The 132,085-nt window shown below is 39.9% G+C and overlaps 3 protein-coding genes and 1 pseudogene across 6 annotated transcripts; 1 reads left to right on the top strand and 3 right to left on the bottom strand.

Annotated features, from left to right (window-relative positions):
• The first annotated feature begins 21,184 nt into the window (after positions 1 to 21,184).
• Positions 21,185 to 23,749, top strand: LOC130072339 (uncharacterized). The gene has a single exon (XM_056237403.1). It carries the CDS (start codon positions 21,185 to 21,187, stop codon positions 23,735 to 23,737), a length of 2,553 nt encoding a protein of 850 aa, XP_056093378.1. The 3' UTR covers positions 23,738 to 23,749.
• An 18,771-nt stretch (positions 23,750 to 42,520) lies between these two features.
• LOC130072348 (E3 ubiquitin/ISG15 ligase TRIM25-like) lies at positions 42,521 to 58,527 on the bottom strand. Of its 4 annotated transcripts, none has more exons than XM_056237414.1 (5): positions 58,382 to 58,527; positions 55,128 to 55,684; positions 54,110 to 54,205; positions 53,431 to 53,664; positions 42,521 to 42,681 (listed from the first exon to the last, which is right to left on the bottom strand). In XM_056237414.1, the coding sequence occupies exons 2-5, from the start codon at positions 55,680 to 55,682 to the stop codon at positions 42,523 to 42,525; spliced, it is 1,044 nt and encodes a 347-aa protein (XP_056093389.1). In that variant the 5' UTR covers positions 55,683 to 55,684; positions 58,382 to 58,527; the 3' UTR covers positions 42,521 to 42,522. The 4 variants fall into 4 exon arrangements, with proteins under 4 accessions (XP_056093389.1, XP_056093390.1, XP_056093391.1 ...); XM_056237415.1 differs by having other exon boundaries at positions 53,431 to 53,652; XM_056237416.1 differs by having other exon boundaries at positions 54,110 to 54,184.
• A 12,469-nt stretch (positions 58,528 to 70,996) lies between these two features.
• On the bottom strand, positions 70,997 to 96,735 carry LOC130072352 (E3 ubiquitin-protein ligase TRIM39-like). The gene is made up of 6 exons (XM_056237423.1): positions 96,175 to 96,735; positions 95,258 to 95,347; positions 94,567 to 94,800; positions 80,153 to 80,303; positions 71,705 to 71,731; positions 70,997 to 71,581 (listed from the first exon to the last, which is right to left on the bottom strand). Exons 1-6 carry the CDS (start codon positions 96,733 to 96,735, stop codon positions 71,028 to 71,030), a joined length of 1,617 nt encoding a protein of 538 aa, XP_056093398.1. The 3' UTR covers positions 70,997 to 71,027.
• A 12,250-nt stretch (positions 96,736 to 108,985) lies between these two features.
• Positions 108,986 to 117,168, bottom strand: LOC130072354 (E3 ubiquitin-protein ligase TRIM39-like; annotated as a pseudogene).
• Between the last annotated feature and the right edge of the window lie 14,917 nt (positions 117,169 to 132,085).

Here is a 132,085-nt window from a genome sequence, read left to right as displayed (position 1 = left end):
AACTCCAAATATAACATTATATTATTTTGTTGGCTTTATGGGTGTTTTGTATAACATAAAAAATGAACAAAGATATGAACATGAATTAATTTGAATCTCAGATTTTTGAAGGGGAAATGTACAAGTTAGACCAAGACTGATACGAATTTATCTGCTGAAGTGCTGTCATACCTGTGGTTGCGTAGCCTAGAGTTGTTAGTTGTTACACTGTAAAAAGTGATAAGTTGACTTTACTTAAAATAAATTGAGGAAACCCATTGCCTTAAAATGAATAAGTACATAAACGTCGTGCTTAAAGAAATTAAGTTGTGGAATTGTCAAATTCACATAACTTATTTTTTTCAATTAAGCATCACGTTTATTTACTTAATAATTTTAAGGCAACAGCTTACTAATTTTTTTAAGTAAGTGAACTGAACACTTTTTACAGTGAAGTGATGGTCGATCATAAACGATTAGTTCATTTTGAACTACAACTACTAACTAACTCTAGCCCAGATAGCATGGTGACATTGATACAATGTTGAGTTTTGATCTAAACCATCATTTTGGTTGAGATTGACATTTCAATGTTTAAAGTGTGCTGGATCAGCATTGACATTTTGATGAAAGCCAACAACACACATGGGTGGAGACAGTGACATTAACTAACAGTGATTTGTAGTTGATGAGCACAAGATCATTCATGCGTATCTCTGCAGAACACTAGTGGGTGTTTCTCGATCAGTGGGGCGTTTTCAATGGGTGACAAACCACAAACCACCACGCTATTTTCAACCGCTTTAACCGATTTGCTGTAATCCACTGTGGGCTTGGTTTAGGGGTGGGCCTTCATGATTTTAGCAAGTCTGTTGAAAAATGGTTGAAAAACATTTACCTGTATTGTAGTTTGAAATTGGCCACTGATTGGTAAACGCCCATTTTGTCTTTGCATGTGCACTTTTCTATAGTCTAATGCTTCCTCATTAGAGAGAAAACAGGTGCATCCTATACAGAAGTCTTGTTTGTTGAATCACCTGACATACATGACTTCTCTAGAACAGTTTCAAACAATGGTGCATCTACCTTATTTCTCTGTTCCTTTGTTTTGCATGCTTATTTGCGTTTGATTTGTGTTGTTACTCACTGTAATTAAATTACAAAAGTTATTAAAGTGTTTGAATAAAGCATCTATTTTTCTACATTCTTAAAAAATGCATCTTGCTTTAGTAAAGTTTATTAGGAATTTCCTGAATAAAGTTATGTCATTTAACAGATTTCTTAAGGTGCAAGAGACATGAACATGAGCAAGAATGTTAACATAGCCCATGTCTTGTCTCGGTCAGTGCTTGCATGTAAACACATTGCTCCTTTAGTAGGAGTGAAGGCAGATGAAGATGGACAATTAAAAAAGCACCCTCCTGATAATGCTGACATTGATCATACATTGAGTTGTTGTCGACAGCATAATTACCTGACCTGGGACTTGATGATATCCTGTATCTTATCACTGCTTAATCAGGTAATCATTCATATTCCTGAATCTGTATTAAATTTGAGAAATAACTGATTTCCATTCAGTTTAGCTTGTTTCCACTGAAACACAATAACAAAAAAACATCTAGTGTTTATTAAGAAACTGACTGACATTTTGTGATATTTAAAGAGATTGGGGTCTACATAAGGTGAATATGCAGCTTTAAAGAGATAGTTCAGCCTGAAATTAAAATTATGTCATCATTTATTTACCCTCAAGTTGTTCCAAACCTGTATGAATGTCTTTCTTCTGCTGCACACAAAAGAAGAGTGAATAATGTCGGTAACATGATGTTAGCCATTGACTTCCATGGTAATTATTTCCTACTATGGAAATCAATGGCCACCGTCAACTTTCTGGTTACCGACATTCTTTAAAATATCTCATTTTGTGTTCAAAAGAAGAAAGAAACTCATACAGGTTTGGAACAACTTGAGGGTGAGTAAATGATTACAGAATTTTCATTTCGGGCTGAACTATCTCTTTAAATAAATTTTCATTGAAAAAATCTAAGATTTTTTTTTTTTTCTACAAGATAAAAGTGTTATTTGAATGCTGTAGTTTCACAGAAAATGAACTGAGATGTAGTTAATGGCTATAGCTCAGAGGTGTTTGTTCCTCTTAATGAAGAGTTTAGCTCCAGCACCTGGGAGTGTTCATTGATCTGATGACCTTGATTAACTGCCTCAGGTGTGTTTAATTAGGGCTGGAGATAAATCCGACACCCCTGCTAGTGTTTTCTTTTGATATTAAAGCATAGAAATAAATAAACAGAATTTTACGATACTATAATCGTAGTTAGAATATTTTGTTTTCAGTGACTTAAAAAAAAAAAAAGTGAATCATATTGTGTTTAGTATATTAACATTATTGAATGTGACTGTATGTATGACAACTGAGGCCATGTCCACACGGACACGGGTATTTTTATAACCGGAGTTTTTCCTACAGCGTTTTAAAAAAAAATCCCGTCCACACATGCTCGGTCTCCGTCTACATGAAAACGTAAAAACACACAATCAAGCGCGGTCAAGAGCATGCCACGCCAGCAGGCGGCGATATAAACCTTAACCCTAAAGCCACGTTGGCCAATCAGAAGCGCAAATCTGATGTCAAACACAGCTGATAACGGCGCACACTCTGACGTCGCAAGGCAAAAACCCCGGTTTCACTGTCTACACGCATAGACAGTATAAGAAATGGACAGAGCGATCTCATTGGAACTCAGTTGAGACATTTGAAGCCCACTTTTAGCGATTTTTGAGAACTTCCGTTCCTGACGCGCAGACTCAAACCGACTCAAACTAAGCTTGATGACGTGAGCAACCTGTCTGACAGACGTAAATCTTCTAGTAGCTGTGCGTGAAAATTGCCAACGTTAATCTTGCAGAGACGGGGAACTTGAGCAAAGAGTCCTTTATCGTGAGTGAGCAGGAGTAAGTATTCCGTTGCTTTTATGGACTCATTATCTATGGGCTTCTCTCTTGACGGGACGTCCCCCCGATCGCCTGCGAGCTTCTCCTCCTGTCTGTACGGTAATTTCTGTACAGCGCGACAGAGAGTCGAGTGGTTATGACGCAATCGTTAGCCTATTTTTACTAAAACTGTTTCTACGGGGCCATAATGTAACATAGAAGGTAATGGAGCCCTTTATACATTGTCGTGTTTCTTTAGAAATAAATAATGGACAAATGGAGTCTTTAAACGCCTCAGATGTAAAGTTATTCGCTGTCAAAGTGACGCCAAAATGAATAGGAGTCAATGGAAATGCTAACGCAAGTGAAGTTCTGCTACAACATGGCGGCACCCGGCCGGCTTCAACTTCCGGTCGATGGATTACCCCCTTGTCTACACGACAACACTGTAACCGGCGTTTCTGAAAATCCTCACCCTGGCAGGGGTTTTCAAAAATGTTAGGTTTCAGTGCGTTTTCGTGTGGACGAACGGCCGAACCGCGTAAAAAAAGTCACGGTTATAAAAATACCCGTGTCCGTGTGGACAGGGCCTGAATTGATTCGTTCTTGAGTAACATCATGCTTTCTTTTTCAGATTCCAGAGAACTCAAAGGAAAAGAGGCAGAATCTGATGATGCAAGACAGATTTTTAAAAACCTGAACCGCTGGACCTGTAGTTATGATGACATCAGACTTCTGAAGCCAATTTTATTTTTAAAGGTTGAAATGCTTTTGTCCTATTTCTCCCCCTTTCTTAAAAAAAAATGATATTTTAATATATTTGTTGTCATTGATTGATTGAATAAAATAAATTGACTCAACTGCTGGAAAGGTGTCATTTATATTTGAAAAGGTTTTCGACAAATTTTGAAATGGTCAGGAAATGATTTGTTGACGCACCATTGAAGTGTGATTGAAATATTAATGTTGTTTCAACATTAATTGGTACATCAGATGGCAACATTGTTTGACATTCCTTTTCAGTCTTTCAACAAAATGTATTTAGAATCAACATCACATTGTAACATTGATCAAACCATATTACAAAGATTATTTTTTGTTAATTTCAGAGTTAATTCAACAGCAGTGATGTAGATTCAACATCATAGTGTAACGTTGATTCAACAATATTACCATTGATTAGTTTTGTTAATTTCAATATTGATTCAGCATCAGTGATATAGAATCAATCATAGTGTAACGTTGATTCAACAATATTACCATTGATTAGTTTTGTTAATTTCAATATTGATTCAGCATCAGTGATATAGAATCAATCATAGTGTAACGTTGATTCAACAATATTACCATTGAGTATTTTTGTTAATTTCAATATTGATTCAACAGCAGTGATGTATAATCAATCATAGTGTAACGTTGATTCAATAGCATTACCATTGATTTTTTGTTCAACATAGTTTCAACATTAACTGAGGGTGCAAAAGTGATGTTGATAAAATATCACTTTGTAATATTGAATCAATACTATTACCGTTGATTTTTGGTTGAATTCCCAACATTATTTCAACATTAACTGAGGGTGCAAGAGTGATACTAAAGCAACATTACTTTGTAACGTTAATTCAATGCAATTAGCGTTGACGCATCAACACTGAGTCAACATTGTTTCAATGATTACATGCTATCTGGGAGGCTACGCAACCACGGGTATGACAGCACTTCAGCAGTTCAATTCTAATCATCTCTTGTAAACTGGTCTAACTTGTACATTTCCACTTCAAAAACCTGAGATTCAAATAAATTCATGGTCATATCCTTGTTCATCTTTTATTTTATACAAACAGTTGAAATAATACAGTGAGCCTGCTAATTATAAATTATTTTAATTTAGTTAAACTAGTAAACACTGTTTATATCAAAATCAAAATACTTGATATTAATTTATGTCCCGTCGAAAAACAAAGTAGCCTACTAAAAATAGACACCTGTCTTTAAAATTGATCCTTCAAGGTTCGTTTTGTATATGAAAGACAACACAGCAAGAAAGGGTGGGAGTTGTTTCTGAAGTCTTTTAGTTGTGACATAACAGCAGAAATCAAACTTTACTTTACAACCAGAATGACATACTAATTAAAAAATATTCAGATAGTATTTCAGAGTTTAAAACTTTTGAACAAGCTCTTACATTTTCATCACTTACCTTTGAGTGAATATCAGCTGTGATCACCACCTTGAGCTTCCGTGAGTCTGAATAAAGTTGTTTGAAGAGGCTTTCAGTTCATCTGTTTTATTTAGTTTCACGTCACTGAATTCTTTCACTCTCCTGCAGTTATGTCATAGCTCCGCCCACATCATAAATATTGTAAAGTTTCTAATTCATCCCTGCTAAGTGTGCAAACACTTTAAAGTGTTTTTAAAGGAAACGTTTAACGACCTTTAACGAACACATTAACAAAAATCTTTCAGTTTTCATACAAATCAACCCCTGCATTTAACATATTTTCAGTTGCCAGGACAACCACTGTACGAGTGGACACGTCAAGACCATGTAGCGCGAATCTGCCTTTTAAATTTCAACCGTTATTTTGATGGTCCATCTGAGGAGAATCTGTTGGTTCATCATGCTAAAATGTGCACTGTAAAAAACAATTAGTTCAGTTTACTTAATTTAATTATGCAAACTCATTGCCTTAATTTCATCAAGTAAGCATAACTTAATTGCATCAAGTTATTCTTACTTAATCCGTTTAAGTTTTGTCAACTTAATTCTATCTGTGATCTGAGGAAGTGTACTCCCAGAGTGCATTGCGGCATGAATAAATTAATTGCTTTGTTTTACTATTTTTGGCTTTGTTTTACCATTACAATTTTATTTGCTATCGTTATTGGGGTTATACTGACAAGAGACAGCAAATAAAATTGTAATGGTCTAATTAATTAAATTATTTAAAAAAAAACAATTGTTACCATTGCTGTGGTTTGCATGCTGAATGTTGAAGTCTGTGTGTGACTCAAGCAAAATTGCAAGATATCATCACAAATATAGAGGGATTATTAAGTGTTAGCAATAAAATGTTAAAATATAATTATTATATATGAAATACAGCTATGTCATAATTAATACATTCATTCATAACATGGAAAAAATTTAAGTATAAATATATATAATATTTATTACTTCACTTCCTTTGAAATCAAATATTTGTGATTTCATGTTGCATCACTGCATCAATTGTTAGATAATTACAATAATATAAATTAAGTTCCAAGTGCCCAACCAAAGGGAACATTATTCACAATAATGGTGAGAAAAGGGAAATCAACATGAATTTGAAGTCAACTAAAGAATTTTGATGTTCTCTTAAAATTTGTAGGTGTATTGACAATGATATTCAAGATGACTGGACAATGAGCGAATGCAAATAAGAATGATGACTGCAGAAGTGGAAGAAATTAGTGAAAGGTCTATTAAGAATTGCCCCGCCTGTTTTTTTGTTTGTTTGTTTTTTTGCTTTGGCAAAATGGTACCCAAACCAGTCAAGTAATGTTTACTAGGTTTTTCTGAGTAACGAAGGCATAGCATGCAAACAGTACAGATTACTAAGAAATTTTAAGTAAGTTCAACAACTTATTAGACTTTAAAGGGGTCATATAATGGTACATGCACTTTTACAAGTTGATTGTACTGAAATGTGTGTTGGCAGTGCCTGTACACAACCATCATATAATGATAAAAATCCATCCAGTGTTTTTGTTTTAATCTCCTTATATGTTTTCCCCTGCCTCAAATCGAGCCGTTCGTTTTTGTGACGTCAATAAAATGGACGCCCCTCCCACGATTGTTGATTGACGGGAGCGTTTCAACACAGACCCGCCCTCGCACATGAGGTAGCTGTCAATCATAGTCTGCGCGGCGCGGACCGGACCGGCGCGGTCATCGTTGATATGCCGGAGCACTGTCTATGAGCAGAATGGCGTCTAAGCGATTGTGGTGTTCTGTTCTTGGGTGTAATAACGAACACAGTCATTTTAATGTTCCTGAATCTGAAGCGCTGAAGACGCAGTGGCTGAGTTTGTTTTCGAAGGGAATATTCCCCACGAGCAACGTCAATGCTCTCATGTTTGCGCGAATCATTTCACACACCAGACTGCTTTATAAAGGACTCGGAGGATCAGTATAAAGCTGGATTTGCTAAGAAGCTTTGCTAAAAAGGATCGGTACCAGATATTCGTGTTCCTGCTGAATTTTCAGAAGAACGGAAGTGAGTGAAACGTTTTATTAAACTTTATATTAATATATTAATCTTTGCAAATCGCTAGCTGCACGCTTCACAATGAATGCGTCTAAGGTTTACACTCAGTCAGGGTACATTACGGCATGTTTTCTATGTATGACGTTCTCAATATAATTCATAAACCCACGTTTATACTGAACAACGCGTTATGGTTATTGTGTTACAAACGGTGTGCACAGAACAGAGAGGCGGGGTAAGCAAAGCTCATGATCATTTAAAGGCATATGCACTGAAACTGCGTGCTGAGAACAGAGCTGTTTTTGACCAGGTAAAATAAGTGTTTTCTTACAATACTAATGAGAATTTTTAATTAAAGTATATTACAAACTTTTAATTTAGACCCTAAAGAATCATATTAGCTTGTACAAAAATGGCATTATATGACCCCTTTAAGTAAAGTTAACTTAAAAATTATTAGTAAGAACAATGTTAGATTTTGCAGTGTGTGAGTATTGCTTATGTTTAGTTTATGTCAGAACAATGTAAATAATTGTGCAAAACCCACACTTTGTGACTTCTATAAGTAAAAAAAAAAAAAAGAGAGAGAGAGAAAAAAACTTCATAACAGTGTCAATTTAATTTGGCAGCCATTTTTGATCTTCATCTTCAGACGAAAATGCTTATTGGTCTTAGTCACATTTTAGTCATTTTGTCTTTCATAGTTTTAGTCTAGTTTTAGTTGACGAAAAGTCATTGCATTTTTTGTCAACTTTGTCATTACTTTTAGTCAAACTGCAGTTACTGACATTAATTTTGGTAGCTATTTTATATGTAGGCCTATTGTAGTCTGTAGACAAAAAATGTCATTACAATTTTTCTCTCTAGACCAGTTCAATTAAGCTTATGAGAAATTTGAGATTTAAGGTACCTTAAGATTTCAAGGTAACAGGCTGAATCAACGTGCTCTTTAGCAGTAGCACTTGTGCAATTCTACATAGGCCTACCTTTTCCTTAGTTCCAGTTTTTTAGAGTACCCCCTGGTACTCTTCCACTTTTTCCAGTTCATTTCTTACCTTTAAAAATACCTTTATAAAATAAATAATGCTTTAAATAAAACAATGTTCAATAGATTTGCAATGATGGTAAAAACGAAGTGATACTTTTAAATATTATATTAAAATCGCCAGTAGGTGGCGGTAAGTCACTGTCTTTATGAGTGAGTCATCGAGTCATTCATTCATTCAGTAACGAAGCAAATGGCTTTAATTTATGAATGGATCATTGAATCTCACGATTCGTTCAAAGCCACAGATTCGTTCACGAATCACCGCTGTGTGCTGCAGTTCTGCTGTGGCTTTCGTTGCAAAATAGACAGAGCAATAAGGCTGTACTACTGTACTACTAGATCAATGTACTACTGAAATTTAGTACATCACTTAACAGGGCTCTCAAGTTTTGAAGACAGGCTAGAGTGACATACTTTGTCAGTGTCCAGACAGTTTAATAAGAAGATATTTTAAACATACAGTCAACTTCGCGTATACAGGCAGGAGCCATCTTTGAAATACAGCCTTTACCAGTCGATCTACGAACGTCGATCCAAGTGCGCTGGTGAGATGCGAACGAGCTATAAGTTGTGATAAGGTGAGCACGCGAACAGCAGGCTTGGATCTGCGTTCGTAGATTGACTGGTAGAGACTGTATTTCAAAGATGGCTTCTGCCTGTATACGCGAAGTTGACTGTATGTTTAAAATATCTTCTTTAATAAACTGTCTGGACACTGACAAAGTTCTCAATGCTTCGGTTTGAAGGTAGGGACCCTCATTATGCTACCGTGTTAGTGTGGGGCTATTTTGAGCCTTGTTAGTGGTATTAACAAGCGATTTTTATTTGTCATTGATCTATGCCCAATATACTAGCGTTATACTAGCTTTATAGGCTAAACTGTTTTTAGAGATAAAACTATTTACATTCGATAATCATGAAAACAAATCTCAGATAACGGTTGACTAGGTAACAATGTGTAATTAGACCAAAGGTTCATTTTGCGCCGGAGTTCTCCTTTAATGGAAAAGGTGTGACTGCAGTCTAAGTGCAAGAGGGGTTACGGCACTCTAAAAAATTGGAGAACCACTGAACTAAAGAACAGGGATATGTAGAATTGCACAAGTGCTACTGCTAAAGAGTGCAATGTCAATGCAGCCTGTTACCTTGATTCAAATTTCTCATAAGCTTAGTTGAATTGGCCAAAAGCAAAAAATTATAATGACATTTTTTATCTAAAGAGTAAAGACTATACTGTTAAAAATTACCTGTACATTTTACAGTAAAATACTGGCAGCAGGGTTGCCAGCCAGTTACTGTATTTTTTACAGTAGCGTCTGTAATTTAATTTACAGAATTTTACTGTATTCTCTGATTACAGTATTTTTTTAAATTGTTGTATTTTTTACAGTAAGTTACATGATTCTCTGTATTTGCTATATCTAGAGGAAATATGTAAAATGCAGTATATACAATATATTTTCCTGATGTCTGAATATTAATGACTGGCAGCTGAATTTGAAATGTTAATTATTCATCAAATGCAAATTGTTTTTAAATACATTAAGTGTTGTATAATGCACAACTTAATTCCCCTATATTACTTCACAAAACAAACAAATTATTCAACATCCTAATCTTGAAAAACAGGTCAACATTTGTTTAATTTATAACTTTAAAATATGCATGAAAAAAAGTAATAAAACAGTGTATTTTGTATATTTTGATTTAATTTTTATTTACAAACTTGTATTTTGTTTTAAAAATGGACATGATGAAATTAAATATTTTTTAATTACTTGAAACAAATTAGCCGTCATGGCCCTTCACACAAAGAAGAAATACGCAAACGACATACATTTAAAACAAGTTGACCAACATGATCATAATAAAATGGTTCTGAAAAACACAGACACGAATTAATTTTCACCACTTCATTACCAGACAAACATATCCAAACAACAAGGCCCCAAGTGAGTCCAACAAACTTCTGATCAAAAATGGAGAATAATTCAGCTCCAGATGCTGTTCCATCACAGGATGCAAAGAGTGGCTAGAAATATTGAAAAGGACAATATATTAGATATATTACAAAACATAATGATATAGTCAGAGACAGATAGAGGGATGACAGATACAGTTAGAGACAGATAAAGAATATTAAAAGGTAACAATTAAAGAAAAAATTACGGTGGCCGAGAGATCTCAACGCGCTGCAACTGAAGAAAACGCATTCAAATAGAAGAAAACACATGCAAATAGAAAACAACACATGCAAATAGAAAACAACACATGCAAATAGAATAAAACGCATGCAAATAGAAAAAAACACCAGCAAATTAAGAAAACATCTTCATCAGTTTCACAACACACGTGTGCTCCAAATACTCACAACACCACCAAATACATAAACGCCCTGCAAATAACACAGAGCACAACGGAAATGTTTCCAGGGGAACCAAATAAGTGACGAACCCGGCTGGGACGTGCTGGCATAGATAGATCTAGATAAATCTATGCGTGCTGGTGCTTACAGCTTAAAATTATACTTTATTTATTTGTTTATTTATTTATTTGTTTGTGCAAAACATACAGAGATTACATTTTTTATGACATACAACTTGTATACAATGTACAAAATGTATTAACAATATTTTCAATGTCATCAGAATACAAATGAGAAAAGAACAATGAGCTGGAAACTAAAATAAATAAATAAAAAAGATAAAGAAGAAAAACATGAAGGAAAGATATTTATCTATAAGTTACATCAGTTACACTGTACAAATTGTTTCATGTTATTACATTTTCATAAAGAAAAGTTTCGTAAGAAATGTTAGGTAATGTAGGGTCCAAAATTTTAAAGTTGAGACACAGATATATAACGCATATTTTAAAAGCTTTTTTTGTAAACTAAAATAAAAATGCATTTGCATCCGTTATGTTAACAGCATCATATTTCTGTCGTAAGACCAGCTGATGGACACCGTGCTGCTTTGTCCCACATTGTCTTTAGTTGCTCCCTTCATCAAGTGCGCTCCACACGGCTGCCTAACAGCACACTAGAGCCTTGCTCACTCCAAAAGGGCTCTGCAATCTGCCCTTCGAAGGGAGTATGGCATAGGGAAGCTCACGAGCAATAAGCACGTCTCAGCCGGGTCCGTCACTTATTTGGTTCCCCTGGAAACATTTCCGTTGTGGTCTGTGTTATTTGCAGCGCGTTTTCTGTATTTGGTTGTGTTGTGAAGTTTTGCAGCGCGTTTCCTTATTTGGAGCACACGTGTGTTGTGAAACTGATGAAGATGTTTTTTTTTAATTTGCTGGTGTTTTTTTCTATTTGCACGCGTGTTTTTCTATTAGCACGCGTTTTTCTCTATTTGCATGTGTTTGCTTCAGTTGCAGCGCGTTGAGCTGTCTCGGCCACCGTAAAAAAATTGATCTTTGTGTGTGTGTGTGTGTGTGTTACTTACATTTCAGAAATTCCACTGATAACCCATCACTTTGCTGGGAAGAGTGGCAACATGTGGGTTCACTGCAACCTGTTTCTTCTGTACCATTTGCCCTGTCGTTTTAGATGGCAATTTTCCTCTGGACTTCTTTGTTCCTCTCTCCGGATTGATACATACAAAGCACCTAAAGGGCCAGGAAACAGAAAATATGTAATTAAGGTCCCGTCCACACTACAGCGTTTTCATTTAAAAACGGAGACCTTTTGCTACGTTTGCACCTCCCGTCCACACTAAAACGGCAAAAACGGAGACCCAAAACGGAGAAGTTTAGAAACGCTGCCGATCCGTTTTTCGTTTTGAATCTCCGGAGGACGTTTTAGTGTAGACGGGTCAAGACGGAGGACTTTAGAAACGATGACGTAGTAGAGGCTCACGCTCGGCTCTATGATTGGGTGTCATCAGTCATGGCGTATATCTTTGCTAGCAGCTGTTGTACAAGTAAATTCTGCATTTTACAACGCTATAACTGCCTACATGTGCCGGAGTCAAGCTATTATTCGAGCGATCTGTGACAATTCCCGTGTGCAGCGGCGGCGTTGACCGTACATGGAGCGTCGGTTTGGGGTTAACCCAGAGCATGGTGGGATCATTTTATCAATGAAGTTGTGTTTACACCGGCACGCGCATGCCCAGTGTTGGTGAATGGTCACGTGATCCGCGTTTTCAGTCGTTTTAATGTGGACAGAGATCAATTCTAATACGCAGCTAAAACGCTGGTGTGGACGGAGATCGTATTCGTTTTAATTATCCGTTTCTAAACTAAAACGCAGTAGTGTGGATGGGGCCTAAGACTCATTAACTCAACAGATAATATATCTAAAGGCAAGTTCTGATATTGAATACATGTGTAAAATGCAGGTACTGAAGTTGTTAAGAATTCAATCATTACCTTTAAATGAACTCCAAGGTGCCTCCTCCTGATTGCATTATGTAATATGCAGTGAACAGTATATGGCAAGGCCAGACAGGAAGCTGGGCTGAATGCTCTCCTCACACACAACTTGGCCTTCCAGTGTCCACTTGTCAAAGTGTCTCCTAAAACAATAGCACATGTGGCAAAAGTTATTTTTACTATACCATTTTTATTTTTCAGCTTTTTACATTTAAACTATATTTTAGTATTCAGAGTGCAGGAACTCTTTCTTTTAAATAAAATGAACAAAGGCATTATACAAACAATAAGCTAATTACACACACAGAGTAGGCTATAGCTAATATGTACTGAAATGTAAGGGATTTTTACACCGGCATATTAAACATGCGACAAAACTGGTATTACACAGCACCATTCAAAATGTAGGCTAACTTTATATGACACGCATCCTCTGTGAGTCTGACTAGGGATGTCAACGATTAATCGATGATCGATTAATTGTCGATAACACGTTTAATCGATAAACCTTATCGATCATCGATTAAGCAGCTTCATGCGCGTGCGTGCTGCTCAACCGCGAAACATGTAAGCGAGCGCGCCGGAGTTATGTTTGGGAGTATTTTACACCTTCATCATGACTATAAGTTTGCGTGTGCATTCGCTGCCTTTTGTTTTGTGCAAATGTAAGTTGTAATAGTTTATTTTGTGTGTGCCTATCTATATCTGATTTATCTCATATTGGATGCATTTGGTTAAGAATTGACGCAGCGTGATCTTTAGCGCGTACAGCTCAAATGGCAATGCACGACTAATAACGACTATTGGGACTGTCATATTATATAACATTATAAAGAGAACAATATTGTAATAAAACATTGTGAATTATTTGGGTTTAGTTGCCGTGTCTCGTTGTTCCAGGAAGAGCGCGTCCACAACAGTCATTCTGAATGGCACGTAACTTAGTTCAAGTTCACTTGTGCATTCACGTCATTTTGTGCAGATATTATTTGTAATATTATGTTTATTTTGTATATATCTGATTAATCTCATAGGATGCGTTTCTTTGAGTTAAATAACGTGCTAGCAAAGTGCTCAACGGTTAAGTTATTCATTCAGCGCGCGCCGCTCAAGCAGAATGCACGACTAATAACGAGGATTAATTTGGGACTGTCATATTACATAACATGAGAACACTATTTTATTAAATCGGTGTGAATTCATTGGGTTTAGTTGCCGTTTTAAGTGCGTTGTTCCAGGAAGAGCACGCGTCCACAAGTCACACATTCTGACAAGCGCATCTGAGGCGGCGTTGGTGACACGTTGTATTAGTCGTTATATTTGATTATTAAATATTTAATTTAATTCAGGGCCTGAATTTCGTTTTGGAAAATGGGGGGGAAATCCCCCCTTAGATGATTCTCATGGGGGGGGGGATTTTTTTTTTTTGAGGGGGAGAAGGGCGGGGGGCATTTTTTCCAAACAAAAATTACATTTATCTTGCCTAAATGTTTGCGCTCATTGCATTTTTACAATGGGGTAATATTGTTGTTAAGAGTTTACACAACACAAGGAAGCTTGATTTAAATTGCTTAATTAAATTGAAAAAAGTAGCACAAATAAATACAATAGAATAAAGATACAAATAAAGAGAAAAGTTTTTCAATGGGTCTAACTTCATATAGGCCAACAGAAACTGAATAAAGTAATCAAATGGAAAATAACACTGGGTAGTATTTTAGTCCTGAATAAATTAAATATATATAGGCTATTAATCCTGATTCCTTTAACTTAAAGCTATATTTTGTTGTTTTGACAACTAAATTAATGAGCTGCACGGATCCTGTGTTCATTATACTGGCATGCGTTTTATGCTTATTAAAAGACAAAACCGACTATGTTTAGAGTATATTCACGAAGACCGAAATTGACACAATTTTGCGTGTTAAAGCAATATAATCCGCGAAAAATAACTTTTGTTACTGGCCAGCTGTTTTTGAGGCGGATTCTCTATGAATGTGCGCATAGAAAATCATCTCAGAGAGCGCGAGCACTGATTAGTTTAAAATCGCTTGAATGTTTAAGACTTAAAAAGAGGTGCAAATGGTAAACTTCAGTCACGATGCACTGCTGGCCCGATTGTGCAAGGGAATATTCCGTCATGTCCCGACTCCTAAACGCGAGTGTGTATTATCGCCGCAGCGCTTGATGCTTGCCTTGCGCAACACATTATGAGAGAAGAGAGATAGAAGACGCGGCACGCTGAACACTCACGCTGTTTGTGAAATTGCGCCTGGCAGATAGTTGTTAAAAGAATGATTTGATTTTATAATCTGTGTGGATTACGATTGCGGGAATTTCCTGCATTTTAAATGGGAGACCTGTGGGAATTATTAGAATTATGCGCAATACCCGCAATCCCGCGCCGAAATTCGAGCCCTGAAATTTAATTATCAATCACATCGAAACATTTTACAATCCTACTAGCCCTTTATTTAGATTAAAACCATTCTCATTAATTTGGTGAGGAACATAGCGGTTTGAGCAGCATTTGCAGACGCTGTCATGCTGTTGGCCATATGCACTGCAGCAGACGCATATTGCAGTATTAAGGCTAACGATTAATCGATTAATTGATCGTTATTTAAACGACGATCGATCATGGGAATTTGTGAAAATTGACATCCCTAAGTCTGACGCAAGGTTTTAACAACGCCGTTTTAATTTCGGCGCCCATTTTAACAGATGACTTGATTTCGATTTGATTTACACCATAAAATAATCACGAGGAAGTGTGCTGATCAACACGAAGCTCATGTGAATACCGACTGTTGTCATTAAAGCATGTAATTCTTAACATAGGAGTCCGTAGATGTGAAATACTACCGCGTCCGCGCTGCTGAAGCCCCGCGCAAGTCTCCCTCTTGCCCCGCGGTCGGAGGATGTGTGATCCGGGGTTAAGTTACCAATATGAACCGCGAATATAACGTTACCTTCATAGTCTACGAGTAACCCAACATGAAAAATAAGAAACTGAAATAATAAGTCACTTACCACAGAGTTGAGAATCACTCCTCTTGCCGCCGCCGACACGACCGTTGAAGATCACAATGCCTCTGAAGATTTGAAATTTACAGCAATATTCTGTATTTTGAATCAAACCGCCGCGCGACCCCAGAATGCATTGCAGTTTACAGCAATATGCTGTATTATTAGAATACAGCCAGCTGCTGTAAAATAATGCTGTAGTTTTTACAGCAATTCATTACAGTTTATTTTCACTTCGAGGATGAACAGATTCAGCTGAGAAGTGTTTTTTGTTCTAATCGCGATATAGAATAACGTAGTGTCTGTAAACGGAAAAATAGCATACTGTTAAATGTGAATCATGTTTGTGTGTGTGTGTGTGTGTGTGTGAATGAATGAATGAATGAACGCACAGATACGCACTGTTACAGACTAAATAACAGACAACATTTCGTTGACTCGTTTTGGATAAAGTTTTTACTCTAAAATAGACATCAAATAAGCTTTTTTTAGGAGTTTCTGCTCATATGTTAAATATATAGTATGTTTTGTCAATAAACTAATCAACTAAGATGTTATAGTGTTTGTTCAAGCTATATCAAAATAATGAATCCTCAACTTTGAAATATGTATGATCAAACTAAGACATTTATGGAGAAAGACAATTTTCTTTTCAAGATGTTTCCAACTCTAACTTTGAACTTTGAACTGAAATAAAACCATGTCTATATGGTGAAGGGTGTGTGATAGAAGTGTCCAGACGTATGCACCCTGTATTTTCCTTATATAAATCCAAACAATCTAAAAGCCATTCTTTTTTAAATCTCCTCATTCTTTGTGCAAGGCTCCTGTAATGATAGGGCCTGATAGCACCTAATAGGGTCATTATGGGGAGGGTCTTTGTCTTTCTCAGGTGTGGAATGCCACACATATTAATGAGAGATCACGCCTCCTGCATAAAGCTTTCTCAAACAAAACACGTCATTAAAAATGTAAAAGACTTTATTGACTTATCTGAATGAGTAGTCAGGATGATTCTCACATAGTTTTGGAGCAAATATTCTAGGCTATGTGATACAATTTTCAAAAGTCTTGTGAAGAAATAATCAATATGTGTTTTGTGGTCTTATTTCAGCAACTTTCATTTTTATTTTTTTCAATAACCACGCATAAACATTATTCTATTAAAAATACAAACATGTACATACATGTTGCTCAGATCTCATGGTAGCCAAGTTTGTGCTATATAGAGTGAATTTACACCTTTGCCATTAACCCTCTAGGCGCCACGGTCGAGTTTACTCGACAAGACGCAGCACTGAAAAAAAAGGCCGATTTTGTCAAATTGGGTGTCAAATTTCGTTCAACCTCCCCTCCACTGGATGGCAGACATGTCATACTTCATCCCCGAATCAAAAAAACGTCATGTTTCTATACAAAATGTTCGAGTTAGAGCGCATTGAATCAGTGCGATCAAAAGCGGAGCTAGTGTGCGAGTAAGCCATTTTATCAGATCCTCTCCGCAATCGCGGCGACAGTATTGTGGAGGAGACTTTGTCTAATACCACTGGGTATGTTAGACGAGGTCGAAGTATTCATAGGACAGTTACGAGGCAACGTGGAGGCAGGGTGAGGAGTCGCAATGACAATGACAGCAGTCCGAGCTGTGCACACTCGGCGCGCGCGCGAGGCAGATCAGACCATCTCACTCATGATCTGTGCGAGTGAGCGTTTGAACTAAACAGGTCTTGTCTACTTGTGTTTGTATGTCATATGAATAAAATATATTTGCCCCATACATGGAATCAGAGTGCCTACTGTATTTAGCAAATGGAAAATCTCTACAGCAAAAGGCCAATCACTACATGCATTCGGTTTGTTTCTACCATTTATTAGTAATGATTTACACAGTTTGTTTACTACTTACTATATACCTGAGCATTCAGTATTGTGCAATATAGCATACAGAAGGTGATGGACATTTTGGGGGGAAAGAAGTGCTGCATTTTATCATTTAAACGTGACTTTTCATGAAAATTCTATAATCCAAGATTGCCACCACCATATGACGTCATAATATGCAAATTAGATGGGAAAATGTAATCCCTACATACACTTTGGGTCATCCTTAATATTTCTCTAATTTACAGAAAGTCTCTATCTTTTTTCACTTTTAAGATATAGCCTTTTGAAATTAAGATGTCAAAATCGAACGTTTTAGGAAAAAACCTCTGGCGCCTAAAGGGTTAACATGTTTATAAATAACCGAAAAAAGCACAAATGTCAGTGCATGTCAAAACATCCCAAGGGCCCCAAAAACACTCTGGTCCTCAGAGGGTTAACAGTCATCTTCGGCACTCTTTTAGAGGTCACGTTCAATTCCTCTGTCTCCATAGTAATCATTGTTCGTGTTCAAAGCGCGCATTGCGTTCATCACAAAAGCAGATGAGATCGCCCTCTTGCGATACTGAGTGGAGACGCAAACATGGCTGTTCCATGACGCAGCAAAGTTCAATAATCCAAAGTCCAATAGTATCCTCAAAACGTCCGAAAAGCTTGTGAAAGTTCACTAAAGTCCCATCTTTCAGTTTCATGCGTTAGTGCCTGTAATCACAAATGCCAACAGAGAATCTCTGACGCTAATCCCGCGATGGTCCATTAGAATCCAAGTGACGTTATGGTTTCTGGTGATGCGCGAATCACTCGATCATCTTCTCGTTAAATCAAAAATATTGCTCCTTTCAGACGAAAAAGAGAAGCTTTCTTACTTAAATGTAGATGCAAAGTCCTAGGTTCACTTCACTGAGGAAAAACTTGTTCTCTTTCATCATCTCGTGTTCGAGATCCACCTATGGGAAGGGTATCCGTACCTGACCTCTGCAGAAGCATCCAATTGCACCAAGTCTGGCTAGACAGACAGAAGCGCGCAGCCAATGCCAGGTGAGGCCACACCCCCTCACCTAAGGGCATATAACATCTGGGCGCGCTGCTATTCCTCAGTTGACATTCGCTTCTCGCGATCTCTGCATCTCACAGCTCGGTTGGATTTTTACACTGCTCACCTCGTGTCTTCAGGAGGACATATCGACCAGATCAGCCTCCGCCGGACGTGACAGTTGTTTATTTTTCAACTACTGCTACTTTGCATTCGGAGCCGCCCACGCTCTCGCTATTTTCACCGTTTCTCCTCACGGCTGCCCGCCACGGATTTCTCAGTTTTCTTAGCTGGTATGTCACTGTCTAAGCCTGCAGCCTCTCCAGGGGATAGCATGTCACGGGCCTGCCCGGCCGCGTGTGGTGCCCTCATCGCAGCTAAGGATCTTCATCAGCTTTGCGTGGTCTGTTTGGGTCTTAAGCACGCTCGGGAAGCCCTTGAAAACCCGGAGAATTGCAGTTTCTGCCTCATGCTGCCTAGGAAGCTGCTAAAACGCCGTCTTAAGGTGGCAGTGACACAGTGCACCGGGCTCAGCCCTTCTGACTCGGACGGGGGACACGGTGATGACGACGCGCTACCGGGGGCCTCCCGGGGCGCAACGTCTCTCGTCTGGGCTGACCAGCCCAATCCCGCCTTCCCCGAGGAGGACATCTTCGGGGACAACCTCACTCTCGTCCACGACCTGCCCGGTTCTGGCGAGGAGGAGGATGCGGCCATTCTTGGGGTTTCAGAGGACGAGGAGGCCATCCCGCCCTCTGGTGTTCCCCAGGCTACGGCCCACGCGGTTCTGCCTCAAGCCATCCTCCTGGAAGTGTGTGAGCGAGCGGCCGCTCGTCTCAACATCGAATGGCCGGCACCGCAGTGCGCCACCGACCAGGAGAGGGATATTTATGATGGGAAAGTGCTGGGACCCCCTCCCGGCCCGAGGAAACAACTCTTCCCCATCCTCCCGGCGTGCGCGAAGCACATGAGAAATTATTGGAGCGACCCGCTCGACTTCAAACACGGTCTCACGGGACTCGAGGTTAAGGACATGGCGGCGCACGGTATGGGCGAACCTCCCACCGTCGAACCTTCCATCGCCAGGCACCTTAACCCCGCTCAGGGCGGGCTGCTCGCTCCCCCCAAGCCGGTCTTGCCCAACAAGATGGACCGTTTTGCTGCCTCCGTTCACCAGGCAGCTTATAAGTCCTCGGCCGTGGCTGTCAGGGCCCTTAACGTTTCTTCGCTCCTCTCCACCTACCAGGCGGAGATCCTTGAAGAGTTAGGGCAACAATTGGAAAAGGGAAATCCTTCTGAAACCCTGTGGAAGGAGATCCTAACGGTGAACGACCTCGTCCTCCGCAACGCTCGGCAGGCCGTCCAAGCTTGCGGGCGCTCCATGGCGCTTTCCGTGGTCGGAGAGCGCGCGCTCTGGCTGAACCTGTCGGGACTCCCTGACAGTGAGAAACGGCGCATCGCGGGCGCGCCGGTGGAGCCCGGCCGGGCTCTCTTCGGCCCCGCCGTCGCACTGATGCAACAACGGTGTGACGATAAGAAAAAGGAGGATGAGGCCTTCAAGCTTTGCCTTCCTAGGAAGTCAGTCCCACGCCAGGCGCCCCCTGTGCGTTTGCCTAACCCACCGGCCACGGGACGGCAGTTTCATCAGGGCAGAGAAAAGCCCCGCAACAAACCACCCCCTCGGCAACATAACCCAGCACCTACACACAAGCACTGGGGTAAGCCCGCTCCCGCCGCGGCCGCGGCCGGGAGACCTGCGAATTCCAACCCCACCGACTCGAAACGCAAGCGGCCTGCCTGATGTTCAGCCGATGGGGGCCTCGAGTCCATGTTCACGGGCCGCAAGCCCTTCGGACTCCCCTCCTCTTCTAGGACCCCCGTCCAAAAAACCCAGGGGGTCCCGCGGATGGGTCAGCTCTCCGTGTGTAAACAAGACTGCCCAGCTCGTGTGTTCAAGAAATGTGTGTTTTCCCCCCACGTTCAGGGGGCCCTTTGTAAGGGAAAGTTTAAGCTCAGTGACACCACACTGCCCACACTCTGTTCCCCTCACTCTCTCAATAAAGGCTTCGGCCCCAGTGTTTGCCCAACACAAAACACACAAAACACAAAAAAAATACGAATCAAATGAATTCGTTTCGGAGGGAAAACCTCTCTCCGCAGAGAGAATTAATCTCACTGCAGAGAGAGGAAATCCCTCCGAACCCCTGCATGTCGCCTCTAGTGTGCCCACTAGATGGCGCCATTGCATCACAAATAAACCTGTCGGTCTCACACAGCTCCGCTCTGGCCCGAGCGGGAGCTCTCGTGAGTCACGAAGCGGCTTGGCGAACCGTTTCAGCTCCCGAGTGGGTGATGCGTACAGTAATGCAGGGTTACAGATTGCAATTCGCAGTAAAACCCCCGCTTTTCAACGGCATTCTCTTTTCTCACACGGAAGAGAACGCCTCTCACATTCTGAAAGAGGAAATTTCATCTCTCTTAAACAAGGGAGCGATTCAGGTGGTACCTCCCAATCTGATGAACCAGGGTTTTTATTCCCGTTATTTTCTGGTCCCGAAAAAAGGCGGCTCTCTCCGCCCTATCTTGGACCTTCGAGTGTTGAACAAACATTTGAGGAAATACAATTTCAGAATGCTGACACAAGGCGCACTCGCCCGTGCCATAAAACAGAACGACTGGTTCACATCAGTCGATCTGAAAGATGCTTTCTTTCACATAAGCATCTATCCTCCGCACAGGAAGTTTCTTCGTTTCGCCTACCAGGGCATATGTTACGAATTCACAGTTCTTCCGTTTGGACTCAGTTTGAGTCCCCGATCTTTCTGTCTGTGCGCGGAGGCGGGCTTAGCACCTCTGAGAATATCAGGTCTGAGAATCCTGACTTATATAGACGATTGGCTCATCATAGCCGAATCAAAGGAGAAGGTGTTGCAGGACACCGACCGTGTGCTCGCGCACATCACATCGCTCGGGTTTCAAGTGAATGTGAGCAAGAGCAATTTCACGCCCAGTCAGAATGTCATTTTCTTGGGCTTGGAGTTGAATTCGGTCTCCATGCGAGCGCGCCTCTCTCAAGAGCGCGTTCGCTCTCTGATGAACTGTCTGACGCAGTTCAGAGAAGGGGCGAAAGTGCAATATCGCACATGTCTCAGGCTACAGGGTCTCATGGCTTCATCTACCCAAGTTGTGCCATTGGGACTTCTGAGGATGAGGGCGTTCATGAAATGGGTCTTGTCACTACATTTCAGCCCGATTCGCGACCTTTGCCGCTCGGTAACAGTGACACGCGCCTGCTCGGCGACCTTGCGCCACTGGGAGAGAGAGAACTTTTACGCACGGGGAACCCCTCTGGGGGCGGTCACGATGCGGAAAGTTGTGACGACAGATGCGTCCTTGACAGGCTGGGGTGCCACCCAGGAGGGCAGAACGGTGAACGGTCTGTGGCCAAACAGACTACGTTCAGCGCACATAAACTATTTAGAGCTTTTAACCATTTGGAAAGCTCTGAATCATTTTCTGCCTCGCCTGCAGGGACATCACGTTCTAGTACGGTGCGACAATACCACGGCTGTGGCTTATATCAACCGTCAGGGCGGCATGCGCTCGTCGAAACTCCACGCTCTAGCTTACACTCTGGAGCAGACGGGTTTTCCTGTCGTTACGCGCAACTCACGTTCCGGGCATTCTGAACAGAGGTGCGGATCTGCTATCAAGGGGAAACCCAATCTACGGAGAATGGCGTCTTCACCCTCAGATAGTGGAAATGCTATGGATGAGATTCGGACGGGCGAGCGTAGATCTATTCGCCTCGCGCGAAAACTACCATTGTCCTATGTTCTTCTCTCTAAGGGACATGGACGCGCCCCTCGGGGTAGACGCACTGGTCCACCCATGGCCCAGAGTGCTCCTGTATGCTTTTCATCCCCTGTGCCTGATAATTCCCTCATTGGCCAGGGTGAGAGAGCAGGGCCTGTCTCTCATTCTGATAGCACCCAGGTGGCCCAAGGCACCATGGCTGGCAGAGATAATTCCTCTGTTATACGCCGAGCCGTGGCGCCTTCCCGTTCGCACGGATCTATTGTCCCAAGCCAACGGGGAGATCTACCACCCCCACCCGGACAGGGTGGCTCTCTGGGCCTGGCCCGTGAGAGGACGAACCTGAACGCACTTGGGCTTTCGCCGCGTGTGGTCGCCACTATTCAGAATGCCAGGGCCGTCTCTACACGGTCCTTATATGGCTGTAAGTGGCACGTGTTCGAAGGGTGGTGCGATGGGCGCGGTCTCACATCTTATCAGTGCTCAGTTCCTGATATTTTGTGTTTCCTTCAGGACCTCATGGAAAAAGGGAGGTCTTTTTCCACCATTAAGGTCTATTTGGCTGCGATTTCAGCCTGTCATGTGGGTTTTGAGGGCTCTACTGTCGGGCAGCACCCTCTAATCCGCAGATTTATGAAGGGTGCACGCCGCTCGTTGCCAGTCATCAGGAGAACTGTTCCGGAATGGGACCTCTCCATGGTGCTGGAAGCACTGTCTCAACATCCTTTTGAGCCCCTAGGGAGTATTTCCCTTAAGCTGCTGTCCTTCAAGACAGCTTTGCTCTTGGCCTTGGCGTCTGCCAAACGTGTCAGTGAGCTACATGCACTCTCGGTTCACCCCTCGTGCACTAAGTTCTCCCTCAGTGGAGATAAGGTTTCCCTTAAGCCTAACCCGGCCTTCATGCCGAAGTGCTTCCCTGCGTTCACTTCGGAGGTGTTGGAGCTGTCCGCTTTTCACCCTCCACCTTTTACCTCTCTGGAGGATCAGAGGCTGAATGCTTTGTGTCCAGTCCGTGCTTTACAGGCTTATATGACCAGGACCAGCGCTTTCCGGAAGAGCGACCAGCTCTTTGTTTCATGGGCCCCTCCGCACAGAGGGAGTCCCATATCGAAGCAACGCCTCTCACATTGGGTTGTGGGCGCTAAAACTATGGCTTATGAAGCAAAGGGAGTGCAGCCCCCAAGGGGCATCAGAGCTCATTCCACAAGGGGCTTAGCCGCCTCTTGGGCTTTGTTTAGGGGAGTGTCACTGCAGGACATCTGCTCCGCTGCCAGTTGGGCTTCTCCTCATACCTTTGTGCGTTACTACCGGCTGGATGTCACCAGAACCTCGGTAGCACATTCGGTTTTAGGGGTTGGGTCTTCTTAGCTCTTCCCTGTACCCTGTTGAAACCAATAAGAGTGAATGGGCCGGCTGGTCATGTTCATTCTTGCCACCAAACATTTACTTCCCGTTATGGGTTTAGTTTATGTGCCTTGGTGGGTTGGGGGTACTTTCATGTATGTGTCTCATGCATGCTTCATGTCCTGCTTGTCCACAGCAGTCGGTGTGGCGTCACCTTTGCAGGTTCATGATTAATGGACGTGTCAGGCACCGCCTCCCCGAGGTGACCGTCTTTCTCTGGCTTTCAGAACCTCACTGTGAGTGTATTGGGCAATCGGGGAGCTGTCCATGTCTCTCCCATAGGTGGATCTCGAACACGAGATGATGAAAGAGAACAATAGGTTACTATCGTAACCCCGGTTCTCTGAAACATCGAGTGGAGAGATCCACCAGCTTTGCCCCGCTTGCTGCACGAGAAGCGAATATACTTACTGAGGAATAGCAGCGCGCCCAGATGTTATATGCCCTTAGGTGAGGGGGTGTGGCCTCACCTGGCATTGGCTGCGCGCTTCTGTCTGTCTAGCCCAGGGGTCGGCAACCTTTACCACGCAATGAGCCATTCGGACCCGTTTCCCACAGTAACGAAAACGCTGGGAGCCACAAAACCCAATGAAATAACACTGCATATAAGTTTATTTATTTATGTATTGTCTTTATTATGTATAAACAAACTATAATGTGTTGCATTTATTAAATCAATGAATGACTGCAGAGAAAACGAAATTACATTTCTGCATGCAACAAAAACATTTTGAACTCCGAAAAAAAGACGTTGGCTTGAAGGTTACTTTCAAGTAAAATAAATTAAAATACTCAATGACTAAATTTATGAAAAAACGCCGAACTTAAATTATCCACCGGCAGCAAACCAAAAATGCCGTCCTCTCTCTGTGTGCCGTCATCATTTTAGCTACTGGCGCGTGCAGTCAGCTGTCAACCTGAATAATAAAAGGACTACTTTAATGAACAATAATAAAAAAAAAAATGAATATACGGTATACAAAATAATAGGCAATTAAAATATTTATCATACTTGGTTAATGTGATTTCTGCTCCTGAACCTCAGCGCACAGCGTCTGCACATCAGGGCTGTATGCCGTCACCTTCATCTTTACGCAGGATCGTAAGCTGTCATCTGTGAGGCGTGCGCGATGTTTGCTTTTAATATAGTTCATGTTGGAGAACACCTGCTCACATACGTATGTGGATCCAAAGATCGACAGGACTCCAAGTGCATACTTTTTCATGTTCACATAAACGTCGGGGATAGCATTCCAAGTTTCGAACACAAGTTTGTCAGGTTTGGGGAGGTTTTCAATATCACGCCATTTGTGATTCTGAGCAAGAACGGCCTTCTGACGGGCAACATCTTCAAGGTCTGCTGTCAAGCGTTTAAACTTGGACACCCATATGTCTTTGTCGGCTATGTCGGCCAGTTCCATCTCAAGATCAGGTTGACTCACACCTGCCAATGCAGTCGTATTCAGCAGGGATGGATCGATGCTTAGAGGAGTGACAGGGAAGGATAATGTGTTTTTTTCCTCTCTGAACTCACAGAATCGTTTCCCAAACGATGTTTGCATTGCGATGATTGCAGATTGTAAATACTCCGAATTTATCATGTGAGCTTCTTTGAACTCTCTCAAATTGGGGAAGTGTGATAGTGTACCTTTCTGTAAATCTCTGGCGAGCACTGTCAACTTGCGCTCGAATGCCAAAACCTCCTCCAACATGTGCAGGGCTGTGCGTCCTTTCCCCTGAAGAGCTGTGTTCAGCGTGTTCAAATGCGCTGTCATGTCTACCATGAAGTGTAGCTTTTCCAGCCACTCTGGCTGTTCCAGCTCAGGAAACGTGAGCCCTTTGCTGCCCAGGAAAGTTTTCACTTCTTCCAGACACGCGGCAAAGCGTTTCAGCACCTCCCCTCTGGACAGCCACCGGACTTTGTTGTGCAGCAGGAGATCAGAATATGTGCTTTCCATCTCGTCCAGTAACGAACGGAACTGACGGTGATTTAAACCTTTTGCCATTATTTTATTGACAATTTGAATGACAACATTCATTACTTCTGTGCATTCCGGAGGAAATGTTTGAGCACACAGTGCCTCTTGGTGCAGGATGCAGTGAAAAGTCAGCAGCTTTCTGTCCAGCGACTTCTGCAGTAAAGCCACAAAGCCCTTATGCGTTCCTACCATACTTGGTGCCCCATCAGTAGCCACTGACATCAGGTGGGTGGTGTTTATTCCTTTGGTTCTTAAACAATTCAAGACAGCCTCACAGATGTCCTCCCCCCGTGTTTGGCCTTTTAGTGGTATCAACTCAATCATTTCTTCCTGTGGCCCAGCAGAGTTTACATAACGGCAGAACAGCGCTATTTGTTCAATATCACCTTTGTCTTTAGATTCATCGCAGGCAATTGAATATGCCACAGCTGAATTAATGTCTTTAATTTGCTGTCTGGTGATGTCTTCTGCCATTTTTATGGTTCTGTCTTTGACAGTCTTTGCAGAGAGGGGCATATCCCTGATTTTCTGCACAATTTCACTCTTGTTTTTAAAGTCTGTAAATAGATGTTCTGAAATCTTAATGAAAGATTCTTTTAAGTATTCTCCATCTGTGAACGGCTTACCGTGCCTGACTATTTCCTGAGCGGCTACAAAACTAGCATATGTACTTGAATTTGCAGACTTCATCCACTTCTTGAAGTGATTTTTGCTCAGATCAACCTTCCGCAGCAGTTCCGAAATTACTTTTTTTCTCTCATCTCCATCCGGATATTTTTGAGCAAAGGCTGCGTGTTTATTCTGGAAATGTCTTGAGACATTTGACTTTTTATTGTTTGCTAGTTTTTCAGTACATATTAAGCATACTGGTAAACCAGTCTCGTCAGCAGTGAAAGCATATAAATGAGCCCATGTAGCATTGAACGTTCTGTTTTCTTCCGACACTTTTCTTTTCTTAGAATTCTCCATAGTTGGCTCATAGACATGAAATATTTTCCATTGGACAAGTTCAAAAAATCGCGCGCTGGTGGGTGTCGCACATTGGCGGTTGTGACGCATATTAAGAGCGACAAAAGATTTTAATACGTTTTTTGTGTTACAAATTAGATGTTACAAGATCACCATAATCTTCAAATTTAGAATTACATTTTAAACCTTTCACACACGTAAAGTTAAAATATTGTGAGTGTTTCTAATCTAGGCGACCGTTATTTAGAACCTGTCACTTTAATGTTTCCATGGTGACGCGTCATTGCTTGTCACGTGCGCAACCACATTGTCATTTTTCCTTTATTCAAAATATTCACTAATGTATTAGCTATAACAAGAAACACCTATATTCCGACTGTCAAATATGTGACAGTTCTCTGAAAGCGGCACTAAAACTTCCACAAAGACCTCAAACAGAAAGCACAAAGCCTTTCTTTAAAGTGAATTTCGTTTTGTATTAATTGTATCTTAATTTTAATAAATGTTTCATCGACCAATTACCTGTAGGTTTTTAATTACCTATTTAACAAATAAGAAGTAAATATAGCAGACAATAGATAATCACGACACGGATTATCACTAACCCGTCCAGATGCAATGCTACCACATCTTTAAAAAAATTGTTTTTCGTGTTCGCATTTATGAGGAAAAAACAATGTATTATAACGTGCGCGTTAGTTGAGCTGTATGTGCGTCTTGTGCGATATGGGCTGCGCGATGCTATTTTACAACACGTCAATTCCTCAACTTCTCACGAAATACGTGAAAGTGGCCGGTGAACTGGGAGAGGAATAGGGTAAAATATAAAGCTACTTACACAATGTGTATCTGATATGAATAAAACGTGTTGTCTTTTTATAATGGAAAGGACCATTATTGCCGCTTCCATAGACATCAGTGTGTATTTTACAAACTCAAAATATATATTTTTTGCTAGTACTTATGTGTATTTAAATGTCTGAAACCTAAAATAAACATTATGTGGTTGAAAACACTGAATAGTTGTGATATATGACAGCACTGAGCGCGTCTGTCTCTGGCTCAGCGCCAGCCAACTCGCAACAGCACGGTTGAATTTAGCAGTTGATCACGTGATGCACTGAACGTTCTAGCGTACGCTCCAGGGACCAGCCAAGACTGATCACACCGGTGTGTGATCATACGTGCGAAAATGTTAAAAACGAACGAATTAAAATTAAATAAATTTTAATCAATTAATTACTCATTCATTATTTTCAAAAGCCACAGGGAGCCGCATCAGAGAGATGAAAGAGCCGCATGCGGCTCCGGAGCCGCGGGTTGCCGACCCCTGGTCTAGCCAGACTTCAATTCAATTCAATTCAAATTTATTTGTATAGCGCTTTTCACAATACATATTGTTTCAAAGCAGCTTTACAGAAAGTACATTTCAGAAATGTACATAGAATAATATAGTTAGTTAATCATCATGTATTAATTTAGGGCATAACATATCGCCGGCGTTGAGTCGTCTCTTCACAGGCGTCGAGTCGTCTCTTCATAGGCGTTTAGTCATCTCATCGCAGGTGTTGGAGCGTCTGAAGTCTCCGTGAGAGGCTGGATACAAACTGGAGCTGACGAACGCTATTTACCTCGGGACTAGCGTCCCGAGATAACAGCAGAAAAGCAGATGGGAAATAATTAGCGTAGCTGCTGTTCATAATATTAATGCAGTCGATCTGATTCAACAGTGGTATAAAAGGTAAGCATTATGTGAATGCTTGGCTGAAGAGATGCGTCTTTAATCTAGTTTTGAACTGGGAGAGCGAGTCTGAGCCACGAACAGTATCAGGAAGGCTATTCCAGAGTTTAGGAGCTAAATGTGAGAACGCCCTCCCTCCTTTAGTGGACTTAGATATCCTAGGAATGACCAGAAGCCTCGAATTTCGGGATCTTAAAGAACGCGATGGATTGTAGGGCGATAGAAGGTCCATTAAATACACAGGAGCTAAACCATTTAGGGCTTTATAGGTCAGTAATAGTACTTTGTAATTGATACGGAACTTGATAGGTAACCAGTGCAGAGATGATAGAATCGGTGTTATATGATCATATTTTCTTGACCTAGTAAGAACTCTAGCGGCTGCATTTTGGACTAACTGTAGCTTGTTTATTGAGGATGCAGGACAACCAGCTAATAAAGCATTACAGTAATCTAGTCTCGAGGTCATGAATGCATGAACTAACTTTTCTGCATCAGAAACAGATAGCATTTTACGTAATTTAGCAATGTTTCTAAGGTGGAAAAAGGCTGTTCTTGTAACATACGAAATATGATTTTCGAAAGACAAGTTGCGGTCTAGTATAACACCCAGGTCTTTTACTGTAGTCGATAGGGTAACAGGACATCCTTCTATATTAAAGTTGTATTGTAAGAGATTTTGTGGGTAGTTTTTTGGACCAATAAGTAATACCTCAGTTTTATCTGGATTTAGTAGCAGGAAATTACACGTCATCCAGCATTTTATATCTTTAAGACATTCTGTCAATTTTGATGAGTTAGTGTTTTCATCTGGTCGTGATGAAATATATAATTGAGTGTCATCAGCATAGCAGTGGAAATTAATTCCATGTTTTCTTATAATATTACCAAGTGGCAGCATATATATTGAGAATAGCAGAGGGCCTAACACCGATCCTTGCGGCACTCCATAGTCTACTGACGTTATCTTCGATTTTTCCCCATTTAAACAGACAAAATGGTAACGGTCCGATAAGTACGATCTGAACCAGCTTAATGCCTGTCCCTGAACACCAGTGTAGTTTTGTAGTCGATCCAGGAGTATTTTATGATCTATAGTGTCGAACGCAGCGCTAAGATCGAGTAGAACTAGTATTGAGATACAGCCTTGGTCAGAAGCTAAAAGTAAATCATTTGTAATTTTAACTAGCGCAGTTTCTGTGCTATGATGCGGTCTGAATCCTGACTGAAATTTTTCATATATCTCATTTTCTTGCAAGAAAGAACAGAATTGAGCGGACACAATTTTTTCTAGTATTTTAGACATAAATGGAAGATTTGAAATGGGTCTGTAATTTGCTAAGTTATTTTGATCTAATTGCGGTTTCTTAATAAGAGGTTTTATTACTGCCAGCTTGAATATTTTTGGAACATGACCTAAAAATAAAGACGAGTTAATAATATTAAGAAGAGGCTCTTCCACTACAGGTAACACTTCTTTCAGAAGTTTAGTGGGTATTGGATCTAATAAACATGTTGTTGGTTTAGATGCAATGATAAGTTTATTTAGCTCTTCCTGTCCTACAGTTGTAAAGCGGTGTAGTTGTTCTTGAGGGACGATAATTGAGGCTGAATCACAAGACACCATAGAGGATTGTACATTTACAATTGTATTTCGGATGCTTTCTATTTTCTCATTGAAGTAATTCATAAAATCATTACAGCTATACTGTAACGGAATATTTTGCTCTGGTGATGTCTGTTTATTTGTTAGTCTAGCCACGGTGTTAAATAAAAACCTTGGATTATTTTGGTTATTTTCTATTAGTTTGCGGAGATGCTCTGCCCTGGCTGCTTTTAGAGCCTTTTTATAACGTGACACACTGTCTTTCCACGCGATTCTAAAGACCTCTAAATTAGTTTGTTTCCATTTACGCTCTAAGTTACGAGTTTCTCTCTTGATAGCATGTGTAGTACTATTGTACCATGGTGCTTTAGTTTTCTCTCTAACCTTTTTCAATCTAATTGGTGCAACGATATCTAATGTACTAGAGAAAATGGTGCTCAAACTGCTGGTCATTTCCTCTAGTTCATCTGTTTGTTTGGGTTCTCTGAGCAGCTGAGATAGATCAGGTAAGCTATTTGTGAATCTATCTATAGTGATTGGAAGGATTGTTCTGCCTGGTCGATAACGCGGCGCAACATGACAAATTTCAGCAGTACGTATTATACAAGTTATCATGTGATGATCAGTGAGATCGTCACTTTGCGGTATAATATCTATATCGGTTGGATCGGTTCCATATGATATAATTAAGTCTAGTGTATGATTTAGACGATGAGTGGGACCACTGACATTCTGCTTGACCCCAAAGGAATTTAATAAATCTGTAAACGCAGTCCCTAACGCATCATTTGTGTTATCTACGTGTATGTTAAAATCTCCAACAATTATTGCTTTATCGACATTGACCAATAGATCTGAGAGAAAGTCTGCAAACTCTTTTAGGAAATCAGTGTAGGGCCCTGGAGGTCTATATACGGTCGCCAAGGCTAGAGATAATAGGGATTTCTTTCTTACATCTAAGAGCGTAACATTTAGCACAAGTACTTCAAACGAATTAAACCTGTGACCTGTTTTCTGAGTAACATTAAGAATATCTCTATAGATTGTTGCAACACCGCCGCCACGACCGATCAGACGGGGCTCATGTTTATAACAGTATCCTGGCGGGGTAGACTCATTTAGACCGAAATACTCATTTGGTTTAAGCCAGGTTTCAGTAAGGCAAAGTACATCGAAGCTATTATCTGTGACCATTTACAATAACCGCCTTAGGTGTGAGCGATCTAATGTTTAGAAGACCTAGTTTTAGAAATTGTTTTTGTTCACTGATATTTAGATTTTCTGGTTTAATTACAATAAGATTTTTCCTAGATCCTACACTAGATTTATTGTTTGGCCTCACTACACGAGGAATAGACACAGTTTCTATATAATGTTCTACACTACTTATATCAATTAAGTTGGGACAGCAAAGACTGTGAATTTGACTTTGACTTACTAGTCAGATGGTGTGCAACGTCTTGGAGATGTTGTCCGACAGAACAGCCGCTCCGATTCTGCTGGGGTGCAGGCCATCAGCACGGTAGAGCCTAGGTCGCTCCCAGAACAGATTCCAATTATTTACAAAGAGCAGTTTCTGTTCATTACACCATGACATTAACCATTCATTTAGAGCAAATAGTCTACTGAACCTTTCTTGTCCTAGTCGGTACGTGGGAAGCGTACCGGACCAGACCAGCGCACCAGACTTGGTGCAATTGGATGCTTCTGCAGAGGTCAGGTACGGATGCCCTTCCCATAGGTGGATCTCTCCACTCGATGTTTCAGAGAACCGGGGTTACGATAGTAACCTATTGTTCTTACTCGTCACAAAAGTCAGTCAAAAATCCGTAAACAAGTGCGAGTTTAATCAAAACATAAAATTACAAAAATATACAAAATCCTGTTGGCTCCTGTAGCCTCACTTGTTAAACCTTTAACTTGTGTTACCTTAAACGTTTAAACACGAGTTTTATCCATAAAAGACAGATGAAACGGTAAGAAAACTGTTTCTCCTTTTTTGTATGCACGAACACTTTCAGTTCAAACTTCCGCCCACCAGTGGGCGTAACCATTAAAGAAAAAGAACAGAAATAATACATCAGAAAACACAGGAAATATCAGAATTCAAAGAAATATTAAATTGGCTCTTACAGCAGCTATTGAGTAAAGTAGAGAAGGCGCTAAAAACAAGGTTTGTAAGTTTACTTTTTGTAACCTAGAAATTCGATAAGAATATATTTTAAAAGAGCATCCTGTCATAGCTTTTTGGTACATAACGGCTACCGTAGATGCAACACGCATTTGAAAAAGCGAGGCGCTGGAGAGCACTATTCGTTTGAATGCAAAATACAATTTCACTGCTAGATGGGAGAAATTCCTACACAATGTCCCTTTAATGCATAATCTAACTCTATATATGAAAGAATTAAACAATAACACTTTGTTAATTACAGTGACAATGAATTAAGAACTCATTAATTGTATTTAGTTTTATATAGTATGGTTTTCATTTACATATTATAATACATTAACGGTGAGACAGGAGTGATGATCAGTGTGTTTGAGTTTTTACCTTCATTATTATAGCCTGGGTGGAAATATGGATAGAGTTTGTCAGTGAAAGTCTGACCAGTGAAAGAGTAGATATGAGATCTGGACTCCACGTCATAAAAAGAGACCAGACCCTCCTCATAATCCACAAACACACCAACCTTCTCAGGTTTCACTCTCAGAGATAAAGAGACAGCTGGGTAATCACAAGCTAAATATTGATCCTCATTCCTCAGAATCACAGTCCAGACTCCCTTCTTAGGACTCAGTGTGATCGCCCCCTCCTTCCTGTTAATGGATTCTCTGATCACTCCTAAATCCCACTGAGTCTTTCCCTTCACCTGCACCTCATAGTAAAATCTCCCTGAACTGAATCCCTCCTTTGCCAGAACACAAGCAACCACTTTAAATCTCTTTGGGTTTTCTGGGACGTCCTGCTTAACGTATCCACGACTGACTTGTTTTCCATCATCAGACAGGATGAGACGTGGATTCGCAGTATCAGGATCCAGAGTCACATCCACTGAGAGAGATCAGACATTATCAATCAACTTCAGAACACACATTTTCAGATACAGTATATAATACAGATTATAAACAATGTATTGTAAGTGTATTAAAGAAAATGGTGTCAGTCACACTGTACCTGCAAACTTCTGCACAAACTTCAGTCCTGTGGACACAGATGACAATATAATGATGAATTATTTATAGCAGTAATTTCAGGTTAACAGTGAGTTTCTCTACTGGCAGCATCTGTGGCATGAGGACATTTCACTAATAAAACCAAGAGATACACTTTCCTCATTTTTTAAGGAAACTGAGTTTTGAGGCTTGAATTGAGGAACCGATTAAGCTGATTAAATTAAGGAAAGAAGGATACCTATTTATTTAAAAAGAATTAGTTCAATAGAGTTCAATAGAGTTAGCATTCTTTTATTGTATTATTTTATGTGTTTTTGAGTGAAGGGAAGCATCTGTTAATGTTTAATGTTCAGTTATGTTTGACATGTGAAAGAGTTTCTGTTATGTTGATGTTTTGATGTTTACCATTGTGCAGAAGAGAGCTTATGGATAAGTTGTGAATACTAATAATATGTTGCTTTGTTCAATAGCTTTGCTGATGCCAGTGCAGTAACACGTGTGTTTCTTATACTGTGCAATTATCACACAGTCTTTTACTTGTACAACATAACTTAAAGTCAAGTCACCTTTATTTATATAGCACTTATTACAGTACAGATTGTTTCAAAGCGGCTTTACAGAGATAACAGGAAAATAATGCAACAAAGTTTGTTTCTAGAAGAAAATAGTATCACAGTCCAGCTTAACTTCAGAGAAGTTCATTCTTGTTGTAAAAAGTTATTAATTTAGTTTATTTATATGTAGCCACTCTTGAGAAAACTTTGATGTCATCGTCCAGCTCAGTTCAGTTCTCATGGTGTCAATGCAGGAAGATCAATAATATTGTTGAATATTAAATGTAATGTCCCCAACTAAGCAAGTCAAAAGCCAAAGACGGGAAAGGCGACAGTGGCGATGAACCAAAACTCCATCAGTGACAGAATGGAGAGAGAAAAGCCTTTGGAGAAACCAGACTCTCTGTCAAACACAACACAAGTCCAATTCAAACACGTCATTTCCGTTCACTAAAAATCACACACTTCTGAGAGTCAACTTAAATTAAAAAAGCACATTTCACAAAGAAAATATTAAATTCATTGTGTCATATATATTAAATAATTTAGGAGATTTTACATTATTTATTCAGGTAGATTTAATTAAAGAAATCTTCGCTTTTTACGTGACGGTAGTCCGGTAATATTTTATGATTCCTCTCTGCAATCCTCTTCATGGTTCCACTCCAGTGACAATGGCGTTGATTAATGCGAGATCTCTGGCAAATAAGAAGCTTATTTTAGCCCCGCCCACCGATTCGCGCATTACACGAAACTCATTATAATATGCAAAACTGTTATCCACTCACAGCAGTGGGCGTTTACTTCCAAGTCTTCAATGGAGACACCCATAAAAACCGAGCGTTTTTGAGCTAGGCTAGGCTCAAAACTAGGGTAGAAAATAGCCTATTACTTATTATTTGGATATTTTTTAATGTAAAAACCAAGCGAACGTCATAAGTTGACCTCAGACAACAATATAAAACAATTAAAAAAGCCAGTTCATGACCCCTTTAAGTGTAGACTTTTACCTTCTGAGTCCTATTGCACTTTTAAATCTGTGTTTTTATTTATAGACCCCCAAACTTTCATGGGGATTTTATTTAGAATTGTCCCCTCTTTTGACAATATTTTAATTTTGGGGGATTTCAATATACACTAGTGCTGCCCTTCAAAGCCCCTGGTCAAAGAATTTTTTTTTTTATTAATTAGAGTCATTTACTTAATTAGAGTGTTTCTTGGTCCAACTCATTAACGTGGTCATACGCTTCAGGGTTTCCCATTCATTCATTAATTTGTGGCGTCCCGCCACAATATCAACGCTGACCGCCACGGATTGATATTCAGATTTTTTAACTATTTAATATGGGTAAAATTGTATTTTATTGTAGAGCTGCGCGCAGCTTGCACCCTCCCTCCCTCGCTCACAAACTGAACGGAGGTGTGATTAGCCCTAGCCTGGTTCTACCAGACTCTCGTACATTTCATTTGTACAGAGAGTCTGGCCTCGCTCCATTGAGAAACGTTTACTTCCTTGTAGGCGGGTTCTCTGTTAAAGTTCAAAACTATTGGATCTGCCCGGCGTCACTCAGGATCTGCCATAGCCAATCGCTAACGTGTGGTCGTGACGTATGTCATGCGCCGAAACCGGCTGGAAACAACAAGTCCGAATTCCATATTCATAAATCTAAATATCTAAATGCTAAACCTCTCTTTCTTATATTTGTGAAAGAATTTAAAAAATACCTCTTTTCAATTAAGTTGTCTGAGAACAAAAAAAGCCTTAAAAACATTATCTGTTTGTAATTATTTTCCTTTTTTCAGTGTCATGTAATTCTCTTAACTTGTTCATGTTTATTTTATATTATCCCCCTACTGTTTTATTTTTGTTTTGTTTTTATTATTATTTTTTGTTTGTTTTTGTATTATGTTTTCTGTTATTACTTGTGTATTGTTTTAAGCAATAAAAAAAAACAAGTCCGAATGATCAGAGGATTATGTTTAGAATAAGATGTCTGTCAACGAGAGCTGCATGTTTTGTTCATCGAATTTAAGAGTTCAAGGAACAATTCTAAATGTATATTTGACACTAAGGACAGTGATGTATTCAGTCAACTGTCGAAGCTGGGTGTAATCATTAACAATACGCCGCTGCGGTCGTTTCGGATCTGCCGCAAATGCTGTACAGTGATCATCGTGCACGCCGAGCTGCCCAGCACCAACTCCTAACCTTTCTGCCTCCCTCACTTGGTCCTCCATTAGTGCAACAAGAGGAGACGACAACAACTATCGGCTTTGCATCCTATCGTTCGCCTTAGCTAACTCATTCACCACTAGCGGAGTGAGCTGGAAAATTAAACTTTTCCCGAACCCCGTGGGGAGGAGGGCCACAACATCATGGCCACCAACAACACTTAGCAAACATTGATCTTGCTCCGGCTTTAACTTCTGGATATTCGGCAGTTTTGCAACAACGGACCGAATAGATTTTCTCACGTCTTTCTCCGCTGCCATTACTGAACTCCAACTCAAACTGACGCGCTACATCAACGTCATCGTTCTCAGCCACTCCCTCTGTTCGCTGATTGGACCGGTAAAAAAATTATTTCTGGAAACCAAAGTCTACAGCACAATCCCAGACGTAGTACTGAAGGAAAATAAAATTGAGCGGAAGTGCGTAGGAGGGCGCAGCCAGGCTAGATTAGCCCCTCCTCTTCAAGCACAATCTGAATCTGAATCAAAACATGAGCTTGATTGTTGTCGGTGCTTAACGTTATTCCCCCAGCGAAGATTCCAGAATCAATCTGGAGTTGAATGGTTAGTATAATGAACACTATAACTCTCAGAAGTTAGTGTATGTTAAACGATGTCGCGTTTGATTCGCGCAAAACTTTTGCGATTTTTTTTCTCTAAATATCGATAAAAAACTATTGTGAAATGACGGCGTTTCCATTAACCGATGTTATGCGACTAAAACGTAATTTTTTCCTTTCATCACAGCCACCGCACTAGACATTATTATTATTAGTAAAGAGACGTAGGCCTAAGTGTGTTACTGTTATCCAAGCATTAATGACAAGGAAAGACCCTTATACTGTGAGCGGCACATATGAGGTGTTTTCTCACTCATTTCTGCTCCGTGGTCTTGATTGTGAAAACTGTTTAGAATCCAGTATTCCTCTAATTATTTTGTCTTTTATGAATTTAATAAAGAACTCTACTCCTTTACTCCTTACATTTTCACGCAATTATCTGTAAGCTACTTTCTACTCATTACATTTTACAAATAGCCTCGTTACTCCTATTTCATTTCGGCTTGTTTTCATTTCTGCTTGTCATCAAAAAAAAAAAAAAAAAAAAAAAACTATCCAGATAAATCGCGCCATCCGGATAGAGTGCATTTGATTGTGGTTGGATGAGAAGTATAAACATACCATTCCGACACCCTATTGTATATAGATTATACAATTATACAATACACTCATTCTATATAGATCAGTAGTTTGTACGCGGTCCATCGCACCTGCAAGATTGTTGCCATTAGCTATATCAGGGCTCTCAAGTGTCACGCATTGAGCGTCACAGTCACTCATTTCGGTCTTTTGTATTTCACTCGCGGAAAAACTGTTTATAATATATTTAATATACCGCAGCGCCCAAAATGTATCTGGCCGCGCCGCTCTCACTAGGAACCGGCAGGAATCAAGCGCGTCTCCCCTGGAGTTCTGCAGTCCAGCCTGCCACTTATCAGCCAATCAAATAAAAAAAAGAAAGGGACTAGACAATAGCCAATCAGAAAATAGCACTATTGTATCTGGGTAAGATTTAACGCAACAACCAAAGAAAAAAAAGCATATCCAGGAATTGTTCACGTGATTCTGTCACTCCTGCTGCTTGTCTTCAAAACTTGAGAGCCCTGCTATATAATTGAGCATAGTACATACCAGGAAGGTATCAATCAGGATTATGAGTTATTTTTATTTTTTGATTAATCACTTGGATTAATCATTCATTTTGACAGCACTAATGTTTAGTGTATACTAGGGCTGCACGATATTGGTAAAAAATCACATTGCGATATTTTATTTTCCTGCGATATATATTGCGATATAAAAACAATTTCACCAGATTACTTAAATAGCTCTATTTGGAAAGAATGAATAATTCTAGAATGACTTGGGTGGTTTTGTCATGGAGTAAATCTGCATAGAAACTAATATTAATAGTATGTTAACTAATGTAGTTAACTAGACTTTAATAAATGGAACCGTTTCTGATTTATGTCTCTTGAGTTCAGTGTTGGACAGATCAGTTGTTTTAACCATTCATTAAAGTGAATCGGTTCAAATGAGTCATTAGTTCGCGAATCGGACGTGTCATTAACGGACCACATCGCACAAGATTTGTCAACACAGAAAACATTTCATCACTGGATGAAATCCATCACTGAGTCAACTCAACTCAATTCATTAATATGCGCGAGGGAGGGAGAGCGAGAAAGACAGTTTGAAGACGGTGAGAGTGCGCGCGCGCGACCGGGGCTTTCACTCTCTCTGCTCGCTCTCTCAGTTAAACAAGCGCAGCAGTCAGTCTTTACATCAGTCACCGGTCAAACTTTGGCGGGACAAAAATACGCTTTAGAGGCTGACAGAAAACAGCGCGCAAGTTCCAGTCTTCTTGCGCTTTATGTTTAAACTGACAGGACTTGCAAATTGATAAACTCTCACACTATGATGGTTGAACTTTGCAATTAATCCACGAATCACAAGCGTTACGGGCCGGAGAGCTGCTGGCACGTTGCCTACTGATCATGAATCACCATCAACTACGATCCATACTTGACATCGTACATATCTGCGATGTGACTATCGTGGATGCGCACATCGCGATATCGATGTTAAAATGATACATCGTGCAGCCCTAGTGTATACAGACAACCATACAAGGGTATTTGTCACTAAGCCTGCCCTGGGTACACCAATTTTCTTGTCTGTTGCCCTCACAGATTCCTGCAGCTAAGCTAATGTACATTTATATTCCAATAAAGGTTATTGATAACATGCCTCTAAAGTTTGACTTTTTGCACCATTACAATACTTATAGGCAACTAATCATTATATCTTCTGCTCCATGAAACACGTGTTAATGCTCAGGAGTACACATATATGTTTTTTATATTTGCGTAGAGACAACTAACGAGTTTTCTGTTAAAATGGTGTCGTGTTAGCGGCCCCTAAGTTAATAACTAATGATCGTTGCGACGGAAGTGAATCAATTAAAACTAACTTTAGCTGGAAAATAACTTTATTCTAGAGCTGTCATAAAGCCAAAACAATCTCTGTTACTTTAATTTCCTATTATCACTGTAAAGCAGCTTTGGAACAATCTACATTGTTAAAACCGCTATCTAAATGGAGATGACTTGACCTGGAGGGGCGTGATTGAGAGGAATGGACCCCCTGATCTGAACCCAGAGCGGTGTTCTGTTATTGGACTTCTGTGCTAGTTACAGCTTGTCCATAACGAACAGCATGTTCAAGCATAAGGCTTTCCATCAGTGCACGTGGCAACAGGACACCCTAGGCCGGAGGTCGTTGATCGACTTTTTGGTTGTTTCATCCGACCTCCGGCCGTATGTCTTGGACACTTGTGTGAAGAGAGGGGCGGAGCTGTCAATTGATCACCACCTGGTGGTGAGTTCGATCCGATGGTAGGGTAGGAGGCTGGAGAGACTCAGCAGATCCAAACGTACTGTAAGGGTCTGCTGGGAACGTTTGGCCGAGTCTCCTGTTAGAGAGATCTTCAACTCCCACCTACGGCAGAGCTTCGACCGGATCCCGAGGGAGGCTGGAGATATTGAGTCTGAGTGGACCATGCTCTCCACCTCCATTGTTGACGTGACCGCTTGGAGCTGTGGCCGTAAGGTCTCCAGTGCCTGTCGAGGCGGCAATCCCCGAAACCCGGTGGTGGACACAGAAAGTAAGGGATGCCGTCAAACTGAAGAAGGAGTCCTATCGGGCCTGGCTGGCTTGTGGGACTCCTGAGGCAGCTGACAGGTACCGGCAGGCCAAGCGGACTGCAGCCCGGATGGTTGTGGAGGCAAAAAATCGGGCCTGGGAGGAGTTTACACTTCTCAGCCTCCCCGGGAAAGTCTATGCCAGGGTACTGGAGAGGAGAATACGGCCGATAGTAGAACCTCGGATTCAGGAGGAACAGTGCGGTTTTCGTCCCGGCCATGGAATGCTGGAGGGTTCATGGGAGTTTGCCCAACCAATCCACATGTGCTTTGTGGATTTGGAGAAGGCATTCAACTGTGTCCCTCGCGGCATCCTGTGGAGGGTGCTCCGGGAGTATGGGGTCCGGGACCCTCTGCTAAGGGCTGTCCGGTCCCTGTACGACCAGAGCAGGAGCTTGGTTCTGACTTGTTCCAGGTGCATGTTGGACTCAGGCAGGGCTGCCCTTTGTCGCCGGTTCTGTTCATAATTTTTATGGACAGAATTTCTTGGTGCAGCCAGGGGCCGGAGGGTGTCAGGTTTGGGGAACACACAATTTTATCTCTGCTATTTGCCGATGATGTTGTCGTGCTGGCCCCTTCAGACCAGGACCTTCAGCATGCACTGGGACGGTTTGCAGCCGAGTGTGAAGCGGCTGGGATGAGAATCACCGCCTCCAAATCCGAGGCCATGGTTCTCAGTCGGAAAAGGGTGGCTTGCCCACTTCAGGTTGATTAAGAGTTCCTGCCTCAAGTAGAGGAGTTCAAGTATCTTGGGGTCTTGTTCACAAGTGAGGGAAGGATGGAACGGGAGATTTACAGATGGATCGGTTCAGCTTCTGCAGTAATGCGATCGATGTACCGGTCTGTCATGGTGAAGAAAGAGCTGAGCCGCAAGGCGAAAATCTCGATTTACCGGTCAATCTACGTTCCTACTCTCACCTATGGTCATGACCAAAACAACAAGATCCCGGATACAGGCGGCCGAAATGAGCTTTCTCCTCAGGGTGGCTGGGCAATCCCTTAGAGATAGGGTGAGAAGCTCGGTCACTCGGGAGGAGCTCAGAGTGGAGCCGCTGCTCCTCCACATCGAGAGGGGCCAGCTGAGGTGGCTCGGGCATCTGTTTGGATGCCTCCTGGATGCCTTCCCTGTAAGGTGTTCTGGGCGCGTCCCACCAGGAGGAGGCCCCGGGGAAGACCTAGGACACGCTGGAGGGACTACGTCTCCCGGCTGGCCTGGGAACGCCTCTGTGTCCCCCCGGAAGAGCTGGAAGAAGTGTCTAGGGAGAGGAAAGTCTGGGCATCTCTGCTTAGACTGCTGCCCCCTGTGACCTGGCCACGGATAAGCGGAAAAATGGATGGATGGATGGATGCTTAGATATTTTAGATGTTGTGGCTTCTGTCAAAGTCAGGGAAAAAAAGGTCAAATCGCAGCCCTGGTTGAACAGTACAACCGTGCTCTTATATTAGGCAGGAGTGTAGCAGGGCTGAACGCAAATGGGTTAAAGATAAACTACAGGGCCCGTATTCATAAAGATTCTAAGAATCCTCTCAGAAAACTCTTAATTTAGCTTAAAAACGTTTACGTAGGAGTCTTAGCTTAAAAGCGATTCGGGACTGATCTGAGAGCAACTCTGAGTAAGGAAAAGGCCAAAACTTTCATCTTAGTAAGGAGGCGGAGTTGACCCCGTTGATGTATGACACAATCTTTTGAAGACTGTGATTGGTTGGTTGTCCAAGAAGGAAAAAACTGTTTTTAGCCCTGAAATGGTTCTCTTCCTACTTGAAAAATAGGACTTTTTCAGTCAGTTTATGGGATTATTTTTCTACTGTTGCCCCTCTTGTGTGTAGGGTTCCGCAGGGCTCTATATTGGGACCAATTTTATTCTCCCTTTATATGCTCCTCTAGGTTCTTTTTTTGAGAAATTTGGGATTCAGTATCATCTGTATGCGGATGATTCACACATTTATTTACCACTGAAACATGGGCATAAATGTGTCATTAAGTCCCTGCGTGACTGAGGTTAAGTGCTGGGTGACGAATAACTTTCTCCAATTAAATGAGGATAAGAACGAGATGATTTTATTTGGAAGTAAGGGGTGTGTGGATGATGACTGCCTGGGGTTGTTTCCTGGGAAAAAACTGTCTAGCGTGAGAAACCTTGGTGTCATTTTTGACCGGCACATCAATGCTGTTGTTAAGAATAGTTTTTACCATCTTAAAACAATATCTAAATTGAAGTCTATCCTCGTTTAAAATGTAAAGGTGATCGGGCTTTCTCTGTTGCTGCTCCTAGGCTCTGGAATGACCTTCCTTTGTCTGTAAAATCTTCTCCTTCATTGGGTGTTTTTCAGAGTGCGCTTAAAACGTATTTGTTTTCTTTAGCATTTGAAAATACTTTGTAAGCTATGTATGTCATATGTTTGCATTGTTTTTATATTTTGTTTTTTAATTTCTCTTTTATATTTTTCTGTACAGAACTTTGGTTCCACTTATGGTGTTGAAAGTGCTCTATAAATAAAGTTGAGTTGAGTACATAGACTACATTTAGTAAGTGGTTTTATCATACCAGTCTAATGCTAACATGGCAAGTTTGTTATGATTATATTTTTCAAACAGTGTGAGCTTTTGCAGACTGAGACAAAATAATTGTGGTGATCACCAACTTTTTATTCAACCCATAATATTCCTTGAAAAACGTCATTTCTAACTTAATAACAAACAAAAAAATCTATACACTGTATTTGATATTCACATACCAGTTTGACTGAGTTTTTCTTTTAGAGTCTCATCTAGAGTGTTCTTCAGTTCAGTCAGAGCTATGAACAGAGAGTTCACATTCACATCAGAGTCAATCCTGATCTCAGTCCAGTTCTTGGTGTTTGGACGAGTGTACAGGGTTGAGCTCACCTACAGCAGGAAAGAGAGAAGACTGTTAAATATGATCATTATTTTTAAAGCAGTAAATTCAATATGTTTTACACAGGAGCTTTCTAACACAGTTGAGGCAAAACCTCTGTATGAATACGGATGGATATCACCGTACTTCCTCGAGTTGATAGATTACATGAAGAATTGCTTATATATTCTGTATTAAAACATTTCTGAAATATTTAAAAATGCAAATGAAGCATTGTCTAATTGAATATACACTGATTTTATTAAACATCCAGAACAGAAATCTGAATATTGAATAAAGCCAGGTTCAACATTCTGTTTGATTTTGTTGACATATTAGAGTTTTAAAAAATGACTGAGGGGATTTTGGATTTTTTTTTACTCCATAAATCAGAAAAAAACAAAACAATTTTTCATCATGTTTGTAGGAATTAGATGTTGCATAGCCTCTCCCTATGGAGGATCCCTTTCCCACTCTACAGTTAAAACGTTGTGAATTCCGGTTCGCGTACCTACCCCGAAGTGATAAAATAAATCAAAATTCTGTATCAATTTATAGGCAAGACAAGTAGTTTGTTTAGGCATGGTTTGTAGGGAATTACACCTGCGCACACATCAAACGGACATAACTATAGAATCAATTCCTAATGCGCATGTGAACGCCATCAGCGTTTATCACAGGTTCAGTTTAAAGTCTGTTTAGAGAGAACGGCGGCGTCTTAGCGGCCCCTAATTTAATAACAAATGATCATTTCGCCGGAAGTGAATCAATCAAAACTAACTTTAGCTGGAAATAACATTATTCAAGAACCGCTATAAAACCAAACCAATCTCTGTTACCTTAAATTATATGTTTGTCTCTGTAAAGCTGCTTTAAAACAATCTACATTGTTAAAAGCGCTATATAAATGAAGATGACTTGACTTGGCTTGACTATAAATCAGGTGAATGATATATGAACAAACCCCTCAGTAAAAACCTTTAGAATATAGACAGTCACAGGAATAAAACTAAAGTTTGGTGTGTGTAAAGGCCCTTACACACTGAGTCAGAAATGTTCGTATGCGTTTTTTCGTATTCGTGATTCGGTGGCTCTGAATTGTCAAAACACCATTCAAACTGCTTGCTACGAATGTGAAAAACGCAGAAAATCAAACACGATCCGATTTTTTTTTATGACGGACGAAAGTTTCGGAGGCAGTGTGCAATCGTGATTGACATAACGTGAGGTCGTATTTATTTTTTAACATGCAACAATTTCAGACGCGAATTTCGGACTCTCGGTGTGCAAGGGCCTTAAAGCTGCAGACATGGAGATTTCTGACTGAGGGTTATTTTAGTTAACTGAAACTAAAACCACACACATTAAAAACACCCTGGTTTCCCCCACAATCCCAAGACAGGAACATTTATCATTTTCACTTAGTCTAACTGAAACTACAACTGAAATAAAAAGGAATAAAAACTATAGACATTTAAAACATAAAAGAAATTATACAAATGTCAAAAAACAACTAAATTATTAAAAATGTAACTAAAATGAAAATGGAAAATACAAAAATATTACATAAAATAACTGCTAAGGAGAAACAACTTAATGACAGAAAGCTGAACATAATCAGTTAACCAGGAGACTAACTAGGATGCAATTAAGACTAAACTAAACTCTGGGCCGGCAAGTTTCGATCCCTTAGAAGCCTATGGAGGAGTGATCCAGCTCTCAGATTTAATCAAAAATATCTTAATTTGTGTTCCGAAAATGAACGGGAGTCCTACGGGGTTGGAACAACATGAGGGAGAGTAATTACTGACAGAATTTTAATTTTTTGGTGAACTATCCCTCTAATTAAAAATGATGGATGACACTAGGACACTGCAGGTGCAGAGAATCATGTTACCTGAGATATATTTTTTTAAATGGGTGTGGCCAAAGATTTTTCCACCAATAAAGAGATGTCTCCGGTAAAGATGATTCTAATGATAGTGGCTGCGTCCCAATTCGCCTACTTGTACTACGCCCTAAAAGTATGTACTCTTTTTGTGAAGAAAAAGTATATACTTTTGAGTGTGTAAGAGTAGGCAAGCTTTGGGACATACTACTTCGTCATCTTTAACGGACAGATCTGTCGCGTGCATCCTATCACCGTAAACTGTCCTGTCAATCATCTTTCACAGTTAAAATCCTCTATTCAATCTAATTTAATTTCTTACTGTTTCGGAGAGAAATGTTGTAGCACGTTGATCAGCCGTCAGAGTGTGCATCGATCTGCACTTCGGATTCTGACAGGAAATAGTAGACCATCCGGGTCTCTTTGGGACACTCATTTCAACATACTATGATTTGGGACGTACTAATTCTATTTTCGAATACTATTTAGGACGGATAGTATGCGAATTGGGACGCAGCCAGTGAGATCTCGAGGCGGAGCAAAAAAGAATAAGATAGCTGATTGGCTACCTAGTGATAAGAAAAAGGTATAAAACCTGAAGCCTGACCATTGCAAGTCTGATGTACAGATGGCCAGCTGGCATCTCAATTTGTTGCTTGTCAATAAAGTTAATTTTTCTGAGACCTGAAACTTCGACTCCGAGAAATTCTTTGAGACCCGATTTGAGGATTTTGAATTTGCCACAACACTTTCACTCTTGCCCTTCTTTCACAATTTATCCCTTCCCTTCACTCAGTTCAATCAGAATGAATACATAAAAAATACAATGTTCTGTCAATGAAAGTGAATTGACAGTCATGTTTGGTATCATTTAGGGCTGCAACTAATGATTATTTTGATAATCGATTAATCGGGCGATTATTTATTTTTTCGATTAATCGATTAATCGGATAAAAATTCAATTAGATTTTTTGTTTATTATAACTAACTAAAAAAACACAAATAAGGGTATTTATGTGTAAAAGTGTACTTTAAAAGTGCAAAAGCAATTAAAGTTTTAGTTTTAAAACAATTAAAACAATACAAATGCTATAAAAAGAGAACGGAATGGAGGTACGCAGCAAGCAAACTGGCTTAATTAAAAGGACAGGAAAAATGATGCATTAGTGCACAAGCATTCGCTGAAAACACCGAGTACAGTGACTAAAAAAAACAATCTTTTACTGCTGCTGTTATTAACTGCCTTTATATTTAGAGCTTCACTTTGTAAACACCGTTTTAATTTAACCTATTTCTGCGGCAGCGCTATTTTAAAGGTGGGGTATGGGATTTGCAAAACGGCCGGCAGATTTTGAAAATACACAACTCGAAAGGTCCTACCTTCTTTCCTCCAACGCTGGCCCTGACTCGCTCGAGGGGGATGGGGAGGGGGGTATGGTACGACTGTTTGATTAACGCACTTACTGTCCAATGATTCTAGGTGGTCTTGGAAATGATTGGCTGGAGTTTTTCGAGTCCTGCCCGTTCCACAGCGCAACCTGATTGCGCAACCTGGTGCTCGAGACAAAATACAGACATCCCAAGTCTCCCGAAAGTTCCGGGAGTCACCCGCATATTCATAGCGGCTCCCTGATGCCCGCAATCTAGAGCACGCAAGCGAGACAGAAGAGACTGTTCTCCGAACCGTGTAGCTCGCTCGGGGGGAGAGACCTTACGTGTGTGTGTGTGTGTGTGCCTCATGAAGCGCATGTAAGACAGAGAGCATCATGATTGGCCTGTTTCAACCAATCACAAGTAAACGCTTCCCGTGACGTAAGCAGAACAACTAATCGATAATGACATTTGTTGACAACGATTTTCATAATCGATTATTATCAATTTTATTGATTAGTTGTTGCAGGATATACAGAGATACTAATATTAGCGTAGATGCCAGGGTATCAGGATTTATGGGAAGTGTTCCCGGTTCCGGCACCTAATCTATGCAGCCTAACATTGAATTATAGAAGTCTATAGTGTGTTATGTGTATGCCAGGTCAAAGAGATGTGTTTTTAGTCTAGCTTCAGACTGATCTCATGAAATGGCGTATGTATGACACGCCAATTCGTATTTCCATTTTTGGCGTGCTATCAACACGCATAATCGCTTTTCAGCGTGTTTATCAACGCCGTTGACTTAACGTTACATTACTGTAGATATAAATATATGACCTACCCCAACCCCGTCCCTAAACCTACCCGTCACTGGGGTTAATACCATTTATGAGTCTTCCCCTACCATCCTAGGAAAAACAATATCGCTCCACAGATGTATATATACATTTTGCTTTGTTTCGCTCGGACATTTAACGGCGTACACATACACGCGGAATCACTCAGACATTTAATGACGTAGACATACACGCAAAAGATGATGGTTCGTTTCGGCATGGTCATACACGCGGATAGCTCAAAATGCGTATAGATAACACGCCACTTGACTTGAAAGTGGCGTGTATGTTTACGCAAAGTCATGATGTCATGTTGCTAGCTTTGAACTGACAGAGTGTGTCTGCTTCCCGGACAATGTTAGGGAGACTGTTCCAAAGTTTTGGTGCTAAATAGGAAAAGGATCTACCGCCAGCAGTCGATTTTGATATTCTAGTTATCAACTGGCCGGAATTTTTAGATAGCAAAAGACGTGAAGGTCTATAATGCGTTAAGAGCTCGCTCAAGTACTGGGGAGCTAAACCATTTAGTGCTTTGTAAGTAATCAGCAATATTTAAAAATGTTTAATAGGGAGCCAATTCAGTGTTGACAGAACCGGGCTAATACGGTCATACTTCCTGGTTCTGGTAAGAACTCGAGCTGCTGTGTTTTGGACTAGCTGTAGTTTGTTTATTAAGCGTGCAGGGCAACCACCCAGTAGAGCATTACAATAATCTAGCCTTGATGTCATGAACGCATGAACTAATTGTTCTGCATTTGTCAATGAGAGCATATGACGTCATTTAGATATATTTTTAAGATGGATAAATGCGGTTTTACAGATACTATTCACGTGACTTTCAAATGAAAGATTGAAATCAAAGAGCACACCCAGGTTCCTGACCGACGATGAAAACTTGACAGAGGATCAATAAGACATCTCTCATTTACTGCTACAAACTGATAACGGTCAGATAAGTATGATTTAAACCATGCTAATGCAATTCCACTAATGCCAACATAATTTTCGAGCCTATTTAAAAGAATGTTGTGGTCAAAAGTATAAAATATAGCACTAAGATCGAGTAACAACAATAGCGAGATACAACCACGATCGGATGATAAGAGCAAATCATTTGTTACTCTAATGAGAGCTGTCTCAGTGCTATGGTACGGTCTAAATCCTGACTGGAAATCCTTGCAGATATCATTTCTTTCTAAAAAGGAACATAGTTGTGATGATAATGCCTTTTCTTGTATCTTTGACAGAAAAGGTAGATTTGAGATCGGTCTGTAATTGACTAATTCTGTACAAACAAGTTGCGTTTTTTAACAAGTGGTTTAATCATAGCCAGCTTAAAAGTTTTTGGTACGTATCCTAGTGACAAAGATGAATTAATGATATTGAGAAGAGGATCTATGACTTCTGGAAGCATCTCTTTCAATAGCTTAGTCGGTATAGGGTCTAACATACTGTACATGTTGTTGTTTTAGATGATTTAACGAGTTTAGAAAATTCTTCTTCTCCTATAGCAATTTATAAATCGAATTTTTCCTAAGGGAGACTATAATGCACTCCCTGATGCGATACTGTAGTATTGCATTGTTATAATTTTCTCCCTGATATTATAAATCTTGTAAGTGAAGAAGTTCATAAAGTCATTACTGCTGTGCTGCTTGTAAACTTCTGGGCTTGAAAGCTTTATTTTTCGTTAGTTTAGTAACTGTTTCAAATAAATACTTCAGGTTTTGTTTATTTTCTTCTAATAGGGTTGAAAAATAAGCAGATCTAGCAGCTTTTAAGGCCTCTCTGTAAGCAATCGAGCTCTCCTTCCATGAAATGCAAAATACCTCTAGTTTGGTTTTCTTCCAGTTTCTCTCCATTTTTCTGGCTGCTCTCTTAAGGGCCTGAGTGTGCTTCTTGTACCACGGCGTTGGACTATTTTCTTTAATCTTCTTTAAGAACGGAGCAACTGTGTCTAAAGTGCTGGAAAAAAAGAGAGTTGAAAGTTTCTGTCGCAATATCGAGTTCTTCTAAGCTATCTGGGATGCTGAGATGATGAAACTGATTAGGAAGATTATTAATAAAGCAATCTTTAGTGGCAGACGTGATCGGTCTAACATATTTGTAACACTGAGTCGGCCTTTGCAGCCTTGGTTAAATGAAGTTCACACAAGACTAGATAATGATCTTAGACGTCATCGCTCTGCTGCAGAATTTCAACAGCATCAACATTGATTCCATGTGATAATATTAGATCTAGAGTATGATTACGACAATGAGTAGGTCCTGACAGGTGTTGTCTAACTCCAAATTGAGTTAAGAATGTCTTTAAATGCCAATCCCAATGCATCTTTTTCATTATCTACATCTATATTAAAATTAAGGGTGCTCCGATTGATCGGTCACCGATCATAATCGGCCGATAATTGCTTTGGGATGTGTGATCGGCGGTCTCTTTAAAGGCCGATCCAGAAAAGCCGATCTGATGACGCAAAACTCGCGAGACAAATTTTTTACGCCCTGGTAAAAATGGCTTCACCGGTCTGGCAATTCTACAATAGGGCTCTCAAGTGTCAAGCTGCAAGCATTGAGCGTGACAGTCACTCATTTCGGTCTTTTGTCACGCTCTCCCGCCACACATTGTATTTCTCACGCTGAAAAACTATTTGTACTATATTTAATATGCCGCAGCGGCCAAAACTCTGGCCGCGCCGCTCTCACTGTGGAACTGGCATGAATCAAGTGCGTTTCCTCTGGTGTTGTTCGTCGAGCTACACAATAGCCAATCAGAAAATAGCACTATTGTATCTGGGTAAGATTTAACGCAACAACCAATGACAAAAACGTATCCAACCCCCCCATCAAAACTGAATATGTTCATCAGCGGTTACAGTTATATCAAGCAAGGATACGTTTGTGTTTTATTTTGTGATTACACCGGAATGAATAGAGTCCGCAACGGCGATAGACTGAAGCGCGCGTCCGAGTGAAGACTGCGCGAGACACAGAGCACTGTATCCATGCAACTGATCGCCGCGGCAACGAGCGCGCAGCTTGAGTTCAAAAACACATTTTAGCGCTAGATTTCTTATTTAATAGCGAACTAAATGAATGATCTGCTAGTTAACTGAAGATGTTTTATTTATTTATATTAGGTACATGGTGGGACAGACTCACTGGATCTAAAAAAAAATCAATCTAACCATAGATGTGACCAGTAGTGGTGGCTTTCTTAATCTGTTTAAAATAATTTTGCAAGGGTTCTTCACACACACACACACACACACACACACAGCTGTGTTTTTGTGATATATGAGGACATTCCATAGGCGTAATGACTTTTATACTGGACAAACTGTATATTCTATTCCCCTACACTGCCCCTATCCCTAAACCTACCCATCACAGGAGACATGCTGCATTTTTACATTTAAAAAACCCCATTGTTTTTTATGTTTTTTAAGCTATTTGAAATATGAGGACTCATGCAATGTCCTCATATATCACGTGTAAGTTGTAATACCAGTGTAATATGCATGTCATTATACACATTTGTGTCCTCATATATCACAAAAACAAGAGCACACACACACACACACACACACACACACACACACACACACACACACACACACACACACACACACACACACACACACACACACACACACACACACACACACACACAAAAGGTTTCTCTACCTCTCTCTTCCTCTCTAAATGCCCACAAAATCTGACTAAGCATCCCAGAAAAAAGCAAAGTTATAGATACAGATATGGAAGTTGTTAGTTTTTTTTTTTTTTTTTTTGCTGTGCACTTTACTACCTGTGGTCCTTTAAGTGTATTAGAAAAACTGATGGCTGACTGACTCAAAACATTATTTTGGCTATAGCCTTTTTTGTTGCTGTTTTTAGTTTAAGTAGTCTAAAGCTAAATTTAAAGACTCAGATGTTCTGTCTTTTATTAATTTTATTTTATATTCTACAGGAAAGTTGTATGTCAAGCCCTAAGCTGCTCCCAATAACCAAGCTGCTATGTTAATACATGTTGCTTGCAAAAAAATACACAGGTGTCAATTCATTATGCATTGTCTTCTCTTAAATGTAATACTTAATGTACATTGTTGTTAAATATAGTTTAATAAGTAATGCTACATGATAAAAATAAGTTTTCAAATAGACCCTGTAATCGGTGATCGGTATCGGTATCGGGTGATACAGCTTCCAGTAATCGGCGATCGGTGATCGGCCCCAAAAATCCTGATCGGAGCACCCCTAATTAAAATCACCAATAATGAGTACTTTATCTGCAGCCAGTACTAACTCTGATAGAAAGTCAGCAAATTCTTTGATAAAGTCTGTATGGTGCCCGGGTGGCCTGTATATAGTAGCCAGCAGAATTCTCAAACGTGATTAATCATTTTACACTATATGTTGTTACATTAACCCTTTCACACGTATGTTTAAAATATTCTAACTGACCCCCCAGCGTGAGTTTTTCAAGGCGACCGTTATTTAGAACTTGTCACTTTAATGTTTCCATGGTGACGCGTCATTGCTTGTCACGTGACACAGCACAACCACAACACAGCGCTGAATGAGTGTTGATCTGCTTTTATGTCATTTTTCCTTTTTTATTAAAAATATTCACAAATGTATTAGCTATAGCATGAAACACTGATATTCCGATTGTCAAATATGTGCAAGTGGATGGGTTTTGTTGTTTAAACATCTTTATAACGATCGCGTTAGTTGAGCTGTATGCACAATAGGCGGCGCCATTTTAGTTTGTTTTACAGTTCAGAGAATCGGATCTGTTGGATTACAACACGTCAATTCCTCCACTTTTCACGAAATACATGAGTGGCCGGTGAACTGGGAGAAGAATAGGGTCAAATGTAAAGCTACTTTCACAATGTGTATCTGAATATTATAATAGAAAGGATTATTATTGCCGCTTCCATAGACATGAGTGTGTATTTTACAAACTCAAAATCATTGTTTTGCTAGTACGTATGTGTATTTAAATGTCTGAAACCTAAAATAAACATTATGTGGTTGAAAACACTGAATAGTTGTGATATATGACAGCACTGAGTGCGTCCGTCTCTGGCTCAGCGCCAGCCAACGCGCGAAAGCACGTTTGAATTTAGCAGTTGATCACGTGATGCACTGACCGTTCTAATCACACCGGTGTGATCGTACGCTCCAGGGACCAGCCAAGACTGATCACACCGGTGTGATCGTACGCGTGAAAGGGTTAAGCACCAACACTTAAAAATAATTATATTTGAAACTAGACTTCTTAGTAATTTTGAAAGTATTACTATAAATTACAGCAAGACCTCCCCCTTTGCCTTTCAGATGAGGTTCATGTTTATAACAGTAATGGGGGGTTGGACTTATTTAAAGAAATATAATCGTTTGGTTTTAGCCAGGTTTCTGTCAAACACAGCACATCTAGGTTATAGTCTGTAATCATATCATTAACAATAAGTGCTTATGAAGTAAGGGATCGAACATTCAGCAACCCAAGCTTTATCATTTGCTTATTTGTATTATATCTGTTTTCTTATTTGTTGAACATCAATTACATTTTTAACCTTAGATGGGTTTGGAAGTTTTCTGTGTTCCTAATTCGGGGAACAGACACCGTCTCTATATGATGATATCTAGGTGAAAGAGGCTCTATGTGATGGAATTTATCTGACCTTGGTGACGCTAGGCCGCTAGCAGACGGTCGGTTTAGCCAGTCTGTCTGTTTCCTGACCTGAGCCCCAGTTCGTGTTTGAGCTCTAAGACTATGTGCCATATTACTAGAGAGAAGAGCAGCACCATCCCAGGAGGGATGAATACCATCTCTTTTCAACAGGTCAGGCTTGCCCCAAAAACTTTTCCAATTGTCTATAAATTCTATATTATTTTGCGGACACCAATTAGACAGCCAGCCATTGAGTGAGGACAATCTACTAAGTATCTAATCACTCCTGCGAACAGGAAGGGGGCCATAGCAAATTACAGTGCCTGACATCGTTCTTGCGAGTTCACACACCTCTTTAACATTCATTTTGGTGATCTCCGACTGGCGGAGTCGAACATCCTTAGTGCCGACGTGAATAATAATCTTAGAGAATTTACGATTAGCATTAGCCAGCACTTTTAAATTAGCTTTGATGTCAGGCGCTCTGGCTCCAGGCAAACATGTGACTGGTGGCTGGTGTTTTCACGTTTCATGTAATAGAATCTGCAATAACTAGGGCACATTCAACAGGCTTCACAGTGGGTGTTTCACTGAGAGGGGAGAATCTATTTGAAGTTGTAATCGGAACAGAAGAGCGGTGTTTTGTCCCGCGACTACAGCGCCTCACCGTCACCCCTTTGCCCTGCTGCACGGGCTCTACTACAGCCGGAACCGAACAATGTAGAGAGTTCACTAAGCTAGGCGCATCCAAAGCAGTACACATTTTTCTGAATTGAGAAGAGCAAAATGCGTCTCTACAACATATGTCGTTGTCACAAATTCTAACTGAATCTGAATTCAACAGTTTTGAGTCTGCTGTAAACAATTCTGATTTTCAACATGCCAGCAAAGATTAATTGAGTGAGGGAGTTCTGAGAGTGTTAAAGAACATTGTTGGACCAAACATGGACATGTTTGTCCCATAATATTGTTAACAGACCTGTATGACATGGAGATGATCGTCAGTGTGTGAGAGCTGCTCCAGCTCAGTGTTTCTCCTCTTCAGCTCAGTGATTTCCTGATGTATCTCTTTAATGAGATCTTCAGCCTGTTTCTCTGCTGCTTTCTGCTGTTCCTCCATCATCTTCATCAGATCAGACTGACATCTCTCAATGGAGCGAATCAGATCAGTGAAGATCTCAACACTGGAGGATTCCGCTTTCTCTGTGTTTCTCTGATGATGAGAAAAGTTATCTTTGTTTTTCTATTCCATATTCACATATTATTTACTGGGATAGTTCACCCCGAAATGAAAATTCTATCATCTTTAATTAACCTTATGTCACTTAAAATGTGTGATTTTCAGTGAAACAAAAAAAAATGCATGCTGCTCTTGAGGACCAGCTGTTGAAGCACTCCAATATAACTCCTTCCAACAGATTTGTGCTCTCTGGGAAAAAATCATATGTGTTTGGAGCAACATGAGGGTTACTAGATGATGTCAGAACTCACAATTTAATTCAATGCTTTTATTAAATAGATTGAACTATTATGATGCATATTTTTTTATGTATTTTTTTGCTAGGATAGTTAGAGAGTGAACAGAAAGTGAAATGGGAGAGGGGGATCGGAAACGACCATGAGTCAGGGTATGAACTCGGGTTGATCGAAGCACAAACCTTTCTCAGCTCTACTGAGTGCTGGATCTCTTGAATCTTCTTCTTTCTGTCCTGGATCATCTGATGAATGTCTGTCTGTGTCTGAACCAGCTGATTCTACACACAGAGAAAAACAGACACATTTATCACTGAATATAGCTTCCCATCTTCTTACAGTCTTATTTCTTTTTTAAATTCAAAAGATAAATTCAAAATTGTAGTTTGAATCTTTTTGTCCATGTCTGACTGTTTTGAGAGTGACAAAATCAGCTTTTATCAGATGTAATGAACGGTTCTTCAACATGTCAATACACAGTAAAGAAAATGTCTAGGTTACTAATGTAACCCCCATTCCCTGAAGGAAGGAACGGAGACGTTACATTGAACTGAACTGATGTATTGCGATCTTGCATTAGATCCCAATCACCTTTGAGTGCTAAAAGAACAGAAAAAATAAGTCAATGTGAGATTTGCATTGTAAGCCACTCCCCGCTCCTGGGTAAAACTCTGACATTAAGTTTTCTGCTGAGGGGCAGAGACAGGGTCCCGGCTGTTTCAGCGGAGGTACAGGCGTTGTGTACAGGCGACTAGGTTACATAAGTAACCTTAATTAGTTTTCTAGCAGTCAGTCACGTTCGACGTTCCCAGTCATCCAACCGCGGGACATGGTTGGAGGATTCCACTCGACATCCGGTCCTCTGCAGGAGCACCGAATGAGATGCCAGGTCCCCCATGGGACCGCGGGGATTCACCCGGCAGGAGAGTCACACCAACAAAGGAACAACTGTGTAACAACATCTGCTCTGCTCCGAAGCAAAAGCTTAATGTGTGAGTTTGCACGCTGCCTTATATAACTGGAAGCTGGAAGTGGCTTGTCATGCAAATCTCTTTCGCCAATGTGCATTGGCTTGTTCTGTTACTACTGGATGGTGATTGGGCTAAAATATGTCAGTTCAGTCCGATGTAATGTCGAACGTGACTGACTGATAGGGAACTGAATTTCATGTGGTGTTTAAAGTGCTTTATTTGTAACTCTCACCTTCTTCTCTCGACTCTCCTCCTCTATAGGAACAGTGTTGTGAGTCCTGTGTTCTCCTTCAGTGCAGGACAGACAAACACACGTCTGATCATCTCTACAGAACAGCTCCAGAGGTCTCTCGTGTTTCTGGCATATATAATCCTCCAGATTTTCCACAGCATTGATCAGTGTGTGTTCATTTAGACATGGGAGACTGAGATGAGGCTCCAGATGAGTCTCACAGTAAGAGCTTTGACACGTCAGGCAGGTCTTCACAGCTTTCTGCTTTCTTTCATCACAGAAGTCACAGAACACCTCAGTTTCTCCTAGATTGAGCTTCTCCTTAAAGTGTTGCACAACTTCTCTGAGTGTTGTATTGATCTTGAGCTTAGGTCGTCTGCTGAATTTTTCTTTACAGAGTGGACAGAAGCAGGTCCGTGAGTTCGGCCAGCTCTTGCTCAGACAGGTTTGGCAGAAGTTGTGTCCACATGCAGTGGTGACTGGATCAGTGAACACTTCCATACAGATGGAGCACTGGAGCTCCTCATTTAGTGATGGGCCACTGGAGGATGCCATGGCTGAAAAGATAAGTAATGTTAATATATCTTCTACATTGCTGAAGAGAGCTACTTTCATAATACAATTAATGTTCACTGAGTAAATTAGTTTGTGTTCTAAAATCTATGTTGCATGTGTAGCCTGTGGGCCTGGTTAGGATTGGGTTCCTTCAGTTTACGCTCGTTCTGACTCTTTCATTTTCATGTTTAATCGCGTCACTAATTGGTGGGTGGAGCGGGCATTTAATAAGCCATCAAACGCGATTGAGGCAGGCTTCTATATAAACACCTGGTGTCCTTAAACTGGGACATTGAGGTATGTTTAAAAGCGTTTTTCTTCTGTCGTTTTTCACTGTGGGTTAGATTGCCAAGTGAGTGTTTGTTTTAATAGTGCGTGAAGGAGCCGACGCTGATTGAGCCGCGGCGCGCCATTGTCTTCCTGTCTGACCATGTATGGGCGAGCGAGCAAAGTAATGCCAAACTACGTCCGCGTTTAATAAGCATCGGCTGGAGACTGACTGCAGTGGGATGTTTACATTCAACTAGTCTTCCCCTTTTTCACTGTGAATGTTACGACAGGTATGTCTTGAATTAAGTTCTGCCTGTATTTCTTTTCCCTTGCTGTTCTAACTACTGTGTGTGTATTTTGTTTGTATCCAAAGACGTACATCTTGAGATTGACCACCTTTTTTTATATGGCCATTTTATCCTGGAAGATGTGACTGCATCTAAAAACGTGATTTGTATTGAATAAAGCCTGATCAAACAAATATTCTTAATGATGTGGTTATTGTATTTTCAGATCTGTGCAGTTACCCTTGAGTTGCTAGCTGCTGTTCTCCATACTGTGTGATTGTGTATGCTGCTTATATTATAGGTAGTTTATGTTATTATTTCTTTTTTTCCTTTCCTTTTGTTGGTTTGTTTTCCTCTAGCCTGTTGGCTGTAGCTGTTATTGTATGTGGTTGTATGAATTGTGTGTCACAGGCTAGAGTGGGTTTATTTATTTTATTGTTTCATTTATGCCCAATTCCCCTTTTTGTTTGTAACCAGCCCCGGTGTTAGTGGAGCCAGGGTAACTCCTGTATAAGAGACCTCACTGGAAAGCGGGTTTCCTTTTTCTTCTTTTTCTTCTTTTTCTCTTGTTAAACGAAGAAGTTTGCAGTGCCGTGTATGGTGAACCTCAATGCCTTTTAACCATATTTATTAGAGTGCTGTGAGTGTGCAGTGCGTAGACCTTTAACTCTAGTGTGTATTACTTCAAATGAAGTCTGTGTTTTTTGTTCACCGGTGGTAGTGCGAACTTAGCCTTCCCTTAGTGTTTTCTCGACTGCTTTACTGGCTCCCTTGCGGATGGCTTGGTATTCCCTAGTTATGTTTATTTGTTTGATTTATTTTATTTTTTTGACCAACCAACATCTTCAATAATTCCTCAAATATTGTATTTTTATACTTTTCTAAGAACCTGTGTTTGTACATTTTATTGGGGTAGAGTTCCCCTTGCTCTAATACTGGCACTAACTAGTTTAGGCCAAGGGGTGGCGTAGTCAGTTGTACAATCGGGTGCCACACATGGTTAAAAATTATAATAACTCAAATCTGTACTATGAACCACTGTCAAGCAGTCAAAGCAGCCATACGTGCCATAAACTGGCGTATATGAGAAAGCAGTTTCTGACAGGAAGTCCCTCCATCACTTACTCTAACCTCACTGAGCCTATAAGCTCCGCCTCTAACTGCCAGTCTGAGACCATGTGCTTCAGATAAATGTAGTTAGATCTATTGGGCTGCAGAAGAATCATCTAAATACAGAAACTAAATGTGTCACTGGGAGCCATAGTACAATAAAAGACAACACAGAAAGGGGTGAAAGTGTATTTTTCAAACACATAACCCACTAAATAAACATCTGTAAATACCACGTGTCAGTTTTGTATAACCCTCTACTGCACACATTTTGATGGTACATGATAAAAATGTGTTCCACATCATTTCTTGGTTCATTTGGGAACATTTTATTGATCAAATATTTTTTCGTTGCCTAATGATTAATTGACATATTACAAGAAAATGGTCAGAGAGCAATACAAAATCACAAATATTTTTTAAATATGTGAAGAAATCTACCAACTATATTTAGAGTTTATATTGTGCACTAATATGTGATAACGTCCATACACATTGTTTAACAAAGACAAAGACAACGTTGCCCTCAGGCAATGAAAGGAAAAACTAAATGAACTGAACATGCAAAATAAGTAATAAAACTTCATAAAACCTTCTCCTTCATTCACACACACATGTTTTATGTACAGTTCATGTCATTTTAAATAAGATTACTAAAGCAAATAATCTTACTTTCTTCTCACACCATGTGCTCCTGTGACTATGTGTCAGAAAAGGAAATCCCCGCTTTCAAATAGTGCTCGACTCCCACACCTTATTAGACTGTTCTTTAACTGTTTAAGAAAACTTTAAACACTGTGCTGTAGAGGGTTAATAGACATGTGACTTTTACTAGAAAAGTCATCATTCTGATTTTTCATTTTTTTCATTCTGCCGCCAATTCAAGTACTTCCTGTTTCTAAAGTCGCTTAAGTGTGACATGACCACAAATAAACAAACTTTGATTTACATCCAAAAAAGAAAAGCCATACAGTACTTTTACCAACAATTGGATTAATTTACTGAACTAGCTCTTACATTTCCATCACTTACCTGTGAGTGAATATCAGATCTGGTCGTTGATTTCCGAGTTTCTGAAATTAAATGATGTTTGATGAAGCCTCCTGTTCATATGTTTAGCTTCACTTTCACTTAAGTCTTTACACACTTGCAGTGATGCTATAGCTCCACCCATAATCATGAATCAAATCAAATCAATCAAATCCTTTATTGTCACACAACCATATACACAAGTGCAACATTGGGTGAATTTCTTGGGTGCAGTTCTGACAACATAGCAGTCATGACACGATGGGACGTATAACAATTTACAGCAAACATCAGATTTACACAATTTACATAATTTAAACATCTAATGTGCGCACAATTATTAAATAACAAAACATTAAATAATATACAATGTACAATATACAATAAAATATACAATATAGGTGTTTATACATACAGATACACATGTGATAATAAAAGAAAATATGTATGTAATATACAGAGGTTATGTTGTGCTGTGTTGACAATTAGACTGTTTATGGTTTTGCTCATGAAGGATCAAGAGTTTAGAAATCTAATTGCTTGGGGGAAGAAGCTGTCATGGAGTCGGCTGGTGTGTGTCCTGATGCTGCGGTACCGCCTGCCTGATGGTAGCAGTGAGAGCAGCCCATGGCTCGGGTGGCTAGAGTCTCTGATGATCCTCCAAGCTTTCTTCACACACCGCCTGACATATATATCCTGGCAGGAGGGAAGCTCACCTCCGGCGATACGGCTGGCAGTGCGCACCACCCTTTGCAGGGCTTTGCGTTGACGGATGGTGGTGTTGCCATACCAGGCAGCGATGCAGCCAGTCAGGATGCTCTCTACAGTGCTGGTGTAGAACTGTGTGAGGATGTGGCGGTTCATCCCAAACTTCCTCAGCCGTCTCAGGAAGAAGAGGCGCTGATGAGCCTTCTTCACGATGGCCTTAGTGTGGACGGACCATGTGAGTTCCCCATGTGGACACCGAGGAACTTGAAGCTGCTGACTCTCTCCACCGGTGCTCCATTGATGGTGATGGGGCTGTGATCTCTGTCATTCCTCCTGAAGTCGACCACTATCTCCTTGGTTTTGCTGATGTTGAGGGAGAGGTTGTTCTCCTGACACCAGTTTGTCAGAGTGAGCACCTCCTCTCTGTAGGCCGTTTCATCGTTGTCGGTGATCAGACCTACCACCGTCGTATCATCAGCAAACTTAGTGATGGTATTGGAGCTGTGGGTTGCCACGCAGTCATTTGTGTACAAGGAGTACAAGAGTGGGCTAAGAACACAGCCCTGTGGGGCTCCAGTGTTGAGGGTCAGTGATGAGGAGATGTTGCTGCCCATTCTAACCACCTGACGTCTGTTTGACAGGAAGTCCAGGATCCAGCTGCACAGCAAGCTGTTTAAGCCCAGAGCCCAGAGTTTCACATCAAGCACGGAGGACACTATGGTGTTGAATGCTGAGCTGTAGTCTACAAATAGCATTCTCACATATGTGTTCCTTTTTTCCAGGTGGGAGAGAGCAGTGTGTATTGTAGATGCAATAGCATCGTCAGTGGAACGGTTATTGCGGTATGAAAACTGCAATGGGTCCAGTGAGGGAGGTAGAACAGAGCAGATGTAATCTCTGACTAGTCTCTCAAAGCATTTGCTGATGATGGGGGTCAGAGCAACAGGACGCCAGTCATTTAAGCAGGTGATCTTAGATTGCTTCGGTACAGGTACGATGGTGGATGTTTTGAAGCATGTGGGGACTACAAACAAGGAGAGGGACAGGTTGAAAATGTCCGTAAAAACACCAGCCAGTTGGTTCGCGCACTCTCTGATGACGCGGCCCGGAATGTCGTCTGGACCAGCGGCTTTACGGATGTTCACCCGTCGGAAAGATCGGGTTACATCCGCTACAGAGATGGAGAGTGTACTAACCTCTGTAGCTTCAGCCGCGGGAACTCTCTCCTTGAGGGGGGTGTTAGTTCCCTCAAAACGAGCATAAAAAGTGTTCAGCTCATCCGGGAGAGAGGCAGCCTTGTTCACTGTGGAGTTTGTATTCCCTTTATAGTCCATGATGATGTTAATTCCCTTCCACATGCTTCTAGAGTCGGTGGTGTTGAACTGTCCTTCAATCTTGTCCCTGTATTGGCGTTTAGCTGCTCTGATAGTTTTTCGGAGGGCATAACTTGCTTGTTATGCTCCTCCACCCTCCCGGAATTAAAAGCGGAGGTCCACTCATTGAGTGCCGCATACAGTAATGAAAGTCCGGTTTTCGGTGTTCGATTGCCGAACCAATGTCCAAAAGTGTTTGTCTGTCGTACACAATAAGGCAGACAACATCCAAGACAAAAAACATAAGAGCTGTAAACAGAACAAACAAAAAACTACAATGTTGTGACGGAGCTCGCAACGCAGCAGCCATACTCAGCGCCATCTTGAGTCAAGATATGGAACAGTTCTGCTGAGATTGTAATTAAGAAAGTTTTAGAATATCAAGTTAATATTCTCAGTTTATCACATTTATGTATCACAGTTTACACAATTGCAGCTTGATAGAAACGATATCTTCTGTGTTCCCCTTCAATCGGTCACTCCCAACGTCACGTCGGGTTAGACAGACAAAATTGGGATTACGCCAGGGAGAACAATCCACTTCACGTGTAAACTAAACGAGCCAATGCACATTGGTATGCAATAATTGTACCAGCTGCTCTGCCTCGCAGCGAGGGTATACAATGAGCAGCAGGTGCGTCGCATATTTGCCGTTCGTTTCAGAGCCGAGCAGTTCATATGTTCTGTTCTGCGAATTCCCCGACGAGTATACCAAGACGAGTCTGTTGTACTTTTTGTAAGGAGCCTCTCGAGTAGGTGTTGGTGTTGGTGTGGCAGCGCTCACAGTGGAGATCGGCACTTCAGAGAGCTGCATAAACAACTGTTTTCACAGCTCTTCGAGATCGTTGCGCTGTCAAAGAGTTGCTGTGTTACAAGCCTGAGAGAGAGGTTGCGTCTTCAAAGAGTGTGTGAGTACACGGCGGTCTTCAGCACCAGAGAGAGTATTCCCTAAAAGAGCAAACATGGGTGTGACGTTGCGTCTTTTTAAAGATGTCATTCTGCCCGTGTGTTTCTGGATGCGGTCGTTTCCTATCCTCATTTGACGGCCACGATCACTGTTTCACATGCCTCGGCTTAAACATGCTGTGACTGCGTTCGTGGGTGGTTCAAGTTCTCTCAAAAGAGCACTACCACATCGGCACGTTGTTCGCCTCACCTGTCTCGTAAAGGCTTGAGCCGCTCAGTGTGTCGTGTGCCGTCGAGCTGCTCTAGATGCGCGGTTGAGACTCAAGTGCCTCAAATGAGGTGGAATCCCCTCGCCTATGCCCCGATCTAGCCCGATCCAGTTCTTCTTCTGGTGCACCAGAAAAGGGCTACTTCGACGAATAGCCAGGGTGACCTGAGGATAACAGTGAAGGCCTCCCCGCCCGGTAACCAATCCCTGTGGGGCCCTCACTCCTCTATCGCATCGCAAACATGCTGAGTAGGGCCGGCGATTGCTATAGGCGAACTAGGCGGTTGCCTAGGGCGACAAATGTGTTGGGGGCGTGGCGCGCGGGCGCCCTCTAATGTCGTCCTTGGCCTACTTCCCATTAATCACAGAATTAGAATGACAAGCTAAACGAAAACACGTTTATTAAACATGATCATCCTAAGGCAACCCCTCAGCCACACGTTTATTGTCGATAATTTCCTAACGGGGGGTTACGTTACGCTACGTTAGGCAAGTGCTCAGCTGCTGGCGCGTTGATCGAAACCCTCTGATGCACAGGGACGAAAACGGTGAAAGCAACAAGATAAAAAGAAAGCCCAGTATAGAGGTAAGTCTTCTCATCTCAGCCATTTAGGTGTCAAACGATTTTTTTTTACTTAGTATTGTGCACAGCACAGGCATGCTGGCCATCGGGACTACCGGGAGCGAATTCTTTTCCCCCAGGATGGTAGAGATTCCACTTGCTTTTTGGGCCGATACATCATACTTTTATTATTTATTTATTTTGTCTTAGTGGCCCATAGAACTCGTACATCGGCCCATTCGTTTTGTTTTGTTTAATTGGCGGCGCTGGGTTACTTCCAAGTAACAAAATGAATTATGAAAGTTTCCTTTATTTTTCAGTGCATTTGTTTTACAATAGCTTATGGCTATTACTGTCATGGGATTAATATTATAACTATTATTATGTAGTAGTGTAATGTAGACAGACACTGTAACTAAAAGAGGTTTGAATTTTTCTTTGTTCAATTTGCACACTGAATATGGGTTGGAGCTTTTAATTTAGAACTCTCAAAGTGCACCAGATTGATGAATTTAACATTAAAATGCACAAAATTTTCTTACGGGGGGCATACCCCCGAAACCCCCTTAGCCTTGTAGCAGACTAATAGATTAGTAATAATAGTAGTGGTGGTAGTAATTGTAATATACTACAAGTTACATGGTCAGACAAAATGTATTTGTACAATGCAACTATGTAGGATGATAGAAATATCATTGAACGTTCTATGTAGCATTTGTATGAACAATTTATTATACAGTTGAAGTCATAATTTGCTTGTTGAAGTTTTGGAGAGACTAAAACTTGGGGGGCGCAAAACTCAATCTCGCCTAGGGCAACCAAAGGGCTAGAGCCGGCCCTGATGCTGAGACTGCGTTCGTGGGTGGTTCATGTTCTCTCATGAGAGCATTACCACGTCGGCACATTTTTCGTCTTGCCTTTCTCATAAGGGGCTTGAGCGTTCAGCGCGCCGTGTGCCGACGAGTTTGACGGCCAAGTTCACTGTCTCGCATGCCTGGCAGCTTCCGGATGGGATTGCTTGTCCTTCTCATGATGGACCTAGCATTTCATTCGGGGCTCCAGTTGAGGATCAGATGTCGATCGCTGCATCGGAGAGAGGGCTGTTACGCTCTGGAAATGAAGATGATGCTGAGCTTCCCACTGTAATGGTGTGGTGCTCATACAGAATCAGATTCAGACTTTACAGCCATGCTTTCACTGGCTGTAACCCGTAAATCATCTTGCCCCGCCCCCGGGCCTTTCCGGATGTGTGTAAAGAACTATGGAAGCATATTGGCGCCAATATGGCAAGCCAAACATGCCTAAATCTGCAGAAAAAGGTTTTCTTCTCTCACTACCCTCAATGGTGGGGCGGCAGTGGTACTGCAGACCGCCTCTTCCCCGCATGCGATGGCCACCCTGCAAGTCTGTGAAGGCAAAAACACTCATAATGCACGAGGGTAGTTCTGAGTTCGTTGAGCTGCGCTTGGTGACTGACTGTGATTAAAGTCACAGCGTTGGCCCTCGGCCAGACGATATCGACCCTGGTGGTCCAGAAGTGCCCCCTGGCGAAACCTTGCACTGGTGCGAGAAATCGCCAACGTTTGCTTTCTCGATGTTCCCATCTCACGAGATGGCCTTTTCGGCGACACTGTTGAGGACTGTGCCCAGCCGTTCTCCACAGTTCAGAAGCAGGCTGATGTAACCAAGAACTTGCCCTGATGCGCTATCAGTGTCACTCATGGGCAGCTCCTTAGTCTGTTCATCGCCAAGAGTGTCAGTTCCCTGCGAAAAAAATAATAATTCTGCAACAGCCAGCTCTACTGTGACGTCGAGCCTCCTCAGGAATTCAAGGGGTTATTAGGGGTTCAAGCTCAAAGTGCTGAAACCCTATTGTAATTGTAAGGATTTGTAAAACTGACCGTGCAGACCAAACCGTAAGTGCTAGAGACTTGAAACCTGGCCAGGTGGTAGGGCCTCAATTTGGGGAGAACCTATCAGAGTATGACCCCGATTGGCCCATAGGTGGTGCTACAGCAACCAAAAGTACTAAATTGCTCAACTGCTCAAAAAAATGTAGTCCCTGTTTTTTTTCGCCCGATCGGAACCAAACCAGTCTAAGGCAATTCTCTGGACTCTCTAGATCAATAATTATCGAAAAAAAATTGGGTGGCTGTAACAGGGTCATTTAGAAAAGGGGCGTGACAAAATACACTCAAAAGCCTATAAATCCTAAACGAAAACTCAGAACTTAGAAAATTGATGAGCATATGTGTCATAACATATAGAGATCAATATGGAGATCGGACCATATATGGCTCTATAACTATCAAAAAGCTTTGAAAACCATATATATTTCCTATGGTAAATTGCCTGTATTGGCTGTAAATGGTCTTCTCCATCTATTATGTCAGTGGTTAAATGCTTGCTAAATAAAACTTAATGTCGTTAATGCTTATGTGCTTAAAGGCCTTAAATGCTTGAACCCCGCTAAATGTTGCTTGGAGCTTTAATTATTAGTGAAATTACAATTGTAGATATATTGACTCATTTAAGGATATCTGCAATTTAATTATGGTTAATTAAAATTAGATTTTTGACTAGGAAGGCCTTTCTTTGGAGATACAGTATCTGCATTTAGCTTTGTGACTAGATTTTTAATGTAGATGTCTGGAATTTACATTCTGACTTTATAGATATCTAAAACATTCATGCAAATAAACATTTGCTAAGCCACACCTTAAACATTTTATTAACCAATCCTACCTGTTGTCATCCACAAGTATTGTATAATAAAGGTCCTGAGTCTTTGGGTCATTTTAAACTGCTTTATACAGTCGTGATTCAAAAGTATGAAAATAAAAAAGTAACTGGGACACGTGTAAAAGTGACATAAGATACGCAAAGAAGACCCAAGAAGGTTTTTTTTTTTTCTATTCTATATAATTAAAGTCAGATAATGTTGTGCATGCTGTGGATTAAATGAAGCCTTAATTCCGAAACAAACACATTTAAAATCCGTAAGCATTTGTACAGGCCTCATGTCTGGTGCAACATTTGCTATAATTTTAAAATAACTTTTTAATGAACTGGCGTCCTTCACTGAACACAGCAAAATATCACCATCTCAGATCTCTTGGTATAATAAATTACAATACAATAAAACACTCCCACCTTGTGGGTCATTACCGTATGACACGAGTAAACATGCATCAACACAGAAAGCACAATCCATACATAACAATGTACTAATCAATGTCATCAATGCCAGTTAAACCTCTATTAACTTCACCTTTTTTCACTGGGTCTGCCTTGATTCTGATTTCTGAAGCTTTCTTGAGCATCACGTTTATTTGTACTATTTTTCATGTTCTGGTGTATAATTCCATTGTTCTTCACCCATGTCTTATTCAAAATTTATAATAAATTAATTCAGACAAGTAGTTTACGATTCTCTGTTTTATTGAACATTGCTCTCCAGTTGGTCCGTTTTACAACATAATTAAATTAAAATAACAGCGCTATGGACATACATACAAGCTGGAGATCTTTTACCACATCAAGGCATCCAGATATTATTTAGTAATCCCTGAGGTAATTCATCCAGCAGCTTTTCTCTCCTTGATAACAAAAGCAGACTACAGTTGTTAGCAGTTAGCACTAAGCGTTAGCCAGGGAGTTGCTCTGGTGAGGGGGAGGAGTTAAGTCAATTTAGTCTCATATCTAATTGTGACCAGTCGAAACTGAATTAGAGATATCTCTAATTACCTTTGCGTATGTGTGATGTGTCAATTGTAGATATCTATGATGTCATTACAGATATCTTCAATGGAGTTTTGACTAGTCATAAAGTATTTAGAGATATCTCGAATCACATTTCTTAGTGCAATTATAACTGCAGATATCTCTAATTATCATTCTGACTAGTCAAATTATAATTATGACTCATCAAAATACAATTGTAAGTATCCAAAATATATTTATGGATAGTCAAAACGTAATTTTATTTGCCAAAACGGCTTGCCATTGCAGTCTTTAGCATCAGTCGCTAGAGAGCCTCTTGAGATCAGGGGAGTGAGGTTTATGCGAGTTTACACGGCACGATTTTAGCCGACAGGTTTTGTGGGATCAGGCCCGCCGACAGGGGGGGACAAACGGGTCTGTTGTCCCGGGCCCAGGGTAGGGAGGGGGGCCCAGAACTGGGCCCTCATTAAATTATGGAATAATTGTTAAAAAAATAAATAAAAAAAATAGGCATATTTGTTGAAAAAATCTAATATTTGAGTTACATAAAAGCTTTTTATTCGTTTTCTTCCTAATTGTCCTTGAAATAGTGGTCAATAACCCCCCCCCAAACAAAAATGGTTTGGCCACTGATCGAAATATGATGTTGTCATTTGATTAGAAGTTCAGTAGGCTAACGTTAAGCTTCGAGATGCCCTAAACAAATATTTTTAAAAAGGTGGTGACGGTGAAGCTGGAACTAACGTTAGTAAAGTCAACGTAGAGCAAGGTAAGAAACAGCGCAGCCAACGTTTATGAGTGTTGTCAAAGACCCGGCACTTCGGTACCAAGTCGGTACAAATTTCTTTTTAAACGTCACGCCACGGTACCAGGTTTTCTCAAACCCGGGATGCGCGTGCATGCCCAAAGCGCGTGCAGTTGCGTCCTCTTCATAAAAGCGCTGAGACATGGCGACCGGCGGTGCTGCTGCTGTGGTGGCTGTAAATCCACTTGTTGATAAGAAAGGAGGAAAGAGCCACATATGGAAATATTTTGGATATTAGCTCATAATAGCGACGCGGCGCGCTCGTTTTTACAGGCGCGCCTAAGTTCATTGTTGCATAGCAACGACAGACGCCACGGGAGAGCAAACGCTTGTGGAAAGGAGACTCTCCATGATGACGAGGAAGTATTAGCAAAGAATTCATTGATTTCTAGCCCTTGGATTAGCTTTACAACTATTTATGGAGATGAGAAATAAAAAGCCGGCTGAAATGCATCACTGTCATCATCGGTGAACAGATAATGGGTCAGATCCGAGTCTATTTTTGCTGCGCTGCTCATGCTTAAAAGTGAAAGCACACTTTTGATGGACAAAAAATAAATATAATTTCACCCAAAATGCACAGATTATGCATGTCTAGTGTGTTTTAACAAGAACTGCAGTAGGCTATGTCAGAAAAGAAAAGGAAGACATTTATAGAAAATGTACCCATTTAAACGTGTTTTTATTATTCATTTTGGGTAAAAGTATATGGTGTTTTATAAAAATAAAAAAAATCGTGGGGGGGGCATCTAAGATTATCTTGTCCCGGGCCCAGACAAGACTGTCAACTGGCCTGTGTGGGATTATCGACAAATGCCCGAAATCATAGGCAAATCGGTGCTCGTTCACGTGAGTGACAATCACACAATGTGAATGATCAAAAACGCGATCTGAGAGAATCTCGAGTCGGCGACGCCCGTGAGATATTTGACACGCTGAATATCTAGACCTGTCGGCGAATCAAAATCCTGCCATGTGAATGTGTTCTGTGAAATGTGTAATTTTAATAGACATATTTGCAATTATATCAAACAGAAAAAAAGCACAAACATTTGCTTGACCAGCAACAACAGCAGCACATTATAAAATTATATATTTACCCCCAACTCTCTTTGCAGAAACACAATCCTTGCTCCCCTCTAACTCCTGCACAGTGGCGGTTCTAGCCCATTTCAACTGGGGGGGCCAAGCTGGGGCCAGTTGTACTGTTAGAGGGGCCAGTTACATTTAGACCTTATTGTTGTCATATCATTTTCTGCACTGCTGCAGGCATTAACAGGCAAAATACCGTGTTTATAATCATTCAACAATGTATTTGCATTTCCATTATATTTTTACATTTGCATTACATATTCAGTATTAGTCACAGTAACTGTAATAGACATGATGTCCTTCTTTCTCTTCATTTTGAGAACTATAGAGCAAAAGCAATGGGGACCAAGAAGCTTATTAATTCATTTACTGAAAATAACTGACTTGATATGTCTAACCGTTTACAGGTAAGGTAAGGGTTCCTGCACACTTTTTAAAGTCAAATTTAAGGCTTTTTAAGACCTAAAGAAATCAAAATTAATACCGTACATTAGGGGTGTGCAATATTGACAAAAATATATTTCAATATTTTCAACATTTTGTTAATAATTAGATCATATTTTACTGATTGTGTTTTTGTGCTGGTGCCATGGCTGGTTTAGGCCTGTTGTTGACAGCTGACTCACGAAGATATTAATATTTTTCATATTCTATGCAGTGGTCAGTTCACAGCAGTGACAGAAATACATTTTTTAATTAAGGGGCAATATTTGCCACCTTAAATTGATTTCCAGGGGCATTTTCACCTATATATGGACATTTTTTTCTAAACTTATTTAGAGTTATGCATCACCTTTTATGTCAAATACTAACATTTAAATTATACAGTAATTATTCTTATTTATACAATAATACTTAATTATGCAATAATTATACAATACCACTGTTACCAGTCAAATTAATTAATTCAATCAAAATCCATCTTTGCAGTGCAGAGGTGACACAGAAGTGGCATTAATATATTTACACTCCATTTACAATTGCATAAATAAAGCTATGAGATTTTTTTTAAATCAATATTTAAATATGAAATTATTTCTAATTTTAACGTTTTAATTAAAGGATACTTTATGAAACTAAAACCGCCAGTAGGCGGCGGCAAGTCCCTGTAAGAGGGATTCATTCAAACGATTTGTTCAAACGGCTGATTTATTCGGGAAAGAAGCAAGTGATTCGTTCAAAACGCGGATTTCAGTTAATAAATCATCGCTGTGTTGCATTGAGACTCACTACGGTTTCATTATGAAATTCTAGTCGGCGAAATAAAGGGAAAACAAACAATATTGACAATATTGTGTCTAAAAAGTAACTCCCAATGTTAACTTATTGTTAATTTAACTGTTGTATAACATAAATATCACAGTTGCAATTGTGCACGGGAAAACGGCACTCTTGCTGATGTGATATTCTAATATAAGAACATAATATGATATAAATATAAGACAAAAACTAATTTGGGGACATAGCCTACCTATGAACTGCACACAGCAGTGAAAGGACGATAGACAAATGCTATGTCAGCTGACAGTGCCTCGTACATAGTTAAAACAATGATTACAATATCATAATAGACAATACACATCGCACACCCCATACGCACATAAAGAATGAACTTACAACTGAACTGACATTTACCAACTTTCTTCTTCTCTCCTCTCTCGCGTGCAGGAGACAGGCGTTATTCTGCCGCGATTCCCGCGAATGTGATGCGAATTGTCACGTGAAAATGCAAATCCACAAAGATAGAAAAATAAAAAATAATACGCATACAACGATAGCAAAAAACAGTTTTGTAAAAATTATTTCAAACTCCACATTTAGGGGGGCCACAAGGGGGGCCAAGCTTTTTGTCACAGGGGCACGGGCCCCCCTGGCCCCCCCTCTAGAACCGCCACTGCTCCTGCATAATCTGTTTATTTTCTCCTTTTCGCTGCAAATCAGCGCACAGACAATTTGGATCGCAACATTTTTAATAACAGTTTCAGTCTCACGCACGCGTGATCTTGCATTATTTCCTTGTCACTTGTCGCGTGGACCAGACAGAAGTTGTCTGCGATTCATTCTTTTGTAAAGTCTACTTCTGTTACACTAACATCTTTGCATATGAAATAAGTATTAATTGTGGAACCCTCTCGAATACTTTTATAAGTTTTTACTATTACAGCTGTCGAGATTAATGAATGGGGAAAAGTGTTGCTTATAGCATTATATTTCGACCTGTTCCCATCACATGAAAGGTTGCAGTGAAGCGCATTGAGCGGATGACGGAAAGTCGGTAGATTGCGTGAATGAAGTGATCTCATCATTGCAACGTTATTTCTGCACTCTCACGGATGTTTTCACCATTAATAACAATGCAAACACGATGTAAGAGCTTTATTGTGCAGTGTAACAGCGTCATTAATTACATAACGGGAGCTTTGGCAAGTGTCCAGATAAACACTGTTTGATTGACAGCTCCAGAGATTGTAAAGGGAGCGTTCTTTGATCTCTTTCTGAATATATTTAAACACAATTTAAACAACAGATTATTTTCATGCTACTAAGATAAACAATGTGAAGTTGATCGTTTAGTCACTGGCTTGATTTACTGATGCATAAACAGTATTGAATGATTTTGAGACAAAGAACATCTGTCTGAACTTGAATAATTACACATCAGAAATCACTGATCAGAGATTAGACATTAGAATAAACATGGTTACATGTTTGTGGCTTTTGTGTGTGTGTGTGTGTCTGTGTGTGTGTGTGTGTGTGTGTCTGTGTGTGTGTGTCTGTGTGTCTGTGTGTAAGTATTGATGTGTGTGTGTGAGTGCGTGCGAGTGTGTGTGTATGAGAGTGTGTGTCTGCGTGTGTTTGTGTGTGTGTTTCTATGTGTGTGTGTATATATTTTGCAAACATTTTAATACTCTTAATACTAATGTAATTAATCTCCAATAAAGGCTGGAATAAAAAATTTAATTAACTTTTTCTGAGACCTAATTTAAAGTGAGCACTATTTATATATTATATTTTATTATATAAACTGTTTATATATGAGCGAATTAAACAATAACACTTTGTTAATTACAGTGACAATGAATGATGATTAATGTATTAACTACAGTTTATAAACTATTAATTAACTATAAACTAATAGTTTGTAAATTACTTAATGCTTTATTACTGTATTATGTTTGTGCAAAATCTTTTTTGGTTTTCATTTACATATTCTAATCCATTAACGGTGAGACAGGAGTGATGATCAGTGGGTTTGACTTTTTACCTTCATCATTAAACCATGGGCCGAAAAATGGATAGAGTTTCTCAGTGAAAGTCTGACCAGTGAAAGAGTAGATATGAGATCTGGACTCCACGTCATAAAAAGAGACCAGACCCTCCTCATAATCCACAAACACACCAACCTTCTCAGGTGTCTCTCTCAGAGATAAAGAGACAAATGTACTTTCACAAGCTATATATTGATTCTCATTCATCAGAATCACAGTCCAGACTCCATCCTCAGGACTCAGTGCGATGTCCTCCTCCTTCCTGTTAATGGATTCTCTGACCACTCCTAAATCCCACTGAATCTTTCCCTTCACCTGCACCTCATAGTAAAATCTCCCTGAACTGAATCCCTGCTTTGCCAGAACAGAATAACTCTTATCAAATCTCTTTGGGTTTTCTGGGACGTCCTGCTCAATGCCTCCATAACTGACTTGTTTTCCATCATCAGACAGGATGAGACGTGGATCCGCTGTATCAGGATCCAGAGTCACATCCACTGAGAGAGATCAGACATTATCAATCAACTTCAGAACAAACATTTTCAGATACAGTATATAATACAGGTTATAAACAATGTATTGTAAGTGTATTGAAGAAAATGGTGTCAGTCACACTGTACCTGCAAACTTCTGCACAAACTTCAACCCTGTGGACACAGATGACAATATAATGATGAATTATTTATAGCAGTAATTTCAGATTAACAGTGAGTTTCTCTACTGGCAGCATCAGTGGCATGAGGACATTTCACTCATAAAACCAAGAGATACACTTTCCTCATTTTTAAGGAAACTTAAGCAGTTTTGAGGCTTGAATTGAGGAACTGATTAAGCTGATTAAATTAAGGAAAGAAGGATACCTATTTATTTTTTAGAGAATTAGTTCAGTTATGCAGTTTTATTTAGAGACCGCATGCTTTGCATATGGCTGGAAATGGAGAGTAAATATTGAAATGAAGTGTTAATTTATGTGTTTTTGAGTGAAGGGAAACATCTGTTAATGTTAATGTTTAACAACAATATTTATTGAATAGAGTATTTTCTATAGAATGTTAAGTGAATATTAACGTAAACATAAATAAGAAGACAATAATAAATTATAACCCTGAGCTTTGGCTTTTGGGATTAACTTTGGTTCTCTGTACAGCCTGGGCATTTTCGGCATCAGTATGAATTTGGTTGAAGCAATTCTTGATTTATGGTTATTATTTACTGAGGGATGTGCATCCATATTGACCAGTATTGTCCAGCTAATCAACATTTTAAATTCAATATAGCCTATAAATCAATGGTCAATCGATGTTAAATTGTCAATACATTGCTTTCTATCTTGCATAATTAGTGCAGTTGTTTAGAGTTTTTAACGGAGACTAGATAATCAGTGTCTTGTTTTATAATGTGTACTTTGATTGGGAGTGCCATCATTCACGTGCATGTATTGAACAGTATGTCTGGTCTCCACATATTTCTGCTTGAAAAATGCGAGTTTCATTTCGCGCATATGAACGCACACGATATGAACGCGGCGACGCGGTTATGTTTTCCGAGCTGCAGTAAACAAACACCGTTGCACTTTGTCGTTTATCAAAAACAAACGTAATTAATTTTTATTTTAAGTATTTTACTCTCACTTTTGTCAGGAACAAAGTGATGCAAGAGATGCACTGCCTGCCCAGCTAGGTTAGAAAGACCGAAAAACACCAAACTTAGAGAGGAGAGAACACAAGTTTACCTGATTGTTGTTCCCGCAATTCACTCTAATGGTTTTTTTCTTCTTCCTCTTTTCGTGATCAGAAGGATAGTTTCGCTTCATTTTGTCATGGATGTTGTAGGCCTACACATTAATTGGCGCGCTATGACACGAGATGGAGGCGGGGCCTTAGGCTACGCAGAATACGCACCGGTCGCGTGCAGCGCTGCAGCCACGTAAACAGTTTGCCCTTCCCTTACTGACTTTCACTTTCGGTGCCCGAATGGAAGTGAATGAGGGTTTGCGATTTTTTTTTTTTTTTTTATCTAGGCCTACGTGAAATTCTGCATCCATTGTACGATTTTTTTTTTTTCTCGGAAGGGCAACCTGAGTCGAGAAGGGCATATGGGCAGTTGCCCGGGGAACCTGAGCAACCCCCCTGTGCACGTCCCTGCAGTAAACTATGCTTCTCCATCCATTTACGCTTCTTTCCATTTGGTGGTGTGACTCCCCTTCTGTCCGGCGTTAACGGCTGCAGTGTACTTGGCGCGTCAGCACACGCGACGGCTGCAACTACAGGACCAGCACGACAACCGTCTGGATTGAGCCGAGTAGGGGACATCTCTAGGGTCTTCAAGTGGGGGCACCTTCCGTCCTCAGTGTTTCGTCGACTAGCCCACGACACCTCAAGAGGGCTCGACAGTGACTCTGGCGTCCCAGAGTCACCCCCCTCCGTCCCCCACTCAACTCAGCTCAGCTTACTGACCTCTACATCCCTCCTGCTGCTGAGACCTAACCACAATCTCACAATCTCTCCGCAACCCAACCATACGCGCCAACCCGTTTGACTAAGGCTGTCGAGCCCCACTGGTGCGTTAATATGCAGTTTCAGTGGCAACGGTTCCGTATGGCATACCACCTACCGCAAAACACAATATCTGCCCAACCACCCGTCATTCACGCAATATACACAGGAACGTAATGACTGTAAATACTATACAACCTATACAAATAAACCAACAGACTCTACGAAACCGTAGCGTGGCGGCCTGTACACAGCCAGCTAGAATCCTTCCGTCTCAACCACAGCCAGTTGCTGCTCCTTTCTACTGCTTCAGATAAGTTCTTTATAGGGCTGGGATAAACGATTATTTTTTAAACGATTAATCTAGCGATTATTTTTTCGATGCATCGATTAATCTAACGATTCATTTTTCTGTCCGATTCGATTCTGTTATCGATTATCTCACCATTAATTGACTAATACCAATTTATACATGTTGATTTATATATCTGAATGAAAAAAACATGAATTCCTTAACATTGCAATATATGTTTATTACTCTTAAAATTCCCAAATAAAAAAATATACAAGTGCAAAGTAATGCATTCTTAGTCAGAGGTAGCATTCAATAAAACTTTGAAGCCTTGAAAACACATAGGCCAAGCTTACTAAAAAATAGTGCATCTTGTAATTCTTCTTTCAGATGAAAATAACAACTTGATGTCTAGCATTCAATAAAAAAAAAATTCTATAAACATTTTTGTTCTTGTTAAAACACACCAGACATGCAAATTCTGTGCATTTTGGGCACTTTTTGAGTGAAATCATATTTATTTTGTCCATCAAAAGTGTGCTTTCACTTTAATTGAGAGCAGTGCTGCAAAAAAAATACTCTGCGCCGAAACCCGCGCTTCACTGCTGCTCACGCGCTGCTCCTGCTCCCGGTGTGAATGCACTCATTGATTAACATGCACCCCGGAAAAAAACCCCGCACTGCTCATGCTTGCGGTATGAAACGGCCGTAATTCACGAGGTTCCCTACATGTGCGTTCCGTGTGCACGTGTGATGCTGATGTTGCGCGATGTTAATCATGCGGCGTCCGAGTGCATTTGACCGGCATAAAATCGGAATATGTCAGACTGACCGGCCAGTCGCCAATCACGTGAAAATCGGCCAATTCCGGTCACCAGCCGATCAATCGGTGCATCTCTACTTTAGAGGAACGAGTGCACTTTGCACCTTGCACTTTGAAAGTCTGAGGAGCCACTCGTGTTGCTACTACTCTCCGGCGCCGCCATCTTTGTTTTGGGTCTGACGAATCGACGCGCATATTTTGCGTCAACATATTTTTTGCGTCAACTTAAAGCAACACCAAGGAACTTTTCCTTTTTTTAACCTTTATTTAACCAGGTAAGCACGTAGAGAACACTTTCTCAATTGAAACGGCGACCTGGCCAAGATAAAGCGAAAGGTGCAAGACATACAAATAGTTACACATTAAATTATACAGAATACACTATAAATACACAAGGAATAAAAATTTTAAATAAAATACAAGTTTTCTGGACAATAGAATAGGTAGTGTCGGTATATAGACAATGAGTACAGCATAATCTATAATAAAAACATTAAATTGTTACCTAAAAAGTAGCAAGGCAACTACATAAGCAGTAAATGATACTGGGAATGATTGTGCAATATATTTTACAAATAACATATAACACATAAGATAATGTGCAGGACAGTGCAGACATAGTACCAAGGACAAAGCACTAGAGCAGAGGTAAATTGAAAGTGAAGTTATAAGATGGGAAGTCAACATGTACATCGAACAGGCAAAAGCTCTGATGGTCGATTCTTAAAAGAGCTGAGAGAGATGGTGTTCTCAAGTTTCAGAGTCTTTTTTAACTCATTCCAGTCAAATGCAGCTGCAAACTGGAAGGAGCTACGGCCGAAGGAGGTATTTGCTTTAGGGATAACTACGGAGATGTACCTGCTAGAGCGCAGGTTACGGACAGGTAGAGCAATAGTAAGGAGAGAGTTTAAATACAGAGGCGTTTTGCGTAGGATTATATAGTGATTTATATATAAAATGACCAGTGGAACAGGCGTCGAGTATGTAAAGAGGGCAAGCCCACTAAAGCATGTAAGTCGCAATGGTGGGTATTAAAAGGAGCATTGGTGACAAAGCGGATGGCACTGTTGTAAACCACATCTAATCTTTTCAAAATAGAGGTAGAGGCAGATCTATAGATGACATCGCTAAAATCCAATATTGGTAGTACAGTCATTTTTACCAGTGTATGTTTTGCAGCATAAGTGATGGAGGCTTTGTTTCGGAATAAAAAGCCAATTCTGGATTTAATTCTGGCTTGAAGCTCGTTAATATGGAACTGAAAGGACAGTGAATTATCCAACCATGTGCCTAGATATTTATAATTGTTCACGCAATCCAGTGTAGATCCATCCAAAGTCAAGATACTAGTCAGTTTGACGGGTACAGGCAGTGTGCGATTAAACAACATGCATTTAGTTTTGCTCGAGTTTAGAAGCAACTTAAGTCCCCGGAATGCGTGTTGAATGGCGTCGAAGCTCTTTTGGAGGTTGATTAGCACAGTGTCCAATGCAGGACCCGATGTGTATAGGATGGTGTCATCTGCGTAAAGGTGGACCTGAGAGATACCAATAGCGCGAGCAACATCGTTAATATACACAGAGATATATTAGCGATATTTCCTCAGCAGTCGCCCTACAGGTTGGAAGCGGAATTGTCCATTACCGCTGTCGTAAATAATTTAGCCTACCGCAGCCTACTGTCACACGCGCATGCTCGCTGTTTATCCTGGCGGTTTGGTTGACTAGCTTTCGTGAGGCACACTCGCAAGGCAAGGTCTCTCACGCTCTACCTCTCTGCCGTGCTCGCGCTATGTATATTATGCGCGCAGTATGTTCTGTCTCACATGCGCGCTCTAGATTCCGGCAGATTTGAACTAATTTGCGGGCATCAAGGGAGACGCTATAGACTTGGGATGTCTGCAATGGCCATAGACAATTTGAGGAAGTGGTGGGGGAAGGGACGTATGCCGTAAAGCAGTCGAGTTTTGTAGTTCTTTTTGTGCTTGGGTTAATACCCGAAACCCGAAGTTACATAGTGCGAGTAAAAGCGATACAGACCACGTCAGGCTACGGCAGACGTGTCATTTAACCTATTGTAAGTCGATGTACCATCACAAGGGTCTTGGAAATATATTATGAAGGTTGAAAAGTTCCATAGTGTTGCTTTAATGACGTCGACGCGTTGTCCCAGCCCAAGTTCTTTACTGTGCGACGCAACTCTTGGTCACTGAATCCGACGTCTCTGAGGAACCGGGTTGTAGAGTGTGCCACAAAACCTTGACACAGGGCCGTCGCCAGAACATATAGAACGGGGGGGGGCATTTCATTTTCATGGGGGGGCACACTTTTTATGATCTACAAAACAGACAGTCACAAAAACAATAACATCCCCTATTTAGTCTAATATAACTGAAATAGACCAAATTCTATATTTAAACAACACCAAAACACAAACTATTACGTTTCTGATCATAGGCGGAGGGTGAACCAACAGCATGAGGATATGCGCTTCCCCTTTAAAAACATTTACTAGGCTATATGCAGGATTTGGCATGGCAGAAAGCTCGCAAAGAGCGCCTATTTTATTATCTTTAAAAAGCGGTTATACAACTTCATCGCAATCTCACAAAGTTCCTAGGCTATCAGTAAAGCTGATACACAATAATGCCTTATTTACATAGCCTAACTGCTTATTATAACGAGAGGATTTGGAACGAGAGGAACTAATCCACTCACCGCTCAAAACACCGGAGTTTAGCCAATATTCTTTTATTACGGCGAAAACTGATCCTAGACCAGCATTTATGGACAGCTTTTCCCTCTAAAAGCAATCAGAAGTATATGGAAGCTTGTTTTCGCCACGGAATAAAAAAAATGAAAAGATAATTTTTATCTCACAATTCTCACAGTTCTGACTTTATAACCCGCAAACAGTGGCGTAACTATCGGTAAGCAGGGTACGCGGTTGCTTACGGGCCCGGACCAATCAGGGGCCCGCTTGACTGGAAGATATTGATTGACAGCCGGGGCCCCCTATCGCATATTACTACTTTTAGTTTGATCTCATTTTACTTTATCACGATTTTGTTTTAAATAAATAATGACAACAACATATTTTACAGATCATTAAATACATGTGTGAAACGAACAATCATGGATTTTGGTGTAATTTGTTTTGAGCTGGGACTGGGGAATCCCCGGGTCGGCTGTTTAACGTTACACGCGCGCGCCACTTCATGCGTTTTCTCAGATCTGATACTGATTTATCAAAACGATTCCATTTACAGCTGGTCACATAAATGTGTTTTTGCAAAACAGATATAAATCCGATCTTCAATTTCCGCGCTATATGCAGATTTAATAGAGTTCACGTCACCGAAAGCAACAGATAAGCTGCATTTTATTGATCATCAGCTAAAATTTCTAAATCGAAGACCTTAATTAGAGAGAGCGGCAACAGTACTGGTAAGATCATTTCGTTTCTTTACTTTTAATGAAGATGATTGTGTGTTAAGCGAGCGTCTGCGACTTACTTTCACTTTGATTTGCGATAGTTTGTGCGTTGGCTTGATAGATGCTCATCTGCGGTGATGCGTGTTGTTGCAGAAGCGTCGTCATATCTGACTATGACATATAGCCTATACAGGGGAGTAATTTGTGGGGGGATGGGGGGGATATAACCCCCCCAATATTTAAATCTATGCATTACAACCCCCCCATTATTTATACCATGATCACAATATCAGGAGGCATACCCAAACTTCAACCCCCCCAATGTTCAAACCAAATCTACGCCCTTGAGCCTATAACACGCTCTCACACGTTTATTTTTTTAGCATTTTTAGAGGAGTAAAATTGACATATGTGGTTTCAACAACCAGATGCATTTACACTTGTCCAGTGTCATCTGGAATGCGGCCCAGACCACCTCCTGAAGTGGTTTGAGCGACCGGATTCAAATCCGTCTCGAATGCGTTTCGAAGGGAATTTACACCTGGTCTTTTCACGATCGGATAGCTATACGATCACAGAAAAAGCATGAAGTGGCCAGGTGTAAACAGTTCCTTGCGTATTGCATGCAAAAGCCTACTCGTGGACATTGCGTCATCACGTTACTGTTGTAGTAGGGGGCCCGCCTTGATAATCCTGCATAAGGGCCCGGTGTTGGCTCGTTACGCCACTGCCCGCAAATGTGACTGTATATCACTCAACTCTGACTTTAAAACTTGCCATTTTGATTTTATATCACGCAATTCTGAGAAAAAAATACCTTTCGGTCTTTCACCGGGTGGAAACAGGCTGTTTTTAGCAGGCAAATGAATCAGAAAATTCGACAAGCCCGCTTGGCCAGGGGAAGGTAAGCCTTGCGCAGAGCCTTACACGCTCTGACTAATTTTCATATTTCTGAAGACAATGTGTTATTTGAAGTTACAGAGATTTGTACTAAATGCTGCTGACGACATTTCGTTATGGAATACGTGGATACGTTTTTTTGCTCTCAATAAGTTTGCTCAATGACCATATGATTAGGGGGGCACGTTGTGTCATCATGGGCCTGCCTTGTGCCATTTAAGAGGAGCTAAACTGAGCCCAAAACCCCCTCTTCCATGCTGTACCTGTCCCACAATATCCCCAATTTATTGCTTATTACAATACAGAAGTGGCTCTACAGAGATAACAGGAAAATAATGCAACAAAGTTTGTTTCTAGAAGAAAATAGCGTCACAGTCCAGCTTAAGTAACGTTCAGAAATGGTTAATTTTTGTTGTAAAAAGTTATTAATTTAGTTAATTTATATATATAGCCACTCTGGGGAAAACTGTGATGTCATCGTCCAGGTCAGTTCAGTTCTCATATAATGGTGTCAATGCAGGAGATCAATAATATTGTTGAATATTAAATGTTATATTTAATTAATAATTAAATGTCACCAAATAAGCAAGCCAAAAGCCAAAGGCGACAAAGACGGGAAAGCCGACAGTGGCGATGAACCAAAACTCCATCAGTGACAGAATGGAGAGAGAAAAGCCTTTGGAGAAACCAGACTCACTGTCAAACACAACACAAGTCCAATTCAAACACGTCATTTCCGTTCACTAAAAATCACACACTTCTGAGAGTCAACTTAAATTAAAAAAGCACATTCCACAAAGAAAATATTAAATTCATAATGTCATATATATTAAATAATTTCAGAGATTGTACATGATTTATTCAGGTAGATTTCATTAAAGAAATCAAGCCTTTAAAAACTACTAAAAAAATCATGTGTAATATTTTTCCTATCCTTTTTTTAAATAGCATGTAACAATTTTTTACAGTGATGTGTATTAGTGTTTGTTCATGAATAGTTACATCATAACCCTTACATATCTCTAAAGTAAGTTAAAGTAATATTGCAATAACTGGTTATGGAAAAGGTCATTTCTAAGTTGATAACAAAAACAATCTATACACTGTATTTGATATTCACATACCAGTTTGACTGATTTCTTCATCTAGAGTCTCATCTAGAGTTTTCTTCAGTTGAATCAGAGCTATGAACAGAGAGTTCACATTCACATCAGAGTCAATCCTGATCTCAGTCCAGTTCTTGGTGTGTGGACGAGTGTACAGGGATGAGCTCATCTACAGCAGGAGAGAGAGAAGACTGTTAAATATGATCATTCTTTTTAAAGCAGTAAATTCAATGTTTTACACAGGAGCTTTCTAACACAGTTGAGGCTAAACCTAAGCAAAAATCTGTTAAGGGGCCCTCCTGACCCATGAGCCATATAAACCATTTGCCATTTCCACACAGTCACACCAGACACCCCAGTTCTCCCACTACAATCCTCCCTCATTTACTTAGTACTAATGAAAATGTAATTCCTGATATCAGAAATAGACATATTTTATATTAATATCAATAATTCACAATTTAAATAGTACAAATGTAATTATTGATATGAAAAATGCATCCTGTGAATTAATAAAAGCTCAAATGGCTTGCCATTGCATGTCACTGTGTTTTAAATGACAAAAGCAATAATTGATACTAGATGGTTATTATTTACTGAGGGATGTGCATTAATATTGACCAGTATGTCCAGCCAATCAACATTTTAAATGCAATATAGTCAGTCAATAGATTTCTTTCCATCTTTCTTTAATGCAGAGTTGTAACTAAACTGACTTGGAGACTAGATAATCATTATCTTGTTTTAAAAGTATGAGAGCCTAATGAGGAGTGCCATCACGCCCATATTGTACTGGCGACTGGTCCCCATATATGTTTACTGGAAAGTGCGCGTTTCATTTTGTGCACGCGCATATGAACTCATGTTAACGCGGTTATCTTTTCCGAGCTGCAAGTTTATAAACAAACACCTTTGCCCTTTGTATTATCAAATGTAATCTCATGAAAGTGCGTATGTATAGGCCTACCACGAATTTAATTTATCGTGCTATTTATACGCCAAAAATGGTTTTCGAGTGCATATGCTACGCACTGTAAATCTCTTGGGTAGGTTGTGGAGTGCGAAAACTGCGTAGGCCTACCATATACACGCAAAAACTATTTTTGGCGTATAAATGGCATGAGAAATTAAATTTGTGGTATAGATACGCGCTTTCCTTTTCTTTCGGGGGCGCTGCACAGTGGCGACCTGCAGTACAGGCTATCTGTTTCGTCCGTTTTGTTTGTTTGATTAGTTGTTTGTCGTGATTATTTTCAGTACAAAACATAATTGGATGCACTGTTTTACAGAACGATACCATGGTACCACTGTAAAAACAAACCTATAGAATCTACCCAATAAAATTGAGGTAACAATTTGCACTCACTTTGTTTGGGTAGATTTCATCCCATATTTTTGAATAAAGTGTACCTACATTTAATGGCTATGACATACTAAACAAAATTAGGTAAAGTCTACCTAATATTTTTCAATACGATACACAGCTAATTACTGAGTAATAATTACTCTATTGTTAGCAGGCAAAAGTCCATCTACTTAATTTTTATTAATAATAATAAGTCAATAGAAATAATTAAACATTACTTATTCAGAGATGGTTAAATTTACCTAAAAATGGCCAGACACAGGATATCTCATGTATTACTTTTTATTGACCAAAAAACAAACATTTCAAACTAACAAAGGAACTACAAAAGAGTCCTCTTACATTAATATGACTCACATTACATACAACTTCTTCAACACTGTCCATTTAAAAATAATGGGAAGTCAGAATATACATTAAAAGCAACAGTCTTAAATTTCTCACACATTTTGTTATTTCAAACACAAAGAAATACACAATTTGATGTAATGTGTGGTGGTGGATCTGAAATAAGAGCAGAGGCTGATCTCATTTACCTCAAAGGACTGACATGCTATATGGATACAAACAAACATTTAATTTTTTTATAAACTTAACACAAATTAATAAAAAATAACCATTATTCAACATTAAATTTTAAGCGACATACAACTTAATATCACTCACGTGATAACACTTTACAATAAGGTTTCATTAGTTAACATGGTTAAATGGTTAGTTCACCCAAAAATTAAAATTCTGTCATCACTTAGGCTACTCACCTTCATGTTGTTCCAAACCCATAATAATTTCATTCACAAATAAAGATCTTTTTGATGAAATCTGAGATATTTCTGTCCCTCCATTTGCAGTCTACACAACTACTGTACCACTTTGAAGCTTCAAAAAGTTCATAAAGAGATCGTAAAAATGTTCTGAAGAAAGACAATCACTTGTGATGAACAGATTACATTTAGGCTTTTATTAACATATTAACATTAATCAACTCCCACATCAGTTATGGTAAACGGAAGCTAAAACATGTTCCCTTGATCTGCGAGAACCAATGAGGTTAATTCTCGTGTTACGCAGCATGTTTGAGCTTCAGCAATAACCAATGAGCTTCTGTTTGTTCGCTGATCAATGTTTATGTGAATAAAAGCCTAAATGTAATATGTTTGTCATATAAAATGATTGTCTATCTTCAGACAATTTGAACTAAACCGCTTAATGTGTCAATGGAGGGAGAGAGAAATCTCTCAGATTTTATTAAAAATATCTTTATTTGTGTTCTGAAGATAAAAGAAGGTCTTACAGGTTTAAAACGACATGAATGTGAGTAATTTATGTCATAACTTTCATTTTTGGGTGAACTATCACTCTAACTACTTTAGTTAACATGAACGAAGAATGAACAACACTTCTACAGCATTTACCAATAAATTATTATAATAAAAAGTTTTAATTTTTAACATTAGTTAATGCACTGAGAACTAATATGAACAATGAATGACTGTAGATTAGTAAAGATTAATAAATACTGTATTGCTCATTAATAGTCCATCTTAATTAATGCATTAACTAATGCTAACAAATGAAACCTTATTGTAAAGTTTTACCACTTAGCCTACGTTATAAAACTTCTTCAACACTTCCCATTCAAAATAAACGCCTTCATGGGATGAAACATTCTGTGGTTGAACTTATAATTCTTCTTGCACGGTCTTCAACTGTTTTCATGAAGATCTTTCTGTGGAAGAAACAAAGTAAGACATATTTTAATTATACATTTTTGATTATAGATTTAATCAAGACATAAATTAACTGCATTTAGGCTTAAATCAATGTAAGCTTGCTTAAAAAACAACAAGACTGCTTTTACATGATGCACAATTACATCTGCATGATGCAAAATCAAAAGAGGAGAGCAGCAGTTAAAGTTAGGTGATATGCTAGCATAATATATGAACAATTTTGTGTACGTTAAATATTTGTAAAGGAGGATATGGATAACAAATTAAGCACATCGCGAAACCATGCATACGAAAAAAATTAAACAAATTACCCAAATATATTAACACCAAACCGTTTTTGACATAGGGCCAACATTAAATGAAAGAACCCAACAGAAAGGCACACAATAATGATCATATCCGTCAATAATAAACAAAAACAAAAGTAGGCCTACTTTATAATTTGATCCCTTCTAACACACATATCATCATATAAATGCAAGGAAACCACATTAACGTTAACAGTTTTACTGCTATTATTATTTTCTCTACGTTAACGTTACCCTGTCCTCAGAACGTCAACAGTCTCTCTCTGTAACTTACAGACGCATTGCGCGCTGCGACTCTGTTGTGTTCACTAATTTCAGCCATGTACATAACACTAATGGCATATGGAAGCGAATATTTTACTCATAAATGTAGATTTTTACTCGCATTTGCAGGTGTATAAGACCCTGTAACTTAGCTATCAACGCGAAATCGACCAACCTCAGACTAACGTTAACGTTAGATATCATCAGCTATGGGTGTGGCGCCGAAAGGATAACAGAACACAGAAGCGAGCAAATTACAAATCTTTTGGTAAATTTTACTATTAAATAAGTTAACATTTGCGTTATATTATATCAACACGATAAACAACAACAAACAAACAAAATAAACTTACCTAGAGCTCAACACTTCGTCGTCTCGCTGGAAGACGTTGAATTTGAATTCCGTGATTCCCGCATGGACGTTGAAGTTGGCGCATGCGCAATTTGTGACCACTGAACTAATATAATGGGGTATGTTTTACTCATTCTTTTAAGGTTGCAGATATTACTTTTAATAAATAGGTAGTGTAGTTAGAATGTACTCATTTTTATATATTTTATTTGCTAACTAATATACTTAAGTAAAATATAACTGATTTGCACAGGTTGTATTTAACACCCTCCTGCATAATTTTTTACAGTGCATAAGTCACTATGAGTCGCGTATGGGAGCGGGCTTTAATAGTCGGGTCGATACTGTTTGTTATCAGCGTGGCAAGTGAACCGGACAGCAACGCGGAGTCACATGTACGCTACAACAGAGACTTTCTTTTACAACTGAGCGCCTACGCGGGCAATTGGAATCATACCGATGTAAACATACGGAGATAACAAGAACTTTCAATGACAAAGAATACAAGAGAAAACGAGGGAAGAGGGGAGGAGTGCGCTAAAGACTCAGGAAGAGGAAAACAAAAATTCCACTACCAAACTATCATTCTCTCCAATGTCCAATCGTTAAAAAGAAAAGCATGATTACAGGGAAGCCTGTGTCTTGGCCTTCTCTGAGACCTGGCTGAATTGTACCGTGCCAGACTCCGAGGTTTGTCCTGACGGATTTAGTATAGTGCGCTTGGACCGATGCAGCAAGGCAACAGGCAAGGAACATGTGCGTCATGATAAACAACAGATGGTGCAAAACGACTGTGGTAAGAAAAAAGATCTGCACTTCTGATATTGAACTTTTATCAGTTTCTATGCGACCCTCTTATCTCCCCCGTGAATTCCCACAAATATTTCTGACTGTTGTCTATATACATCCAAGAGCAGACATAAACAAGGCAGCAGACATTATTTTTAATATCACCCAAGAATTGGATGAAATCTCACCAGATGCGCCCAAGTTTATAATGGGGGATTTTAATAACTGTACGCTCAAAAAAACTCTTTCTACCTATTCGCAGTATGTCACCTGTCCAACACGAAAAAATAAAATTATTGATTTATGCTGCGGCTCCATCCCCAAGGCATACTAATCCAGTGCCAGGCCCCACTTGGGTGGCTCAGATCACAACACAGTCCTTCTAAGACCCACTTATAAACAGGTTTTGAAAAGGATTAAGCCTGTGGAAAAGCAGATCCAGGTGTGGGATGAGGACAGTGTAGAGACGCTGAAAGGATGCCTGGAGTGTACATCCTGGACCATCTTCGAGGACTCTTCAGCTGACTTGCACGAACAGACAGAGGCTATCTCGGGCTACATAGACTTTTGTGTGAGTGCGGTCATTCCAACTAAGACCATCAAGGTGTCTTGGTAGTCCATCGATATCGATGATGACGATCCTTTACACAACTCATCTATTTGTGGGCTCGTATGTGACTATAGAGTCCAATCCATGAATGGCACAACCGTTCGCAGTAGGGACATGGGAACTGTCCTAGTTCAGTACTTGCAGATTCAACCAACTTCCTCCTATCTCGGGCCTCAGTGATGTGCACACGGCGTCTCACCTCGAATGCACCTTGTGCCTGCCTTGAGAGAGTACACCAGCCAACCCTGTCTTGTGCGCGAAGCTCTAGATCTTTTGGGGCGATTCCAGCAAGATTCAAATAGGACTTCACACAGTCTTTGAACCTTTTACGTGGTCTGCCACGCTTACGTTTGCCTGAGGAGAGCTCACCATATAGAAGCTGTTTTGGCAAACTACTATCGGCCATACGAATGACGTGCCCTGTCCATCGAAGCTGAGATTTTAAGATCATGCCTTCGATGCTGGTTGTCTTGGCTCTGTCCAGGACTTCAAGGTTCGTTTTACGGACATGCCAGCTAATGCAGAGAAGTGACCTCAGACTGCGTATGTGGAATTGTTCCAGCTGTTTCAAATGTCTTCTGTACAAGGTCCATGTTTCACATCCATACAAAAGGCCAGTAAGAACAATAGTCTTGTACAGTTTTACTTTTGTGGTTAGTCTGATGTTATGCTGGTTCAGTACCCGGTTTTTCAAGCGGCCAAGAGCTTGACTTGCTTTGCATATACGGGCACTAATCTCCTTGTCTATTGTTCCATCGCAAGAGATAACACTACCCAAATACTTGAAATGTTCGACTGTCTTGGTCAAGGTACAGATTACCCTGTCTATGCGGAATTCAAGGGCTGCATGGACTGGTATAAAGTTGATGGCCAACGGTGCTTTAAGACAGGGAAAAAAAATGACTTTATGGATGACACGGCATCCTTTGCTCTGGCCAATAATTTAAATGAACATTTTACCCGCTTTGAAATAAATGACAGTGATAATGTCTCTGCCTGGCAACAGATTATGATAGATGATGCTGGGATGGAGAGCACTTTGATCATTAAGGAGGAGATGGTCCAGCGAGTGTTTGAGAGGACTAACGTACAGAAAAGTCCGGGGCCGGATAACATTGGAGGCAGAGTGCTGAAGCACTGTGCGGCCCAATTAAGTGGAAATTTTTGTTCCCTCTTCCAGCGCTCAATGGACACCCAGGTGGTTCCACTGCTTTGGAAAACAGCAGTTGTGACCCCCCTTCCCAAAGTCTCCCACCCATCCTCACCCAAGGATTATAGGCCCATCGCCCTCACCTCTCTTTTAGTAAAATCACTTGAGTGGATCATTAAAACATACATCATGAACTCTTGTAGACACGCCCTTGACCCTCTACAATTTGCCTATAAATTTAAGAGGGGGACGGACGATGCCATTGTAGTGCTTTTAAATTATCTGTATAAACACTTGGAAGGTTGTAAAACACATGCTCGCGTTTTATTTGCAGACTTTTCATCAGCATTCAATACAATCCACCCACAAATTTTAGCAAACAGACTTAGAGACAATTTCCAGCTAAACTCAAAATTAATTAAATGGATCTTGGATTTCCTGAGTGGGCGGCCACAACGAGTAAGGGTGGGGAACGCATTATCTGGGGTCCGCTTCACTTCAATTGGGATACCACAAGGTAGCGTCTTGTCCCCACTACTATATATACTGTACACTGACTGTTGTCGCAGTAATTACCAAGGACGTCATATAATTAAATTAGCAGATGATACTGCTGTGATTAGTTTACTGGAGCAAGATGAAACTGAACATGGTCCAGTGTTGCATGAATTTGTTGAATGGTGTGAAGCTTCCCAGTTGCTTTTAAATACGTCCAAGACCAAAGAGTTGGTCTTTGATTTTAGACATAGGGCGCCCTCACCCACTCCGACTCTGATAAAAGGAGAGGAGATAGAGATGGTGACGGAGTACAAATATCTCGGTCTTATCATTGACCATAAATTATCCTGGGATCAGTGTGCTGATGCCGTTTTTAAAAAGGGCCAACAACGTTTGTATTTTCTTAGGAAACTTAATTATTTTAATGTTGATAACAAAATTCTGACTCTTTTTTTATAAGTCTTTTATTGAGAGTATTCTCTCTTACTGTATAGTATGTTGGTATGGACATTAAAAAATTACCCATAGGAATAAATTGGGGAAGATTGTTAAAACCTGTGGAAAAATCAGTGGTAAACAACAGGTAGACCTGTACAAACTATATCTGACCAGATTGGCACAGAAGGCAGACAAGGTTTGTATGGATACAACCCATCCACTTTCAGTGGAGTTCAAGCCGCTCCCTTCTGGTCGTAGATATAGATACCCTAAGGTTAGAACAAATCGAGCAAAAAACTCATTCGTTCCTATGGCAATAAATGGACATTGAAGTTTTCTAAGTCTAAGTCTCATGATATCGGGCTGGTTAGACAGATAGAGAGAGATGCACATCAACTGTTCTTTACTGTTCTTTGCTGACATCAAACTTGGAGAGGGGAGAACACAAGTCTGCCTGATCGCTGTTCCCGCAATTCACTCACATGGTGTTTTTCTCTCGGTCTCTCTTTTCGTGACCAGAAGGATAGTTCTGCTAAATTATCTCATCGATGTTGTAAACTTCGCTTGACGCGCTTTGACACGAGGGGGAGGCGGGGCCTTGAGTAATTTGCGGGGCCCTACGCAACTTGCATAGTGTGCGTATAGGGAGGATCGGCTCTGACCGTAGTTGATTGATTACATGAAGAATTGCTTACATATTCTATATTATAATATTTCTGTCAGGTCCATTAAGTCAAGAACACACAGATCAAATTTAAGAATTTTATTGAAGATGCAAACAAGTTAATGTTCCTGAATTAAAATTTGGCGGTATGGCTCTGTTCAGGGAGTCAGATAGCAGCAGCAGCATTAGGGAACGCTCACACAGTTTAGGACTGTGAGAGCTAAAATATCCCCGTGAACAGAGCAGCAACATGGCATAACAAATGCCACGTTAAGCATAAGGAGGAGCTGGGGAGGTGGCGGGCAGCAGAAGCGAGCAGCAAGCATGTATGTATGAGCAAGATTGAGCAAGATTGTTTGAGATTTGGCCATTGAGCAGCGAGGAGAGTTACCCAGCTAATGCAGCTCAGCTGAAGCAGATAAGCTGGAGCAAATCAGCTGACGGGACAGTGTTGTTAGCAAATAGCATTAGCAGCGTCTTGACTACCTGGCCTGCCAGAACTAACGCTGACGCTCAATTTCTGAAATATTTAAATATGCAAATGAAGCATTGTCTAATTAAAAATGCACTGATTTTATTAAATGTTAAGAACAGAAATCTGAATATTTAATAAAGCCAGGTTCAACATTCTTGTTCGATTTTGTTTACATATTAGAGTTAAAGGTTTTTACTGAGGGGATTTTGGATTTTTTTTTTTACTCCATAGATCAGAAAAAAAAGATGTTTCATCATGTTATCATGTTTGTAGGAATAAGATGTTATATAATTCAGGTGAATGATATATGATCAAACCCCTCAGGAAAAAAACCTTTAGAATATAGACAGGAAAAAAACTAAAGTTTGGTGTGTGTAAAGCTGCAGACGTGTAGATTTCTGACTGAGGGTTATTTTAGTTCACTGAAACTAAAACCACACACACTAAAAACACCCTGGTTTCCCCCACAATCCCAAGACAGGAACATTTCTCAATTTCTTTTAGTCTAACGCGCCGACCTTTCATTTGTTTGTGTGTTGTGACTTGAGTTTCGCTTGGCTAAGTAGTAGGGTCGTGGCCTGCTTTTTTCATTAACAAGGTATTAGTGCACCGCGCCAGCAGTCGCGGCAGCCCTCGTTTGAAGCCCTTATCATGTGAAGACCGAAGAGTGTAAAGACCAACGACCCAAAGAGTGTAAACCTACGACTCTACCTGTGCGACCATGGACACCGACAAGGCACTTGAGTATTAAATTCTTGTTGTTTATTTTATTTTATTGTTGTTTCCTTTCTCTTCTACACAACTTTTCATCTGATCTTTCTGTTTGTGAGCTCTTTTACACTGTGTTTTCAAATCCCTACTATTACTAACATGCGTGAATCAAATGGGACACGTCAGAGGCAGCACAATCCTAACAACCTGCGTACCTTTCCGGTGTCTTCTAATACTTTATTCTCTTTTCCTATTGGTCTCTGTAACTGCCAGTCCGCTGTAAACAAAGCTGATTTCATTACATCTATTTTTAGTCATTCAGGCCTCAGCCTATTGGCCCTGACTGAGACCTGGATGAGACCAGAGGACACTGCCACACCTGCTGCCCTCTCCACTAAATTTACTTTCTCACACACCTTTCGCCTGACCGGAAGGGGTGGAGGTACTGGTCTGCTTATCTCAAACGACTGGAAATTTGATCCTTTACCACCTTTATGTGACAACAGCTCATTTGAATCACATTCAGTTACCATAACTAGTCCTATTCAAATCCATTTTGTAGTTGTATATTGTCCCCCAGGTCAACTTGGCAGTTCCTTGGAGGAGCTTGATGTGCTACTCTCATCTTTCCCTGAAGATGGTACTCCTCTTATAGTTCTTGGAGACTTCAATATCCACCTAGAAAAACCTCAGGCTGCTGATTTTCACTCCCTGTTTGCCTCATTCGGCCTCAAAGGAGTATCTACTGCGGCTACTCACAAATCAGGTAACCAATTGGACCTTATTTACACACGCTACTGCTCCACTGTCAATACACTGCTCACTCTGCTGCACACCTCAGATCACTTCCTCCTCACTCCCAACCTCAACCTGCCTCAGAACACAACACACACTCCTCCACAGGTCACCTTTCGACGGAACCTACGCTCACTTTCACCCTCTCGCCTTATCTCTTTGGTCTCATCCACACTTCCTCTACCTGATCAGCTCTCAACACTAGATACTAACAGTGCAGCTGATACTCTTTTCTCCACTTAAACATCTTTCTTGGACAACTTCTGCCCCTTTTCCTCCAGGTCAGCCCGCGCCACACCCTCTGCCTCCTGGTTATCTGATGTTCTCCACGAACATCGTTCTAAACTCAGGGGTGCAGAGAGGAAGTGGCGCAAATCGAAAGATCCTACAGACCTTGGTCTTTATCAATCCCTCCTCTCTTCCTTCTCTGCTAATATCTCTACTGCTAAAACGACTTACTATCACAACAAAATTAAAAATCTTCTGACTCTCGCATGTTTTTCAAAACCTTCTTCTCTCTTCTCAATCCTCCTCCTCCATCAACCCTAACAGCTGACAATTTTGCCACATTCTTCATAGATAAAACAACCACTACCAGCGGCCAATTTACCTATCCACAAACTGACACACACATTTTACCAGCAAACGCACAAATTCTACCCTCCTTCTCTCTACTTTCAGAGGCGGAAGTCTCTAAACTCCTCCTTTCCAATCGCCCTACCACCTGTCCACTTGATCCTATTGCCACTAATCTACTTCAAGCCATTTCGTCCTCAGTTGTACTCACACTCACGCACATCATAAACACCTCTCTTCATACTGGTACTTTTCCCACAGCTTTTAAGAAGGCTCGGTTAACCCCACTGGTTAAGAAATCCATTCTAAATCCAGCACATCTGGAAAATTACAGACCGGTATCCTCTCCTTTCTTCCACAGAACAACCTCTTGGACAACAATCAGTCTGGTTTCAATGGCGGACACTCAACTGAGACTGCCTGCCCTGCTCTCAGTAATTGAAGCTCTGAGACTGGCAAGAGCAGCTTCCAAATCCTCAGTTCTCATCCTGCTGGATCTGTCTGCTGCCTTTGACACAGTTAATCACCAGATCCTCCTGTCAATCCTAAAGATGAAGGGCATCTTGGGAACCGCACTCCAATGGTTCAAGTCTTACCTCTCAGGTAGGTCCTTTAGGGTGTCGTGGATCTTGCTACTGGGGTGCCTCAGGGCTCAGTGCTTGGACCACTTCTCTTCTCCATCTACATGACATCACTATAATCTGTGATTCAGAAACATGGCTTTTCCTATCACTGCTATGCTGATGACACACAACTCTACCTCTAATTCCAGCCTGACGAGCCGATGGTAGCTGCTCGTATCTCAGCCTGCCTGACAGACATCTCTGGCTGGATGAAGGACCACCACCTTCAACTAAACCTTGCGAAGACAGAGCTGCTTGTGGTCCCAGACAGCCCAACACTTCATCACAACTTCTCCTTTCAGCTAGGCTTGTCCTCCATAACTCCATCAAGGTTGGGGTTGTTATCTGTCACGATTTCTGTCTTGTGTTTTCCTTGTCTTGTGTGGACTTTTGTTATTTCCTGTTCTGTGCCATGTTTTGTAGTCCTTTGTAGTTTTTCTTGTTTATTAGTCTCTCCAGGTGTTTCTAATTAGCCCCGCCGCCTTATATCTTGTTTATCTTGTTTGTCTGTGTATTTAAACCTCTGTGCTTCAGTTGTTGGGTGTCGGTCGTTGTTGCCTGTAGCTGTCTCCATGTTCCGTATTCCTTTGTTTGCCCTGGATGACCTGTTTGTTTCATTAAAATAGTGCTTGCAATTTGATTCTCTCTCCGCTTCATTCCTGCCTCAACGTTACATTATCGATGATCAATTGAACTTCACAGACCACAATGCTAGAACTGCCCGGTCATGTAGATTTGCCTTGCACAACATTAAGAGGATCAGGCCCTTCCTAACAGAGCATGCTACACAACTCCTTGTCCAAACGCTTGTTCTATCCAGACTGGACTAATGTAATGCTCTCCTGGCTGGTCTTCCAGCTTGCTCTGTCAAACCTCTGCAACTAATCCTGAATGCTGCAGCCAGAGTGGTCTTTAATGAGCCAAAGAGAGCACATGTCACACCTCTCCTCACATAATTGCACTGGTTGCCAGTTGCCGCTCGCATTAAATTCAAGTCACTGACGTTTGCTTACAGAACAACCACTGGCACTACTCCCTTTTACCTAAACTCATTACTTCAGACTTATGTGCCATCCAGAAACTTGCCCTCTGCAAGCGAATGTTGTCTTTTGGCACCATCTCAAAGAGGCACAAAATATCTTTCTCTGACCTTTATCATGACTGTTCCCTGCTGGAGAAAAAAAGGTAATGACAGACAGCTGAACGTAATCAGTTACCAATGTGTCAGGGTGTGGTGCAGGCAGAAGGAGAAGAGGAGTCAGAAGTCCCAAAGCAAAGCCTTTACAATACAACTAAAACGGGCAGAAGGTTGACTCACACTAGATACAAAGTAGAACGGACCAAGACTGACTGAACAGAAGGGAACTAAATACAAACACAGATGAACACTAATTAACAACACAGGTGATGCAGATGATTATGATGATGATGATAACGAGACAATGACAGACAGCTGTGATGATCATAAGTGTCCATGGTGATTGATGACATGCAGGTGATAGGTGATCAGGAATGGCCGATAGTGTGCAGGTGGGAAACATGAGGGATGCTGGGAAGTGTAGGTGACAGAGCTGGTGACCGTGACACAATGAGACTAACTAGGATGCAATTAAGACTAAAATGAACTAAACGGCTGTTTACATGACTCTGTTTTCATTACACGACAACAGCGTTTTGGGTTCCTGAAAACGCAAACTTTTGAAAACGGGTTTCAAAGTACACCTTTTTAAAAACGGTCTCCGTGTAAACAATAAAAACGCATATCTCTGAAGACGATGATGTTTCATCGGCATCTACTGGCCTGGCAGCAGAATACAGGGTTTTTAGTCATTTCCGCGGATCCGTGTGAACGGATATGGTTTTGACAACAGTTTCATCTGTACGAAGAAAACTCAAAGGAAAAAATTCTCCATTTTTAGCATATTGTTGTCGTGTAAATGTACCCTCAAGCACAAGAAACACATGCAGGGTCTGTCTCCACACCCCACAGAGTGAATATGTGGTAAAAGCTTCTTGTGTTGGAGATTTTCCTTTGCCTCATGTAAAAGTCTGTATTGCTGTGTCTAAGACAGAAACCAGGTTAAACCAGGCCAAAGAGTTGTGAGGATGGAAAAGTACCTAACAATCCCAATGAGAAAGATGTGTATAGGTGGTTGATAAGATGGTACTGAAAAACATGTTAATTAAATTAAAAATGATGGATGGCACTAGGACACAGAATCATTTGGTATCATTTTGAATGTCTCAGTGTGATTGGTGCAATGGTCTCATGTCCAGAGAAATAGACCAAAAGCTACAAGTTAGAGAGTTTAGAAATACTTTGCTTACTGTGGAGGGAGAGCCTTTACCAGGGTCTTTCATGCAAATGACCTTCTGTCCTCAATAAGGTCTAAACTACCCAATTCTGGGATCTTGATTAATGCAAATTCCAATCGTTAGTTTGTGCCTCCATTTGGAGGATGTTTTATCTTGTTCTGAGTATTTAAAGAAATGTTGTAAAAGGCTCAGGGTGATTCTGTATCTGATCAGCCCGTAATGTTGAAGCTCTTCCATACACTCAGCATTATGTATCTTTCAGATCTCAGGTATGCATATTTTACTGTTTATTTCTGTTATATAGTTGCATTCACTATAGGAGGCTAGATAAAAATGCAATTTAAATAATAGCAAGCATGGGGCGGCATTACTTCATAGTATTAGCCATAACCTCTGGTTATTGTTTGAGCTTTAACTAAGTTGTTATATAGGTGACTGTAGGGGACCAAACTGATTTACTATTTAAAAAATGGCGAGCATGGGCGGGCTATTAAATATTTTTAGTCACAAACTCGCCAGTCTGATTATTAGTCAGAGCAGAGGTTGTGACTGAGATTCACGTTAACGGCCGGCGTGAGACTCTGAGCAACATTGGAATCCAAATGAACAAGTATAATTGAAATTAAATCACTTTGCGCACTGAAAAGACAGAACACACAGGAGACCTTCACTGGACACCAGTGTTAGGCCAATTGGGTGGACCTTAAAGAACAGAGTGTTTGTCCTGTAATATTGTACATATTGACTGAGAGATGTTGACAGACCTGTATGAGATGGAGATGATCTTCAGTGTGTGAGAGCTGCTCCAGCTTAGTGTTTCTCCTCTTCAGCTCAGTGATTTCCTGATGTATCTCTTTAATGAGATCTTCCGCCTGTTTCTCTGCTGCTTTCTGCTGTTTCTCCATCATCTTCAGCTGCTCAGACTGACATTTCTTAATGGACCGAATCAGATCAGTGAAGAGCTCAACACTGGAGGATCTCTCTTCCTCTGTGTTTCTCTGATGAACGAGAACAGTTATATTTGTTAATCTATTGCATATTCACATATTATGTACAGGGATAGTTCACCCCAAAATGAAAATTCTATCATCTTTAATTAACCTTATGTCACTCAAAATGTGTGATTTTCAGTGTAACACAAAAATAAATGTTTTGCATGCTGCTCTTGAGGACCAGCTGTTGAAGCACTTCTATACAAGTCCATACAACAGATTTGTGCTCTATGGGAAAAAATCATGTGTGTTTGGAGCAACATGAGGGTTACTAGATGATGGCAGAACTAACAATTTAATTCAACGCTTTTATTAAATAGATTGAACTATTATGATGCATATCATTTTTTTAAATGTATTTTTTAGCTAGGATAGTTAGAGAGTGTAGAGAAAGTGAAAGTGAAATGGGGATCGGAAACGACCATGAGTCAGGATATGAACTCGGGTTGATCGAAGCACAAACCTTTCTCAGCTCTACTGAGTGCTGGATCTCTTGAATCTTCTTCATTCTGTCCTGGACCATCTGATGAACATCTGTCTGTGTCTGAACCAGCTGATTCTACATACAGAGAAAAACATAGACACATTTATCACTGAATATAGCTTTCCATTTTCTTACAGTTTAATTTCTTTTATTAAGCCATTTAAAGATCAAATGAATTCAAAATTCTAGTTTGAATCTTTTAGTCCATGTCTGACTGTTTTGAGAGTGACAAAATCAGTTTTTCTTAGATGTAATGAACGGTTCTTCAACATGTCAATACACGGGAAAGAAAATATCTAGGTTACTAATGTAACCCCCATTCCCTGAAGCAAGGAACGGAGACGTTACGTTGGACTAACTGTATTGCGATCTCGCATTAGAGCCCAATGACCTTTGAGTGGTAACAGAACAAGCCAATGTGAGATTTGCATTGCAAGCCGCTCCCCGCTCCGGGGTAAATTAGTAACCTAGACGTTCCCTAGCAGTCAGTCACGTTCGACGTTCCCAGTCATCCAACCACGGGACATGATTGGAGGATTCCACTCGACATCCAGTCCTCTGCAGTAGCCCCGAATGATGGGACAATGGGACCGCAGGTATTCACCCGGCAGGAGAGTCACACCAACAAAGGAACAACTCACTCACTGAACGATGATTGAAGAGCAGAGTGAAACAACATCTGCTCTGCTCCGAAGCAAAAGCTTAATGTGTGAGTTTGCACGCTGCCTTATATAACTGGAAGTGGGAAGTGGATTGGCTTGTTCTGTTACCACTCGATGGTGATTGGGCTCTCAGGCGAGATCCCTATACATCAGTTCAGTCCGATGTAACGTTGAACATGAGTGACTGATAGGGAACTGAATTTCATGGGGTGTCTAAAGTGCTTTGTTTGTAACTCTTGCCTTCTTCTTTCGACTCTCCTCCTCTATAGGAACATTGTTGTGAGTCCTGTGTTCTCCTTCAGTGCAGGACAGACAAACACACGTCTGATCATCTCTACAGAAAAGATCCAGAGGTCTCTTGTGTTTCTGGCATATATAATCCTCCAGATTTTCAACAGCGTTGATCAGTATGTGTTTCTTTAGACATGGGACACTGAGATGAGGCTTCAGATGAGAGTCACAGTAAGAGCTTTGACACGTCAGGCAGGTCTTCACCGCTTTCTGCTTTCTTTCACCACAGTAGTCACAGAACACCTCAGATTCTCCTAGATTGGGCTTCTCCTTAAAGTGTTGCACAACCTCTCTGAGTGTTGTATTAATCTTGAGCTTAGGTCTTCTGCTGTATTTTTCGTTACAGAGTGGACAGAAGCAGGTCTGTGACTTCGGCCAGCTCTTGCTCAGGCAGGTTCTGCAGAAGTTGTGTCCACATGGAGTGGTGACTGGATCATTGAACACTTCCATACAGATGGAGCACTGGAGCTCCTCATTTAGAGATGGGCCACTGGAGGATGCCATGGCTGAAAAGATAAGTAATGACGACAATATATCATCTATATTGCTGAAGAGAGCAACTATGAACCACTGTCAAGCAGTCAAAGCAGGCATACGTGCCATAAGCAGGCATGAGAGAGCAGTTTCTGACAGAAAGCCCCTCCATCACTAACTCTAACCTCACTGAGAAGTCCCTCCATCACTAACTCTAACCTCAGTGAGAAGTCCCTCCATCACTAACTCTAACCTCAGTGAGAAGTCCCTTCATCACTAACTCTAACCTCAGTGAGAAGTCCCTCCATCTCTAACTCTAACCTCACTGAGCCTTTAAGCTCCGCCCCTGACTGCCAGTCTGAGACCATGTGCTTCAGATGGCAGTAGGTAGATCTATTGGGCTTCAGAAGAATCATTAAAATACAGAATGTATCTGGAGCCATAGTACACCAAATGTAACCGGTTTTTACAACACCATTTTATACAAAATATGAAAAGATATAAATATAAAAAATATAAAAGACAACACAGAAAGGGGTGAAAGTGCACATTTTAAAAACAAATAACCCACTAAATAAACATCTGTAAACACCAGGTGTCATTTTTGTTTAATAGACGTGTGACTTTAACTAGAAAAATCATCCTTGTAATTTTTCAATTGTTCATTCTGACTCCAATTCAATTACTTCCTGTTTCTAAAGTCTCTAAAGTGTGACATGACCACAAATAATCAAACCTTGATTTACAGCTAAAAAAAACCCAAACAAAACACATACCGTACTTTTACCAACAATCCGATGCTGCTTAATGCTACCAAACTACTGAACTAGCACTAACATTTCCATTGCTTACCTGTGAGTGAATATCAGATCTTGTCGTTGATTTCAGAGTTTCTGTAATTGCTGTTTGATGAAGCTGTTCATCTGTTTAGTTTTACTTTCACTGAAGCCTTTTATACACTTGCAGTGATGTCATATAGCTCCGCTCATAATCATAATTATGGAACAGATTGTAATTCATCCCTGCTGAGATTGTAACAGTGTAAGGAACTTTTAGAATATAAAGTTATCACAGTTTACACAATTGCAGCTTGATAGAAACGACACACGCAAAACATGTTTCACAGTAAAATCTTCTGTGATTTCCTGGGTCTTGTACAAAGGTAAAAAAAACAAAAAATATAGTAACGAGGTTCAGATGTTTTGGAAAGGAGACAGGAACCGGAGAACAGGTTGGGAGGTACAACCGAGATGGCACTCTCACCGACCTGGGTGGGACCGGAAACGGTGGCTGTGGTACCTGGGGGTATGGACAGACGAAGCGAGAGAAAAAGAAAAGACGGAAGCATGAGGAGCGAAAGGGGAGGGGAGAGAAAAAAAAAAAATCTTGGTCCGGTTCCCTCAACACGCTGCCATTTGGTCCTCCACCAGCTGGGCGATCTTCTCCGCGGTGAATGGATAGCCCTCGGTGGACGGCTCGACACTCCTCCGCCGCCTGGTGGACGGCGACGGCTCCTCCGGGTTCGGGCAGTCGGCAGGAGTCCCCCGTTCCCTGCTCCTCCCCATCATGGCAGATAGTGTTGTGGCAAATTTAAAGTCTTCAATTCGGGTCTTAAAGAAATCTTTCAAGGGTCGAAGTTCCAGGTTTCAGAAGAAGTAACTTTATTGAAAAGCAACAAAGTGAGACTTGCAATGGTCGAACTTCAGGTCTTATACCTTACCTTATCACTAGGTAGCCAATCAGCTATCAAGCTCAGGTCACATGATTCCCTGCACCTGCAGTGCTCTAGTGCCATCCATAATTTTTAATTAACGTTTTTAGTATCATCTTATCAACTACCTATACACATCTTCTCTCTCTGATCTTGTTAGGTACTTTTCCATCCTTACAGACCATTTTGACCTGATTTAACCTGATTTAACCTGGTGTCTGTCTGAGATACAGCAATACAGTCTTTTAAATGAGACAAAGGAAAATCTCCAACAATGGCAGCAGGCTCCGGCCCACAGTGGCGACTCCTCCGCTTCCTCCCGGACGGCAGCCGCCCCTCCAGCACCCAGGCGGCCGGCAGCGAACTGGACCGCCAACCCCACTCCAGCCAACCCCACTCCAGCCAACCCCATTCCAGCCAACCCCACTCCAGCCAACCCCACTCCAGCCAAACCCACTCCAGCCAACCCCACTCCAGCCAACCCCACTCCAGCCAACCTCACTCCAGCCAACCCCACTCCAGCCAACCCCACTCCAGCCAACCTCACTCCAGCCAACCCCACTCCAGCCAACCTCACTCCAGCCAACCCCACTCCAGCCAACCCCACTCCAGCCAACCTCACTCCAGCCAACCCCACTCCAGCCAACCTCACTCCAGCCAACCCCACTCCAGCCAACCTCACTCCAGCCAACCCCACTCCAGCCAACCCCACTCCAGCCAACCCCACTCCAGCCAACCCCACTCCAGCCAACCTCACTCCAGCCAACCTCACTCCAGCCAACCCCACTCCAGCCAACCTCACTCCAGCCAACCCCACTCCAGCCAACCCCACTCCAGCCAACCTCACTCCAGCCAACCCCACTCCAGCCAACCTCACTCCAGCCAACCCCACTCCAGCCAACCTCACTCCAGCCAACCCCACTCCAGCCAACCCCACTCCAGCCAACCCCACTCCAGCCAACCCCACTCCAGCCAACCCCACTCCAGCCAACCTCACTCCAGCCAACCCCACTCCAGCCAACCCCACTCCAGCCAACCCCACTCCAGCCAACCTCACTCCAGCCAACCTCACTCCAGCCAACCCCACTCCAGCCAACCCCACTCCAGCCAACCCCACTCCAGCCAACCCCACTCCAGCCAACCTCACTCCAGCCAACCCCACTCCAGCCAACCTCACTCCAGCCAACCCCACTCCAGCCAACCTCACTCCAGCCAACCCCACTCCAGCCAACCCCACTCCAGCCAACCTCACTCCAGCCAACCCCACTCCAGCCAACCTCACTCCAGCCAACCCCACTCCAGCCAACCTCACTCCAGCCAACCTCACTCCAGCCAACCCCACTCCAGCCAACCCCACTCCAGCCAACCCCACTCCAGCCAACCCCACTCCAGCCAACCTCACTCCAGCCAACCCCACTCCAGCCAACCCCACTCCAGCCAACCCCACTCCAGCCAACCCCACTCCAGCCAACCTCACTCCAGCGCACTTTTTTTTGTTAGACCTAAAGTTGTACAAAGATGTTATTTAATTAGGTACATTGTAGTAGCCTAGTGTTATTATTAAGTGTACTGTTAAGTAAGTTTGTTCTAGTAGACAAATTTAAACACACACGCGAGTCAAACATTGTTATTTTATTTCAATAAATCTGTTTTTGAACAATATAATATGGTATGGCATCCATTTTTACTTCTTTTGTCTATTGTTACAACTTACCCCAGCATGTGTTACAACCTACCCCAGTAGTGGTAGTAAAAAAGGAACACCGTGTATTTGACATCAATCACGAGGTCTGTGATATTCTTGTAGAGGGTTGAATTGGTTCCATTTGTAGTAAACGAATGTGGGTTCTTTGTATAAAGGTTTGAGAACTCAAGCTAAAAAATTCAGCGATTTATAGGTGCTGAAGCAAAAAGTGTTTCAACCATGCCTGGTCTCCCCTACCCTAATGTGTCCTGACCCTGCCCAGTCGTGATCCTGCCTAGTCTTGCTACCTGTCTTTGTCCCGCCGCTTTACATGTTTGCCTCACATTCACTGATTCACACACCGACGGCGGTGTCTGCCATACAAGGCGCCATCCAGCTCGTCGGGAGCAGCTGGGGTTAGGTGTCTTGCTCATGGACACCTCGTCAGGTGGAACCGGGGATTGAACCACCATGAACAACCTACATGAACCACTGAGCCACTGCCGCCCCATGTAATCATCTAATAAGATTATTAAGTGTCTATATGTTCTTTTATCAATTGTAAGGGTTTGTTCAAAGCTAAACAGGCCAATAAGAGACTATTAACTACCAATATTCATTTTAATTATACGGTCTAATTAAAATGTCTACAAATATATAAAACTGACCAGAGATCAGGTAAACCCCACAGACACTTCATTGGTACTCTGTGAATCCTCATGATTCATGGGTTGACAGAGATCATCGCCCCCAGCGTTGAACCATTGAAATGTCAAAGTGTTTTGAAACAGTTATGTACAGTAATGTAGTAATGTAACAGTAATGTAGCCTCGTTTACTTAAGTCTCATGACTCTGGCAGTTTGACCACTGATTCGGAACAAAAGATTCAAAAAGGCTTCGAAGCTTAAACAACCCATCATTCCTCACTCCCTCTCTGACCACAACACACCCGTTGCTTATCCTTCCTGTCAATATTACGTTTTTTCTCTTGCAGGTTTAATTTGGCAGCGGTTAATGACAGTGATGTTGGACTGAAAACAGATCTGATAACCATCAACCCAGTCAGATTTGGTCAGTGCTCGCAAACACACACACACACACACACACACACACACACACACACACACACACACACACACACACACACACACACACACACACACACACACACACACACATCATTCATAAAAACAGATTTAATTAACATTTTAATGAAGACATTTCAGATTCAGTTTGTTCAGGTATGAGTTTAGATCTCAGATTCTAGTTTTTATTGAGTGCTATTTCTAAATAACATAATTCTAACTACAGCTTTTTTTCAAAAACACATTCATTGGTCATTACTGCCATCCCATATATACTCAGTTTCCAAATTCAATCAATTACATGTAGGTGCTTTTCAGACTGTATTGTAAATTTGTTAAAGTTGTATTCTGGTTAAATATATTTTATACTTTATGGTTATGATTTGACTTATCCATCAGGTTGTAAAATAAAACAAACAATAAATATAAATGGGAACATTGGGAAACAGATCTGTGCCATCTCGTGTCTCCAAACTATGTTTTGGATTACAGTAATAGTCCTAAAGTATGATTAATTTTCTTTATGCACGATGCATTTCTCTTTGTTTTTCCTTTTATTGATGGGGAGACGTGACCTGACATGTTAGTCCTGTTGTGTGTTTCTGATGACAGCAGGGTTTTACTACGGTATTTCTGCTCATTTATAAGCATTTAAAACAAGTACATTAATAAATCTGTTCTTTATGTGTATATAAATTGTATTGTGTAAACTCGTTTATTAATCACATTAACAATATGGTCAATCTAGCACTTGTGAAGTAATGTGAGCAGTATTTTATTAATCTTGATTAAAATTAATGGATAAATGTAGGGATGAGCGGGGAACAAACTAACGCGGGGCTAGTTTTAACACACATGGTGTAAATACTTCCACACATGCAGCATGACCAAACTTACTGTGTTTACTAGTTACTATATCAACACTATATAGAGAAATACTAAATACAAAATTAATGTCTTACTAAAGTTAATGTTTCATCTCTGTTTTTTGTTTATTTAAAATGAGACAAATCTGCTATTATTTTACTCTTACATCTGTTATTCAACAGTTGAGATAGTTCTGTAATGCTGATCTAACCAGCAGAAGACACTCGCCAGGTTTAAATCCCAGTTGTGCCGGTGGGGCATGTTGTCACACTGCGTTACAATGAGCCCCTATTAGAACTACGCTATTCTATTCTAGACTGTTATTATTTCTATTGAGAAAACATGAGAAAAAGGTGAATAAACCTTTTTATAGTGTATGAAAGTGTAAGAAAAATTATAAAATCAAAAAGAAATGCATGTCAGTGTGATGATTGACATTTTTATGATTGTCCAATTACGGGGGTTTATGTTGAAGTCCCTCCCTGTTTAGTTGCTGTATGGGGGAAGCCATTTTCTGTTCTTTGCGTGACTGTGAGACGAGCAGCAGAATAACTTTGTGTAAAAGTTAAAGGGTCATGAAACCCCCCTCTATCAGCTCAAGTCTAGCTCATAATCTTTTTGAAAAATGCAACTTAAATGGGCGTGGATGGCTGTGAGAAGAAGTGAGGGAGTGGGTGTGGCACGGCAGGGGAGAGGGGGAACTGTCATCAGCCAGCAGTGTTGCCAGATGTACGATAATTATCGTATTTGTACAATAATTTTGTCCTTTATAAAATATACGATCAATAATGAACAATAATCTCAGAGTTTTCAGTCGTTCGTCCAAACACACATCCTACCGCTTCTCTCTCTGACCCCGAATCATTTCGCAGGCTCGCCTGCCTGCACGTACACACACACACACACACACACACAACATGGTGTCGCCCCGGCCCGCACGTCAACACTACACATTCACAAGTCTCCCGCATTAAGCATACAATTGATATATTATCGAAATATCTAAAATGTTCATAACGACCACTTATTTAACAAAAGGCAAGTAAAATGACCAGGGTTACATTTTAGACACACACTCTGAAGGGATAGAAAAGTCCTCAGGACTTGGTACCGCATTACTCGCAAGACGTAACTTGCATTGGTCATCGACAAGGCCGAAGTCCACCATTCTCCAATTCTCGAAGCTCTCTCGGGTAAAAAAATGTTTGCGGCACTTGCGTCCCATGATTGTCTCTCTCCTTTACTACGCGATATCACAGTTTGACATGTCTGTGGAAAGATCCACGTGGTGTCATGAATAATTAAGAGACCGTGTCTTCTCATAGGATATAAAAATTCAGTCTCATTAATAAGTATGAGAGACCGATGAGTCATCAACGCACTACACTGTGCACTGCCACGTCACAGCCTGCGATGAAGATTTTAAACCCGGAAGACGAAAATAGCTGGAAAAAACTAAAATTTAACCATTTTCGCCCTACTATTAAATCTAACAGATGCTAACATTGTCTTCAATGTTGTTCAACACACATACCTCTGTTAAAATCTCAGAAAATTTGGTTTAGGGTTTCATGACCCTTTAAGATCGTCAGAGAGGATCGAAAAGGAGACATTTATATGATCTATTTTCCTTGGATTTGGTGAGTACACATTTTGAAATTTGTAAACTTTCATAAATGTGATTGTGTACTGATGTGTTAATTTGAGAGAGAGAGTGAAAAGGTATTTCTTTGTCAGTATGAAATGCTGATACGATCTGATGTTTAATGAGCAAAAAGTGATGTAATGGTCATGTGTATATGAGTTTGTAATGTTCATATTTTGTTGTTGATCATATTGAGCGAGTGATTTTATGTTTAAGTTGCATAATGTTATCTAAGCTGTCGAATTATGATGGAAATGTAGCTGTTATATGTCAAACAGGATAAAAAGTGCTACTATTACTGTTAAACTAAAAGCTGTGAATTTAATGTGTGCTGTGAACTAAATGCTGCCTGTTGCACATGCAGGTCTTTATCCTACGCTGGAACTGCGTTCATTTCAGCGTTGCGATCTAAGATGGCGACCCTTCCCAGCGAGATGAACGTTGATTGATGCGAGATTTGAGTTAAACCAACACCTGTGGAATTGGGTAGGAAAGTTCTGATTGCCTGCTAGTTTTTTTTTCTAACCTGGACTGAGCTTTGTTTCGGAAAGACTGCTCTGCTCATAGTATTTTGTTTCCCTGCGCAAACAGATATTCTGTGGAACTATAGAATCACGATTTTTAGAATTTTCACGATTCTAAGGAACTTTGAATTCTCTGAACTGGATCAGTGAATCAAATCTTTTGAATCAAATTCTTCCAAACGAATTTGAAGTGAACTTTTCAAACTCAACCTTTTGAACTGAACAGTTCAAACGAGTCTTTTGAACTGATTATGTGAATTGTTTTCTTCTGAACTGTTGTTTTTGCATTTTGTTCATTTTTTTTAATGTTTTTAAATGTGATTTAGTGAACTGTCCAATTTTATAATTGTGAACATTTATCAATGTTTATGGGGTTGAATTTTATATTGAAGGTGTAGTATTCTAGGAATCTTTAGCTGTGTCCCAATGTGAAGGCTGCATCCTCCGAAGACCGTATTTGAAGGCCTATTGGCTGCATTTGAAGGCCGATTGTGTCACAACGGCGCGACGAAGGATGTCCCAATTCAAAGGCTGCATCTTCGAAGGCTGCATTTAAAGGCCGATTGCATCACCGCGGCGAGATGAAGGCTGTCCCAATTCAATTCCGCATCCTTCGAAGGCCGTATTTGAAGGCCGGTTGCGGTGCAACGAAGGCTACCCTGATTCAAAAGCGTCGCCAAATGCACCCTTCGTTTCCCCGTGAAAGGAAGGATACATAGATGGATCCTTAGCGGCCTATCCTACCCTGATCCTACCCCATAAGTCATTGCACGCCGGTGACGACAGCATTTTTAGTGCAGCATTTGGTGTGTAGCCTACAGTTAAAATTCAAATGTTGGTGTTCAACTTTGCATTTTAAAAATACAACAACCGTTCATTTTTCGTTTTGCAATTACGGGTTAAAAAATGAAAAACGAATGGATGCAAATTTACATGGACAAAAGATATGGTGGGGGGGGGGGTTGTACTCATAAAATTTCTTCTAGGTTGGCAGGTATGTAACCCCCTGGGGTCGGCCGTCGCGACGAGCTTGATTTTTAACTTATCAACAATTACTCCAATCATTCATTTAAATATAAAGATTTACTTTATTATTTAAACAGTGTTGTCCTTATTACACCTCCATAGTCAAACCTACTGGCCCATGGTTAATATTAGTAACAAGTGCAATATTATTTGACACGTGTGCTACACTTACACTGATGAGAGGTTTGTTCCCACCGTCTCCGGCTCTCAGAAGCTCCTGGACCCTCCCAGACCTCCTTCAGTTCCGGTGTGGGACCTTTCTCCGGTTAGGAAGCCATGAAAGGTGCCCCGTTCGAGCCAATACATTTGTCAGACATGAAGCATCTGTCTTTCAAAACGGTGTTTCTTTTGGCTCTCGCTTCAATGAAGCGCATAGGGGACTTACAAGCGCTTTCAGTAAGCCCGTCATGTATGGAGTTTGGGCCTAATGACTCAAAAGTCATACTCAAACCAAGGCACGGGTACGTGCCCAAATCCCTCAACACACCGTTCAGGGCCCAGGTTATTTCCCTGTGCGCTCTCTCGGTTCATGATGAGGAGGAGGATGCGAGTCTCCTTTGCCCTGTCAGGGCACTGAGAGCTTATGTGTCCCGCTTCAGACAGACCGAGCAGCTCTTCGTTTTGTTTGGCGGACGCTCCAAGGGACTGGCCGCATCAAAACCGAGCCTATCCAGATGGATAGTCGATGCCATAGCACTGGCTTACACTTCTAAGGACCTGCAGTGTCCTTTGGGTGTCAGAGCGCACTCCACGAGAGGCGTGGCCTTGTCGTGGGCGTGGTATAGTGGGGTTACCTTGCAAGATATCTGTATGGCCGGGGGCTGGGCCTCGCCGTCTACATTTATAAGGTTTTATAACCTAGAGGTTCCCGCCTTACAAGCCAAGCTTCTGTCGGTATGGAATTCAGTGCTAATCTGCCCCGCTGTACCGGCCCAGATGCTGAGTTTTGCTAGTGCATCGCTCACTGAGCGATAAAACAGCTCCATGGGTGTTGAATAACCCGTACTGTTACCCAGTTCAGGCTGAACACGTTCACCCTGTCTGTGTGAAACACTGTTAACATAACTAGCTCCTGTAGGATGCTATTTCATGGGGAATGATGCTTGCAGCCTCTCTTCTCCGACTCTCTGTGAGTCTATGGTGATTATGCACTACATGAGCCCCGGGCTTCTGCCCTTGGGACTTTAGTGTTGGATCCCAGCATGCACGGCGTTTTACACTGTGTTCCCCTAGCGTAAGATATTACGCAGTACGAGAGAACCTCTCGTAAGAGAACGTACTCGGTTACTGACGTAACCTCGGTTCTCTCTAGAAGAGGGAACGAGTACTGCGTATCTTGCCGTGCATACAGTACACAGCTCTGGTTCGCTTCGGCGATGAAAACCAGTGTACCAGCCTTATTGAGCTATATTTATAGGGCGAGACCACGCCTTTTCTGGCGGGACGTGACGAAATGGGCGCGAAATGCCCCCATTGGATATGGTGTCACGCAGCGCCTCTCTCGATAGGCTGCTGCTGTTGCAGCAGGGCAGCCAATGGGCGCGCGAGCCGTCCTGCCTATGTCTGCTTGCTGCTGCACAGCGTTTTACATTAATTCAAAATTAAGGATAATTTTTGGCTTCAATATCTCGTGGAAAAGAGGTTTTCCCCTAGCGTAAGATATTACGCAGTACTCGTTCCCTCTTCTAGAACCGAGGTTACGTTAGTAACGGAGTACGTTTTCACTCATCCTTCCTTTCAATATTACGTTTTCTCTCTTGCAGGTTTAATTTGGCAGCGGTTAATGACAGTGATGTTGGACTGAAAACGGATCTGATAACCATCAACCCAGTCAGATTTGGTCAGTGCTCACACACACACACACACACACACACACACACACACACATCATTCATAAAAACAGATTTAATTAACATTTTAATGAAGATATTTCAGATTCAGTTTGTTCAGGTATGAGTTTAAGATCTCAGATTCTAGTTTTTATTGAGTGCTATTTCTAAATAACACAATTCTAGCTACAGCTTTTTTCAAAAACACATTCATTGGTCATTACTGGTATTCCATATACTTAATTTCCAAGTGAAAATAATTCAGGTTCAATTAACTACATTCATACTGTATTTTAAATTTGTTAAAGTTGTATTCTGGGTAAATATATTTTATACTTTATGGGACATTGGGAAACAGATCTGTGCCATCTCGTGTCTCCAAACTATGTTTTGGATTACAGTAATAGTCCTAAAATAAGATAAATTTTCTTTATGCACGATGCATTTCTCTTTGTTTTTCCTTTTATTGATGAGGAGACGTGACCTGACATGTTAGTCCTGTTGTGTGTTTCTGATGACAGCAGGATTTTACTACGGTATTTCTGCTCATTTATAAGCATTTAAAACAAGTATGTTAATAAATCTGTTCTTTATGTGTATATAAATTGTATTGTGTAAACTCGTTTATTTATCACATTAACAATATGGTCAATCTAGCAATTGTGAAGTAATGTGAGCAGTATTTTATTAATTTTATTTAATTGTTTTTTGTGTTTATTTAAAATTAGACACATCTGATATTATTTTAATCTTATATCTGTTATTATCCCTCTGGGGTCTACGGTGTTTTTGGGGTCCTTGAGATGTTTTGACATGCCCTGACATCTGTGCTTTTTTCAGTTGCTTATAAACATATTAATGGCAAAGGTGTCATTATACTCTATTTAGCACAAACAGGGCTACCATAATATGTGTAATACATTGTAACAAGGTTAGGTGTTATGGGAAGAAGGAGGCGGGAACCAGCGAACAATCAAAACATTTAATAACAAAATGAAACAAATACATAAACGAAAGTAAAGACGGCAGTGCTAGTCGGCATTGAGTACTTTCCATAAGATCATCTCTCAATGCAAATCAAATAATTCAAATCTATTATAAAACAAAACAAAAAAGTTTTCTTTGAAAAAGAAATTGTCAAAATTTTGTTTGTTGTCAAAGTTTATTTTTAATTATTTTAAAAAGCCATTACTTTATTTGAAAAAATTAATAATTGTATTTTATTGACAAAATATTTGAGTTTGTCTTGTAATTTTTTTTTATTAGATCAGAAAACATTTTAATCTGTCATATGGTCATGTTACAATGGGGCATGTTGTCACATTTCACTTCCATTCTTTCGTGGTAAATCAAGAAAAAATATATACACTGTATTAATGAAACAAAACCACATAATTGTACTAGACGTGTCTAAATTAAAATAAAAAAATTAATTGTCTGAACCCCAAGTGGATTTACACAAACTGAGAAAGTCAGAAAGTGTTGGGTTGTGCCCGCTCTATATCAGTTATAGAATTGAACTCTTGTTTTTATTCACATGAACCAAGAACCTCAACATTTCACCAGTAATTGAGTGTTAACAGCTGGAGAGAAGAGAGAGAAAACGGCTTCAGAAAGTTTGGTAGAAACTCTGGAAAGTAAGTTTGTAAATTTATAATTTTGTAGAATTTCACCATATAACATGAAAGCATATTATGTAAAATTTCATAGTAGATTTGAAAAGAAAAGTATTAATGTAAGGCAAAAGAAATATATAGATGTGTAACAAATTAGCCCTTTACACGTATATAACACACAAATATTTCATTATAGTTGATTTTTAAGGGCCTGAATATACATTTATTTTTTTGAGCTTGTATCACATATTTATTTTCTTAATAGTTGTAAGTTAAAACTTATTGATTGTGGTTAGTGCAAATTCTTTTTTGGTTTTTATTTACATATTCTCAAAACAGCACATCCATAGTTAATCTTTTGAGATTTTATGTTATTTTGTTCGTTTCATCTGACAGGAGTGATGATCAGTGGGTTTGAGTTTTTACCTTCATCATTATCGCATGGGCTGAAAAATGGATAGAGTTTCTCAGGGAAAGTCTGAGCAGTGAAAGAGTAGAGATGAGATCTGGACTCCACGTCATAAAAAGAGACCAGACCCTCCTCATAATCCACAAACACACCAACCTTCTCAGGTTTCACTCTCAGAGATAAAGAGACAGGTGAATCATCACAAGCTTCATATTCATTCTCCCTCCTCAGAGCCACAGTCCAGACTCCATTCTTAGGTCTCAGTCTGATTGACTTTTTCCTGTTAATGGATTCTCTGATCACTCCTAAAGTCCACACAGTCTTTCCCTTCACCTGCACCTCATAGTAAAATCTCCCTGAACTGAATCCCTGCTTTGCCAGAACACAACCCACATCAAATCTGTTTGGGTTTTTTGGGACGTCCTGCTCAATGTCTCCAAGACTGACTTGTTTTCCATCATCAGACAGGATGAGATGTGGATACGCTGTATCAGGATCCAGAGTCACATCCACTGAGAGAGATCAGACATTATCAACTTCAGAACAAACATTTTCAGATACAGTATATAATACAGATTATAAACAATGTATTGTAAGTGTATTGAAGAAAATGGTGTCAGTCACACTGTACCTGCAAACTTCTGCACAAACTTCAACCCTGTGGACACAGATGACAATATAATGATGAATTATTTATAGCAGTAATTTCAGGTTAACAGTGAGTTTTATTTAGAGACACTATATTATTTAGTGCTTATTTAGTTTGTATACATTTTATTAATTTTTGTAAGTATAACATCAACCTGTCCAGGGACAGCATTTAGCATTTTTTGCTATAACCTGGCACATGACATCTCTTCTTTTTTTAGACTAACTTTTTTTTTGTGCATTGTCCCTGATCAAATAAAGAAATAAACTAAACTTTGCACATGGCTGGAAATGGAGAGTAAATATTAGGGGTGTAACGATTCATTCGTTTTCTCGATGCATCGATTACAAATCCTGACGATGCATATCGATCTTGAAACATGTATTTCGAATCGTGAATCGTTTATTTCGGTCAATATTCGATTTAAAATGCTAAGAATCGAATAATTTGCGATTCTATATAGATTCAGTGCTTTAAAACATATAAACATTAAATGACTACATGCGCGAATTAATGAGGCGTTGTGCGGCGTCATTTCGCGTCCTCACAGCTCTCACATACTCGCTGCACTCTTACCATCTTTCACTGGATTTCGCTCGCGCTCGGTCCCATATAGCTCTCATCTACAGATTTTTGAGCAGTCCGTGTTTGAGCTCTCCTCAGGACAGCCACTGGTGTTCACATGAGCAGATGACAGCTCTCTATCGAGAAAGCAAGCCATTGATAAAGCTGCCATATCATTGCGCGGTCACTGCTATGAAACAACGCGTTCGTTGCGTGGAAACGTCACCGTTATTTTCTTTAAGAAAAGATACTGAAGTTTTACGGAAATGGGTCAAATAATGCAACAAAGTTTGTTTCTAGAAGAAAATAGCGTCACAGTCCAGCTTAAGTAACGTTCAGAAATGGTTCATTTTTGTTGTAAAAAGTTATTAATTTAGTTAATTTATATCGAGCCGCTCTGGAGAAAACCGTGATGTCATCGTCCAGCTCAGTTCAGTTCTCATATAATGGTGTCAATGCAGGAGATCAATAATATTGTTGAATATTAAATGTTATATTTAATTAATAATTAAATGTCCCCAACTAAGCAAGCCAAAAGCCAAAGGCGACAGTGGCGATGAACCAAAACTCCATCAGTGACAGAATGGAGAGAGAAAAGCCTTTGGAGAAACCAGACTCACTGTCAAATACAACACAAGTCCAATTCAAACACGTCATTTCCGTTCACTAAAAATCACACACTTTTGAGAGTCAACTTAAATTAAAAAAGCACATCTCACAAAGAAAATATTACATTCATTGTGTCATATATATTAAATAATTTAGGAGATTTTACATTATTTATTCAGGTAGATTTAATTAAAGAAATCAAGCCTTAAAAACTACTCAAAAATATCATGCGTAATATTTTTACCGTCATTTTTTTAAAATAGCATGTAACAAATTTTACAGTGATGTGTCTTAGTGTTTCTTCATGAATAGTTACATCATAGTTACATCATATCACTTACATATCTCTAAAGTAAGTTAAATTAATATTGCAATAACTGGTTATGGCATCAGATAAGTTTGGTTTAGGGTTTAACCCTAACCCTAAACTTTACATAGAGTACGTTTAGTAAGTGATTTTATCATAACAGTCTAATGCTAAGTTATGATTATATTTTTCAAACAGTGTGATCTTTTGCAGACTGAGATAAAATAATTGTGGTGATCATCAACTTTTTATTCAACCCATAATATTCCTTGAAAATTGTAATTTCTAAGGTAATAACAAAAATCTATACACTGCATCTGAGATTCACATACCAGTTTGACTGAGTGTTTCATTGAGAGTTTTCTTCAGTTCAGTCAGAGCTATGAACAGAGAGTTCACATTCACACCAGAGTCAATCCTGATCTCAGTCCTGTTCTTGGTGTGTGGACGAGTGTTCAGGGATGAGCACATCTACAGCAGGAGAGAGAGAACACTGTTAAATATGATCATTATTTTTAAAGCAGTAAATTCAATGTTTTTATACAGGGTTTTCGTTGTTTTCTTCCTTTCACTCAGTTCAATCAGAATGATTACATGAAAAATACAATGTTCTGTCAATGCAAGTGAATTGACAGCATTGTTTGGTAAATGTCTCAGTGTGATTGGTGCAATGGTCTCATGTCCAGAGAAGTTAGAGAGTTTAGAAATACTTTGTGTTGGAGCCATTTTAATGCAATTATTATATATTTGTCCATTGGGGGCGCTCTGACATTTGTATATTAGGAGCACAGGGGTAATTAGACAACAGGTGTATTGGTAGTTGGGAAGCACACCGTTTTTTGACCGTGTTAAGCCATGTACTACGTGGAATACCATGCTGACCGTGCCTATAAGATTGTTATGTGTTGGATTGAGTTTAATGGTGTTTAACCATGCTTCACTGATAAAGAGTGATGTTCAAGGACATATGGACAATGTTCATGCGCTGTATCTGCAAGGTATGGATTTAACATTAGTATGCTTTGAACTACAAAGAATGAGACACACAAGAAGCTAATCGGAAGGAACGTTGATCAATTAGAGCACAAGAAATTTAAGACATTGTTTGCATCTTACATCTGTGTTCATCGAGTTTATACACGTTCATTTTCTGCTCATTCCTATTACCAATACCACAACGGCTTAATGGAAAGCTGTTACACTTTGCTTACTGTGGAGGGAGAGCCCTTTACCAGGGTCTTTCATGCAAATGACCTTCTGTCCTCAATAAGGTCTAAACTACTCAAGTCTGGGATCTTGATTAATGCAAATTCCAATTGTTAGTTTGTGCCTCCATTTGGAGGATGTTTTGTCTTGTTCTGAGTATTTAAAGAAATGTTGCAAAAGGCTCAGGGTGATTCTGTATCTGATCAGCTCGTAATGCTGAAGCTCTTCTATACACTCAGCATTATGTATCTTTCAGATATCAGGTATGCATATTTTACTGTTTATTTCTGAGCATTTTGTTTTGTATTGATTATCTTCGACATAATTATGTAATTGGCATTATAGATTTACCTGATTTACCTGAGATTATTGAATCTAGTAGATTATGTTATATCCATGTTTCCGCTAATCTGTGTCCAGGCTTGAGTTTTACTAGATCTCAGGTTAGACTGAGCATGAAGCACATCAGGCGAGATGTCTGACGAACTGCTTGATTTTAGTTAAGTTGTTATATAGTTGCATTCACTATAGGAGGCTAGACAAAAATGCAATTTAAATAATAGCAAGCATGGGGCGGCATTACTTTATAGTATTAGCCATAACCTCTGGTTATTGTTTGAGCTTTAACTAAGTTGTTATATAGCCAAACGGATTTACTATTTAAATAATGGCAAGCATGGACGGCCTATTAAATATTATTAGTCATAACCTCTGCTCTGACTAATGATCAGACTGGCGAGTTTGTGACCGTGAGATTCACATTAACGGCCGGCGTGAGCCTCTGAGCAACATTGGAATCCAAATGAACAAGTACAATCTAAAGTAAAGAGTTAAACAGAATAATATAATATCTAGATAAATATAAGTTACCAATAATCCATTGGCATTCCAACATAAATTTAAGGTCAAGATAAAATTGAGTCAGATAAAAGTGTAATTGAAATTAATTCACTTAAAGCACTGAAAATACAGAACACACAGGAGACCTTCAGACACACCACTGGACATCGGCGTTGGGTCAATTTGATGGATCTTAAAGGCCCCGTTCTTTGCGATTTCCATTTTTCAAACTTTAGTTAGTGTGTAATGTTGCTGTTAGAGCATACATAATACCTGTAAAATTATAAAGCTCAAAGTTCAATGCCTAGCGATATATTTTATTTAACAGAAGTCCCCTTTCAAAGCATACAGCGAACGGCCGGTTTGGACTACATCCCTCTACTTCCTTTTTTAATGACGTAACTGGAACAGTTTTTTGACTAATCTCCGCCCACAGGAATACACAAAAAGGGGGCGTGGTCTTGTTGCGCTCCCACGGAGAAGAAGCACTTCAGCTGCGCATGCATCTCCAATTTATGGTAAGAGGCGTGACCTTTCCGGGCAACGTGCGATAAGCTGCTGTCCAATCACAACACAGGAACCGCTGGCACAATCAGAACGCGTTACGTATTTCTGAAGGAGGGACTTCATAGAACAAGGAAGTTATCGGGCCGTTTTTTGGACAGTGAAAACAGCGGTATACAGATAAGTAAATTGTGTGAAAAATACTGTGTTTTTTTACACGCGAAACATGAACACATGTTATATTGCACACTGTAAACACAATCAATCAAAGCTTCAAAAAAACCTGAAGGACGGGACCTTTAAAGACATGATGTACATGATGACTGAGACAGATGTTGACAGACCTGTATGAGATGGAGATGATCTTCAGTGTGTGAGAGCTGCTCCAGCTCAGTGTTTCTCCTCTTCAGCTCAGTGATTTCCTGATGTATCTCTTTAATGAGATCTTCAGCCTGTTTCTCTGCTGCTTTCTGCTGTTCCTCCATCATCTTCATCAGATCAGACTGACATCTCTCAATGGAGCGGATCAGATCAGTGAAGAGCTCAACACTGGAGGATTTCTCTTCCTCTTTGTTTCTCTGATGAATGAGAACAGTTATGTTTGTTAATCTATTGCATATTCACATATTATCGGGATAGTTCACCCCAAAATGAAAACTCTATCATCTTTAATTAACCTTATGTCACTTAAAATGTTTTGCATGCTGCTCTTGAGGACCAGCTGTTGAAGCACTCCTATATAACTCCATACAACAGATTTGTGCTCTATGGGAAAAAAAACATCATGTGTGTTTGGAGCAACATGATGTCACCGTTAAGTTCTGTTAGTTTCTGTTGTCATGGATTCTCAGTTTGCTTTCATTGCTTTCACACGTGTTCCTTGTTCTCATTTGCATGTATTGTATTAAACTTTATTTTCCGCCACTCATCAGTTGGACATTAACTAATCATCACTAGGGCTGGACCAGAATATTCGTTCGGTGGGTTGGTATTCGATTTGAAAATTTGACATTCGAATATTCAGGGTTTTTTTTTTTTTTTTTTTTTGCACACCTTGGATCCCCCGCGAAACGGTTCTTGAATAAGGCTGGCGACACACTGGCTGCATGGCGTGAGTGTCATGTACGTTTTTATTTCAGCTCCCATGTTAACAGGTTGGAGTTTGCACACTGCCTGTGTGAAACACGCGTCTCAGGCGCGGCTCGAGCCACGCGGAAAATGCGTGTATGCTAGAAATAGAACCCACGCCTAACTGCAACGGGAGTGTTCTCTGGCTAGAGCGCAGAACAGCGGAGTTTGTATGGACCAAAGTGCATGCCTGAGCTTGTGTTTTTGGTTAAGCTGCGTTGCTTTGACATTGTGGAAAATAGAATAGAACAAAATGTATTAGCCTTTTACCCGTTATTATCAATCTAAATTAATCTCGTTTTTAATTTAACTTAATTTCGTTTTTTTTTATTTAAATTTAGTTTTTTTTTCTTTATTTCAATTTCGTTTTTTCTTTATTTAAGTTTCGTTTTTCTTTATTTAAATTTCGTTTTTTCTTTATTTAAGTTTGTTTTTCTTTATTTAAATTTCGTTTTTTCTTTATTTAAATTTCGTTTTTCCTTTTTTAAATTAAAAATTTTCTTTATTTAAATTTCGTTTTTCCTTATTTAAATCTACCCTTTACTGTGTCAGTAATTTGTTAGTCAGAAAAATATTAGATTACCTTAAAAGTATTGCTTAATTTAACAGACCTGTGTGTGTGCGTTCTCGGAGCATAAACCCTGCCCGCGTGAGGTGCGCTGCTTCCCGCTCGCGCTGTTCTGTAGCTTGCTAAAAGTTTATTAATTCTGAATGTGTCGCGTCTTGCGTGTCCTGCACTCCCTTGTGAAGTCGGTTGGATGAACGGTTCTCGAAATAATCAAAATGCAAACAGACAGACACAGAGATTTCTGCCTTTATTAGCCTAGTGAGAAGAATATGTTCAGCCCCCTCTCTCCGAAGCTTCGAATATTCGATGTTCATTACTACCGAAGCTTCGACGCTCAAAAAAATGGTATTCGGACCAGCCCTAATCATCACAGCGGTTCATCTTTTAGTTAATCATCTCTGTATATTTAAGTTTCTTCCTTGGTTCTGTTCATTTGTCGGTTATTATTTGTGCGCAGCACACTCTCGCATATTGGCTTTTTATTCAGAGTATTATATTAAATCTTATGTTTTTGAATCGTTGTCTTCATATTCTATCAAACTAAGCATTACACATGAGGGTTACTAGATGATTGTATCACTCACAATTTAATTCAATGCCTTTATGAATTAGATTTAAATATTATGATGCATATAATTTTTTGAAGGTATTTTTTAGCTAGGATAGTTAGAGAGTGAACAGAAAGTGAAAGGGGGATCGGACACCATGAGTCAGGATATGAACTCGGGTTGATCGAAGCACAAACCTTTCTCAGCTCTACTGAGTGCTGGATCTCTTGAATCTTCTTCTTTCTGTCCTGGATCATCTGATTAATGCCTGTCTGTGTCTGAACCAGCTGATTCTACATACAGAGAAAAACATAGACACATTTATCACTGAATATAGCTTCCCATCTTCTGATGATCTTATTTGAATCTCTCTTTTTAAACCATTTAAAGACCATTTGAATTCAAAATGATAGTTTTGAATCTTTTAGTCCATCTGACAGTTTTTAAGGGTATCAAAATCATCTTTTATCAGATGTAATGAAAGACTATTGGATTTGTCTGTTTAAAAGGAAAAAAGGGGACAGGTTCTTCAACATGTCAAGACACAGGAAAGAGCGTGTTTAAAGTGCTTTGTTTGTAACTCTCACCTTCTTATTTCGACTCTCCTCCTCTATAGGAACAATCGTGTGAGTCCTGTGTTCTCCTTCAGTGCAGCAGGACAGACAAATACACGTCTGATGATCTCTACAGAACATCTCCAGAGGTCTCTTGTGTTTCTGGCATATAATCCTCCAGATTTTCCACAGCATTGATCAGTGTGTGTTTCTTTAGACCTGGGACACTGAGATGAGGCTTCAGATGAGAGTCACAGTAAGAGCCTGGACACGTCAGGCAGGTCTTCACAGCTTTCTGCTTTCTTTCATCACAGAAGTCACAGAACACCTCAGATCCTCCTAGATTGAGCTTCTCCTTAAAGTGTTGCACAACTTCTCTGAGTGTTGTATTAATCTTGAGATCAGGTGTTTTGCTGAATGTTTCTTTGCAGAGTGGACAGAAGCAGTTCTGTGTGTTCGTCCAGCTCTTGATCAAGCAGGTTCTGCAGAAGTTGTGTCCACATGGAGTGGTGACTGGATCAGTGAACACTTCCAGACAGATGGAGCACTGGAGCTCTTCATTTAGTGATGGACCACTGGAGGATGCCATGGCTGACAAAACAATGACAATATATCATCTACATTATATCATCATCTCAGAGAGCAATTTTGATAATACTAATACTCAAATGTATTTCTCCACTGACGGCCCTTCAACATTAACTTTATATATCCTGACAACATATTTATTTATCCAAGTGACATGCAAATCACAAATATTTCACTGTATCTATCTGCTGCTTTTGACATCCACGGCTCATGCAGCAATAATTAAGAAAAGTGTTTAGGACTGTGGGAACTCTCTTTCCAATTCAGCTCCAGTTATGTGTGGAGTTGTAGTATTTCAACTCCAAATATAACATGATATTATTTTGTTGGCTTTATGTGTGTTTTGTATAACATAAAAAATGAACAAAGATATGAACGTGAATTCATTTGAATCTCAGATTTTTGAAGGGGAAATGTACAAGTTAGACCAGTTTACAAGACTGGTACGAATTTATCTCCTGAAGTGCTGTCATACCTGTGGTTGTGTAGCCTAGAGTTGTTAGTTGTTACACTGTAAAAAGTGATAAGTTGACTTTACTTAAAATAAATTGAGGAAACCCATTGCCTTAAAATGAATAAGTAAATAAACGTCGTGCTTAAAGAAATTAAGTTGTGGAATTGTCAAATTCACATAACTTATTTTTTTCAATTAAGCATCACGTTTATTTACTTAATAATTTTAAGGCAACAGCTTACTAATTTTTTTTAAGTAAGTGAACTGAACACTTTTTACAGTGAAGTGATGGTCGATCATAAACGATTAGTTCATTTTGAACTACAACTACTAACTAACTAGCCTAGATAGCATGGTGACATTGATACAATGTTGAGTTTTGATCTAAACCATCATTTTGGTTGAGATTGACATTTCAATGTTTAAAGTGTGCTGGATCAGCATTGACATTTTGATGAAAGCCAACAACACACATGGGTGGAGACAGTGACATTAACTAACAGTGATTTGTAGTTGATGAGCACAAGATCATTCATGCGTATCTCTGCAGAACACTAGTGGGTGTTTCTCGATCAGTGGGGCGTTTTCAATGGGTGACAAACCACAAACCACCACGCTATTTTCAACCGCTTTACCCGATTTGCTGTAATCCACTGTGGGCTTGGTTTAGGGGTGGGCCTTCATGATTTTAGCAAGTCTGTTGAAAAACGGTTGAAAAACATTTACCTGTATTGTAGTTTGAAATTGGCCACTGATTGGTAAACGCCCATTTTGTCTTTGCATGTGCACTTTTCAGTAGTCTAATGCTTCCTCATTAGAGAGAAAACAGGTGCATCCTATACAGAAGTCTTGTTTGTTGAATCACCTGACATACATGACTTCTCTAGCACAGTTTCAAACAATGGTGCATCTACCTTATTTCTCTGTTCCTTTGTTTTGCATGCTTATTTGTGTTTGATTTGTGTTGTTACTCACTGTAATTAGATTACAAAAGTTATTAAAGTGTTTGAATAAAGCATCTATTTTTCTACATTCTTAAAAAATGCATCTTGCTTTAGTAAAGTTTATTAGGAATTTCCTGAATAAAGTTATGTCATTTAACAGATTTCTTAAGGTGCAAGAGACATGAACATGAGCAAGAATGTTAACATAGCCCATGTCTTGAATCGGTCAGTGTTTGCATGCAGAACACATTGCTCCTTTAGTAGGAGTGAAGGCAGATGAAGATGGACAATTAAAAAAGCACCTTCCTGATAATGCTGACATTGATCATACATTGAGTTGTTGTCGACAGCATAATCACCTGACCTGGGACTTGATGATATCCTGTATCTTATCACTGCTTAATCAGGTAATCATTCATATTCCTGAATCTGTATTAAATTTGAGAAATAACTGATTTCCATTCAGTTTAGCTTGTTTCCACTGAAACACAATAACAAAAAAACATCTAGTGTTTATTAAGAAACTGACTGACATGGCTATTTTGTGATATTTAAAGAGATTGGGGTCTACATAAGGTGAATCTGCAGCTTTAAAGGGATAGTTCAGCCTGAAATTAAAATTATGTCATCATTTATTTACCCTCAAGTTGTTCCAAACCTGTATGAATGTCTTTCTTCTGCTGCACACAAAAGAAGATAGAGTGAATAATGTCGGTAACCAGACAGTTGATGTTAGCCATTGACTTCCACGGTAATTATTTCCTACTATGGAAATCAACGGCCACCGTCAACTTTCTGGTTACCGACATTCTTTAAAATATCTCATTTTGTGTTCAAAAGAAGAAAGAAACTCATACAGGTTTGGAACAACTTGAGGGTGAGTAAATGATTACAGAATTTTCATTTCGGGCTGAACTATCTCTTTAAATAAATTTTCATTGAAAAAAACTAAGATATTTTTTATTCTACAAGATAAAAAATGTTATTTGAATGCTGTAGTTTCACAGAAAATGAACTGAGATGTAGTTAATGGCTATAGCTCAGAGGTGTTTGTTCCTCTTCATGAAGAGTTTAGCTCCAGCACCTGGAAGTGTTCATTGATCTGATGACCTTGATTAACTGCCTCAGGTGTGTTTAATTAGGGCTGGAGATAAATCCGACACCCCTGCTAGTGTTTTCTTTTGATATTAAAGCATAGAAATAAATAAACAGAATTTTACGATACTATAATCGTAGTTAGAATATTTTGTTTTCAGTGACTTTAAAAAAAAAAGTGAATCATATTGTGTTTAGTATATTAACATTATTGAATGTGACTGTATGTATGACAACTGAATTGATTCGTTCTTGAGTAACATCATGCTTTCTTTTTCAGATTCCAGAGAACTCAAAGGAAAAGAGGCAGAATCTGATGATGCAAGACAGATTTTTAAAAACCTGAACCACTGGACCTAGTTATGATGACATCAGACTTCTGAAGCCAATTTTATTTTTAAAGGTTGAAATGCTTTTGTCCTATTTCTTCCCATTTCTTAAAAAAAAAAAATGATATTTTAATATATTTGTTGTCATTGATTGATTGAATAAAATAAATTGACTCAACTGCTGGAAAGGTGTCATTTATATTTGAAAAGGTTTTCGACAAATTTTGAAATGGTCAGGAATTTGTTGACGCACCATTGAAGTGTGATTGAAATATTAATGTTGTTTCAACATTAATTGGTACATCAGATGGCAACATTGTTTGACATTCCTTTTCAGTCTTTCAACAAAATGTATTTAGAATCAACATCACATTGTAACATTGATCAAACCATATTACAAAGATTATTTTTTGTTAATTTCAGAGTTAATTCAACAGCAGTGATGTAGATTCAACATCATAGTGTAACGTTGATTCAACAATATTACCATTGATTAGTTTTGTTAATTTCAATATTGATTCAGCATCAGTGATATAGAATCAATCATAGTGTAACGTTGATTCAACAATATTACCATTGAGTATTTTTGTTAATTTCAATATTGATTCAACAGCAGTGATGTATAATCAATCATAGTGTAACGTTGATTCAATAGCATTACCATTGATTTTTTGTTCAACATAGTTTCAACATTAACTGAGGGTGCAAAAGTGATGTTGATAAAATATCACTTTGTAATGTTGAATCAATACTATTACCGTTGATTTTTGGTTGAATTCCCAACATTATTTCAACATTAACTGAGGGTGGAAGAGTGATACTAAAGCAACATTACTTTGTAACGTTAATTCAATGCAATTAGCGTTGACGCATCAACACTGAGTCAACATTGTTTCAATGATTACATGCTATCTGGGGGGTATGACAGCACTTCAGCAGTTCAATTCTAATCATCTCTTGTAAACTGGTCTAACTTGTGGGGTAACGTGTACATTTCCACTTCAAAAACCTGAGATTCAAATAAATTCATGGTCATATCCTTGTTCATGTTTTATTTTATACAAACAGTTGAAATAATACAGTGAGCCTGCTAATTATAAATTATTTTAATTTAGTTAAACTAGTAAACACTGTTTATATCAAAATCAAAATACTTGATATTAATTTATGTCCCGTCGAAAAACAAAGTAGCCTACTAAAAATAGACACCTGTCTTTAAAATTGATCCTTCAAGGTTCGTTTTGTATATGAAAGACAACACAGCAAGAAAGGGTGGGAGTTGTTTCTGAAATCTTTTAGTTGTGGGACATAACAGCAGAAATCAAGCTTTACTTTACAACCAGAATGACATACTAATTAAAAAATATTCAGATAGTATTTCAGAGTTTAAAACTTTTGAACAAGCTCTTACATTTCCATCACTTACCTTTGAGTGAATATCAGCTGTGATCACCACCTTGAGCTTCCGTGAGTCTGAATAAAGTTGTTTGAAGAGGCTTTCAGTTCATCTGTTTTATTTAGTTTCACGTCACAGAAATCTTTCACTCGCCTGCAGTGATGTCATAGCTCCGCCCACATCATGAATATTGTAAAGTTTCTAATTCATCCCTGCTAAGTGTGCAAACACTTTAAAGTGTTTTTAAAGGAAACGTTTAACGACCTTCAACACATTAACAAAAATCTTTCAGTTTTCATACAAATCAACCCCTGGAATTTAACATATTTTCAGTTGCCAGGACAACAACCACTGTACGAGTGGACACGTCAAGACCATGTAGTGGGAATCTGCCTTTTAAATTTCAACCGTTATTTTGATGGTCCATCTGAGGAGAATCTGTTGGTTCATTGTGCTAAAATGTGTGAGTATTGCTTATGTTTAGTTTATGTCAGAACAATGTAAATAATTGTGCAAAACCCACACTTTGTGACTTCTATAAGTAAAAAAAAAAAGAGAGAGAAAAGAACTTCATAACAGTGTTAATTTAATTTGGCAGCCATTTTTGATCTTCATCTTCAGACGAAAATGCTTATTGGTCTTAGTCACATTTTAGTCATTTTGTCTTTCATAGTTTTAGTCTAGTTTTAGTTGACGAAAAGTCATTGCATTTTTTGTCAACTTTGTCATTACTTTTAGTCAAACTGCAGTTACTGACATTAATTTTTGTAGTTATTTTATATGTAGGCCTACTGTAGTCTGTAGACAAAAAAATGTCATTACAATTTTTCTCTCTAGGCCAGTTCAATTAAGCTTATGAGAAATTTGAGATTTAAGGTACCTTGAGATTTCAAGGTAACAGGGTGAATCGACGTGCTCTTTAGCAGTAGCACTTGTGCAATTCTACATAGGCCTACCTTTTCCTTAGTTCCAGTTTTTTAGAGTAGCCTACCCCCCTGGTACTCTTCCACTTTTTCCAGTTCATTTCTTACCTTTAAAAATACCTTTATAAAATAAATAATGCTTTAAATAAAACAATGTTCATATGCAATGATGGTAAAAACGAAGTGATACTTTTAAATATTAAATTAAAATGATGTTTTATTAACAAAGTTCGGGAGGAGCACGTTCAGATAATTAAACCTAATTAAACACACGTGGAGCACATTCAGATAATCAAACCTAATTAGACAAGAGTGGTGCTTAATCAACGAGTTAAGCGCTGTGTATATATACAGCAAACTAACCTCCGTTCCTTGACAGTTTAACAGCATCCCTCCACCACCCCATCTCCTCACTTATAGTCCTAATACTCTTACAACAACGGGGGGAGTACTCTGGGTTCGGGCAAAATTCCGAGCTCAGAGCCCTCCCCCCGGACAGCACGCCAAATACGCATAATCTTTACTCTGTTTAATTGATGTAAGTGTGAACTCGTGAAATCACCAATAGGTGGCGGCCTTCACTGTCTTGAGTGAGTCATCGAGTCATTCATTCATCAGTAACGAAGCAAATGGCTGTATTATGAATGGATCATTGAATCTCACGATTCGTTCAAAGCCACAGATTCGTTCACGAATCACCGCTGTGTGCTGCAGTTCTGCTGTGGCTTTCGTTGCAAAATACAGCAATAAGCCTGTACTACTGTACTACTAGATCAATGTACTACTGTAATTTAGTACATCACTTATTAATGTTACCCTTTTGTTTGTTGAACTGTTGTATAAAATCAATGTCACATTTGAAATCGTGTGGATATTCAGGAAACATTGCATTTTTGCTCGTATAATATGATCAACATTAAAAACACTGATATCAGCCTGCATTTTGATCGCAGATTGTGTCGCACAAATAGCGCAAGCGGCTCGTGACAGAAAAAAAGACAGACTGAATGACACTTTAATTTAAGTAGAAAATCTGAAGATCGCTGAACTCCAGCTTGTCTGTTTTTTTTGTTGTTGTTTTTTTTCAGATTATCCGTGCTTCTTCAGCAGTGAAAGCGCGCGCATGATTGCCAGATACTATTGAAAATAACGGGTAGAAAACTTTACTTTACCAGAAAAGCTCTGACTGGGGGTTTAAATAGGCTAATTGAAATCTGGCAAATGTAAGCATGAACGCTCGCAAACAGTCTGATTGTAATGTGTTGTCGTCTCCTTTATTCGACAAAAACAAGTGATTTTGGTCAAGTTTTTTTTTTTTTTTTTTTACCCATCAGTCTCGTCTTTTTTCGTCAACGATATTGCATGTGTTGATATAGTCACAGTTAACGTTTAATGACGTGGGTGTCGTCTCTCATTGTCCCTATTCGCACGGGATATGTATTACCTGGTGACCTCTAGTCATTTGTAATAATTGCGGAGGTTGTCTGAAATCTTAATCCCGTGCGAATCGGCCAAGTAAAAATTCCCCCGCAAATTACGTACTATATTTCGCCGAACACCGAAGTCCTGTGATAATATTAGTCCCGTGCGAATCGGCATCTCTAGTGATTTGGCCGGATCGTATATCATTTTTTCAAGGTTTTTGTTTCATGTGCGCCTTTTTATCCATCTTTCGCGAAGAATGGAGGCTGTGTTGGAGTGTTTTGATAGTATTTTGGGTCCTGGGTCATACACAACTACACAATTTGCAGAAAGTGAAAGCTGGAAATCATCAGAAGAACAAAAACAAAAAGAATTAAAGCTGCAAGCAGCATTTATGGGGGTTCAAGCAGTTAAGGCCTTTAGGCCGTGTGTCCACCAAAGCGTTTTTACTCACGCCTGGCGTACGTTTTCAATTGTTTTCAATGGGAGCGCCGCGTTTTTTAAACGCCATGAGCGCAACGAGGCGCTGAGCGTGTATTTAACGCTCAAGCGCTGAGCGTTCGGCGTTTTTTACACGCTGAAGCGCTGAGCGCCCGGCGTTTTTACTGGTCGCCGAGAGTTGAAAAATGTTCAACTTTTGGATAAAACGCAGCGCTCGTCACTGTCACTTTTACCCAGCCGTCCAATCACACTGGAGGAGGGGCGGGACTAATACCACACCGACCAACTGTCACAACATTCTTTCTGTACAACGACATCAACCAGCAGAGCTAACCGAACAAAATGGATGAAAAATTAATTTTCAGTATGAAACAAATTATCTGCGAAATCAGTTACAAGTAAACTGTGCTGCGGATATTCTGTATCATAGCAACGAAACGTCTCAACGGAAAAAACGCTGTGTTGCCAAAACGCTCTCAAGCGCTCACAGCTAGCTTTTCAGCTGGCTAAAAACGCTTTGGTGGACACACGGCCTTAAGCACATAAGCATGCAAGACATTAAGTTTTATTTAGCATACATTTAACCACTGACATAATAGATGGAAAAGACCATTTACAGCCAATACAGGCATTTTACCATAGGAAATTCAACAGAGTCCAGAGAATTGTCCTAGACTGGTTTGGTTCCGATCGAGCGAAAAAGCTAGGACTAGTTCGCAAAAGCAGGTTTTTAACATTTTCGTTAATAACTAGATCTATCAAACGATGCATATTGTGTGGATGTGTGCTACACCACGTGATTACAGAGCTGTAAAACTCGTTAGCGCCAACTAGTGGCTAATTTCTTTAAAAATTCTTACAGACCTCTAGGGCCACGAGTTAAACATGCCCATTGAGTTTCGTTCTGATCGGCCTCCGTTAACCTTGTTTAATAGGTGCTCAAACTTCATTGGTCGATGGCGGCCATGTTTTTTTTTTGATACGCCATTATCCTTTTACACATACATGGTACCTTGGTACCATGTACACTGCACACCAAATTTCAGGTTAATCGGACTAACGGTCACATGGTCATAGCCATTATGTTTTTTTTTTCCATGTTATAGCGCCACCTACTGTTCGATCGTCGCGATTTTTTTACTGTGACCTCAGATTTAACTCATCCACATGTGTACCAAGTTTGGTGAAGATATCATTTACTTCTCGAGTTAAAGCCATTTTAGAAAAATAGGCTCCTCCCAAAACGTTCATTTTGCGCCTCTTAACTAGTGCTGCACGATTAATCATATCGCAATCGTAATCGCGATGTTAAACCTATGCGATTATATAGCGCAAAATGTCGCGATTTTATATGAAATAAACAAATTAGGGCTATTAACGCAGCATCTCTTCTTTTTTATCATCCTTTGACTAGTGTTGCATGATCCCGCTCTTATTCGTGCAAATGCCTTTAAACCATAATGCATGACAAGTCAAAAGAGCGCGCTGCCTGTGAATGTCCTGAATGTGACTCACAGAAAGACACGCGCCAGTATAATGCGCATGCACAGACCGTGAGCCAGAATACAGTCTTTCGAGCTTGAACGAACAATAACACACACAATTATGCCAAAATGTCGTTTTGTCGAGTATCCTCATAACATAAGAGCAGTCTCATGATGGACGAAAATAGTTGTGCTTGTGAGAGAATGAGGCGCGTGTGAGATCCGCGTCTCGGCAACGGCTGCTCTTAAAGGGCCAGCAGCGAATAAAGCGTTCCGTCAGTAAAGTTAATCAAAGAATAAAGGGAACATAGAAAATTACTCACTGCTCTTGACTAAAGAACTTTTGTAGCTTTAATAAGGATTAATCTATATATAATTTATTATTCATGCAGCGCAGACTGTTTGATAACTTTATTCAATTTCTGTATATATCCTACCTGTTAAGACAGGAAGGGCACAGGTAAATATGGCATTTATTATGGGTTTATGCGAGGATTGTTTGAAGTTCACTTAATTTAAAAGCTGTTATATTTTTTTAAGGCTAATAAATATTTTAAAAGCTGATAGCTTTCAATTGTAATGATGGAATCATTGTAATGTTGGAGGGTTATAATTAACGTTTAAAATGGTTTAAAAGGGTGGTGATGGGCGCAGTGGATAAGACACAGGCCTTTGGTGTGAGAGACCCGGGTTCGAATCCACTGTGAGACACCAATGTGTCCCTGAGCAAGACACTTAACCCTACTTGCTCCAGAGGCGTGCGACCTCTGACATATAGCAATTGTAAGTCGCTTTGGATAAAAGCGTCAGCTAAATGACTAAATGTAAAATGTGGGGGTGTCGTCATTTTTTTCCAGACACCAATGGTCTATTGATCATTATAGGTGTTATCAATCATTTAGTTGTTGTTGCTAGTTTGAGTAGAGAAATACACATTAATACACAGAATGATCACTAATCTGTGTGTGCATTTTACTTTAGAACCAAGCAAGTTGACTCATGAAACCATTTGTTTATTATATCGAAATCGCAATCGCAATATTGACCTCAATAATCGCACTATAACATTTTCCCCAAATCGTGCAGCCCTACTCTTAACCCTAACATAATAGATGGAAACAACAATTTACAGCCAATACAGGCAATTTACCATAGGAAATATATGGTTTTAAAGCTTTTTAACAGTTATAGCACCACCTATGGTCCGATCTCCATAAAATGTTGCATGTTTGTTAACTATGTTGTCACATGCTCACCAATTTGTGAAGTTCTGTTTTTATTTATGATGATTTATAGGCTTTTGAGTTTTTATTGCCACGCCCCTTTTCTAAATCATCCTGTTATAACAATATGAAAAATGCAAAAGTTCAACTTTTTCGATAATTATTGACCTAGAGAGTCCAGAGAATTGTCTTAGACTGGTCTGGTCCCGTTTGGGCAAAAAACCAGGGACTAGTTCGCAAAATATTTGAAATTGACTTTTACTCTTATTTTGTACATAAGGTGCGGTGTGGCTTGGATATGGTGTTTGTCGAATATAAACTAGGCGCCTATCTTTAGGGAAGCGGCATGGAGAGACGCTTCTGAAATCAAATGCTGCGTTGTGGAACATTGCGCTCCCCAACTCGCGAAAGGTCGGATTTGCTCCATGTTTTGATAAGGTTTGTTTAGAAAACCAATCCATGTATGACACAATGTCATTAGACACAATCCATGTCATTACAATCAATGAATCCATGTTATTCGACACAATATTAACATGTAAAGGTTTTTTTTCTTTTGTTTTTTTGCAGTGATGACAGTGACGAGCTCAGACCTGTGGTAGGCGTCATGTGACAAGTGTCACAAACATCACATCAGGGTTTGTTAGGAGGAGTTCAATAAGCAGATAACATTGCTTACAGACATCACTGAGATACTATTATAGCTTATATATATATATATATATATAAGCTATAATAGTATCTGTGTATATGTATACATATATGTACAAAATATGTATTTTCTTAAAAAAACTCTAGCTTTTATTCATTTTATTTCAGCTTTAGTTATTTTAGTTGTTGTTTTAGTACACCTTTGACTTGACAACTAGCTGAAATAGTATATTTAAGTTAATTTAAGCGACTTAAAGCAATCCAAAAATAATGCTAAAATGTTAATCAATTAATTAATTGATTTTTATGTTTTATCAACAGTTTAATGTTGTTTTTAATAATTTATTAAAATATTTTAACATTTATTTAATGGTTTAATTTGAGTAATTTGGCCTTGCATGATTTTTTATTAGTTGTTGTTGTTGTTGTTTTATAGAAATATTCAGTTGATGCCGTCTTGGTCTACTGACATTCTCATTGGTCGACCAGTTGCATAATTTTTTACCAACAGAAATAAATTAATTGATTACTCCTTGATGTTTATTCCTTTATAAGCAGTTATATATTACTGTATTTAAATATAATTAGCCTATGTTTTATCCCCAAATTTAAATGTTTTAATTTAGGCTATTCTGCGCCAGTTTGGCGCACCACGTAGAACACTCGGGAACCGCTGCGCTGCTGCTTCGCGCTCAGTAAGCAATATACCCTGTAGGTAGTTTTGCTGTATTCATTCAGTTAGAATGCTATTTGTTTTGGCTTTAGTCGACAAAATCTCCAAGAAATCTAAATCTTTTGTCTGGCTGAATTTTACAAAAAAAGACAAGACTGTGGAGTGCAAGCTATGCTGCTGCGCCATTCACATATAGGCGTAGAAAACGCTAGTCGCGCCGCGTTCTCCTTTTTCCAAAGCGCTAGGGCGGTTGCACTCCGGAGGAGTCTGTCGTTTCTAAGCTTGTTGTTGTTGTTGTTGTTAAGGTTCTTGTCACGTGACCTACGGTGCGCTTGCAGCATTCTGAAAAGTTGAGATGTTTGTATCTCGATGCGGCGCGGACGCGCTTGCAAAAAATGAGCGTGTCGCACCGCGACCGCGTCGCTTCCATTATGAGCTCGCATGCCGTGCGCCTACATTTGCAATGACGAACTTGAGCGCGCAAAAGACGCCTGCTCTGCATCCCTGCAACCTCCACTCCTGCAGAGCACATATTTTCCAAAGCAGGATTTATTGTTAAGTCGAGGACCTGTCTCTTACCCAAGAATGTGGACATGTTAGTGTCTTTGCCCCACAACATAAAAAAGGTGGACTAGGCCTGCAAATCTGTAAGTAGCCTTAACGGCTTTATTAGACTGACTCAATAGATTGTGTTTTATGTTTTTGTTTTTATTTGTACTCTTGACGCGTTTGAAAAAAGCCTAAATAATGTAACAAAATGAAAATAAACCTATATGTCTTCCTACTATACAGCCTATAATTAATAGGATTGTTTTTTAGGCTATTTGGGTTTGTGTGTTTTAAAATGCCTAGATTGGCTGAACAAAAGTTAACCCAAAGCTTTGAAAGTAAAGAAGAATATACACCAGTATAAACTAGAGCTTTTGTTATGATTTTTCATTATTTTGCAGTTTTAACAGTTATATTTTTTGTAGCGTGTGGTGTGGTCAGGTGCGCGATTGTGACGGTCACTATAGATCTAGGACAGAACTTCTCACTTTGCAGTTAAAAAAAAACACTTAATTTTCCAACTAATTTTATTATTATAGTTTTATGTAGTATTGATTTTTTGTTGTTGTTTTATAAATGCTCTATGACAATTGTTTAATAAATGTTCAATAAAAATGCAAAACATTGCATCTTTTTTCTTTTTTTTTTTGTTGACTGATCGTTGTGCAGGACAGGACTTTGGTTGACTAAGGATTTCTCTGGTTGACTAACGTTACAGCCTTAACGACTAGTCGTTTCTTTTGGGATGAATGAATGATGAAATGTACAAAAAGAAATGTAATCAGATATTGGATTCGACTCAAAACACAATGATTCTTTCAGAATTCCTTCCAATAAACACATTTACTGTCAATAGCAGGGATGTAGTGGAGGCTAAACGCACGTAAACGCCGTTTACGCAGCTCCCAATATTCGGAAATAGCGTTTATCCACCTCTAAAGTGCGTTTATCCACCTCTAAAGTGCGTTTATCCACCTCTAAATTGCGTTTATCCACCTCTAAATAGCTATAAATTAAGCTTATGTCGTTTTAGTTTCATATAGTTCATTATTAGTTTCATAGGTTGTTAAACCTAAGACGAACTCTTTCATATTGCGCTGCATTACTGTCAGTGTTGTTGACTTTTACTGACGGTCGGTAAGGTTGCGCTTCTCGAGCAGAAATCTACACAAATGAGCGCGCACACACACTCAGTTAACAACATACTGCCTATAAAAATCTAAATGTGGAGTTTTTATATTATTAACATATGTTAAGCAACCTCAATTATTTTTCCTGAACACCATCACGATTGAAAATGTGACATTGATTTCCTACAACAGTTCAAAAAAACAGTTAAAATTAAGTCACTTACATTTTAGATGCAATATTGGCTGTTTTTTGTTCTGTTTCAGCAGCGAAAATAGTTCCAAACAAAAATCACAGCAGAACCACGGCGCATCTCACAGGAACACTCACTGTTTTCATTACTGAATGATTCAGTATTTTGAACGAATCGATTGAGTCAAAGATTCAATGACCCATTCATAAACATCTGTCTCATTCTTGAATGAATCAGCCGTTTGAACAAATCGTTTCAATTAATGAATCAATGACTCACTCATTATGATGGTCGCCTGCCGCCACTTACTGGCGGTTTAGTGTTATGTTTAAAAGTAGATCATTCTTTCCAACGTATCTTATTTGTAAATTTAAATCAAGTTCATAACATTATTTTATGCAATTGTAATTTTTCAGTGACCCCGTATATTTAAATCGGCATATTGCAATATGCCGATTTAAATATCAAAGCAGATTGAACACTGATGAGAATATTGTTTCAGAATAAATTAACAAAAAAAAAACTAAACAAAAAAAATCCGGACGAGAAACTTTTTTACTCGGACAAGTGATCACTTCATTCGAATGACAGATTTACTTGTCCAAAGGACAAGCGTATGAAAAGGCTTAATTTCGGGCCCTGCCAATAGCAATGTCATCAGGATACACATACACCGGTAGGCAGTGGCCCACCTTACCGGGTTACCACGTCGTGGTCCACCAGAATTTATAGTTTACCCAACTCTTGAACAAAGTTCATGAATAAAACGACTCAGTTGAGCAAAGTTCGTGAATCAAAGGATTCAGTTTAAAGAGTTGTTCAAACTTCTCCGATCAGTTCAAGTACAAAAAAACAAAGTCTGTCCATTTCAGAAGCAAAAATAAACCAATCAATCACTAAATCCCATGAATCAAAGTCCTTTGAGTCCGAAAAACAAAAGAAAATTGGAAACATCTTACCAGTTGATAGTTTCAAACAGGATACTTGCGGATCACGTCCAAAAAACTGAGAAAAAGGAAACACAGCCTTGCAAAACACAAGACAAACGTACAATAATTAAGTATGCGCATCTCAAATGACACATTAATCTAACTTATCGACATTTATAGAACAGATCAACACTCATAAATCACTCATTGTCTCAACTAATGATACAATAAGCATCGTTACACATATAGCTTTAGCTAACTAGCTCAGCTCGCGCTGTGAGTGCGGCCTACTCATATCAAATCATTTCTGAAATTGACACATCTATATCTTTCATATGTCTTTTTATATTCAGATTTAATATTTTAAAAAATCACTCACCAAAACCAAATTCAATACAGATTTCCACTCCACTTTTCTCTCCATGACAACACACCAGCCTGACGTATCCAAAGTTTCCAAGTGCACTCAATCACAGTTCCCGTTCAATTATGATTTTGTGAAAGAAGTTTGTGGAGAAATGCTCCGTGTGCCGCTGCCTGTCTGACCTGTTCTCATCTGATTCCGTCTGTTGACCAGTGTTGCCAACTATTTTCAAAGGAAAGTAGCTAAGGCCTTCCCTAAAAGTCGCTAAATGTCGCTAGATGACGTCATACGTCAATTAGCATATTAATGACGTCATCGCGTCGTACTTGCGTTCTGTCAGCCTAGTGCGTTTGCTCTCTAAATTAATGTTCTATTCAATATAATATAGCCGAATGTCAAATAAAGCTGTTCTCGTTTCCTATTTTTTTGTTGTCAGACAGTTGAACGAGTAGCTATAATATAGTGAATGATTACATTTTTTATAGCATTATCTGAATGGGAACCGGATGAACTAAGCTCTGTGATAGTGTTTACAAGTAATAAGCACAAGAAAAGAAATAAAATTAAAATGGTCAAACTAAATTCTTTAAATATAAAACAAAAGAGAAGCAGATAAGTGATAAGTCCATGGAAAAACACTGCTCATTCGCGTCTGTCAGCGGCCGTGCGCTCCTCTCAGCCATTCACTGAACAGGGGAGACGCAGCTAGAGAGAGAGTGA

The sequence above is a fragment of the Rhinichthys klamathensis genome, unplaced genomic scaffold (genome assembly GCF_029890125.1).
Source record: "Rhinichthys klamathensis goyatoka isolate OS25496 unplaced genomic scaffold, OSU_Roscu_1.1 h1tg000486l_1, whole genome shotgun sequence".
NCBI classification, from domain to species: domain Eukaryota; kingdom Metazoa; phylum Chordata; class Actinopteri; order Cypriniformes; family Leuciscidae; genus Rhinichthys; species Rhinichthys klamathensis.
This window is presented reverse-complemented; position numbering and strand designations above follow the sequence as displayed.

Coding starts and splice junctions, on each gene's coding strand:
- LOC130072339 (XM_056237403.1), top strand. CDS start 21,185: ATGCTGACACAAGGCGCACTCGCCCGTGCCATAAAACAGAACGACTGG.
- LOC130072348 (XM_056237414.1), bottom strand. CDS start 55,682: ATGGCATCCTCCAGTGGCCCATCACTAAATGAGGAGCTCCAGTGCTCC. Junction 53,665..54,109: donor ACTCAGTAGAGCTGAGAAAG/GTTTGTGCTTCG, acceptor TCTCATCATCAG/AGAAACACAGAGAAAGCGGA. Junction 42,682..53,430: donor ATCATCTCCATGTCATACAG/GTCTGTTAACAA, acceptor TTCCTGCTGTAG/GTGAGCTCAACCCTGTACAC.
- LOC130072352 (XM_056237423.1), bottom strand. CDS start 96,735: ATGGCATCCTCCAGTGGCCCATCTCTAAATGAGGAGCTCCAGTGCTCC. Junction 95,348..96,174: donor GTCGAAAGAAGAAGGCAAGA/GTTACAAACAAA, acceptor ATGTAGAATCAG/CTGGTTCAGACACAGACAGA. Junction 94,801..95,257: donor ACTCAGTAGAGCTGAGAAAG/GTTTGTGCTTCG, acceptor CTCGTTCATCAG/AGAAACACAGAGGAAGAGAG.